This window comes from Mya arenaria, chromosome 6 (genome assembly GCF_026914265.1).
Source record: "Mya arenaria isolate MELC-2E11 chromosome 6, ASM2691426v1".
In the NCBI taxonomy this organism is placed as follows: Eukaryota; Metazoa; Mollusca; class Bivalvia; order Myida; family Myidae; genus Mya; species Mya arenaria.
The window spans coordinates 40,240,788-40,363,444 of record NC_069127.1 but is presented as its reverse complement, the minus strand read 5'-3'; the positions used below and the strand labels follow the sequence as shown (position 1 = coordinate 40,363,444).

General features: G+C 35.5%; 2 protein-coding genes, 1 long non-coding RNA gene and 1 pseudogene across 4 annotated transcripts; 2 read left to right on the top strand and 2 right to left on the bottom strand.

Annotated features, from left to right (window-relative positions):
- The first annotated feature begins 3,772 nt into the window (after positions 1-3,772).
- On the top strand, positions 3,773-34,731 carry LOC128237787 (uncharacterized; annotated as a pseudogene).
- A 2,244-nt stretch (positions 34,732-36,975) lies between these two features.
- On the bottom strand, positions 36,976-97,463 carry LOC128238786 (uncharacterized). Of its 2 annotated transcripts, none has more exons than XM_052955037.1 (7): positions 97,205-97,463; positions 91,886-92,909; positions 82,619-82,682; positions 80,139-80,480; positions 59,263-59,307; positions 58,944-59,063; positions 36,976-42,348 (listed from the first exon to the last, which is right to left on the bottom strand). In XM_052955037.1, the coding sequence occupies exons 2-6, from the start codon at positions 92,879-92,881 to the stop codon at positions 58,957-58,959; spliced, it is 1,554 nt and encodes a 517-aa protein (XP_052810997.1). In that variant the 5' UTR covers positions 92,882-92,909; positions 97,205-97,463; the 3' UTR covers positions 36,976-42,348; positions 58,944-58,956. The 2 variants fall into 2 exon arrangements, with proteins under 2 accessions (XP_052810997.1, XP_052810998.1); XM_052955038.1 differs by having other exon boundaries at positions 80,139-80,477.
- LOC128238788 (uncharacterized) lies at positions 69,527-71,110 on the top strand. The gene is made up of 3 exons (XR_008261772.1): positions 69,527-69,772; positions 70,103-70,143; positions 70,523-71,110. It is a non-coding gene; the product is annotated as an uncharacterized LOC128238788 (long non-coding RNA).
- Positions 97,464-104,020: 6,557 nt separating the features above from the next.
- LOC128238787 (uncharacterized) lies at positions 104,021-108,127 on the bottom strand. The gene is made up of 5 exons (XM_052955039.1): positions 108,032-108,127; positions 106,555-106,625; positions 105,544-105,629; positions 105,046-105,148; positions 104,021-104,338 (listed from the first exon to the last, which is right to left on the bottom strand). Exons 3-5 carry the CDS (start codon positions 105,573-105,575, stop codon positions 104,072-104,074), a joined length of 402 nt encoding a protein of 133 aa, XP_052810999.1. The 5' UTR covers positions 105,576-105,629; positions 106,555-106,625; positions 108,032-108,127; the 3' UTR covers positions 104,021-104,071.
- Between the last annotated feature and the right edge of the window lie 14,530 nt (positions 108,128-122,657).

Sequence of the window (122,657 nt, the reverse complement as noted above, 5' to 3'; positions counted from 1 at the left end):
CTTCGCCCGTGGGCAAGATAATAATTTCTAGCATGGTTAAATTAATGGATCTACTTATCTGAGGTGGGAGAATAAATTCTCTTAGTCTACCAGGATTGTTCTCTGAATAGATTAAAACTGCAATTAAGCTTTGTGATCAATTAAGGAAAGAAAATCTACCCCCAGCCCAACCCGCCCAAAAAAAGAAAAAAAAAGAAACAAAGCAATTAAAACATCCAGGAAATATTCATGGGAGAAAGTAAATTATTTAACAAAATCTCAAAAGCCTCTCGCTTTGCCCACACGAATTCAAATAACTTGCGCCGAAGACACTGCGCACGCTCTTAATTTCCACTTCACTAACATTTCCAATACTGTTGAAAAAATAAATACTGTAACTGTATCACTTTGACGCGAGTAAATTTACCACTCTTAAGTCTGTTCTTGACATTATATTACACGCTGAATATTTTAATATCGACTTTATTTCTACCTTTTAAGTTCGCATTTTTTTTAGCAACTTAGATTTGATTTTAAGGCGCCTGTGCTTGATCTAATAAGACCAAAGATTTTCAAATACTCTGGAGATGATTTAGTTGGATCTATAATTTCTATTATTAAAACAACATTTCGAGTGGAGTTTTTCCATGTCAACTAAAAGATTCGTGTATTATTCCAATATACAAAGGCTCAGACTTAATACTCGTAACAACTATGTACATACCTATCTGAATTATTCCTACAATTTCCAAAGTTTTTGAAAAGCACATTGCAAATCTACTAAAAAGTTTTCTAGACAAGCATAAACCACTTTATAATCATCAATCAAGTTTCAGTATCATTCATGTCAGTCAACTCTAATACGATCAGTTCATTCTTGGTTAAAAAGAACTGACTGTGGTAAAATTGTTGGAACGGTTTTTCTATATCTCCGTAAAGCTTTTGACCTTGTTGATCATGATATTCTTCTAACAAAATTGCGAATGCATCACTTTTCTGATTCAAGCCTTCAGCTCGTGATTTCTTAACTTCATCAGCGACCATGCGTCAAAGTTGATGGTAAGAAATCTACATTTCAAAATGTACTTGATGGCTACCAAAAATTCCAATTGACTGAATCGGTATCCTTTTATTCCGCGTTCTTGTTGTTGAGTTAATAGAGTTTGACCGCACCCTTTAGTGGCTGCATTATGGCTTGACCCCTTCACATCCCCAAATTCGACTTAAAAAAATGTAACAAATGAGGGAATATTACCCCCACCCCAACCCCAGGGTAATGGGTTATTCGCCAAAGGCATAAATTTCTATCCACAATACCGCGAGACATACGATGAATGGCATCTGGAGTAGGATCACAGTTCTTACTATTGGATATGGTTCCATTATATAGAATATATTTTAAAGGATGAGCAAGACTTGCGGCCAATTCATTGCCAAGATAGTGTTGGGAGAACTGGACTTTTCGTTATTTATAGAATGTTTTTACTTGGGATTTATTACCCCCTGTCTTATAGCCATACGTTATTCAGACTACATTTGATAAGACTCGACTTAATAAAGTATACTCAAGAATATTGTTTTCTTTTAAAAGAATGCATACCACCTAATGGCAATGCTTCATTATTAATATTATATACTCCTTATATCAGTGATGAGAGTTTGTCATGTGTGTTATTGTTTGGAAGTAATCTCCAAAAAGGGTATACTTTTTCCAATATCAATCGATAAGTGTCTCATTCATGTTTGGCCGTATATCATGAAGTATGGCATCGAGCGTTTCAATTTTAGTATATATTTTAAAATTTAATTTCAACCCTTTCCAATATATCATTATCTCCAAAACCCCAGATATTCTGCACCATACAGTTAGCTAGGTTTTATTATTTATCAAAACGTTGTATGCGTAGGTCAATTGGTAACGATAGACGACGAGAATTTCGGTTCAGACTATACGGTGCTCGAGTGGCCTTTCAAGCTATATGCTTTTGCAGTCACTCTCGTACACAAGAATGATGATGCTATGCGTACTAGATTTATCATTATCAAATCTCTGATGAATGAGAAAGTTAGCAGCTGGCATATGAACCGATTTTATTAAAATAGTTATAGTTATGCCCAAGATATTTATATTCATTAACTACCTTTAGAGTGTGGTTTTTGAATTATGATTGATATAACTTGATTCGGCCTTTCCAATTTTTATATATATATATTTTATTTTGCCTTTTATATTTGGCTGCCGCCCCAGCTCCCGCGCTTTTGATCGAGGTATGCGGCCTACTGCCTAAAAATGAATTTAGTTTAAATGCAGAGCCACGAGATATTGCTTTGCAATCCATGTTAATGACATTGACTTCCAAGTGTGGAATTAAATGTGTCTTTCTGCGCGCATTGTTCAGGTGCAAAATTTGGAACGGACGCACGCATGGAGACATCCAACAATTAGAACTGGACCAACACTTCTTTCTAAAGAGAGCATACGGCCTCATCGGCAAGCAGAAACTCGCGTGCTTGAGGCTACTCTAGCTGTAGGTACTCAGCACGAAGCATCGTAAGACATTTACTTATATACACATACATTTTCAGTACAAACATTGTGCCATGCATAAAGTAGGCTTTAAACCAGATATAACGCGAAATCCTTACAAATTTGGTGGCGACCATTTTAAAGGAGTTCCATACGGGCATTTTATCTTCGCCCGTGGGCAAGATCATAATTTCTAGCATGGCTAAATTATTAGATCTACTTATCTGAGGTGGGAACCCATGCATGACCATGCATGACCATTATGGATGTACCTTTATACGCGGACGTCCTAATCGACTGTACGTGTTACTTGATACACTGGTTTATATAAAATTAAGACGCCTAAAATTAAACCAATGAAAATGCTATGTGACAAAATGTGCTTATCCTAAAACATTTGTTTCTAATTCGCATTTAAAGTTCTATCGATAAAATCTGGAACCAACATCAAAACCTACCCCCAGTTTGAATTAATATGATACGGCGGATCCTTGGTCTGGTGGTAACACACTTGACTGTCAATCCAAGGGTCGCAGGTTCGATTCCAGACCTCATCCCCAAACAACATTCGGAACTCCTCGGCCATTTTATCGAAAACAACCTCGGATGTATGCAGGGACATCAGTTGAAGTAGTTCGTAAAATTTTGAATTATATCATTAATTAAATGTAGTGTTTTAGGGTTGTATTTATTGATCTAAGTGTAATTTGATTGCCATTAAATTGTATTATTGCAAACATAATTAAGAATCCTAAGAGTAATGTCACAAAGTTTAACTGCTAAATAAAATTACTACGCGATCTACTTGCAGCGGACTTAAACGTACCACTTTTTGAGTATGTTAACCGTCCAACTACATCCGAGGTTGTTTTTGAAAAAAATGGCCGAGGAGTTCCGAGTGCCCCAAACAAATATCGTCTCCGAGAGGGACGTTAAATGGAGGTCTCATATGGCAGTGCTATACACTGGTGCACGTTACAGAAACCGGGTAGCTCGAACCAGAGTTACATTCTGTCTGCGCACTATGCTCCAAAAACCTAATATGACTATCAATCTTATCGAAACACTCGCAGAATGGGCCTTAGTCGAGTTCGAGTATAACAAACCTACAGACTCTTTATTTGAACACATACACCAATGATATTATTTAATTAATGTTCGAGTATCTCGTTAGGGGAGTTCACTGCGCAGGACATTTGCTATAAATTAATATAATAATAGTCATGTTTGACCTAAAAAATAAATTCACTCGTGAAAATCGCATTATTTACCTTGGTTGTGCAATTTGTTTTCAAGAAATGCAAATTCAATCAGTTTATTCTATTATATAGCGGAAAAGCAACCTGTTTTGAAGAATTCAAACACTTTCAAAAAAAAGGTTGGTATGCAAGGAAAAACTGCATTTCGGCTGTCACTGTAATTTTCTCAGCTGACATTGAGCTGTTGAGTTCAATTTCAAAGATCAGACAGTTATTTCATATTTGTCAATTTTGAATTTTTCTACTAAAAAGAAAATAATTTAAAATAAAAAATATTCATTGCTTAGGTATGTGTATATACTTTGTTTATACTATTTTGTTAGTGATTGACAACTTATGGTTATGATTAGTACACAGTATTGATCATGCTCTGGTGGGCATGGCATGCGTACATGCCATATAAAAGGCATATTTCTGAAAGGCTTCCAAGGGGATTTTGGTCTGAATTCCAGGGGATTTTGATATTACACTAGGGGATTTTTATGCAGCAAAATTTAGCGCAATATCTACTAGTGATGTTCCGATATTCGATTATAATCGAAAATCGATTGGTTAGGCCTGAAATCGGCGACAATCGATAGTATTTAGTTATAATCGATTATCGAAAAAAAAAAAAATATTGTGTTCAGATGTTATCTTTAACAATATGGCTGATGAAAGCCACAATGCGCAAGGAAATTAACTTTTTTTTATACAACAACACTTAATAACTTCAATCATAGACATAAGGTATATATGCATATAATGATTAAGAGTTTAATACTGTACCTGAATAAAACTACAACTCAGGTACTATCTAGTATTTTAAAAACCGATTGTACTATCGATAATCGGTTACTTGAGTGGAACCGATCATCGATAGTAAAATTGCAACCGATTCCCAACACTAATATCTACATTGCTGATAGAAGAATAAATACAGAAACACACTATTACAATAATTTTAGACATAGTCATCAGGATCCTTCATGGAATTTCAAACTCATAATATTATAGATGCTTTCCACTGTCAACCTTGAACTAGTTTATAAATTCCAGGGGGTATGGATCCCCCTGCTTGGGACTAGGGGATGGATCGGAATTCCAGGGGATTTTTCCCCCTACTGGGGGATATGGCATGTATTGGCATGTGTTTTTAGTCCTTTAGGGTCTCACAGATTGCAGAATAGCAATTTCTGAAAAGAAAATGATTCTGTGAAAGTATGGCATATCTACTAGACTGGTACAGTAATAGTTGTTCAAATGGAATTCTGCTAATCCCTAAACGTCTACATGTAAATCATCATTGATCAGGATTTGTAAAAAAAAACCAGGGGGAAGGGACAAACTAAGCTTATTTTCCTAGGGTAAGTGCCATTTAACAGCCCCTATTATACATGGTTTAAAAAAACACTGTTGTGTCACCCTGCCTTACTTTACCTACTTCATTTGAGCCAAAGACATGAAATTAGAGAAGATAATGTTAACCAGCATGGGAAGTTTTGCATCTGGGTTTATATATGTGGCTAACATATATACACAAACACATAAGCCCATTGGAGTTTTGGCACTGGACATATTAAGTAAACATATTATGCTTTACAGGTTACAGTTTATCATGATTACAAAGAATGAAGGCATTCAAAATGTTTAAAAATGGTTCTTTCATTAAAGTAATTTCAAAATACCCCATTCTTGACACAAACTTATAAAATACCTTGACATGTCAATGGTTCACTTATGTACATATCAAAAGTTGCAATTGACCCTTGAGAGGTGATAGGTTTCTAGAAATGCCCTATTACTTGAGAAAGTAGTCCCTAATTATCAATCCTATCTTAAGTTTAGCCCTAAAATAAGTTCAGAATAGCCCTAAAATTAGCTCTAATATATTGGCAGAAGCTCCTAGAAAGCCTCTGTGTGTGTGTGATGGGGACAAATGTAGACTTAATTGCTATGCACAATACATTTTCTTACATTATATTTACTCAACATGGTGCTCTTCGGTTAAGAAGAAATGTAAGTTTAATTAAATTCTTTAAAAATAGAACACAAAATAAAAATGTGTGATACAGAGCAATTATTGACAATATATCGAAATCGCACTAGTTGAGAGCAAAATGAGCAAACTCCTTTTGGAAGCCTTCCAAAAAAGGCATCTATGGGATACTGAGGATTTTTTTTAGATTCACCAAAAATCCCCTGTTTTTTATACCCAAAATCCTTTGCGGATGTCTACAGTAATATGGTTCTTATAATATTGTGTTTCGGAGCATTATGCTAATTGTTTGCATTCCCTTGTACCATTTATTAAAATCAAAAAGCTTAAAGCTTTTACAGGTATGAGTGAAGACATAAATTCAGTGGAGTGTAGCCGGGATTTGCGGAAGTTGGTGGAGCAGCGACAACAGCGACCGTCGTTCTCACGCATGATATCGTGGGAGTTGGGACACGCTGCCGATCAACAGCCAGCAAGGCGTACCAAAACCAGGCGAAAACAGGTGTGATTATCAAAACTGTATCACTTAGTTAGTTATCATTAAGAATGTATGTGTTTATTATGTAAATATCAGCACTATATATTGCTTTTCAGACAGTGCTACATTGTAAATTCTTTGTGCAGCTGAAATTCCAAGATCCAAGATAAAATTCATTTACTTTATTTATGTCTAGTGTAGTTTTGGTCATTAATTTTACATATTACCTGGTAATTAGCATGAAATACCCTTTCAAACGAAACCAAAATTGCATGTTCCTCTGGACATTAGAACTGAACTTAACAATTAATATGGCTGTCTTTCTAGTGGTTTAGGGGCCGAACCATTTCCCCATCTTAAAAACTAAATATTTTTCCCCATTTTTTTGTCAAAATAATGTTGCCCTGTTTATGAAAAAAAATGAAACCCAAAATAGCAAAGATACATTTATTTTTTCACCTGCTACATGTAATGTGAATGTTATTGTCTATATGATGCATCATTTCAGTTACAATTAATTTTATTCAAGACCAAAAAAGTATTAGGGCTATTCCATTTAAGCATATAACCTCCGGGGGAAAGGCACTTTTAAATTATGCCACCCCCCTACAGAAGCAAATTTACCCTTGTGGGTTCCAAATGAGCCAAAAAAGACACCCACCTATATACTATTTATTAAGTAATTTCCTCCCCCCTGTGGGTTATTTGTTTTACTGGAATAGCCCTAAGTATTTATGCCAAATTCCGCTTTTCCGGCATAATTTCCCTTTTAAAGGGCCCCAGCCCCATTCCCCTTGACCCGAGGGACAGCCCTGGTTAATTGAACTATTGGGGAGCTTATTAGTGTGTCGAATTCCTTAAACTTTTCCCTTTCTGTATCGAAGAACTGTATTATTTACATACTTTAGTCTATGTTTAAATTTAGAATTCAGGCAATAAAGACCAAACTCCTGATGAGGTAGAAGAGCAAGATGATGATGAAGAATATTCTCTATCAGACAGCAGTGAATATGAAACAGCGCAGGAAGAGGATGATGAAGAAGAGAACATTCTAGAAAAACTTTCAGGGAATTCTGATGGAGTTGATGGCCAAATCAGTGAACAAGGTGATGCAGATACATCATATGATGTTGAAGGGATGCCGTCAGCCTCTGGTGTTCAGTTAAACAATTCTCAAAATGGTCGAAAAAGACGATTATCTAAAAAACAGAAGCGGAAAAGGAAAACTCATTTCAAAACCATGTATTTAGACGAGCTGTATAATCTTGGTAACCTCTGCGATCCCAGCGAAGATATAGAAAATGTGTTTACGAGTTTGCCGGATGAAGGAATCATGGGCTCTGAAATTGAGAGAAATGTTCCATCTTTGGTAGAGCTCTGCCTTGCAGCATCTACCAGAAAGCTTAGGACTAACTCGGAAAAAGGGAAGAGTTCAGTCGTTCAACAGAACCGCGGAGACATTCCGTATTTGATTAAATATCAGCTGTCAAGCTACGGGAAAGGAATGAAAGAACAGCAGAAACTTTTGTCATACATTCTTAATAGAATTATTCCCCTAGGTTTACAACCAAATTGTGAACAAAAGCTCAATAATATGTTTTACTTCGAAGACTCGGAAAAAAATGAATTTTGCATATTGAAAAGGGCTGTGTGGAAAGCGCTTCCTTACCTTTGTAAGGAATGTACTTGTAATTACATCGACAGCCAAATCCCCCAAGAACAGGCTACAGCGTATTTGTATGCACCAGTGCTGTGCAAGGATAAATCATTGTGTTACTGCTCTCGAAGTTACCTACACAACTCACCAGCATTCACTGCAATGCTATCTGGTAAGTGGCTTTTTCATGAAGCAATTAGTGAGAAATTAAAAAAAACCCCATAAGGTATTAATATAGGGTAAACGAAATTGTGAGAAACCCCTGTGATTGTCATAGCCTTGGTGTTGTTGATATCATTGTGCATAACTTTAAAGTGACACTCTTATTCAAAATCAGTACCTACACAAGCAGTATAGCAAACATAAATTTTGACTGATAGACCTCTAACTACTTACTAAATAATGCATTTGTGGAAAATATTAATTACTGATAACTAGATTGCAACCATGTATTTAATAGCTGAAAGCGCCAAAATATTAAATGATTGGTGAATTTACTGTGATTTACTATAGTCTCATATGGTAGAAATACCGTGTTTTATGCACATTTCTTACAAAATAAAATAGGTATCCTTCATTAGAATCCTTTTTTCGACATTATTCATCCTTTTTGGAATATTTAAACAATAGTTTTAGTTGTGGTAAATCTTATGTGGGAGTAAGAGTGCATCTTTACCCTTAGCCATAAATCAAATCCATTCAAGATAAACAAATGAAACTTGGTACATATGACATGTTGGTTAACACAATATACACACTTATAGCAAGGCCAATAACTCGGCCTATAACTCGTGATCTAATAATTGTTTAATTATGCCATTTGTTCGACTGACAACTTTTGTTGCTTTCACTTCAACCAGTCAATTAATTTGTAGTTTTATAGAATGCTCACAAGCATGATAAACTAATTGATTTAAAGAGTTGAAACTGACTGCCAAAAAACTGCCATTGATGCGGTATAAATTGACTCTTCGGTACAAAATCATGCTTTGTTTAACTGATAGATGAGGACATTCTGCTTAGTTAATGTGCAGGCAATAGAACAGTATTTGTCCCATCCTAAATAAGAATATATACAAATATTATAATCCTTATCTTGTCCATGGGCAATGATAAAAAAACTTGAACAAAACAAGTTTTTTCACTCTTCAAAAATAGTTTCAGTGACTAAATACATTTTTTCTATATTTTGTTTAATTGATGTTGGAGAAAAAGCATCCACCATGGTGTAAGATACATGTAGGTTCATCCCAACCCTACTAGCCCAGGGTGTTCTTTGGTAACTTGGTAAACCTTGTTTCTGCAAAAAAAACTTACACAAGGCCAAAAAGATATTGTGTGTTTAGGGTGACTTCTGGTCCAGAAAGGTCACAGGGCATGTAGGATTATTTGCTTGTTAAGCAAACATTTATGACATCATCATAAAAGACATCTTCAGAATAAAGCTTTATAAAAACATTTTTGTGACACATAGACACAATATTTATTTTGTTAACCGTCTGACTATGAAAGGTGGTGCCCAATTTAAAGGTAGTTTCAGGTAACCCTAACCAGAATGATTAATTTTTACATGTTGCCAAAGATAATACACACATGTATAGCAAGGCCCATAAGGCATAACACTGTATGCTTTTGTTTTATTTTCAGCCTTGGCAACTACTATAGACCTAATGCTGCCAACACAGCTTCTCAACCATCCAGAAGCGGAATGGAAAACTGATAGCAGATGGAAATTTGTTGTGGATCGCCTGAAATCAGCCTTACAATTACGGTAATTGTGATAAAGCAGATTACGGTAATTGTGATAAAGCAGATTATGGTAATTGTGATAAAGCAGAATAGAAAAAAAAGTTTTTGGATTCTCATTTTCATGTGTCGGTTTATTTTTTGTTTTTAGCTCGACTATTCAAAGAATAAGGAGAGCTATACTACTCACCCTGGCGTCGGCGTCGGCGTCACACCTTGGTTAAGGTTTTGCATGTAAACACCTTTAAGTCATTATCTCAGTAAATACATCATGTATTGCATTGAAACTTTAGATATGTATTCCCAACTATCTAACCTACTAAATTAATGAAGTTAGATAACACTTTTTTGAATATGATGCAAAAATTTTGGTTAAGATTTTGTATGTAAGCACACATCGGTTAATATCTCGGCAACTACTTGAGGTAATGCATTGAGACTTTATACAGTGGTACTCAACCACCCAACCTTCTCATTTAATCAAGTAATATCCCATAATAACCATAAAGTACACAAGTAAAGAGAAATTTTGTGTCAGTTGCAGTTTATTCAAGAGTTATGGTCCTTTAACCGAATGTTCACTTAATATTATATAGGCATCTATATTAATTTCTACCTAAGAAACATAGTCAAAAGTGAATCTTATCACTCAAATACATTTCTCCTCAATCAAGCATTTTATTTTGTATAAAACTAAACTAGAACTGTTTCTGTTTCAGCTTCAAACGTGCATTAGAGAAGTTGTTTCATCTAGCTCTTCCCTATGCGATGTGGGCTCGAGGCCATGTTACCATAGCAACAGATCTGTTTAAACATCAATTGGACAAAGAAACTGATGGTAAGAGTTTGGTTATTTTAAAGTCAAAGTTATCGTATTTTTCAGTAATATGGATAGTGGAATACAGAAATAAGCATAGTAATAATACTACCGGGGGGATATATTGCTTTCATTTTTTTTGAGATTTTAATTTTGAAAAAAAAATTATGGAAACAAACTAGGAAGAAAAAGGTCAAAATAATAAATGCATATGAATAAATTTGATTGAAATATTGAGGGTATTCAAAATATTTGTTCTATATAAGAAAATATTCACAAAGTTAACCAATTTTGTTAAGAAGCTTTATAAATACTTCCTCTACAATCCAAGGGTCAAGTTTTATGACATGCTGTGTACCAGTATTTGGCATTTTACAGTGTGTCCAAATATTAACTTTAAAGACCTAACAGGGCCTCTTGGTTTTGCTTATAATTGTATTCTTTTGTTTTCTTGACTAGTGATTCAAAAAGCTATGTACCTGAGTGAAATAGCAAGAATGCATGCCCAGTTTGGTGAGTGTAAGACCGCCATTCAGTTCTACCGACTGGCTGGAGAAACTGTTCTCTCTCTTCCAACGGGCAAAAAGGAGAAACTGTCCGTGGAGGTCACAGAACAGACACAGATACTTATTGGAAATGCCTGTGACCGAGGGTAAGCCACAAAACATATTTTGGGGGGTTTCTGTTTGTTTGTTAATTTAGGAGTTTTAGAGAGGACTGGGTGCTGCAGAAAAGGGACAGGGTGCTGAGGGACAAAAATCGAAATTAGGGAAGTCATGGTCAGAATCTTATTGTGTTTTTCATCCTCTACAGGTTGCTACCGGGTATTAACAATCATGACCATTGCAGTTTTAGTGTAACAATCATATTTTTTTATCATATCTAATTGTATATCAATGATTGTTTGCTTAAACAATTAAAATTATTCCTTAAATTTACCTTAATTTGTCTGCAAAATGATAATCTATGGTCCTCATTGTCCAGTTCTAAAATGTGAATAGGGTACGCAATTTATTATGATAGAAGTGTTTGTTTACAGGGTCCTGGACAAGGAGAAGTGTCAACAGTCCAGCAGTTATTGGGGCGGGGCTAGGAATCTTCCAAATCCAGACATGTCCACTGTGCTAGCCAGCATGGATGTCTTCATATCACTGTATGCTGGGCAGTATGAAGGTAAATCATTGCTAGCTATCCATCTAATCAGTGCTCTATGTAACATGTCCGGTATTCTGTTTATTAGCATGACTGAGTCAATTCCAATTTTGCAGCGTTAAACACTCCAAAGGACACCAAATTCATGGAGGGACACAAGAAGTCAGGTCCTCTGTCAGGACACCATAGTTTGTCATATATGGTGTTTATATTTGCAGGTTGCGAGGGCTGGAGGGACGGCATAGAAAAGATGGCAGTTAGCTTCAAATCGTGCCCCTACCTTTACTACTACCAGAGTCTACTGTACCCTTTATATCATGTAAATATTGGCAGGTTGCGAGGGCTGGAGGGACAGCATAGAAAAAACGGCAGCTAGCCTCAAATGGGGCCTTTACTACTACCAGAGTCTGCTGTACCCTTTATATCATGTAAATATTGGCAGGTTGGGAGGGCTGGAGGGATGGCATAGAAAAGATGGCAGCTAGCCACAAATCGTGCCCCTACCTCTACTACTACCAGGGTCGGCTGTACCCTTTATATCATTGTAAATATTGGCAGGTTGCGAGGGCTGGAGGGATGGCATAGAAAAGATGGCGGCTAGCCTCAAATCGTGCCCCTACCTTTACTATTACCAGAGTCTGCTGTATGCCTTGCTTGGAGATGCCGGAAAATCGAGGGAGGCTTATACAATGCTCAAGCACAAGTAAGATTGAAAAGTATTCATTCCAAGCCTTTTACTTGGAAGAGAAACATCAATAATATAAGACAAGATATACTTTCTGTATTTTCTAAATATTTATATATATTGGCATTTGGTAAGATTTTGTCTTTACCTTCTAAGCTCTCTGGAACATGTAGTGCTCAGGGTGAACTTTTCCCCCTGTCCTGCATCTGTCCTTTGTCTGTCCGGCGTCCGGCAACATTTGCATCAAATGACATCTCCTCTTAAACCACCTTGCCAATTTAGCTGAAACTTTGCTGGGATGTGCCTTGGAAGGTTCCTTTTTAAAATTGGTCAAAGAAATGAATTCCATGCAGAAGTTTGGTTGCCATGGCAACAAAAGGGTTATCTTCTTGACAAAAACCATGAGGCCCAGAGCTAAGATATTTGGTGTGTTACTTTGTCTACTTTTCCTCAACCAAATTTGTTCGAATTATGGCCCTATGTTCAAATTTGGCGCCACCCATTTTCTCAAACCACATAGCCTAGACCTATTATATTTGTTATGTTCCATCATATAATGGCCCTCTACCAAGTTTGTTCAAATTATGACCCTGAGAATAAAGCTGGCCAACTTTTGACCTGCTTTCTTATTTTTGAAGCTACAGCAATGGAATTTGGACCCTGTGTACCATTTGTACAGTTTTGATAACAAACATTTATGTTGTCATTGGATGATCTTGACTGTGACCTTTTGAAATACATTCCCTTTATAATATTATATCCACACAATGGTAAACAAAAGATTTCACGTAATGGTAAACAGACTATTTCCACCAAATTGTAAAGCAAATTTTTCTATGCAATGGTGAACAGAATTTCCACACAATGGTTTACAGAATGTTTCCATGCAATTGTTAACAGAATATTTCCATGCAGTAGTGAACAGAATATTTCCATGCAATGGTGAACAGAATATTTCCACACAATGGTTAACACTTAACAGTATATTTCCACGCATGGTAACAGAATATTTCCACACAATGGTAAACCGAATATTTCCATTTTATATATCTAATTTCTCTCATTAATTATGCCGCCCTTCGAAGAAGAGGGGTATATTGCTTTGCACAGGCATGTCGGTATGTCGGTCGGTCGGTTGGTCGGTCGGTCGGTCGGTCGGTCGGTCGGTCCGTCGGTAGACAAAAGCTTGTCCGAGTGATAACTCAACAATTCCTGGACGTATGGTCATCAAACTTGACATGAAGGTTGGGCCTGACCAGTAGATGACCCCTATTGATTTTAGGGCTCATCGGGTCAAAGGTCAAGGTCACAGTGACCTTTAATGGTAAAATGATTCTAAAGCTTGTCCGAGTGATAACTCAACAATGCCTAGACCTATGGTCATCAAACTTGATATGGAAGTTTGGCCTGACCAGTAGATGACCCCTATTGTTTTTGGGGGTCATCAGGCCAAAGGTCAAGGTCACAGTGACCTGGAATGGTAAAAGGATGTCCAAGTGATAACTCGACAATGCCTGCACCCTTGGCCCTCGTTCTTGACTTGGAGGTTGGGCCTGACCAGTAGCTGACCCCTATTGTTTTTGGGGCTCATAGGGTCAAAGATCAAGGTCACAGTGACCTTGAATGGTAAAAGGTTGTCCGAGTGATAACTCAACAATGCCTGCACCCATGGCCCTCATAATTGAGTTGGAGGTTGGGCCTGACCAGTAGATGACCCCTATTGTTTTTGGGGGTCATCGGGCCAAAGGTCAAGGTCACAGTGACCTTGAATGGTAAAAGGTTGTCCATGTGATAACTCAACAATGCCTGCACCCATGGCCCTCAAACTTGACTTTCAGGTTGGGCCTGACCAGTAAATGACCCCTATTGTTTTTGGGGGTCATCGGGCCAAAGGTCAAGGTCACAGTGACCTTGAATGGTAAAAGGTTGTCCGTGTGATTACTTGACAATGCCTGCACCTATGGCCCTCAAACTTGACTTGGAGGTTGGGCCTGACCAGTAGATGGCCCCTATTGATTTTAGGGGTCATTGGGCCAAAGGTCAAGGTAACAGTGACTTTGAACGATAAAAGGTTGCCCGAGTGATAACTCAACAATGCCTGCGCCCATGGCCCTCAAACTTGACTTGGAGGTTGGGCCTGACCAGTAGATGACCCCTATTGATTTAAGGGGTCAAAGGTCAAGGTCACAGTGATCTTGAAAGCAAACTAGACAATTCCTGGACGTATGGTAATCAAACTTGACATGAAGGTTGGGCCTGACCAGTAGATGACCCCTCTTGACTTTGGGGGTCATCAGACCAAGGTCAAGGTCACAGTAACCTTTAACGCAAAAAAAAGTTAACAAATCTTCTCCCAGTGATATCTCAACAATGCCTAAATCTATGATCATTAAACTTGACATGAAAGTTGGGCCTGACCAGGAGATGACCCTTATTGATTTCAGGAGTCATTGGGTCAAAGGTCAGGTTCACAGTGACCTTGAATGCGAAAATGTTTCAAGTGATAATTGGACAATGCCTGCACCCATGGCCCTCAAACTTGACTTGGAGTTGTGTCTGACCTGTAGATGACCCCTTATGATTTAAGGGGTCAAAGGTCAAGGTTACAGTGACCTTGAATGAAAAATGCTTGTCTGTGTGATAACTTGTCAATGCCTGCACCCATGGCCCTCAAACTTAATATTTAGATTTTTGGTGACCAGCTGATGACTACTATGGATTTTGAGGTCATAGAGTCAAAGGTCATGGTCATAACACACTCAATCCTCAAACTTTGAATGGTCATAATCTTAAAACTGCCTCAACGGCATACAATGTCAGCGACAAATCAGCTGTCATTTCGGTCCATGCATATTTCATTCAATTGTCCATATAATCCTGACAACATGGCGCTCAGGGGGGGCATAATGTTTGACAAACATCTCCTGTTACTTCTTGGGTTTCATTTCTTATTTTTATTAACAAGTGCTCAAACTAATTAGTTGCCTATACCTATACCTATGTGTTCCAGCTCAATGATTGTGCCTGGTGCCGGTGTATTGGCCCTGCTTGGCAAAAGGAAGTGGTCTCCATGGCAACCACTATTAGAGATGAAGCAACAGTCTATACCTCCACTCAAGGTCATATGGAGAGTGCAGCTCCAACACTGCAGACTACAAGATGATAGGTATGTATTCATATTAGCGTTACTTACTTTAATGCAATTATATTGGATTTACCGGGTATAAAAGAAACAAGTTCATAATGTTATCATTCGAGCGACATCTCATGATTTTGGGCCTTTGCACATATGTTTGCTTTTGTCATTTCATAGGGTTTTTGAATTAAAAGACATTTCAGGAAGTAATACTGAAAATCTCATGATGATTTTACTAACATTGCGTTAGAAACGTGTTTACAAGGGAGTCCATTTTTTGCACATTTTTTAATATTAAATTTGACGTAACGTCCATGACATCATTATGAAAGTCTAATATTGAATTGATGTGCAGCATAAACAAATCAAAACTACAACTAGCTTATAATTTAAGGTGTTTTCTTGGCTTAATTTTTTATGTAACATAAAAAAAGGAAAACAATTGATGATTCATTGTTATATTTTAATCCATTGGGTCATTTTAAACGCATACTATAAATGCAGTCGAAATGAATTGGGATGATTTCCTTGGTTGCTATGCAAACATGAGTTGACTTATAGACAAAAATTGTTGAAAAATTATGCACCAATGACAGTCCTTTAAAAGATATAATTTCAGAGGAAATTTATATACATTTTCGGATGAAATTTATACATAGAAAAAATAATAAATTTTCCCTTTTTTATGTATGATTGTTTTATTTGTAATAATTATGTCAAAAGGCTCAAAATCGCAAGATGCGGTTCATTTTTCAAGCTTGCTACACATGTTGCAAGAAATGATATGCACAAAAACAGCAAGGCCCAAATCTCTGGCATCAATTATTGAAGATTGAAGAGATATTATAAGAGATTTATATTAAATAAAATAAATTTTGTTTGTGATAATGATAGCACGCTTCTCAGGTATATGTTGTGTAATTGCTTGTCCATCTTAGCATGATTGTAAATTAAATTATACATGACCTTGACTCCAGTCTCAGTCCCCAGGAAGCCCAGCTGTGCAGCAAGGCACTAAACTTGAGGATCAACGAGCGGGGGCTCATATGTGGGGACCTTCAGCAAGCCCTACCCCCAATGAGGGACCTCAACTTTGATCCCTACACTGGGTATGATCTTATGGAAAGATATATACTATATTATGTATTTGCCCTTAAAAATCAACTTATCATATCTCATCGTCGGCAACCACTGTATTTTCTTCCATTATACTTCATTCATACTGTGGGAAAATTAACAGACAAAATCTTGTTTATATGCATATGCATGAGGCAGGGGAGACAACATTTCTTCCAATGAAATCACATGTTACAATTAAATACATGTACTCTTCAATAACCCTGTATGTAAGTTGTCTTTGTAGGTGAGTGGTTTCATTGACTGTTTATAATTTGTAGTGAGCTGGCAAACCGACAGTGATTTTTTTTCTGAAATATATATACCGCCAGTGCCTTGCAAATTGGGAAAAAAAAGTCCAGATTGGGAAAAATACAAAATAAGAACAAAATAGCAAATATAACGGCAAATATACATGTTTTCACCTTCTTATGCATACATTATGCTTTAAAGAGTAAGTGTTGTCAAGATTTTGTTTATTTTTCAAGAAATTCATTGCTTTCTATTCATCAACATATGGTAATCTGCATTTATCAAATTGGGAAAAAATTATAACTTTTTGGGAAAAATGGACATTTTTTCACAAGGGGAAACAGCCTTTAGAAGGCAGTATATTGCACACAAAAAATCACTTACTAAGTTCAAACAGAACTTTTGCTACAATACTTTGTCAATGGGAAAACATTAGAATGAGTGTCTGTGCATATTTCTGCATTGTTTACTTTCTGAATGAATTAAACTGCCTCATTAATTATTCATGATAACAAGGTTTTCATAGTCAAATCACCCATGGCACACAATGAGACATAGGGCAGCTATGATTGAATTTAAAAGATTGATGTTTTAAAGTAGGAAAAAAAAAAAGTCTATAGAATCCCTTAAGTGGCTAAAGCTGAAGTTACTATACTTACTTTTTGGTTATTCATTATGATAAGTATTTTCATGATTGTAATATTTTAGAATTTTGATTAAGATTCTGTTTAAAAGGGAAGTATTTCTACACTTTATTTACCTTCATTTAAAACATGATTTTTTTCTTAATCTCAAGTTTCTCCATATATAACATATAAAATATATTATATACCAATATTATCTTGGATATTTTGAATTTATGTATAATGGAATGCTATTTCAGTGCTCATGTATTGAGCCCTGGTAGTGGACACACAAGTGCCTGGCAGTCTGCATTTCATCATAGCGAGCATGACTCAGGTGAGTTGTTGTACACCAAGTCATTTTTATTGAGTGCATAAGAAGTGTACAGAGGTAATTTCAGAATGAGCAATTTTATAAGCTTGTCCAATTTACAAAGTCTGGGTATCTTCGTAGCCTTGGTCGTGTTGTCATCGGCAATGATGGCGTCAGCAGCTTTGGGCAAATATTTTTCATTTAGTCTTTAACTAGTGAGGCCCTTAACTGACTTAAGAAATAGTGGAGTTATTTCCGTTTCATGGCCCTTAACTGACTTAAGAAATAGTGGAGTTATTTCCGTTTCATGGCCCTTAACTGACTTAAGAAATAGTGGAGTTATTTCCGTTTCATGGCCCTTAACTGACTTAAGAAATAGTGGAGTTATTTCCGTTTCATGGCCCTTAACTGACTTAAGAAATAGTGGAGTTATTTCCGTTTCATGGCCCTTAACTGACTTAAGAAATAGTGGAGTTATTTCCGTTTCATGGCCCTTAACTGACTTAAGAAATAGTGGAGTTATTTCCGTTTCAAGACCCTTAACTGACTTAAGAAATAGTGGAGTTATTTCCGTTTCAAAACCCTTAACTGACTTAAGAAATAGTAGAGTTATTTCCATTTCAATGCCCTTAACTGACTTAAGAAATAGTGGAGTTATTTCAATTTCCAAGACCCTAAATTGACTTAAGAAATAGTGAAGTTATTTCCATTTTCAAGACCCTTAACTGACTTAAGAAATAGTGGAGTTATTCCCATTTTCAAGGCCCTTAACTGACTTAAGAAATAGTGGAGTTATTCCCATTTTCAAGACCCTTAACTGACTTAAGAAATAGTGGAGTTATTCCCATTTTCAAGACCCTTAACTGGCTAAAGAAATAGTGGAGTTATTCCCATTTTCAAGACCCTTAACTGACTTAAGAAATAGTGGAGTTATTCCCATTTTCAAGACCCTTAACTGGCTAAAGAAATAGTGGAGTTATTTCCATTTCAATGCCCTTAACTGGCTAAAGAAATAGTGGAGTTATTCCCATTTTCAAGGCCCTTAACTGACTTAAGAAATAGTAGAGTTATTCCCATTTTCAAGACCCTTAACTGACTTAAGAAATAGTGAAGTTATTCCCATTTTCAAGACCCTTAACTGGCTAAAGAAATAGTGGAGTTATTTCCATTTCAATGCCCTTAACTGGCTAAAGAAATAGTGGTGTTATTCTCCTTTTCAAGGCCCTTAACTGACTTAAGAAATAGTAGAGTTATTCCCATTTTCAAGACCCTTAACTGACTTAAGAAATAGTGGAGTTATTCCCATTTCCAAGGCCCTTATCTAGCTATTAAACGAAATAGTGGATCTATTCCCATTTTCAAGGCCCTTAACTGACATAAGAAATAGTGGAGTTATTCCCATTTTCAAGGCCCTTAACTGGCTAACCAAATAGTGGTGTTATTCCCATTTCCAAGGCCCTTATCTGGCTAAAGAAATTGTGGAGTTATCCCATTTTCAAGGCCCTTAACTGGCTAAAGAAATAGTGGAGTTATTCCCATTTTCAAGGCTCTTAACTGGCTAAAGAAATAGTGGAGTTATTCCCATTTTCAAGACCCTTAACTGGCTAAAGAAATAGTGGAGTTATTCCCATTTTCAAGGCCCTTAACTGGCTAAAGAAATAGTGGAGTTATTCCCATTTTCAAGGCCCTTAACTGGCTTAAGTAATAGTGGAGTCGTTCCCTTTGTATTATACCAGCTTGTAACTGTATGCATGATCAAGCTAAAATGATTAAGTTAAAACTTAACTATTTCAATCAAACAACTTTCTTTAATTTCAAAATATTCTCCATAGGACAAATCATATAAAGGTATTCTGTATATTGATGAAAAACTGTTGAGATTAATATGTTCACGAGGTTCCACATTGTACTGTAACACATTATCTGCATTCTCACAGATGGATGGTTTTGACAACTTTTTATTTGTTGTCTTTGAATGAGCCATTTTTGCGTAAATGTCTGGACACCAGTGATATAAGAAGGCTGACGAAAATCAGATCGCAGGTTTTCATATTTATGATAAATTTTTTTGATGTTTTATGCATTTTTCTTAAAGCGTTAGTAACGCTTTTAGCTATAAAACATTAATTTTCGACATAAATATGAAACACTGCGATCTGCGATTTTTTGCCAGCAGTCTTATATCACTGGTTGTTAGATATCATATTTATGCAAAAATTGGCTCACTCCAAGCCAAAAAATAAAAAGGTTGTCAAAACGGTAAATCTGTGAGAGTGCAGCTTTAATGTTTTTGTTGCCAGAAAACAAAAAAACATTCAGCATAACATTGACCTTGAAATGGATTATCACATGTATTTTTTAGTAGCTCCTGTTAAATGCCCATTTCCTGTGCCGACTCCATGCCAGATCTACATGGGAAAAGATGGTACCACGGTTCACTTGATCAATCCGAAAAAGGATAATGAAATGGAAGAGATGGCTCCAAAGAAGCCGAGCCCATTTCTTCTCCAATGGAGAGACTCCAGTGGAAAATCGGCAAAGTTGAACCTGATGCTTATATTTAAAGACAAATGTAAAGGGGTAAGATATACGAGTATTAGCATTCACAGTTTTTTGTATAGAGATAAATTGACTCCGGTATCTTATGAACTGCAATACAAAATTGTTTATCAGTTTTTTGCTCTGATTGGATAAGTATGATATCATTTAACCAATGATAAACAACGTTACAAATATCAACTATTGTTTTGAATTTGATTACCTTTCTCTAAAGAGAATACTGTAAATTAATCATTTATATTCGTCGACAAAAAGTTTTGTGGTTTTTAGAAAATCGCTACTTTCATGGACATTTAAATTTGTTGATTTTCCATTTTAAATTAAAACAATTTGTAACCACACTTTATATTTGTCGACATAAAGTTCCGTGGTTTTGAGAAAATCACTACCGTAGTTTCATGGACATTAAAATTTGTTGATTTTCCATTTTAAATTAAAACAATGTGTAACTAGCTCACCCCCTTATGTTGCCCTATTGTAACCACACTCGCCCCCTTATGTTGCCCTATTGTAACCACACTCGCCCCCTTATGTTGCCCTATTGTAACCACGCCCATCCCCTTACGTTGCCCTATTGTAACCACACTCGCCCCCTTATGTTGCCCTATTGTAACCACACTCGCCCCCTTATGTTGCCCTATTGTAACCACACTCGCCCCCTTATGTTGCCCTATTGTAACCACACTCGCCCCCTTATGTTGCCCTATTGAAACCACACTCGCCCCCTTATGTTGCCCTATTGTAACCACACTCGCCCCCTTATGTTGCCCTATTGTAACCACACTCGCCCCCTTATGTTGCCCTATTGTAACCACACTCGCCCCCTTATGTTGCCCTATTGTAACCACACCCATCCCCTTACGTTGCCCTATTGTAACCACACTCGCCCCCTTATGTTGCCCTATTGTAACCACACTCACCCCTTATGTTGCCCTATTGTAACCACACTCGCCCCCTTATGTTGCCCTATTGTAACCACACTCACCCCCTTATGTTGCCCTATTGTAACCACACTCGCCCCCTTATGTTGCCCTATTGTAACCACACTCGCCCCCTTATGTTGCCCTATTGTAACCACACTCGCCCCCTTATGTTGCCCTATTGTAACCACACTCGCCCCCTTATGTTGCCCTATTGTAACCACACTCGCCCCCTTATGTTGCCCTATTGAAACCACACTGACCCCCTTATGTTGCCCTATTGAAACCACACTCGCCCCCTTATGTTGCCCTATTGAAACCACACTCACCCCCTTATGTTGCCCTATTGAAACCACACTCACCCCCTTATGTTGCCCTATTGAAACCACACTCACCCCCTTATGTTGCCCTATTGTAACCACACTCGCCCCCTTATGTTGCCCTATTGTAACCACACTCGCCCCCTTATGTTGCCCTATTGTAACCACACTCACCCCCTTATGTTGCCCTATTGTAACCACACTCGCCCCCTTATGTTGCCCTATTGAAACCACACTGACCCCCTTATGTTGCCCTATTAAACCACACTCGCCCCCTTATGTTGCCCTATTGTAACCACACTCGCCCCCTTATGTTGCCCTATTGTAACCACACTCGCCCCCTTATGTTGCCCTATTGTAACCACACTCGCCCCCTTATGTTGCCCTATTGAAACCACACTCGCCCCCTTATGTTGCCCTATTGTAACCACACTCGCCCCCTTATGTTGCCCTATTGTAACCACACTCGCCCCCTTATGTTGTAACCATGCTCTCCCGTTTATGTTGCCTTATTGTAAACATGCTCTCCATTTTATGTTGCCCTATTGTAACCATGCTCTCCATTTTATGTTGCCCTATTGTAACCATGCTCTCCATTTTATGTTGCCCTATTGTAACCATGCTCTCCATTTTATGTTGCCCTATTGTAACCATGCTCTCCATTTTATGTTGCCCTATTGTAACCATGCTCTCCATTTTATGTTGCCCTATTGTAACCATGCTCTCCATTTTATGTTGCCCTATTGTAACCATGCTCTCCATTTTATGTTGCCCTATTGTAACCATGCTCTCCATTTTATGTTGCCCTATTGTAACCATGCTCTCCATTTTATGTTGCCGTACAGTAACTACACTTACTCCCTTATATCTTACATTGTTTAGGACCTCATCAAGCTATTCCAGGGAGCCACATTATCAAAGGAAGACAAACAACTCAAGTTGGACCTTGTTGAACTTGCTTATAAAAAAGACGTTCAACTTTGTTCGATGGTAAGTATCTGTTGGATGTAAATTTGTGTTTATTTTCAGGCCAAAAAGAAAAGTAGTTTAGTTAGGGTTACATCCTTTTCCAAAACAGGTAGGGAAGGGAGGCTTTTTAAAAAAATGAACAAATTATTAGGCTTTACCCAAGAACGTTATTATCACCATTGGAGAATGGTGTCAAAGTAATCTTTTTAAAGGATTATAACAACATACACATTAAAACAAACACTTATTATTTAAAATTATTTTTTACCAACTGACTATAAAAACAGTAGGGTGACAGCTATTTTGTAGGTAGGGTCAGGAATTCTGAACCAAATGTATTTTTTAGACCTTAGTAATGACTGTTTAATGCTTGCATACCAGTTGATGGAACTGTTACAGCCTAGGAGTTGTTAACATCTTCGGCATGCAAAAATCTTTACCATGGCCATGACTCAAATGCCATTTATGAAATGCCAATGAAAATTTGTACAAATGTTACCAGAGACAGTACAAAAAAGAAGGTCAAGCCTATAACTTAGTTAATAACGCTACAAGATATTAACATGGAAAGTGTGTACATATGTGTTATTGTTACCTCAATTGTTGTTATGAACATGTACTTTTTTCCATGAGTACATTAGCGCCGCTGCTCAGACTTCGGAGACATTCTTTGATATAAGTGTTTGATTATATATGGTCAATTATCAGCACAAGACCACTATTAGTTATTTGGTCTGTTACTGACCTACTTTTGAAAAATGGGGTGTCTTTGAAATTTTAATTTTTGCCCCTTTAAATTTCAATGTCCCCCCCATTTTTCTGTAGGAGGTCAGTAACAGACCAAATAATTGATTTATTTCATCGACCACCTCTCATGAGCAAAAATGTTAAAACTATGATATAAGAATGGATGAATGACGGCCATTTTTGTCGACTATTGACTTTACTATCCCACTATAGAAAAATAGTGGGTCACCATGTGACTTCTCTTATCCAATAAAAAGGTCAGTGGGAGGTGAAATAAACTTATTTGTGGGTCGAACTCCTTAAAGTTCTCTTTTTCTAAGTTATGTGTGAAGCAATATTTTTTGCCATTTCAGTTCCTGTATTTGGCTGTTACCTATTTACAGGACTTCTAAAGACTGGCTATTTCTATACCGATTTTGACCATGCCGGACAGATTTCAATAACAGAAAATGGCTTAAATATTTTCTGAAATTTATTTGAAAACATCGGTGTAATTTGTACTTTTTCTGATCTGTGTAAATTGAATTCACTGTTTTTACTCACATGAAAAAGATGTCATATTCGCCATCTTTTCTCTCATGAAACAATGTTCGCACTTTAGCTATGACGAGCAATTATCTTAAAGCATGTCATTGTTAATCTGCGAAAGCCTTGAAATTCTCAATTAATTAACCTAGTCATACCCTAATTCTATAGGATATCAACAGCAATATGCTTGAGTAACTGAAGAGACTGACAGCTGAGTGTGCCGATCACGTCATTTTAAGAAAATATTATGAAAAAATCATTGTCGCCTTTTGTCGCAAATGGTAACTATAGTGATAGCGAGTGGGAACCCTTACTCATGTACAGTACACTCATGGTGTAAAACGCACCCAATTTTTATGAGTTAAACATGATAATGTATAGTCAAGCCTTGTTTGCTTGAACTCTCAGGGACCGGTGAAAATACCTCCAGCCTCAAAAAATTCAAGCCAAGCGGGAATGCTTACCTTAAGTATAAAGAAATTGATCCATTAAATCACATTCGAGAAACGAGTAATTCAAGCAAAGCGCTTTCAAGCCAACGGGGCTTGGCTGTATTGAAATTAATAAAAAAAATGCATCAACCTTTATAATTTTGCCTCTTGAAATTTGACAGGTTACCTAAAAGAAGAAAAATGTTTTATTAATATGAATTATTCAATATATTTAAGGTCATTGATGTTGCTTTTAATAAAGTCACAGAGGCAAGAAAGAAAGTGGCAAAGCAGGAAAAAGTGAAAAAATGGGACAAACAGATGGCAGACTTGTCAGGATTGTGGAAATCAGATTTTATAGACTTTCAAGTGTGGCTGTCACAGGAGCCAGTAATCCTGGATGATGTTATTGTTCTTACAGTCAGCTGCAATGGACAAAATAAACCCCAGCTGGTGGTAGGTTTATTTTGAGCTCTATCGTTTTTTAAAGCTGCACTCTCACAGATTGGACGCTGACAATTTTTTTATTTATTGTCTTGGGATAACCCAATTTATGCGAAAATGCGTGGAGACCAGTCATATAAGACTGCTGACAAAAGATGAGATTGCAGATTTTTATTTTTATGTTAAAAAAATGATGTTTAATGCATTTTTGTTAAATCGTTAGTAAAGCAATAAAATATTAATTTTCGACCTTAAATCTGAAAATCTGCGATCTGATCTTTTGTCAGCAGTCTTTAATCACCGGTTTGCAGAAATTACTGCAAAAGTTACCTCATTCCAAAACAAAAAATAAAAAAGTTGTAAAAACGGTAAATCTGTGAGGGTGCAGCTTAAGGAAGAAAAAATACTGGAATGTTGAGATCCTATTATAGCTGGGTGTGGACCAAGGTAGCCGATTGTCACTTAACTGCGGGTTCCTGCAAAACTGTTTATACATTTCATGCAGTAAGGCTACTCCAGTTTTTCCCACAACTCAAGACCACACTATTGCGCAACATCGTTACATCAACAGTAACTTAGCTGAATTTAATATAATTTGCTTCTCAATTGTTGTAGAATAATTAAGTTCAAACTGAAAGTAAAAGTAAATTGTTGTGAAATTTTAAATTCCTCGGAAAAAAAAATGATGCAAAAATTCTCTCTTTAAAGAGCACTGGACTAGAATTCATAGACCATCTTAAGTCATTTCCTAACTTAAGTCAATTTTCTTTGTTTATCATATCACTGGTCATTTGGCATAATAACTTATTAATATCTGAAATATTTAACTTTCATTGATTTTATTGAACATACAAATGTTAATTTCATAAACACTTAAACTTTTAATTTGACTATGAAGATTTTAAGAAATCGACTTAAGCTTGGATTTAACTTAAGATGTAACATGGCCCAGGCACTTTTAGGGCTCATTTTCATTATGAAACCTAGGAGCAACTTCATTCTAAGATTAGATTTTCAACAGAAATACCGCACTTTCGAAAATCTCCCAAAGGTAAGAACTCATTTCCAAGATTATTGATGAAACAGGGTCCCGTTCCCTAAGAATGGACAAATGCCTTTGCGCCACTTAATGAACCATCCTTCAATGTTAAATCCACCATCAACATCGCAGATGTTATTTGCCAACATGAAAAGCTTTTCAAAATTAAAAAAAATGTTCTTGTCGTATATTTCACCATGTGTTGTAACATGAAATACGGATACTTTTTATTTGCGTCTTTAGAAATTGAGGTTTTAAGTTGTTAGATTTATGAATTGCATGTAATAATAATGCTATATATTTCAGTTTGTGGATACCAAATCCCGTGAAAGGTTTCTGGATGTGAAAACATGCAGGGTCTCACACTCTCCAACATCCAATTTTCGAGTAATATTGCCAAACAGCAGTGATTTTTTTATATACCGCCCCTGGGACACAAGGTAAGTTCATGTTAAGTTACTGTATAATTTTGGATATGAAATGAAAATTGAATGATAGCAGCGAAAGCTTGCATGTAAGCAATTCATACAATTCTCAACCAGTATTTGCCTAGCTACAGTGACTTTTAGCTTTTCTGTTTTAACAAAAAAAAAAAAATCAGTTTTTGTCATACTGTGAAATCATTTATATTCGTTGGCATGAAATTTCATGGTTTTCTGAAAATTTACATTTTCGTGGGTACTTGAATTTGTGGTTTTTCATTTTTGAAAAAAATTCCGAAGCTGCGATCATCCTAAATCGTCTGCAAAATCTCCACGTGATGGGCATGAGATTTCAATCTTCTACGACACACGGTTTATGACACTCGCTTAAGTGGTCCAACATGCCAATTAGAGCATATACCCATCTTAAATATTTCATTTAAGAAAAAAAATGGAGACCGACACTAAACACGCACATCTTGTAAACCTGGAGATGTTCATGGACAGCACACGCTACAGCACGTGTTCATCATTTGCTTAATAAAAAACACAATGAAATGATTTGGTTTATGATTTGTTTAAGGCAGATATAATATATTACCAAAACAATTATAGTCAGATATACAGTGAGTTCGGTATTTACGCTGTATACTGGGACCTCTGTAAAGAATATACTACAGTATGTACATAACAAGGCAATTGAAAAAGTGAATAAAGGTTCTATATTTCGTGGGATCTTGAATTCGTGGATCACCCAACCCACGAAAACCACGAATATTAATGCCCCATGAACATTAATGCCCCACGAACATTAATGCCCCACGAACATTAATGCCCCACGAACATTAATCATTTCACAGTAGTTTTATTTATCAGTAGAGATGTCAGCTTTTTTCATAAAACAGAACTTTAACCTCGGTCATAGTTCTCCAACCCTTTAAGATGTTTAAATGAAACTTGATACCCAACTTGCAAGAGACAATATGTATAATGGTTTGTACAGCAAGGCCCATAACTCTGGCTTAATGGTTGAGTTATGCCCCATTTTCAACTTAAAAAAACAGGCCATGAACACAGCCCTTGGCTAGGACTTGGGGCTTTTTATAAATATAAATCATGGGCACTGTACCTGGTCTTAGAAATACACCTGTACAAATAAGATAATTTTTTATTTCTTATTCTGCACAATCTTTTTCAGTTTCCCTATTGGGTTGGTTAACAAATTTGGCGAGCTTGTGCAAGAAGTCAAATATGACAACAATGGAAGTGACAGGTTCACACCAGTTGTCCTTGGACCTGATTTCTATGTTCAGATTGAAAAAACCAGGTAGGCGATGATTTATATGTTCATGGTTAAACTTGTTATAATAGATTACTTTAACATGACTGAATTTGGTAAAATTTTGAAGGGGTTTGATTTTTTCAATGTTTCATGAATTGATCAGTTCCAGAATTGTATGTAGCTAACTATTCCCTTTCTTTGATTAGATGTATGTCATCTCAAATTGCAATTGTCTGAAAATTAAAAATGTCTGACCTAAAAAAAAAAATGACAGCAAAATTTAAGCAATCTTTTTTTTACCTCACCTAAGCACAAAGTACACAGCGTGAGCTATTTTAAGGTGATCTTCTCTTCAGAAAGTATTGGCCCTATTTCAAAATAATTTCACAGTAGTGTCACTTAGGTGACCCTCTGTCAAATTCCTTCACACCATGTTGATTCATAAAAAACATGATTTCCAGGGGCTGGGCTAGTTACCACTGAAGTCTATTATTGAAAAAACTTTAAAAATCTTCTCTTCAAAAAACGAAATTCAAAATAATTTCACAGACACGTTCCTTAGGCGATCATTAATCAAATAACTTTACCCCAATGTGATTCATAAAAAACATGGCTGCCAAGGGCGGGGCTGGTTTTCACTATATGTCTTTATGGAAATCTTTGATAATCTTTTCTTAAAAAAATATTGGCCTGATTTCACAACATTTTCATATATTTGTTCCTTAATTGACCTGTTTATCATCTTTTTGTTAGTTTTTTTTTCTCATTTTTTATTCCTTTTTATAATTATTTTATTGTTTTACTGTCATTGAAGATTTCGACGTCAAACTTCATGAACTCATTCACAGTAACAATGTGCTCTTTTGTGATAAGTTTTGTGACAAGGTATGCAAATCCAACTTAAATATTGTAAGTTATGGCACTTTGAAACTTTTTTAGTAAATACATACTTTCATGTTTTTATATGAGTGGGCGTCCAGTATGTCTTCCGATTAATCACTTAAGAACCCTTTGTCCAATTAGGTGAACAATATAGGTCCATCTTTGCTCTTTAGTTTATTGGGTAAATCACTGTTCTGATATTTTATTTTTTTAATGTTTCTTGGTTACGGGACTGATAATATCTGGTATGTGTTTCTGATGTGGATTAGAATATGCGACCTTGGGAATCATTATTGTGCTTTATTGAAATGTCATAATTTAGTTTTCATAAACTATGTATGGAAAGGAATAAGAAGTGGCGCATCGCTTCTGGGACCAATAATCATACTCAAGGTTGCTGAGACAAATTAGGGCCGGTGGCCAGACAGGATTTTATAGTACAGCCTTATTCACTTGAAATGTCTATCTTGTGTGCAAGCATGATATTCCCAGTGAATAATGTCATGCTTAAAACTCCACTCTAGCAACCCCATGTTGAATGAATCAAGCCCAACAACATTCTTCACTCTTATTGTTTATTTATAATGTAGCTTTTGTCATTATTCTTTTATTTTGTTTTGTTGATGTTGCCTTATATTGTAATGATCTCAAGTGAGATTTTGAGGATAACAAGGGTTGAACTACACAGCTTTATTTATCCACATACTCTTACAGTCTGCTTAGCATATGATCATTTCATTGTATAAGAAGAAAAGCTGTTACAGTCTGCTTCATAGTAATAGTAGATAAGCTTTAACAGTCTGTTTCAAAGTCTTAGAAGATAAGCTGTTACAGTCTGTTTCAAAGCATTAGAAGAAAGCTGTAACAGTCTGTTTCAAAGTCTTAGAGGATAAGCTGTAACAGTCTGTTTCAAAGTATTAGAAGATAAGCTGTAACAGTCTGTTTCAAAGTCTTAAAAGATAAGCTTTTACAGTCTGTTTCAAAGTATTAGAATATAAGAGAGTATAAGCTGTTTTAGTCTGTTTCAAAGTCTTAGATGTATAACTATTATATTCACATACATAAACATCCATGAAATAAGTATTTATGTTAAGCAGATTCCTGAATCAAAACTAAAGATATTTCTTTCAGTATTGCTCGAATTGCCATTGGTACTGGTGAGCAGAATAGTGAAAATGGTCCTTCAGTATGTAACATATGTGATGAGCATATTGTATGGACACTGGCTCCCTACATCACCGAAATGGTAAAGATAGCTGGAGACCCAACCATTGAAGAACTACGTGTGATCGGGGGGCAGTGCAAAACTGTTGTATGTTGCTGTACACCAGGGTATCGGGCTCTTGGTGACTGAAGTTATGGAATTTGTGGACATTGTGGTGAATGATAAAAGGTACACCTGTCATTTTTACAGCAGTGTGTTTGCGTAACACATGAAATAATGTTGTTTTTTATATCTGCACCAAGGAATGTGAGATAATGCTTTTAAAATAGCCCATAAAAAGATTTGGGGTAAAAATATAGGGTACGTTGGGGAATAAGAAACAACTAATAAAAAAGTTATTCTTTAAAGTCCGAATAAGCCTACTTTAAGATGAAATTTAATAAATTTTGAAGAGAAATTTTTTTTACCCTTGTGTATTGAAATGGGCGTCAAGATCATGATAACCAGTGGCAATAACATCAAAGTACAGCAGATATTTTCAGATTTCAGATTAACTTGTTAACCTTAGATTTCTTGTTTCTGTGAATGAAATTTGCACTTGCCTGAATTGTTAAAAAGAACTTCGTTAAACAGCTCTTATGTTAGTCTTTTAGTAATGCTTTTGAAAATTTGTTTAGACTTGGAAGTTTATGAATTTCTGTTCAAAAAAGTATCTTGTTATTATTGTTTGGTGTTTGAGAATAGTAAACAATCAAAACACTTAATTTGAACACTTGAAAAAATGTTGCTTTCATGAACATTATTTGATATTCCCTTTAAGATACATATACATGAAGGATGTATTATTGTAATGTTTAAATAAATTGAACAGAGTTAATTTATCTGCACTGAATAATTTTCTTCAGAAATCCTTTTTGGCAAATAAAAAAAGTATAACATTGTACGAAATTCATACCTAGATGTGTTGGAGGTAATCCATCCATCATTAGTAAAAAAAATTGCTGGTGTTATTTAAAAAATCCATGTTAAAAAATATAATGGTTAATCAATATTAATTCAATGTAGAAATAATCAAATATTCATGCTGAATATTAATATGTAAAATGCACCAACACATCTTTGCATCCTTATGATGGATGGCTTAGCTTAAATGTAATCATTTTATGCATCAGTTGTTACAACTGCCCCGATAGCTCAGTGAAAGAGTGTTTTCTTCGGGTGCGGATGTACGGGGGTTCAAACCCCAGCCGCGTTAAACTGAAATACTTTTAAATATGGTACCAGTAGCTTCCTTGCATAGCACTTAGCATTAAAAGGGTAGTACTCAGGACTGGTTCAACCGAGGAAAATTGTACTCCATGTTTAAAGAGGTCATTTTCGAAGAGCTAGGGTATCGCACTCGGATCTCTTGTATCTCACTCTGTTTCAACTCTTCTGTTGTCTGTCTAATGAAACTCAAATAATCAAACAAATCACCTGCTACAAAGAGCTTTCGATGTTGTTTGATTTTAACTTGCCGCCTAAAAATAAAAAGTTATCATATCTTTGCTAAGCTGAGCTTATCTTATTTCAGTGGAATGGTTTACTCTCTGAGCGAGGACAAGAAGGTTATTCTCGGGAACTTCGCGAACTCGAAAATTCTATCAGAGAAGTCTATAAGCACTGCCGAAGACAAGAGCATCACACAACTGGTAATCGCTGTAGAAAACAACCTCCTGTTTCTGGAAGTTGTTTCGGAAATGAGACCAGAAAATCTTGCGTTTGGCGCCAGTCCCATCTCGCATGTTGTGAATGTTCAGCTGTGTTTGACACTGCCAGGGTTTGCACAGGAGGTCTGCTTCATCGGAAAATTCTGTAAGTTTTATTTAAGGATTGATTACATTTTTCTTTTGTTTATGCTGTATGAACACAGTAGGGCACCTTGTTAATTTGTTTGCTTACCCTACTGCGTTCATACAGCGTCAACACAAGACGTGTGGCATCATTACTTATATTTCTAAAAAATTATATGTTACAATTAAATATTGGTGCTCCAGTATCTTTTGCAACTGAGTATTTGTTCTTCATGTAACCAATATCATGTTTGGATAAAGGAATAGCTGATTTTTGTAATGTTGTATGTCATTGGTTAAATGATGTGGCCATTATCCAATCAGAGTGCAATATTGAAATAAACAATGATGTCATAATTCCTTGTATGTAATTCAATATGAATGTCAATTTTTATCTATACAAAGGACTATGCAAATGTGAATATGATAAAATTAATGTTATTGATATTACAAGTAATATAACACATTTTTAATTGATGTTTGATATTTTTTTTGGTATTTGGTATTTTGCTATTTTATATAAAGTTTATAGGGTTTTTTCTTCATATTTTTACCATCTGTTGCTTAATTTAAATTAAGAAAAACAATCCCAGTAAAATAATGATAATACATAATTCTGATCACAAAGGTGAATTTATCGTTTATTGTATCATTTTCACTTGTAGATATCCTTGTGTCACTGACCCAGCATGACAAGGCTAGTGAACATTACCGGGAACATCTGTTCTACTACGACCTAGCGGGTAATCTCCATGGCGCCCTACCCTGCCTTGGGCGCGGTCCAAGATCATTTCTGCCCCTGTACCTGTCAGCTGCAGATGGGGGTGGGGAAGAAAGGGAGGCGGGCTGGAGGGTATATATGAGGGACGAAAGAGATGGCATCATTTGTGTGAAGCTTCATAAGCTGTGAATGGCAGAAATTACAGATGTGTAGATGTGTGTGTATATATGTATGTTGTAGGTGTTAGGCTATCATTAAGAAATTGTTAGTTTGAAGTGGCACAGTCTTGATTTTTTTTTACTTTTTTGAAAGGATATTTGGCTGAGTGATGACTTAACACTAAACTAAATAACACCATGCTACCACAAAACTGCTTTTTGCCTACCCCAGCGCCTGAGGCCAGTGAAGGGTAAAATCATTTTGGTGACTGCAAACACATTTTTTTTAAGGATGGCATGAGGAACTTTTGCAAGTTTCTAATCAAAATCTAATAAAAAGCTTGCATGAATTTTTTTTTCCTGATTATGGCGAAAACAATGTAGAAAAAAAGGGTTGTAGAGATTTGTTTCAAGTGTGTGTTTTTCTGAAACTAGGGAATACCAAACCAGTTTTCTTGAGGCTGCAAAAAGTCAGATTTCTTTTGTTTTTTGTTTAGATGAAATTTTAACTTACAGGAACATTATGCAACCATGTAGCTGTTGAATGTTGATGTTCGTTCGATTGTCTGTGTTTTGAAGAGAAAGGTTGATGTATTTTCATAGCCTTGGTGTCTGTGTCCGCTCGCACAAACTTGAACCTTTGTTATTATTAAAGAATTGTTCGAAATATTTAAATGAAATTTGGAAAACATGTTTCTAGAGTCAAAACACACATGGACAATAATGCCCATAACTAAGCTTTAAATAATTGTTGGGTCATGCCCCAATTCGGTCACACTCAACTAATTTCCTTTATATCAATAGGGAAAGCTTAAATGAGTCAAGACCACTGTCATTTCCTTGTCATGAATGAAACTAAAGTTTATAGCATGTTTTTGTATCAGATCATTTACACAACAGTTATTGCCTTGTTATTGATAAAAAACAGCTTAGGGCTGTTTATTCAAAACCATTTCTATGTCACTGATAGATTGAAATTAATGCAACACAAGAGTTGTTGCCCTTCAATTATTGAATCATTACTATGTAACACATTGACAGAAAGTTATGAAACTTATATGAAATGTATATATTAATGGTGTAATTGTTAACACATCAGTTTTGCCTAAATCAGAACAGTACTGCCAGAGTTATTGCCGTTTAATTATTTATAATATTTGTCATTCAGAGCGATAACTACTATCTACATATACTTTTTCCCTGAATATAACTTTGTTAAGCTAAAACTCATCAATAGAAAGCAATTACTTATACTTCACCACTTATCTATTTACAGAATTTCATAGTCATAATTACTTTTTTTGTTTACCGAACAAAGGCAACACAACATTTGCCCGAGGTCATCAGTTATTTCAAAACATAGGAACTGGGAATTTCATGACCGGGTAATTCAGGGAGAGACTGGGAAATAGTTCTGCCCTATGAATTTTCAGCCAGGGATACTATTTCACACATTTTCTCGTGATATATTCTTTTACATACTTATCCAATATATTGTTATATAACATTGTACTCATTTATTTCAAGTACTGTGATAATGCATTGTTTCTACCAGATTTTTATAACAAATATAATAATTCTACATTGTATGTTACAGGAGTGGTAAAGCTCAGGATTAATTTGAAATCAGGATTCTGAGCTTTTAACTTCAGACTGTTGTACAGTTGTCAAGTTTGACAAATGCATTATCCATGTTTTATCTATACAATTAATGGTTTACCTATATTTACCTTGTCTATCCTTATGCACTCTATTGTAATGTTAAGATTATATGTTATGTTGCAATGATAAACACTTATAATATGCTTTCTGGTGGTTTATAGAGATTTTTTTAATGAAATAATATTTATTTTTCACTGTTTCAAACAGTGAAAATATCAATTTGATATTTTTCACTGTTTTGAATTTAAGCCCTTTCTCACATCCAAATCAAACTACAAAGCATTCAGAGCAGGTAAACAATTTCAATGATGTCAGTTCCGAAATGATGTCAAGTTGCATACCATTTGGCGGGCTCTTTTGAAAAGTTGTCATTTAATACCCTTTTAATGCCTATGATAAAAGAAAAATTGTTTATGTCAGATGGCAATATATTTCACCTCATGAACACCATAAGCTAGTATTAAACTCCTTGGTGCGCCAGATATGAAATATTAATTTTGGTGCTCACTCGGTGACGTAAAATAAGATCTAACACTGGCCTAGGATCACTGTGTAGGAGATTGGTTTCATCACTGTCATTCGATTTCATTTCGTATGTGATAACAATTTACATGACACTTTACTTGAATACTCACTGTTCTGAGAAGACATTTTTCTGTGATTATGATAACCATTTAATATTCTTTACAGTATTAAATGTGATCCTTTCTTTACATCAAAACATGCTTCATTTACAATTTGATCCTTCTCTTTTTCGCTGTTATTTAATAACTTATTTATTTCATTACTAATTATTGATTGGCAATTTCATGCTTATTTCAGGCTGTTCAGATTTTTACTGTGATTTCCATTCTGTTTTTTGGAAGGATTTATGTGATTGAATGTTTATTAATATGTAAAACAAAACACTTTGTAAAATTTAGTTTTAATAATATTTTGAAAATATATTTGTTGTTGTTTTTTGTTGTTGAGGATTTATCGAGTTTCACACATGGGTACAGGGGCCTGGAGAGACACAGTATTGCTTACTTACTGCCACATCATTCTGGTTCAGTTATGTCCGGAGTTATGACCCTTACTGAAATAAGAAAAAAATCTCACCATCTTGTCATTAAATATCGTTCAGAATCATTGTTGAAAGTCAGAGCAATTGAACAAAGTTATGTTTGTGGAGTATAAGTGAGGCCATTTGTTAATATTATTTGCCTTGGGCCAGGCTATGTGCTGCATTCTGCATTGTATGTCTAAAGTAAACTGATCAAGTCATTGTGAATTCTAGAGACAAAAATTGTTTTAAATCAAGAGCTTAAATACCCCTGATCCTGCAGCCCCTTGCATTTGACAAGATGATCCCATTGAATTTTGAGGTCAACAGGTCAAGGTCTACATGTATGTCAGAGTGACCTTTAGAAATGAAATGGTTTGATCAATATCTTGAAACCGATGAAGTCCAGGGTCTTCAAATATCACAAGATTTTTCAGTTAATAAACCCTACTGACTTTAAAGTCATATGTTCAAAGATCAAGGGAACAGTGAACCTGAACAATAAAGTGATTTTGATCAAATCTCAAATAATTACGTCCAGTCTGTGTCCTCTTATTCTGAATAAGTTTGGCGTTGACAAGATTTTTAATGTTTTGGTCAAACAGTCAAATGTCAGTGTCACAGTGACATTACATATAAATTGTTTCCACCATTGACTCGAAAACGACTAAGGACATTTGTCATGGAACCCCTGATAGGTGATGAGCCCTACTGACTTTAACGTCAAACGTTAGATGGTCAAGGTCACAGTGACCTTTAGCAATCAAATGATATCCATCATTTCTCAACAATCATCAAGCCCAGGGTCCGCATATTTCAGAGAAGCAATGAGAAACTAGAGATTGTTTTTTTAAATAGCGCTTGTCTCCCCTATTGTGTAGTAGTAGCTGAGAAAAAAATAAATGATGGACATTAAATTTGTAATTTTGGACTGGAGACGAACCAACAGTGAAGTTTGGTTTATTCACCTGTAATAAATAGTGAACATCTACTGCGACCTTGACCTTTGACGTACTGATCTCAAAATCAATAGGGGTCATCTACTAGTCATGACCAACTAGCATACCAAGCATGAAGTTCCGGGGTACAAGCGTTCTTTAGTTATTGAGCAGAAACCACTTTTAAGCTTAAGGTCACTGCCAATATATCGTTTTTTACCTGAAGGTAACCGTGACCTTTGACATGTATCTATATTTTTGTGTATTTCTTATTCACATTTTAAAAAAATTAAGACAGAGGGTCACAATGCATCTTTTTGTGAGATATTGACATTTGACATTCTTTTTTTGTGTGTGAAATATACAAAAAAAATCCTGGAACAACAGTCCACACCAAACTTGGCGATTGGTTGAGGTGATCTTCCTTTAGATCTTAAACCAGTTACACTATAAATATTATTAGGGAGCTTGACACCAGATGGTCCAAAATTGACAATACGTTATTTCCACAAAACAAGCCTAGAATTGTCAATCAGAGCTTCGAGTATGAGGCTGACCAATTTACATGATTTAACAAATATTTTGTTGCCGATCAGCTAAATTTACCCGTTTAAAAATATGGCATAATATTTCCAAGTTTGTAGTGTGTATATTAAGTATGTGAAAGTCATGTGATTACCGAAGTACAGAAACATATACCAACGCTTTTGTTTAAACAAGCATATTCGTTGAATTGATATCCTTCGCCTGCTAAGGCAAAGTTCATGGATTGGAAATGAAAAGTAGTTGGAATATTCCTATATTAAAATGTAATATGGCTGCAGAGAAATGGACCGTTTTGAACTTTGGATATAAGATTGAGTTTGTTCTGAATTATTTGAAATAAAAGTTTTGTACATAGAGTAACATTTGTAATAATTTCTATGAATTTGAATGATTTCAAAGTGAAAGTTCAGATATGTCTGATAATTTCGAATTGGAAAAATATGGTACGCAAAAACTGCGAAAAATACATGTGAATTTATTGTTGTATCAAACCATCAGTAAGTAAGATTCAATGCAACGTTGTACAAAACAGTATCAATTATATGTATTTTTTTTGACAATTTTCTTTTTTTCTTGCAATTGTATCATCTGGTGTCTAGTCCCTTTAAAGCAGCAAGACAAACATGACTGACACTTATAGTTTATTTTTGAGCTGAATTCAAATTGAGCAAGCAATGAGAACTAGCATTCATAATTATATATTACTTATAGACACAAAGTTTAGAGTATATTTATACACAAAGAGAATGATCACACTTATCACGTATACATGTTGCTAACTGTGAAAATCAAGTTCTGAATGAAAGAAAGTAAACATTTAAGCTATCACAATCAATACAGGGGCGTAGCTAGGGCCTAAAAACGTGCAGGCCAGATGATTCTATGTAAGTTTTGGGACTTTTATATGTACATTACACACACTCAATTATACTTGCAATGATTACAATAAAACCAAGTAGTCTACTCTGCATGTGGTTTGAATAAACACATAACTTGCCAGGGTTAAAATTAAACAAAATTATGTTCAAAGTGTTTGGGTAGTTAAATTAGTTTTTATTGCATTTCTTGGTTATTCAGATTTTATCATTTTGAAAAAAAAAGATGTAGATCATATTTAAAAACAATAAATACAAAATGTTTAACAAACATAAACTTTGAGTGCTTAACCCTGAATTACTTAATAAATAATGCATTTATGGAAAATATTAATTACTGATAACAAGATTGTGACCGTGGACTTAAAGTGGTCAACACTCTTATTCAAAATCAATACTAACTAACTGACTGACTGACTGACTGACTGACTGACTGACTGACTGACTGACTGACTGACTGACTGACTGACTGACTGACTGACTGACTGACTGACTGACTGGACTGGACTGGACTGGATTGGACTGGACTGACTGACTGACTGACTGAGACTGACTGACTGACTGACTGACTAACTAACAAAGTAACTAACTGACTGAATGACTGACAAACAAACAAACAATCAAACAAACATACCTACATTTTGATTGATACATCTTAAACTACTGCCTAAATAATGCATTTAAGGGAAACATCATTCACTGATTACAAGATTGTAACAGTGAATTTCATAGCTGAAAACACAAAAATATTAAATGATTGGTGAATGCTAAAAGATTTACTGTGGTCTACTATAGTCTCCTAAGGTAGAAATAACGTGCTTTGTGCTCATTACTTTCAAATTAAACTTAGTATTCTTCATAATAACCATTTTTTTCTGACATTTATTCATCCTTTTTGGATTTTAGAACAAGATTGTTAATTGTGGTAAATCTTATTTGGGAGTATGAGTGCATCTTAAATAGCTGAAAACACAAAATATAAAATGACTGATGCGTCCTAAAAGGTCCCAAGGTAAAAATACTGTGTTTTCTGCACATTTCTTTAAAGTTAAACACGTATTCTTCATAAGAAGCATTGATTTTATGATATGTATTCATCCTTTTCAGTAAATTAAGACAATTGTATTAATTGTGGTACATCTTATTTGGATGTAAGAGTGCATCTTAAATTTTTATTGATGAAAAACTAAAATGCCTATAAACTAGTTCAATGCCCAAAGAACAGAAATAAACAATGAAAATGGGCAAGAAGCAAACATTTGTATCATAATGTCATTTCTTTTGATAATTATGCAGTCTATAATGAAATAAATATAACACAACCAGAATGATTTTTTTTATAAACATATAGATATGTTAAATACCCAAAGGAAATTAACACAATAAACATGAGAAAGATAACGTAACTCATAATGCCAACCTTTTTGATACTAATTTTGTGTGTAAACTTTCATGCAGAATGCCTTTTAAATTAAACAACACCAGTATTCATAAAATATCTTAAGTCTGACTTCTTATCTCAAGACAAATTCCTGTTTTCTATACTCATTTAAAAGAAAAGTACGATGTTTTATTTTACCATAACAATTGTGTATTACATAAAACAAGAGATGTTTGTCAAACATTATGCCCCCACCCTGAGCGCCATGTTGTCAGGATTATATGGACAATTGAATGAAATATGCATGGACCGAAATGACAGCTCAGATTTGTTGCCGTTAAGGCAGTTTTAAAATTATGACCATTAAAGTGTGAGGATAGAGTGTGTTATGACCATGACCTTTGACTCTATGAACTCAAAATCCAAAGTCATCAGCAGGTCACCAGAAACCTAAATGTCAAGTTGGAGGGCCATGGGTGCAGGCATTGTCAAGTTATCACACAGACAAGTTTTTTTCGTTCAAGGTCACTGTGACCTTGACCTTTGACCCAATGACCCCTTAAATCATAAGGGGTCATCTACAAGTCAGATGCAACTCCAAGTCAAGTTTGAAGCCGATGGGTTCTGGCATTGTTGAGTTATCACTCGGACAACCTTTTACCATTCAAGATCAATGTGACCTTGACCTTTGGCTCTATGAATCCTAAAATCAATAACGGTGATCTACTGATCAGGCTTAACATCCATGTCAAGTTTAATAATCATAGGTTCAGGCATTGTTGAGATATCAGTGGGAGAAGATTTGTTAACTTTTTTGCGTTAAAGGTTACTGTGACATTGACCTTGGCCTGATGACCCCCAAAGACGATAGGGGTCATCTACTGGGAAGGCCCAACCTTCATGTCAAGTTTGATGACCATAGGTCCAGGAATTGTCGAGGTCGCTTTCAAGGTCACTGTGACCTTGACCTTTGACCCCTAAAATCAATAGGGGTCATCTACTGGTCAGACCAAACCTCCATGTCAAGTTTGAGGGCCATGGGTGCAGGCATTGTTGAGTTATCACTCGGACAACCTTTTATCATTCAAGGTCACTGTGACCTTGACCTTTGGCCCAATGACCCCTAAAATCAATAGGGACCATCTTCTGGCCAGGCGTTGCCAACCTCCAAGTCAAGTTTGAGGGCCATGGGTGCAGGCATTGTCGAGTTATCACTCGGATAACCTTTTACCATTTCAGGTCACTGTGACCTTGACCTTTAGCCCAATGACCCCTAAAATCAATAGGGACCATCTTCTGGCCAGGCCCAACCTCCAAGTCAAGTTTGAGGGCTATGGGTGCAGGCATTGTCGAGTTATCACTCGGACAACCTTTTACCATTCCAGGTCACTGTGACCTTGACCTTTGGCCAGATGACCCCCAAAAACCATAGGGGTCATCTCCTGGTCAGGCCAATTCTCCAAGTCAAGTTTGAGGGCCATGGGTGCAGGCATTGTTGAGTTATCACTCGGACAACCTTTTACCATTCAAGGTGACTGTGACCTTGACCTTTGGCCAGATGACCCCCAAATACAAAAGGGGTCATGTACTGGTCAGGCCCAATTCCAAGTCAAGTTTGAGGGCCATGGGTGCAGGCATTGTCGAGTTATCACATGGAAAACCTTTAACCATTCAAGGTGACTGTGACCTTGACCTTTGGCACGATGACCCCCAAAAACAATAGGGGTCTTCTACTGGTCTGGCCCAACCTCCAATTAAATTATGAGGGCCATGGGTGCAGGCATTGTCGAATTATCACTCGGACAACCTTTTACCATTCAAGGTGACTGTGACCTTGACCTTTGACCCGATGACCCCCAAAAACAATAGGGGTCATCTACTGGTCAGGCCCAACCTCCAATTCAATTATGAGGGTCATGGGTGCCGGCATTGTTGAGTTATCACCTGGACAACCTTTTACCATTCAAGGTCACTGTGAACTTGACCTTTGACCCGATGAGCCCCAAAAACAATAGGGGTCAGCTACTGGTCAGGCCCAACCTCCAAGTCAAGTTTGAGGGCCATGGGTGCAGGCATTGTCAAGTTATCACTCGGATGACCTTTTACCATTCAAGGTCACTGTGACCTTGACCTTTGGCCTGATGACCCCCCAAAACAATAGGGTCATCTACTGGTCAGGCCCAACCTCCATGTCAAGTTTGAGGGCCATGGGTGCAGGCATTGTTGAGTTATCACTTAGACAAGCTTTAAAATTATTTTACCATTAAAGGTCACTGTGACCTTGACCTTTGACCCGATGACCCCCAAAATCAATAGGGGTCATCTACTGATCAGGCCCAACCTTCATGTGAAGTTTGATGACCATACGTCCAGGAATTGTTGAGTTATCACTCGGACAAGCTTTGGTCTACCGACGGACCTACCGATATAGCAATATATTTCAACCAGTAAGATTAGCACCAAAATATACATTTCGCATATGTCATAGTCATCATAAACATATCATTCTGGATGTTAAAATGAAGTCATGAAACAAAAAAGTGCTTTATTTAAATGACATTCATAATGAAATCAAGTGTCTTTAATTTTACTAGTAATGCATATAATAGAAGGGTTATAAGTACTTTGTTTTCATCCGGATGTCGTATTTGACTCACATGGATTTTTGCAGATTTTGATTTAACTTGGATCAAAAGGCAATACAAATATCCCTATTGTATTAAATTGCAACTCATGTAAGATCCTATTTGATATTAATACAGTTGATATCATACACATTTGATCAAAAACCATTTGAACAAGTTAAGTGGAAGCCCTGTCTATATTTCAAAAAAAGTGATAACAAACTTTTGCTCATGAAAGCCTTTCACACTTAACAAGTTAACAATTAGAAATGTTGCATATACACAGGAAAAGAATGAGAGTGGCACTATATATACATGAACATCCTTTCCGGAATTTGGTTTTTAATGTAAAAATTAAACAGCTAAAAGTAATTGTTCTGTTGTATTATGGAATGTTTTTATCCCAGAGAACAATTGTTAAGAAAACAATAATGATATGTTGACTAAAAATAGAAATTTGATTTACGCATGTTCATTAAATTAGCTACGACTCATTTTTGCCTCCTGCAAGATATATTAAAAACTTTAAGTAAACTTCCAAAATTGTTGCACCAATGAATTCTTAATATTTCCAATTTAAAGGACATTTAAAATATTCAATAATAAAAACTAATAAAACTAATAACAAAAAAAAACAAGGATAAATTTCCCCAAAGCCCCGCCCTAAAATTGTATTTGCAAATTAAAACATGTTTCAATCCACCTTTCATATTGTTTGCTATATTGTTAAATGTTAAGAAAATATACTTGCAGTAAATGGAAACACACCACAATGTATACAAAATAATATACAGCGAATTAGGGCATACTTTATATATACATATTCTATCCTTTCGTCATAATACATAAATTTTTGAACATAAATACAGCAAAATCAGCATTCTTATATCACTAGTTGTCAGACATTTACGCCAAAATTGGATTATTCCAAGACAAGAAAAAAAAAGTTGTCAAAACGGTCAATCTGTAAGAGTGCAGCTTCAAGATTTTTCAATAAATTAGGGGGCCAAAACTGTTCTATTAGTCTAGATGGACGGTTGGAAAAGCTGTGTGGTGGTAAACGCTGAACGTTCGTTCCGGATCTGATTAAGCAGTCATTAGGCCTGGTCAAAAATCTTGAAACTGTTGTTGTCGATTAAACTGAAAGAAAATAATATTCATTCCATTAAACAAGCACATCACATGCACATTCCTACACTAGTCCCTTTGAGTCAGTTTACAAACAGCTATACCACAAGTACCGGTAATAAAGCCTGGGAGTAATTCGCCCCATGCTTATTGCCTTTTGTATTTGTAAACATGACTGTTAATTTAATTGTTTCCATGTAATGGCCAATACTGAAATGTTTAAAGGGACTTGACACCAGATGGTCCCGAAATCGGTAAATACAATATTCACTCAAAGAAGCCTAGAATTATCATTACGAACTAGTAAAAGGCTGATAAAACATTTTACATGATAACAAGAATCTTTTGTTACTGTCTCAGTTGACTTTACCAGATAAAAATAGTGCATAAAGGTTTCCCAGTTTATAGTGTATATATATTATGATATTTAGCATGTGGAAGTCATATGATTAGTACAGATACATACACCGACGCTGATTTTTAAATTCACTGGGATTTACGTGGTAGACAAACCCAGTTAATTTGGAATTGGAAAAATACGCAAAAACTGCGAAAGAAACATGTTTCGTAAGCGATGTGATACATAAGTAAGATTCAATGCCTTGTTCACAAAGATATCAATTTATGTATGTTCTAGACAATTTTTCTTTTTCTTGCAATGGTATCATCTGGTGTCAAGTTGTCCCTTTAAGAACACAGGTTAACAGCAAAACCATTGCTGTTCCAATAAAACACCATGACTTTTTCTCTGAACAAGAGCTGCAAAGTTCTGGTGTTTTTCAGAACACTAAAAGGCATCAGTAAACACTTCAACAAGTAAAATGACTTGCTTTACTTTTGTGCATTTTCTCTGGCAACATGTGTTCGAAGTCTCATTTGAATATCGCCAGTGGTTTTTGAGATATGGCCATGGTTAAAGTTTTTGCAAACAACAACGCCAACCCCAAAGCCTATTATAGAAATGTTTTACCCTCTTATACAGAATCTGACAAATGATTAGGTCAAGTACAACATGGACATTGATGATTCGTCAATGGTTCAAACTTAACAGGCAATTTCTTTTAACTTTTAATTTGTTTGATAGGAACATTTCTCTCTTAAAAGCATATTGCGACAATACGGGCACAAAACAAACCGGAGCAGTTCCTCAGCCAGTATATTATATTGGTTATACAGCTATATTGTTGCAGCTGTAGTATTTTAGCTTAAAGGCCTTAGTTTAAGGAATGTTTGGCATGATAATCCCCTGCTGTGCACTTCCTGCTAATTGCACTGGTGTCACAGTAGGGGCCAATTTCCTGTGTATTTGTTTATTGGCACAGGGCCATTTAGGGTCCATTTATATAATAAAACTTCCAAAACTGCACAACAGGATACTCAGATTGGAGATCTGATAAGAGGGATCAAGACAAGACAAGAGGGCCATGATGGCCCTGTATCGCTCACCTGTAGCTTTGCTAAATAAAGTGAACATTCTGACCTATTAATTGTGACCTCTATTTTGTTCACAAGGTTTTTCTAATAATTGACCTAGTGACCTAGTTATTGACTGCGTATGACCCAATATCGAACTTGACCCAGATTTTATAGAGATGATCATTCTGACCAAGTTGCATTAAGATTAGCCTAAAATTGTGACCTCTATTGTGTTCACAAGGTTTTTGTACTAATTGACCTAGTGACCTAGTTATTGACCGCGGATGACCCAATATCGAACTTGACCTAGATTTTATAGAGATGATCATTCTGACCAAGTTGCATTGAGATTAGGCTAAAATTGTGACCTCTATTGTGTTCACAAGGTTTTTGTACTAATTGACCTAGTGACCTAGTTATTGACCGTGAATGACCCAATATCAAACTTGACCTACATTTTACAGCGATGATCATTCTGACCAATTTGCATTGAGATTAGGCTAAAATTGTGACCTCTATTGTGTTCACAAGGTTTTTCTACTAATTGACCTAGTGACCTAGTTATTGACCGCGGATGACCCAATATCGAACTTGACCTAGATTTTATAGAGATGATCATTCTGACCAAGTTGCATTGAGATTAGGCTAAAATTGTGACCTCTAATGTGTTCACAAGGTATTTCTACTAATTGACCTACTGACCTAGTTTTTGACCCCAGATGACCCAATATCGAACTTGACCTAGATTTCATAGAGATGATCAGTCTGACCAAGTTTCATACAGATTAGGTCAAAATTGTGACCTCTGTTGTGTTCACAAGGTTTTTCTACTAATTGACCTAGTGACCTAGTTATTGACCGCGGATGACCCAATATGGAACTTGACCTAGATTTTATAGAGATGATTATTCTGACCAAGTTGCATTGAGATTAGGCTAAAATTGTGACCTCTATTGTGTTCACAAGGTTTTTGTACTAATTGACCTAGTGACCTAGTTGTTGACCGCGGATGACCCAATATCGAACTTGACCTACATTTTATAGAGATGATCATTCTGACCAAGTTGCATTGAGATTAGGCTAAAATTGTGACCTCTATTGTGTTCACAAGGTTTTTCTACTAATTGACCTAGTGACCTAGTGTTGACCTGGGTTGACCCAATATGGAACTTGACCTAGCTTATGTTAAGATGATCATTCTGACCAAGTTTCATTAAGATAAGGCTAAAATTGTGACCTCTATTTTGTTCACAAGGTTTTTCCAATAATTGACCTAGTGACCTAGTTATTGACTGCGTATGACCCAATATCGAACTTGACCCAGATTTTATAGAGATGATTATTCTGACCAAGTTGCATTAAGATTAGCCTAAAATTGTGACCTCTATTGTGTTCACAAGGTCTTTGTACTAATTGACCTAGTGACCTAGTTATTGACCGCGGATGACCCAATATCGAACTTGACCTAGATTTTATAGAGATGATCATTCTGACCAAGTCGCATTGAGATTAGGCTAAAATTGTGACCTCTATTGTGTTCACAAGGTTTTTGTACTAATTGACCTAGTGACCTAGTTATTGACCGTGAATGACCCAATATCAAACTTGACCTACATTTTACAGCGATGATCATTCTGACCAATTTGCATTGAGATTAGGCTAAAATTGTGACCTCTATTGTGTTCACAAGGTTTTTCTACTAATTGACCTAGTGACCTAGTTATTGACCGCGGATGACCCAATATCGAACTTGACCTAGATTTTATAGAGATGATCATTCTAACCAAGTTGCATTGAGATTAGGCTAAAATTGTGACCTCTAATGTGTTCACAAGGTATTTCTACTAATTGACCTACTGACCTAGTTTTTGACCCCAGATGACCCAATATCGAACTTGACCTAGATTTCATAGAGATGATCAGTCTGACCAAGTTTCATAAAGATTAGGTCAAAATTGTGACCTCTGTTGTGTTCACAAGGGTTTTCTAATAATTGACCTAGTGACCTAGTTATTGACTGCGGATGACCCAATATGGAACTTGACCTAGATTTTATAGAGATGATTATTCTGACCAAGTTGCATTGAGATTAGGCTAAAATTGTGACCTCTATTGTGTTCACAAGGTTTTTCTACTAATTGACCTAGTGACCTAGTTGTTGACCGCGGATGACCCAATATCGAACTTGACCTCAATTTTATAGAGATGATCATTCTGACCAAGTTGCATTGAGATTAGGCTAAAATTGTGACCTCTATTGTGTTCACAAGGTTTTTCTACTAATTGACCTAGTGACCTAATTATTGACCGCGGATGACCCAATATCGAACTTGACCTAGATTTTATAGAGATGACCATTCTGACCAAGTTGCATTGAGATTAGGCTAAAATTGTGACCTCTATTGTGTTCACAAGGTTTTTCTACTAATTGACCTAGTGACCTAGTTTTTGACCCCAGATGACCCAATATCGAACTTGACCTAGATTTTATAGAGATGATCAGTCTGACCAAGTTTCATAAAGATTAGGTCAAAATTGTGACCTCTATTGTGTTCACAAGCAATTGTGAACGGACGGACGGACGGACGGACGGACGACGGACGAAGAGTGATCACAAAAGCTCACCTTGTCACTACGTGACAGGTGAGCTAAAAATTAAGATCAAGGTCCAGTTTGTTTTTTTTTTTTTTTTTTTTTTTTTTTGGGGGGGGGGTCACTTCAAGAAGGCTTAAACTAGGCCTTTAATTATTTAAGGAAGCGTCCAAGTGCCACAGTCTATATTTATGCATAACTTATCTTTTAATTATGAGATAATAAGTTCTAATTAGGAGATAAAGATACCTTATTAGGTGACATTAAGTACTAATTAGAAGATACTAAATCCAAATTATGATATAATCTTGTAATATTCAAATAATGAACCATGAAAAAACATCTCCTTATTAGCACTGAGTATCTCGTAACCTTTCATGCAAAATGGACATGTTTTTTTTAAGTATTTCAATGATGTCTTACAGGTATCATCATAATCAAATGACAACAGACTTTGAGACAAACTATTTTCTAACAGCAACTATATTCATTTCTATGAGAGTCATACATAAACAAGAGATGTTTGTCAAACATTATGCCCCCCCCCCCCCCCCCCCCCTTAGCGCAATGTTGTCAGGATTCTATGGACAATTGAATGAAATATTCATGGACCGAAATGACAGCTGATTTGTCGCTAACGTTGTATGCCGTTGAGGCAGTTTTAAGATTATGACCATTCAAAGTTTGAGGATAGAGTGTGTTATGACCATGACCTTTGACTCTATGACCTCAAAATCCATAGAAGTAGCTGGTCACCAAAAATCTAAATGTTAAGCTTGAGGGCCATGGGTGCAGGCATTGAAAAGTTATCACACAGACAAGCATTTTTCGTTCAAGGCCACTGTAACCTTGACCTTTGATCCAATGACCCCTTAAATCATAAGGGGTCATCTACAGGTCAGACACAACTCCAAGTCAAGTTTGAGGGCCATGGGTGCAGGCATTGTCCAATTATCACTTGAAACATTTTCGCATTCATGGTCACTGTGAACCTGACCTTTGACCCAATGACTCCTAAAATCAATAAGGGTCATCTCCTGGTCAGGCCCAACTTACATGTCAAGTTTGATGATCATAGATTCAGGCATTGTTGAGATATCACTGGGAGAAGATTTGTTAACTTTTTTGCGTTAAAGGTTACTGTGACCTTGACCTTGGCCTGATGACCCCCAAAATCAAGAGGGGTCATCTACTGGTCAGGCCCAACCTTCATGTCAAGTTTGATGACCATAGGTCCAGGAATTGTCGAGTTTGCTTTCAAGGTCACTGTGACCTTGACCTCTGACCCCTTAAATCAATAGGGGTCATCAACTGGTCAGGCCCAACCTCCAAGTCAACTTTGAGGGCCATGGGCGCAGGCATTGTTGAGTTATCACTCGGGCAACCTTTTATCGTTCAATGTCACTGTTACCTTGACCTTTGGCCCAATGACCCCTTAAATCAATATGGGCCATCTACTGGTCAGGCCCAACCTCCAATTCAAGTTTGATGGCCGTGGGTGCAGGCATTGTCGCGTTATCACTCAGACAACCTTTTACCATTCAAGGTCACTGTGACCTTGACCTTTGGCCTGATGACCCCTAAAAACAATAGGGATCATCTACTGGTCAGGCCCAACCTCCAAGTCAAGTTTGAGGGCCATAGGTGCAGGCATTGTCGAGTAATGACACGGACAACCTTTACCATTCAAGGTCACTGTGACCTTGACCTTTGGCCCGATGACCCCCAAAAACAATAGGGGTCATCTACTGGTCAGGCCCAACCTCCAAGTCAAGTTTGAGGGCCATGGTTGTAGGCATTGTCGAGTTATCACATGGACAACCTTTTACCATTCAAGGTCACTGTGACCTTGACCTTTGGCCCAATGACCCCCAAAAACAATAGGGTTCATCTACTGGTCAGGCCCAACCTCCAAGTCAATTATGAGGGCAATGGGTGCAGGCATTGTTGAGTTATCACTCGGACAACCTTTTACCATTCAATGTCACTATGACCTTGATCTTTGACCCGATAAGCCCCAAAAACAATAGGGGTCAGCTACTGGTCAGGCCCAACCTCCAAGTCAAGAATGAGGGCCAAGGGTGCAGGCATTGTCGAGCTATCACTCGGACATTCTTTTACCATTCAAGGTCACTGTGACCTTGACCTTTGGCCCGATGACCCCCAAAAACAATAGGGGTCATCTAATGGTCAGGCCCAACTTCTATATCAAGTTTGATGACCATAGGTCTAGGCATTGTTGAGTTATCACTCGGACAAGCTTTAGAATTATTTTACCATTAAAGGTCACTGTGACCTTGACATTTGACCCGATGAGCCCTAAAATCAATAGGGGTCATCTACTGGTCAGGCCCAACCTTCATGTCAAGTTTGATGACCATACGTCCAGGAATTGTTGAGTTATCACTCGGACAAGCTTTGGTCTACCGACGGACCGACCGACCGACCGACCGACCGACCGACCGACCGACATACTGGCATGCCTGTGCAAAGCAATATACCCCTCTTCTTCGAAGGGGGGCATAATAAGATTCTTCTTAACTTGTCTTTAACAAATAATTATATATGCATATATGCAACATGGGACCGAAGGCACCAGCTTTGACAAAATCATAAATCAATCTTTTCTTGAAAGATTGAGCAAAGATGATTTGACCCACTTATTGTTTACAATTACATACAAGGGTGGACACAGGGTCAGACATATTCCAAAAACGCTGGAAAGATTTTACTGATAAAATGTAAAAACCATACATCATTTCCGAAATTTTGTCAATGAGATTGTGTTCCAGCCCTAGGCACCCTAATGTTTGATTTGTAATTGAGAGCAGGCTAAATTTCAAAACAGTAGTTTTTAACCAGAGCTGATCTATATTCTCACTGGTCTTGAATTTCATGCTGACCAAGTTCCATGAAGATCATATAAATATTGTTGCTGTTACTACACTGAAAGAAAACTTTTACCACAAATTTGTTAATGACACACAAATGCCAAACCACCTGGCTACCTAACTTGTTTTTTGCCAATCTATATCCTTGATATGTTGATGAGAAATCCAGCCAGAGTTACTAAAGCAATGAGCTTGTAAAGATGGGATGGAAATTTTTATGGACTTTGACCATTAACCTACTGATCCAATATGAGTCATCAACTGGTCAAGACCAACATTCAAGTTTAGTTTCATTTAAGGAATGAATTGCGGGATTGATGTCATTATCAAGGTATGAACGCAATTGGGCTGGTCAAAGTGTGTGGAGTCCGGACTCCACGAGTACTTTGACCAGCCAAATTGCATTCATATCCCCGATAATGACATCAAGCCCGCAATTCATTACTTATATTTACACCAATAGTTCATTATTTCATTCATGAATTGTTAAAAAACTTAATTTCATTTAAAAAAATCTTTTCAGTAACCCATTCCTACCCATTCTGTAAATAGAACGACCCGACTCTAACCGGAAGCATTTTTTTCAAATGACGTCACAATATCGCGGGAAAAGATCAACCACTTGAAATCACTTTTAAACGTAAAATTCAAACAGTTATGGCAACTGCACATTTAAAATTTAAAAAACTAACACATTCTAAAATGTTGATTTATATTTTACGGGACCTTCTGACACAATACAAACAATAACAAAATAAATATATTTCATGTATATTGTTATGCAATGAATTGCGATCCGAACATATCCGAAGATGTTGCGTTCATCGATTGATGAACGCAATTGCCGAAATGACGTTCATTTAAGGAATGGAAGTTGAGGTGTAAATATTGTCCTATGTCAAACTGTTCATGAGTTATTGGGCCAGCATTTTTTTATAATGTAGTTTACGGGAGCGCAGACCCTATTTTTTGCCAAAACCAAGTAAAAATAGAAGTTCTATTGTTATCTTTTATTTTTATTCTGGCTGCCGACTGTCATTTTTTCGTATGTTTGAAAAAAGACTGATGACGATTCGGAGACGATTTGTAAAATTTAATACTATTCCTTGTGAATTCTATAACAGCTATTTTAATTAGATGTTCACTGCAGTTGAATATTATGTAAGCTAATCAGAATCATTGTAATTACATTGTTCTAGGCCTTTAAAACAAGATATCGGCATTTGATGTAAACAACAAAACATGTGATATTGAATATCGAAAACACTTCAAAATCATTGATACGCAAAGAAAAACTAACTTTATCAGTTGTTGAAGTTGTGGAAGATATTAATGCTCAGCTACAAAAAGATGTTAAAATAATGAAAGTCCTTGCCGAGAAGCAGACAGGGGTGGATAAGACGAAATTGTTTGGAGTTTTGAAAGAATTTTCTCAACTAAGAGGAACAAAACGTTCGAACACATCATCGTTGCAGGTATACCCTAATTAGCTAAAGCTTGAGGCATAATAATGTTTAAAGTGGTCTTGACATGGTTTTGTGTGCATGTATATTTAAAGAGTTCAACTGAAAAAAAAAACAATAATTGAGCATCAGCATTTTGCAGAAACTTTATTCTTCGTCCTTATAAAACATATATTTAAATTAAGTACTCATTGCCAGAAGTTATACATAACTGAAATGCTTATATAATAGATACAGTATGAGTTTTTCTTCAAAAGTGTCTTTTGAAGAAATAACAAGTAACTGTATTTGACTTGTACGACAATAAGTGTATTGCATATATATTAGTGAGAAAATAAATGCATAAATAAACAAGAGCTGTCACAGTATGTGACGAATGCCCCCGAATGTGACAATGACCTACGAACAAGGTCAGTACATGAAAAGTTGATCTTGCCTTTACGTGTCAAATACATATGGCAAGTTATTTTAAATTGCCTCTGAACATAAAAAAATACCACCCATACTTGACAACCTACACTGTTAAGTCCTTATATTCAGAATTCCCTTGTGAATAAACACTTAGTGTATCTTTCACCTTAGAGGTAGGGACATGGGTCTTGCACACGACACGTCGTCTTCGTATGTGGAACACGTGTAGCAAGTGATTTTAAAATCTGTCCATACAAGGGAAAGTTACAGCCCTGACACGACAACCTAAACTCTATGTCCTTATATGCAGCACTCCATTGTGAATAAACACTAAGTGTGACCTTGACCTTTGAGGTAGGGACACGGGTCTTGCACGGGACACGTCTTCTTGGTATGTGGAACACATGTGGCAAGTTATTTTAAAATCTGTCCATACAAGGGAAAGTTACAGCCCGGACACGACAACCTATACTCTATGTCCTTATATGCAGCACTCCATTGTGAATAAACACTATGTGTGACCTTGACCTTTGAGGCAGGGACACAGGTCTTGCACACGACACGTTGTCTTGGTATGTGGAACACATGTGGCAAGTTATTTTAAAATCTGTCCATACAAGAGAAAGTAACAGCCCGGACACGACAACCTATACTCTATGTCCTTATATGCAGCACTCCGTTGTGAATAAACACTAAGTGTGACCTTGACCTTTGAGGTAGGGACACAGGTCTTGCACGCGACACATCGTCTTGGTATGTGGAACTCATGTGGCAAGTTATTTTAAAATCTGTCCATACAAGAGAAAGTTACAGCCCGGACACGACAACCTATACTCTATGTCCTTATATGCAGCACTCCATTGTGAATAAACACTAAGTGTGACCTTGACCTTTGAGGTAGGGACACGGGTCTTGCACGGGACACGTCTTCTTGGTATGTGGAACACATGTGGCAAGTTATTTTAAAATCTGTCCATACAAGGGAAAGTTACAGCCCGGACACGACAACCTATACTCTATGTCCTTATATGCAGCACTCCATTGTGAATAAACACTATGTGTGACCTTGACCTTTGAGGCAGGGACACAGGTCTTGCACACGACACGTTGTCTTGGTATGTGGAACACATGTGGCAAGTTATTTTAAAATCTGTCCATACAAGAGAAAGTAACAGCCCGGACACGACAACCTATACTCTATGTCCTTATATGCAGCACTCCGTTGTGAATAAACACTAAGTGTGACCTTGACCTTTGAGGTAGGGACACAGGTCTTGCACGCGACACATCGTCTTGGTATGTGGAACTCATGTGGCAAGTTATTTTAAAATCTGTCCATACAAGAGAAAGTTACAGCCCGGACACGACAACCTATACTCTATGTCCTTATATGCAGCACTCCATTGTGAATAAACACTAAGTGTGACCTTAACCTTTGAGGTAGGGACACAGGTCTTGCACGTGACACGTCGTCTTGGTATGTGGAACACATTTGGCAAGTTATTTTAAAATCTGTCCATACAAGGGAAAGTTACAGCCAGGACACGACAACCTATACTCTATGTCCTTATATGCAGCACTCAATTGTGAATAAACACTAAGTGTGACCTTGACCTTTGAAGTAGGGATACGGGTCTTGCAGGCGACACGTCGTCTTGGTATGTGGAACACATGTGGCAAGTTATTTTAAAATCTGTCCATACAAGAGAAAGTTACAGCCCGGACACGACAACCTATACTCTATGTCCTTATATGCAGCACTCCATTGTGAATAAACACTAAGTGTGACCTTGACCTTTGAGGTAGGGACACGGGTCTTGCACGCGACACGTCGTCTTGGTATGTGGAACACATGTGGCAAGTTATTTTAAAATCTGTCCATACAAGGGAAAGTTACAGCCCGGACACGACAACCTATACTCTATGTCCTTATATGCAGCACTCCATTGTAAATAAACACTAAGTGTGACCTTGACCTTTGAGGTAGGGACACGGGTCTTGCACGCGACACGTCGTCTTGGTATGTGGAACACATGTGGCAAGTTATTTTAAAATCTGTCCATACAAGAGAAAGTAACAGCCCGGACACGACAACCTATACTCTATGTCCTTATATGCAGCACTCCATTGTGAATAAACACTAAGTGTGACCTTGACCTTTGAGGTAGGGACACGAGTCTTGCACGCCACACGTCGTCTTGGTATGTGGAACACATGTGGCAAGTTATTTTAAAATCTGTCCATACAAGAGAAAGTTACAGCCCGGACACGACAACCTATACTCTATGTCCTTATATGCAGCACTCCATTGTGAATAAACACTAAGTGTGACCTTGACCTTTGAGGTAGGGACACGGGTCTTGCACGCGACACATCGTCTTGGTATGCAGAACACATGTGGCAAGTTATTTTAAATTCTGTCCATACAAGAGAAAGTTACAGCCCGGACACGACAACCTATACTCTATGTCCTTATATGCAGCACTCCATTGTGAATAAACACTAAGTGTGACCTTGACCTTTGAGGTAGGGACACAGGTCTTGCACATGACAGGTAGTCTTGGTATGTGGAACACATGTGGCAAGTTATTTTAAAATCTGTCCATACAAGGGAAAGTTACAGCCCGGACACGACAACCTATACTCTATGTCCTTATATGCAGCACTCCATTGTGAATAAACACTAAGTGTGACCTTGACCTTTGAAGTAGGGATATGGGTCTTGCAGGCGACACGTCGTCTTGGTATGTGAAACACATGTGGCAAGTTATTTTAAAATCTGTCCATACAAGAGAAAGTTACAGATCGGACACGACAACCTATACTCTATGTTCTTATATGCAGCACTCCATTGTGAATAAACACTAAGTGTGACCTTGACCTTTGAGGTAGGGACAAGGGTCTTGCACGCGACACGTTGTCTTGGTATGTGGAACACATGTGGCAAGTTATTTTAAAATCTGTCCATACAAGGGAAAGTTACAGCCCGGACACAACAACCTATGCTCTATGTCCTTATATGCAGCACTCCATTGTAAATAAACACTAAGTGTGACCTAAACCTTTGAGGTAGGGACACGAGTCTTGCACGCGACACGTCGTCTTGGTATGTGGAACACATGTGGCAAGTTATTTTAAAATCTGTCCATACAAGGGAAAGTTATAGAGCCGGACGGACGGACGGTGGGATTTTAATATTCCCACCTTCGGGGGCATAAAAAATAAATACATATTTATAAATAGATAAATAGAAATATTAGATAAACATTAGATTATGATCATGTTCTTTCTAAATACAATGTGCTAGTGGGAATACTCAAAATTCTTGGCACAGTCCACTTATAACTGTAAAAAGACACTTTTTCAATAGCTCTGTTGGGGGTAGTCATACAGGATTATTGTCCAGCACTTACAGTTAAATTTTTAAACTTGTCCAAATACTGTACTGATAGCTTTGCTAAAACTTTATTTCTGTTTAAGATATTCTACAGAAGTTTCTTGTGCTATAAAAGACAATATAGATTCCAGTTTTATTTTTCATTTATATTTTATGTTCATCTTTAAATGATGTTTCATGATGATGAGAAAGAGCTTACATATGTAGGCATCAGCTCTTCCACGCAAGGACCTACAGGTACCAAATCATTGTCAAGGAAAGCTTGTCATGCAGTACTTTAATAGAGGCATCTTATTATGCAAGTTGGACATTCAACTTTTCTAGCCTAAAAATCATCTACTTGAATACAAGCCTCACTGACAGGAGGTACGGATAATATCCCCCCGGATGATTGCCCTCCCGACATTAGCCTCTTAGGACCATAGCCCTCCCGGAAGATAGCCCCCCCGTCTTAGTGAAAAAACGGACGATATCCCCCCCAATATTAAAATGCATATTATAACCAGTTTATTTAAGCAAATTTGCAAAACAATGATTTTTATTATAAAATGAAACAACCCAAAGGCATAAATCAATGAAAAAAAAAATCATGCAGATGAGACTGAGAAATCTCTACATTGGAGTCTCCACTGGGCAGAAGGCGTTGGAGGAATTCCTGCGTGGTGATGGTAGGGTCGTCCGGTGGAAGTCTCGTGCCTAACATCTTCATCTACATCAGTGGTTTTGAAATGTGCTAAGTGATTGTGCTAAGTGATCATGGACTATATGGGTTATATTTATCACATAAATATAATATGGTTTCCCTACAGGCTGTTGAATGGAAAGGGTTAATGCTTCCAAGCATTGCATTGCGTGATAGATATATATCAGTATTTATATAAAAGTTAATCAACAACTGTTTTATTTGTTATTTCTTAGTTTCCTAAATTTGTATGATATTCTCAAACCTCAATGACTCGAAATTGTGAGGACTATTTTTACAAGTCAAAATCGAACTTGTAACACTAATTCCTACAACATTGGTCACCCTTCATTGTACCCTTCAACCCTACAATTCTGTTTGATGGTAATAGGGACATTTGCAAACAGTGTGGACCCAGATCAGGTGGCTCATACATGATCTGTCTTATCAGGGTATGCACTGTTTGAACTGTAACTATAGGTTTTGTTCGCTGAACACTTGATTCACAAGTCTGTATAGAGAACCAGAAAAGGACCACTAAATGGCATTTTTTTTTTATGTTTTATGAGTTTTATGAATATGCAAATTTAAAAGAGTGTATATATGTAAAGTCATTTATACATATGCAGGGGGACTATTGTCTGGGGGGGCTATTGTCTGGGAGGGCTATCATCCGGGGGGGATATCATCCTACACTCAGACCACTCCTCACTCAGTACCCAGTTTATTCTCATGATTTATAAAAAATAATTGTTGGCAAAGCCATCTTTTAGTGGCAGCCTGGTAATTCAATATGACTGATAACTTAGTTTACTGTAGAAGTGCTAGGTTCGAGATATAACAAACCCAGTTAATGAAGGTTACAAATGAAAATGTTTGCTTTTTCAGGTCAAACAAAGATTTTTGACGATATCTGCTTCTACTGTTCTTGACACTGATTGCGAGATTTAAAGGAATGCTTTGGCATTGTTTGTCTGATATGCGCAACACGCAGGGAAACAAAAGACCAGAGCTGCTAAGAAAACAAGAGTGCAAAAAAATTACAGTTCATATCACCACAAAGAGATGTTTTGAAGTCTTAATAGAGACAATGAAAACTGATGTGTTCATAGGTGTAACAATTAATTTTAGTCATAGCAGTGACATTGTTAAAACTGTTGTATAGAATGTCTTTTTTTTAGTTCTAATAGTGATATTTTGCCATTATGTTTGGAAGCTGTTTTCTAGTTCTTGAAAAGACATTATCTAGTAATGTTTTAAATGCCTTAAGGTGTTCTAGTTTTAATAGAGACACTATCCAGTCATGTTTTAATGCCTAAATGTGTTCTAGAGACATTATCTAGACAAATGCCTTAAAGTGTTCTAGTTTTAATAAAGACATTATCTAGTCATGTTTCAATTGTCTTAATGTGTTCTAGTTTTGATAGAGACACTATTTAGTCATGCATAATTTAAATGCCTTACGTGTTCTAGTTTTAATGCCATGTTTTGAAAGCCGTAATATTTTCTAGTTTTAATAGATACGTTATTTACTTGTGTATGGAAAGTACTATCAAGGTGAAAAAAATACATTATACAACGGTTGTAAAAAAAAAAAGAAAAAAGTTATATCCTTACTTTTTTATTTTTTTGGTCGACTGGGGTGACTTAAATTTTTATTTTTCCTTCCCCCCCCCCCCACGATTTTTAAATTATTTTTTCCCCCTGTAAACCAAATAATAAGAAAATGTTGGCCTTAGGTTGAAACAAGAGCTGTCACAGTATGTGACGAATGCCCCCGAATCTGTCCATACAAGGGAAAGTTACAGCCCGGACACGACAACCTATACTCTATGTCCTTGTATGCAGCACTCCATTGTGAATAAACACTAAGTGTGACCTTGACCTTTGAGGTAGGGACACGGGTCTTGCACGCGACACGTCGTCTTGGTATGTGGAACACATGTGGCAAGTTATTTTAAAATCTGTCCATACAAGAGAAAGTAACAGCCCGGACACGACAACCTATACTCTATCTCCTTATATGCAGCACTCCATTGTGAATAAACACTATGTGTGACCTTGACCTTTGAGGCAGGGACACGGGTCTTGCACGCGACACGTCGTCTTGGTATGTGGAACACATGTGGCAAGTTATTTTAAAATCTGTCCATACAAGGGAAAGTTACAGCCCGGACACGACAACCTATACTCTATGTCCTTATATGCAGCACTCCATTGTGAATAAACACTAAGTGTGACCTTGACCTTTAAGGTAGGGACACGGGTCTTGCACGCGACACGTCGTCTTGGTATGTGGAACACATGTGGCAAGTTATTTTAAAATCTGTCCATACAAGGGAAAGTTACAGCCCGGACACGACAACCTATACTCTATGTCCTTATATGCAGCACTCCATTGTAAATAAACACTAAGTGTGACCTTGACCTTTGAGGTAGGGACACGGGTCTTGCACGCGACACGTCGTCTTGGTATGTGGAACACATGTGGCAAGTTATTTTAAAATCTGTCCATACAAGAGAAAGTTACAGCCCGGACACGACAACCTATACTCTATGTCCTTATATGCAGCACTCCATTGTGAATAAACACTAAGTGTGACCTTGACCTTTGAGGTAGGGACACGAGTCTTGCACGCCACAGGTCGTCTTGGTATATGGAACACATGTGGCAAGTTATTTTAAAATCTGTCCATACAAGGGAAAGTTACAGAGCCGGACGGACGGACGGACAGACGGACGGTGTGATTTTAATATGCCCACCTTCGGGGGCATAAAAAGCATTGGACTACAGACTTACCAATTAAAAGACAGACTGACATATGGCCATTTTGAAAGGAGTCATAAAAATGGTGAAATTGAAAGAGAAAAGCTGGTAATCAAACTCATTTGAGATATTATGCAAATATAAATTTTTATCATGTTTGGTTAAGATTCCAGAACTTATCAAACTAGAGCTATCACTGAAGGTGATTAATACCCCCGAAAACCGCCTCTCCCTGTAATTGGCTGAAATAGAATTGCAGTTTCTGTACACTGCACTTCCTCTCATTATGATCTATCACTGTATAAAGTTTTATTAAATTCCATCCAATAGTTTTCAAGTTATGCTCCGGACAAGAAAAAGTAACAAAGGGTAGTAACTCTGTAATTGGCTGAAAAAGAATTGTGGTTCCTGTACACTGCACTTCCTCTCATTATGATCTATCACTGTATGAAGTTTTATTAAATTCCATCCAATAATTTTCAAGTTATGCTCCGGACAAGAACAAGTAACAAAGGGCAGTTACTCTGTAATGAGCTGAAATAGAATTGCGGTTCCTGTACACTGCACTCCCCTTCATTATGATCTATCAATGTATGAAGTTTTATTAAATTCCATCCAATAGTTTTCAAGTTATGCTTCGGACAAGAAAAAAAGTAACAAAGGGCAGTAACTCTGCAATTAGCTGAAATATAGTTATGGTTCGTGTGCACTGCACTTCCTTTCATTGTGCTTTACCATTGTATTAAGTTTTAATAAATTCCATCTAGTAGTTTGCAAGTAAATGTCTGAAAAAAAAAGACAGCAAAACACCCCAAATAAATGGCAATAACTCAGTTATTAGCTAAGGTAGAGTTATGGTTCTTGAACACTGCACTTCCTCTCATTGTGCTTTACCATTTACTTCGTTTGTCGGGGACATAAGTAGAGATAAGACAATTTCCTATGAAAATTGGAAATAATAAATATTTCTTATATAACAGTTACTTACATATACTTGAATCTCAGCTTCCTATTTTGCAGATCACAACCATAAAAACAATCAGCAGAATTGCCAACAGCATAATCAGCAGCAAAACCAGCCAGTTCTCATTGCTGACATTGTCTACCCCTTAAATAAATAGAGGTCATATACTGGGTATACCTCTTAACTTTATAGAGATGTCAGGTTCTAGAATTTTTTTACCAAAATGGTATGACATATAAGGCAAGGCTCCCATTAATGTCATGTTAATTTACTATAATTTTATGTATATTCCCCGAAACAAATTTTATTAAAGCTACCATACAGATATTAAATAAAGTTTTACCTGTCGCTCCTGTGCTATTCCCATTGGCCTCACCATTCTCCAAACCTTTATATGGAAAATAATTCAATCATTATGGCATTTGATAGGTCTGCAACAATGTGCTAAAACAAAATTATTATAATATTACAATATTTTGCGATATATACTTCAATGTCGACAAATAATTTAAGCCCAGTCATCATAGAATTGACATTTGTAAAACATGACTCATTAACTTAATAAAGAATGAGTCATAAAACATGGACATTGATGATTTATCAATGGTTCAAACAGGCAATTTCTTTTAACTTTTGATTTGTTTTCTTTGTAGTTTTGCACCATACACGGACATTTCTCTTATAAAAGCATATTCCGACATAATCCTAGCAGTTCCTCAGCCAGTATACCAATATATATTGGTTATACAGGTATATTGTTGCAGCTGATGACCCCTTAAATAAAAAGCTGTTTGGGTTAAAAGATACCTGGATGACACTAATAAAAGTCAATGGAAATTATTTTTTTCACAAAAATATGAAAATGAATGGAAATAATCTTATATTTGAAAGTGAAATTGATAAGTGTTTTATTAATAAAGTGTCAGAAAACGGCACATTTTTGAATCCAATCATGGAACAAAAAACAAATATACGACTCTAATAAAATAAAAATTGCCAAAACAGTGATCTGGAATAACAAAAATGTGCGTAATATAGGAAACACTATATTCTATAAAAAATGGTATGAAAAAGGCATAAAGTACTTTGAGCACATTTTTGATTATAGAACGAATACATTTTACAATTTTAATCAAATTGAATATTTATACGGCATACAAAGCTCCGATTTCATAAGATACCAAACCCTCATTAATTAAATCAATCCCGATAGAAACGAGAATACAGCTTACTAAAGATGGAATTAGCCACACTAACAACACATCATTCAAAGAAAAAGTTGTACAATCAAAGCAATCAAACAATTTTCTTTACTTAATATTACTTCAAACAACATTAACACCAACTTCAGAACTAAAATGGACAGAAACCTTAGCAAGCGAAAATGAACATATGGAATGGAAACATATCTATAGTAATATATACAAATCAACAATATAGACACCACCTTAGTAGTTTTTATTACAAGTTCCTTTTGAGAATAAAACCAACAAATACATTACTTTTTAAGTACAAACTTGTCGATTGTACATTATGCTCATTTTGCCATTCAGGTGTCGAATCCATAGAACATCTATATTGGGAGTGCTATGAAACACAACAGTTGTGGAACAAATTAAATAATTTTATTGCCTCAACAACAATTAATATCGTAATCAATAAACGTGAGGCTTTATTGGGAATAGTATGTAAAAACAAATACAGTAATATTTGCAATTGCCTTATTATTTTAATGAAATTTTATATAAACTCAACCAAGTGTAATAATAGACATCTATCCTTTAATGCATATATGATGTATCTTAAATTAAGAATTAAAATAGAAGAGCAAATTGCTTTAAAAAACGATAAATACAAAGCCCACAATAAAAAGTGGGAAATACTGAAACTAACATAATCAGTAAAAGACACAAATAGCCATAACGATTCATTTTCTTTATTTTTTTTTTATTTTTGTAATGTATGGATTTGTTTAATTATTTAACAAATATTAACAAATATTAAATCTCTATTGTAGTTTTTCTTGTATGAATATCTCAGTGTAGGGGACATCACTGTCGTGTGTGTGTGTGCGTGTGTGTATGTGAGAATGCATAGAAGGTTTTATTATATAAAGATGAAGATAATGTGTTATTGCTACTCTATGTGAAAATAAATGAGAAAAATAATATAAAATAAAAAGGGGTCATCTACTGGTCAAGCCCAACCTTCATGTCAAGTATAATGACCATAGGTCCAGGAATTGTCCATTTATGACACGGACTAGATTTAGTCTACCGACAAACGAACGGACAGACCGACTGACATGTGCAAAGCAAAATACCCCCTCTTCTTCAAAGGGGGGGGGGGATAACAAAAAATATTAGCACGTAAATTTCTTAAGAAATGGAACATTAAATAATTCCCAATGACAAAACAACTTTTTTAACACCTGCCTTTAACTAAATGCAATGTAAAAGAATGTCAAAGAATGGCCATTCACTTAAAAATAATCAAATCAAAACTAAGTATGGGCACTGTTTCACATGCACAGTACCAAAAGACTGTCAGACAACAAGACTTGTGTACCATTTAGTAACCCATATGGCCGAAGGTTAAAAAATTGCACACACAGCCGCCAACAGAACAAAGGTCATCACATTACCTCAACTGTGTTTCTTAAGAAATACAGAGGAGCTAAAAACTAAGATTGGGCTTTAGCCTAGGGTTATTGACGGGTGCTGTCCTTTTTGATAGCATCCTTCTGTCTTCATGGAGATCAGCATGTGCACCCTTCTGCCTTCCCTTACACCAGAGGATGATGATATGCATATAACACTCTAGGTCAATTGCCCTGATTCTGAGGGCAAACAGCGAAAATTTCAGCCAATTAAAGATGTTCCACCATTTTCTATTCATAGATTTGCTTGCAGTTGGAAAACAGTGCAGGTTGCCTAAAGCCATTGGAAATAGTGTTTGAAAATTGGACTCCATTTGCTATCGATAATCAAATAAAATCCGACCAAGTATTTCGATTTACTATCGGACAATAATCGAAAGTTCATAATATCAGTAAGGAACACATTCTTCATACATAGTATAATCATGATCTTTTAAATGGTATAACCTGGTATATAATGGTATATAATGGTATATAGTACGTGTGATGCTATAAGCATGCCTTTTGCAACAGTAAGTTAATATCCATAACCTTTTTGTCTTTAATAACTTAACGAAAAAACATAACAAAAAAACACGTACATTATGTACTTACCAATTACAAATGATGCACACCGCATCTGAAGTATTAGTTATCTTAGCATTTAATCCATGCAAAAGCATATTAAATATTTGTTAACCAGCTTAACATTCATTTTATCTCCTGCATAACTCCTCGAGGGGTTCCCACAGAGATGACTTAATTATGTAGAATCAGAACGAGGCTTATCAGTTAATGTAGACAACAGTCGGTAATTTAGAGCATAAATTTTTCTTGTCATTCAGACAATAATTTGTCATGAATTCATGATTTCATGAGGACAGAAATTTTTAAACTTATTGCAAAGTTGTCGATTCGTGACAGTGCATAGTAGATGTTGGTATAGAGAAAATATTATTCACTCATGTAAGAGGAGATATTTAACAGGTTTTTGTGAATTCCTTTGTTGTGGGCAAGACCCATATCGCCTATCCTGGAGGCAAATTCGGTAGTCTGAATGACCTATCCGAAATTATGACAAGAACATACATCTGAAGGACAAAACAACTGTCTGAATGACATGCAATATTTTATCGGCCAAAAATATTGTTTTAAAGCCAGAAAGATTCCGGGCTGAATGTCAAATCCGATCTATTTTAGAAAATGTTATATACAACGCATGAATGCATTTTAAAGTCGTAATTTCTTGCATTTTGGGATTGTAAGCTCATCATTGTCTGAAAAACAATAACGTGATGAATTTCTCTCAGTTCAGCTTGAAGAGCACCGTAATGAATTTTGAGCGTTAATGAAAATATTATATATATATAAATATATTACAGACTTCCTTACAGATAAGGATGGATACGGGGTAACGTGACAAGATTTCCAGTGATGACGTGAACAATCATGTGACCACGCACACTCCTGCACAGAATGATGCGCAAACGTCAACGGGTTTTTCCCAACATGAAGCAAAACAAATCCAGAAATTTAGCAGGTTTTTCCAGAAAAGGGAATATACTCTGGATTCTTTTTCAGCGTCAATAAGGGCGTTTGAGAGTCAGACGCTGCAATTCAAAGAATTAGAATTGCAACAATCGGTTGAAAGTTTAAAACGAAACTCAACGGAAGCCACAAGTTCGCCAGAACCAAAACATCCTCGACAGCAACACATTTTGGACAGTGAAGATGAAGTTGTCGCGTTGTTCTCCCAGTTTCCCCTCCTCAAGCCAAAGCAGACGCCTTATGAGCCTACTGAATCAAGATTGGATTCAACTACCATCCCCACAGAGAATTCTACTGTTTTACACAAACCAGAGATATGCCATCCGTTGAAGCAAATGAGGATGGGAGCTTTTCCTATATTAGGGAAGCATTACGGAAACAAGGATTTTCAAATGATTCAGTAGAAGTCATAATGGCTTCATGGCGTAAATCAAGACAGAAGACATATAGCACATACATTAAATGATGGTTGAAATTTACAAAAGATTCACACATTAAACCTTTTAATCAAACAGAAGCTCAATTTGTATCATTTTTGACAGGACTGTTTAAAGCTAAATTGGGCTATGATTCATTAGGTACAGCACGATCAGCAGTAAACCAATTACTAAGTATTTGAGGAGGAGATTTCAGTAACTCTCTTTTAATTTACAAATTATTGAAAGGCTTTTTTCAATTGAAACCATCTTTTTCCAAATATGTACAGATCTGGGATGTTAAAACAGTGCTCAATTACTTGAGGCAACTACCAGAAAGTCTGACTCTATTAGCTTTGTCATGTAAACTATGTATGCTTTTTCTGTTATTGACATCACAAAGGTGGCAAACACTTCATTTGGTGAATTTACAAGGTATTTATTTTGGAGATGGGAAAATTTATGATCTGCATCAATCAGAAGTTGAAACAAACAAAACTAGGATTTTTTTTAGAACCAATTGAATTAGAACCTTATCCAAAAGATAGCAAACTTTGTACAATAAAAGTGTTTCAAAAGAAATATGAAACTTACTGAAAAACCCTATAGGGCACCCACAAGGGACACAGTGTCTCAATGGATTAAAACAGTGTTAATTAAGGCAAAGGTCGGTGATCAATACAAACCACAGTGTTTGGGTAGCTTCAACAAGCGCAGCTAAATACAAAGGTGTCACTTTAAATACTATTATAAAGACGGCAGGATGGAGTAATGCCACAATTTTTGCCAGATTTTACAATAAACCAATTGGTCAGAAACATATATCAGTACAAAATGCGATACTGGTGTAAAATATTATGATCCTTCTTTTTCATTATTTAATATTACTCATTATTGGTAATCTTATGCAGAAGGATTTATAGCAACTTTGGGGCCCAAAGTTTAGGGACTCCAGGGGAACTATTATGATCCTTCTTTTCCATTATTTAATATTACTCATTATTGGTAATCTTATGTAGAAGGATTTATAGCAACTTTGGGGCCCAAAGTTTAGGGACTCCAGGGGAACTATTATGATCCTTCTTTTCCATTATTTAATATTACTCATTATTTTACCAGTTTGTTGAATAGAAACCAAATAAACAACATTGACATTTCCTAAGTTTTACTTCTGCATAATAAATATTATAAACGTATAACAGCTTAACAAACAAAAATAAAAGGATTGGCAAAATATGGCCGTGAAAATGAACAGACTCCATGATAGGTCATTAGTGACACACACCTGGAAGTCCGAATGGAAAATAACCACGCAAGCCGAGAGAGGCTAGACTGAGCCATTATATTAAATGTATATTCAAAGTGTACTCTATAAATACTATAGTGTCCTATGATATGCCCGTGCTGGAATAGACTGTTTGGCAAAATGTGACAACCCAGCAACTACGGTCTACGTGCAAATGCTCCTTACCAAAAGCAACTGCAAAACCCGCAATATACCCGTAATCTCCTAGCAATGCAACGCAACGCAACCCACAATTGCCAACCGCCAATGCAACATCCGCAATATATCTCCGCAATATCATGGCAACGCATCGCAATGCAACGCAACAACGCAACCACCGGGACGCCAAGTACTAGGACGTTCCCGGCCTTGAGCAACAGACATGCAACAGACTCTTTAAGAACTTGTTATTCCAGCAAAGGGATAATAAACATTAGTTATATCTATATTCATCCTAATTAATTGATTTTAGTTTATAATTCCCAATTTCACATGTATTATCCCTCTTGTTGATTCCCATACCCAGTGATAACTAGCACCCAGGTGCTCGACCAGGGTAAAAGGTCTGAACAAGCCCAAATACATCTATATCATAAATTATATATGTATGCATTTTTAAATTGAAATGGATGACAGCCTAGCCAGCTCTCGGCTTGCGATTTTTTTTTCCCCGCCACAGAATTGTTAAGCAATTTCCCCCCCAAAAATATGTTTATGAAATTATACGTAATGCATTATCGAATCCCTTAAAGCGTCAATAAAAAATTCCAATCCATCAGGCAGCCGAGATGTACTCTATCCGGGCGGAAAAACCCGATCCTCGTGTGAAATATTTACGTTGAGTAACCCATAGGCCCCCGTGCGGCCTGATTATTTCGAGAAAAAATTGCAGGGGTTACATTTGCATTCGGGTTTGGCGGGGAATGACTGCAATTAATCTCAACATGCCTTGCACCACACCGTGAACAAACATGGTTAAATTTACACATGGCCCATGAGCAATTCCCTTTATTAAAATCAATGCACGCAAAACTTGTAGACGATCGTGTTTGGCTATGGTTTACCGGGACCGTTCGAGTTCCCTGGGGCGTGTCACGAACAATCATACAACGCCACCACAGATCATTATTAATTTTGGACCATGGTGACGGAGTTATGGCCTGGCGTAGCCTGAACTGCTCATCATAATATTATTATGAGCACCATGGAAAGCCACCTTGGCGTGAAGCACCCTCTCTAACATTGTACATATATTGTAACATTTCGTTTGTTTTATGGGGTTGCAATGCCAGATAGATGGACATGTAAATCAAAAATGCATCAGTCCACTTTTCGACGGATTGTACCTTTTCCTTGCACTGTTTTGGTTTGGCTTCAAGGGAGCCATCTAGTGATATTGACAGTGTGGAACTGTTACACATATCGTTCAATTCAATCGCCGCTTTTAACAAGATAGCCAAATTTATGTATTCTCCCCTCATTATTTGTTGCTTCAATTGCGTGGTACATGTGATGAAAGATCATCGTTCGCTAACCTATACATGTCCATGCTTCCATCAAAATTTGCACCCATTTGGAACTCTCCACCTTGGCCAGACCCCGCCAAGCCACACCCAGTATCTGAAGGACTTTGCCTATTACCCGTAGGAACCACAGTTTCTGTGGTTAAAGGGGGCAAAATATGACCTAGTAATGATATCATGGAAGTCAATTACATTACGCTCATTGTTGTTTCCCAGCTCCGCGTCTGGCAAGGGTATCTGTGGCGCCTGTGGGAGTTGTGCTTCCAAATTGACACGAGGCGGTTGCCTTAGCCGCCGTGCAAGTGGCTGTTCCTCTTCCCTTACTTCTGCTGCTTCCGCCACCTTCCTTTTCCTCCCTTTAGGGTGTCCTCTACCCGGCATTGTTGTAACAGGCGTATTAAGCCGCGAGTGTCAGATATTAAAGTACTAAACTTCTTTATTTTCCTATTTATTCAAGAGCTTTTTAATTTCTGTCCTCTCCGCACGAGAATTCGCTAGCAAAGAAAGATTCCCTGTTAATAGACCGGTTTAATTTAATTCAAAAGTGCACTTTAAACTAGTGTCAAATATCGAAAACCAGTCTGCATTGACTTGACCGATAGAGGCCGATAGTGTTCCGATTGCTTAGCAATGGAACAACAGACCTTAAATTCAATCTCGCGAAAATAATAAAATTTATTTTTAAGCAAAATAAATTAACTTATTGGGTAATCTTGCATAAGGATCATAATTTCATTATCATCAAAGTCTATTTTTGCTAAATGTTTATGCAATATTGTCATATTTATTATCAAATTACTTGTCTTGAAATGTAGAGTCCAAATATAGCAATTTTATTTGAGTGACTATTAATTAATTTCAATACTCACTTATTTTTAGTACCTTTTTATATTTTTGAAAATGGTACAAATTCCACATCTTGTGTCTAATTCTTAATTGAAACACAAAAGCCTTTCTAATCAGATTCTTAAGAAACATAAGCTTAGTAAGTGTCAGTCTTACAGAGGGGTGTGGGGGTTGTTGTGGGGGTGGGGGGGGGGGGGCTTATTTACCCTCGCCATCGGGTTATACCCATTCGGCGAGCACGCTACGTTTTACAATAATTCTACAGATTTTAAAACATTTTTATGCTTCGTTGATCGTAGCGTGGGTGCTATGGACTATATATACATGTTAAATCCTACACAATAAGTAACAAGACCTGTCGTAAGACAGCTCGACTACGCCGCTTTGACTTAGAATACAATAACAATGTAATAATACCAAGTCTTTATGTCAAACCTAACTAAAATTATTTGATACATAAGGTGACTTTGATGCTGCCCTCCCACCAGCCCACCCAAACAATGACGCAAGCCATTCAAATAACTTGATTTCCCATTATGAAAATGTGGTTAAGAATATACAAATATGCCTTTCAAAGGAAATTTAAAAAAAAAAAAAAAAAAAAAATTCAAATAACTCGATTTCCCATTATGAAAATGTGGTTAAGAATATACAAATATGCCTTTCAAAGGAAATAAAAAAAATAAAAAAATAAAAACAAGAGGGCCAAATGGCCCTGAATCGCTCACCTGTCATATATTGCACATTGGTTTGATAAGAAATCTGGATGGTTCAAAGTAGTTAAGGTTTTTGTGGCCAATTTTGACCCCAGGGCCATAATTTGAACAAACTTTGTAGAGGTCCACTAGACGATGAATCATGCCAAATATCTAAGCTAGCAATCACAACGTGACGTCGTATTTTACACTTCCCTATTCTGCACAAAGCTAATACCACTCGATCCTCACTCCAATGGATATTACTCCTGCAAACATTTATACTTACTGCCGAAAATGGTACCAAAATAATCATGAATAAATTATCTATCAACTGTAGTACGGGTTTTATCTAATTATGTGAAACAAAATAAAACGAGCAAAAAGTTTCACAAGCATTTTTTGTAATATGTCGTTTTTCTGCCGGGATTGGGACGTTTTGCCCGGATGTTTGAAGATTTGTTTTGATTGTCAATGACTTTACAAGGATACATTGACGTCTCATGCATCGGTGAGTATAACTTTTATGAATTATTATGTAGTGTTTCTGCTTTTATTTTGACAAAAAAACAAGGGATAAAACATGCTGAATTACAGGTCCAAATCGAAAGAGAACAATAATGCATCATCGATTTTCTGAAAATTCATTCATTTAACGACACAGTGATACTATCCATTTCATTCAGTAATCTGTCGCATTTTTCCGCAAGGGCTATTTATAAACACATCGTTTCTGAGAGTGGCCAAAAAAGGAACAATTTGATGACTCATAAGGCATGCAACCTTAAAAGCTGAGAGTATCCGAATTAATCAGGAAGTAATTTTTGTTTACTTTAAATGCCCACCTCTGAAAATAGTAATTTATTTTGAGTAAACATTGAGGTAGGTTGTGCATATCATTGTTTTTGTTTATATTTAGAATGCTATTTATTAGGGGTTGCCAATTCTTTTGCAAGACAATTGGTCAAATGTTTTATAATTTAAATAAATAAGACTTTTGCAATTGTTTTTATTTTGGATAGTGTGATTGGTTTTAATGAAATCAACAGACCGGGTTCTTAAGGGATCTGATCACGTTCGGTTTTAAAACAAGAAAATAAACTAATGGAAAATTGGCGGTTATTTTTTATTAAAGCCATTCTAAATTATTAATTAAAAATATGTCAAGCTAAAATTTGTTATTGTTAATGCGCATGTTTCTGCCAATGACATTGCCCGTCAAATTCATATTTAATAAGCTCGACAACCAAAAATCAATTTATCAAATTACAACGCCAAGTTTCCATTTAGTGTTTTATTGGTTAATAAGAAAAATGCAGGCTGGCTTATATACAGTATAGGCATTTCACAATTGAAACTAAGAAAGTAAGCATTTTTTAAAATTCTAAACAGTGAATTGGATGCCTACCAATTTTAATTGTTTATAGATCATACATACTCACTAAGTAACTTATACTTAAATAATGATGGGAAAGTTTCAAATTTCAACATATCAATGTTTTAAGGTGAAAATTTCAGGATTTTTTTATGTTCTGTATAGTCACTTGGATTATAAAATCACTCTCTGTAAAAAATATTCAACTTTTTAAACATTATTAGTCTTCAAATTTATTGGAATACCTGTTATGATAGGATTTCAATTGCTGTCAATAATTTTCAACTCAATGTTGTGATTATTCATTTAAAATGATTTTAAACTTCACTTTCCATAAATGGCTGTTCTTACTTTTTGACTAAATATTATGAGTATTTTTACACATTAGTAAGTCTGCCAACTCCTGGATGGTCAGTTTTGTCATTTATTGGTCTTTTTTCCCTTTCAGTGAGATTTAAAGCCATAGAATACATTCATGCCACTCAAATTCACCCACTCAGAATGATGGAAAGGATTGCAGAACTGAGGTAACTTAGAACTATGATGCATATTTACCAGAGAATATCTCATGAACATGCCATTTGCTTAATTTTCTTTGGAATTATACCTTTTTGTAAGTTATTGAGAACTCTTTATAAACTGTGACATTTTGTATGATGGCACATTTTATTATTTGTAAAATAAATGCTTTTGACATTTTTCTAAGCTGTTAAGTTGAATTGATTCTTAAATTGATTCTGATAAATACCAAACTGTGTATAGACATCAAACCTCATTACATATAATTTTTTATATACATAGTTGTCCCTCTCTGAATAATACATAATTATCTTCAATATGTTTCTTTTTACTTTCAGTTTCACTCTCACCTGACTGATGCAGATTAAGTAACCTAATTGTATGTACTTTTTTGTCAAATTGTATTTTTTTGCTCTATTAAATATATAATGTAGACCTTTTTGAGGAATAATTTGGAAAGGAAAAATAAATTATTATAAAGAAAAAGTAATTTGCTATGTACAAAAAATGAACAAAAAAGGTTGAATAGTATTAAGTTTTAAATAAGAAATTCCTTACTTCTCTCTGTATTTATGTCAACTTTATAAAGATAATATCTGGTAATTAATGTAATGTATTCCCTTAATGAATTGTGATAAAACCTTTTTAAACTGTATGTATACATCTGTATATGTATGTTGCCATATAAACTGAATGCATGTAGTTTATTTTGTGTACATGTGTATTGAAATCAACACATTCCTTTGTTTTATTTTCAGGCTCATGATGGTTTCTGAGAAAAAATCAGCTTGGTGTAATTTGACAGTATTTGACTTTGGTTCTATCATGCAACAGTCATACCATGAAGTGTCTCACAGATTCTCTCTCAATTCCTGCAATATCCAAGATTACAGTGTAGCGCCAAGAGGATTAATTTTCTTGCAATAAGAAGTGTCTGCACTTCCAAATACCCCAGTACAGCATGAACAGTTCCTTCATTTTTTGAGTGATTATAGAGTGAAAATGTTTCCGTATAAAATGTTGTCTTTTTATGTGTAAAACTTCACATGTAATGACTGGTTACAAATACATGCATGGACATTTTGATTCCAAATCTATGCACATTTTGAATCCAATAATTAACCAGAAAGAATTTTAAATTTGGTTTGAAAAAGAAATATTTTCATTTTGTTAGTTTCTAAACAGTTAGTGGTATTATTCCTGTTTATAGTTTCCATGTCAATTTAAAAAAGTCAGTTCTTTTAAAGATGCACTCTTACTCCCACATTAGATTTACCACAATTAATACTGTTGTTTTATTATTCCAAAAAAGATGAATAAATGTCGAAAACAATGGTTCTAATGAAGGATACCTTATAATTTTAACTTGAAGGAAATGCGCATAAAACACAGAATTTCTACCATTTAAGATCATAGTAGATCACAGTAAATATTTAAGCATTCACCAATCATTTAATATTTTTGCGTTTTCAGCTATTAAATACACGGTTACTATCTTGTTATTAGTACTAAATATTTTCCATAAGTGAATTATTAAGTAAGTAGTTAAAGTGTTAACAGTCAAAGTATAGGTTTGTTATACATGTGTATGCATTGATATTGAATAAGTGTGTCAATTTAAACAGTTGCCATGGTAACAAGAGTCTAGTTTTCTTAGGAAATTGTAATTGTTGTCTAAAAACCTAACATGTCCGCTTCAGTCAGTGAAATATTTCTGTTATTTTTTATTCATTTGGTCATACTTTGTATACAATTACAATTATAATTTAACCTTAAATAATTGCTGACAATCTCATACTTATATTAAAATATTTAGAATTGCTAGATGGGTTAAAGTTCACCTTTTTTACAATTGTCAGGCAAATCAATGCAAGATATACATAATTCTCCTTTTAAACAAAAAGCAGTTTCTTAGCATTTTTTTGTATTTTTTTGAATGGTTACCATGGCAACTAATTTTTTGTTTGCCTTTCAACTTCATATTTATTATACTATTAATTGTAAAATGCAACAGTCAAGCAGTGAATGGAAGAATGTAAATGTTCCTTGACTTTTACCTTATTGCTAGCTGATTCTTCAAAATATATGGCATTTTTTAAAATTTCTTAAAACTAGACATTTTTTCATCATTCTTTTAACGTGAAATAAATTGCTTAAAACATTGTGTAAGCTCTGATATTTAGGAATGTGTATTAAATTGATAGAAAATAAACAAAATGTGTTGTTTTACATTATTTATTCCATTTAAATTCCGAAGTTTTGAATTTGACCTATTTTGGCAGAAAAATTGATAAAAATGTAAAATTAAAATGGCCATAATTCTGTCAAAAATTGATGGATTTAAAAAAAATGTGCATATTTGAGTTTGTAATGATGTAACCTTTAAAATAATATATCACTTTACTATATTATATGAAATTAATTTTTTAGGTTGTTATTGCTATCTAAGCTCTAAGCCACGTAAGTTCAGAGGAGATGATTTTTGAAGTTTTCAATATAAACATATAGAGAAAACCCATGACCCCCCAAGGGGGCGGGGCCAATTTTGACCCAAAGGCCATAATTTGAACAATCTTTGTAGAGGTCCACTAGACGATGAATCATGCCAAATATCTAAGCTCTAGTCCAAGTAAGTTCAGAGGAGAAGATTTTTGAAGTTTTAACTATAAACATAAAGAGAATACCCTAACCCCCCGGGCGGGGCCAATTTTGACCCCAAGGCCATAATTTGAACAATCTTGGTAGAGGTCCACTAGACGATGAATCATGTCAAATATCTAAGCTCTAAGCAACGTAAGTTCAGAGGAGATTTTTGATTTTTTTTACTATAAACATATAGAGAAAACCCATGACCCCCCAGGGAAGGGCCAATTTTGACCCCAGGGCCATAATTTGAACATTCTTTGTAGAGGTCCACTAGATGATGAATCATGCCAAATATCTAAGCTCTAGTCCAAGTAAGTTAAGAGGAGATGATTTTTGAAGTTTTAACTATAAACATATCAAGTATACCCATGACCCCCCGGGCCGGGGCCAATTTTGACCCAAGGGCCATAATTTGAACAATCTTTGTAGAGGTCCACTAGACGATGAATCATGCCAAATATCTAAGCTCTTGTCCAAGTAAGTTCAAAGGAGAAGATTTTTGAAGTTTTAACTATAAACATATGGAGAATACCCATGACCCCCCGGGGCGGGGCCAATTTTGACCCCAGGGCCATAATTTGAACAAACTTTGTAGAGGTCCACTAGACGATGAATCATGCCAAATATCTAAGCTCTAGGCCAAGTAAGTTCAGAGAAGAAGAATTTTTAAGTTTTCACTATAAACATATAGAGAAAACCCATGACCCCCCGGGGCGGGGCCAATTTTGACCCAAGGGCCATAATTTGAACAATCTTGGTAAAGGACCATTTGGTGATCCTACCTACCATATATCAACGACCTAAGCCTTGTGGTTTGGGAGAAGAAGATTTTTAAAGTTTTTCTTTTTGGTTGCCATGGCAACCAGAGTTCTGCATGGAATTGAATTCTTTGAACAACGTTGATAGAAGACCACCCAAGGAACATCCCTATGAAGTTTTATTAATATTGGCCCAGTGGTTAAGGAGGAGATGTCTTTTAAGTAAATTGTTGACGGACGACGCACGCCGGACGCCGGACAAAAGGCGATCACAAAAGCTCACCTTGTCACAAAGTGACAGGTGAGCTAAAAATAAAAATTCAAGGGCCATAACTTGTATTTAAGATTAAAACGGAGTTATGTTTCTTGTTGTAAGATGGTCGTAAATAATTTTGAATTTTTTTAAGTGCATTTAATGAATGGTATAGAAGTTTTTTTTATTAAAATCCCAACTTGCCCTTAACTTTTACTTGCCTAAAACTTTAACCTAAGTCAATCAGGGGCCATAACTTGTATTAAGGATATGGAGTTATGTAACCTCATTGGGTGATGGTCCTGAACAATTGTGTGAAGTATGAAGTCAATTGAATGAAGGGTATAGAAGTTATTAAACAATATCCCAACCTGCCCTAAAAATTTAACCTAAGTTCCATACTCAATCAGGGGCCATAATTTGTATAAAAGATAATATGGAGTTATCTAGCCTCATTATGTGATGGCTCTGAACATCTGTGTGAAGTATTAAGTCAATTGAATGAATGCTATTGGAGTTTTAAGTGAAAATCCCAACTTGCCCTAAAACTTTAACCTGCCCTAAAACTTTAACCTAAGTCAATCAGGGGCCATAACTTGTATTTAGGATAATATGGAGTTATGTAACATCATTGTGGGATGGTCCTGAACAACTGTGTGAAGTATTAAGTCAATTGAACAAAGGATATAGAAGTTATTAATAAATATTCCAACTTGCCCTAAAACTTTAACCCAAGTTCCATAGTCAATCAGGGGCCATAATCTGTGTAAAGAATAATATGGAGTTATCTAACCTCATCATGCGATGGCCCTGAACAACTGTGTGGTCAATTGAATGTAGGGTATTGGACTTATAAGTGAAAATCCCAACTTGCCCTAAAACTTTAACCGGACGCCAACTCCGACGCCGACGCTGGGGCGAGTAGTATAGCCCACCTATTCTTTGAATAGTCGAGCTAAAAATCTACGGTTAAAATTCAATATTAAAATAATGTCTTAAGATTCTATCAATCACATATATATTAAAATCTAACACTTCAAATACATAAATAGAAATTTGACTAGAAAATTATAGTCTACAATATAAAAAAATTACAAACATCTTAGGCTCAGCCTACATTTATATAAAGAAAAGGTCTAAATAATAAAATAATCTATGAGAATAAATGTTTCATATATAGTTTTAGATACAAAGTATCCATGGCATAATATTAACTAGCTAGTTTGAAATTTTTAAAATTACGGATTTCTTACCAGCTAGTTTCATAAACCTCCCCTATCAATGAAAGATGTGTGCTGGTTTACCTCAGTATGTTTGCCTGGATTTTATTATAATATTTTTTTAATTGATGATTTTGTTTTTGGTTATTTTGTTATACAACAGCGACATTAAAAAAATAATTAGAAGTATTGTTATGAAAGTATATAATAGTGTCTAAATCTAATTTAAAATCTAAACCAGAAATCCTTAGGGCCGCCCTAAGTTCTGCCCTCTGGCCCCTGTAAGTGTCACAGTGTAACAGAATGTGGCAGGTCTCACAGGTCACTCCACACCGAGCACAGCTGGGATCTCTTTTGAGTATGTATTTCCCAGCACTTCCCGGGAGAAGTGATGTGCCCAGTTTCAGCCTTGTTATGCATTTGTCAATTGTAAAAGAATCAGAATATTTATTTGGAGGGTGGAGACTCACAGAGGCCCTATCAAATGTATTTACATATGTTTTAGGTGTCCTCGCTGACCGCCATTCATTTATGATGTGCCGGCGGGCTAATAAATAGACCTCTGTGGGTGCAAGAAGGACCGGATCATTTTCTTCTACACGCCTGAGACCATCCTTGGCCAGCCAATCAACCACTTCGTTCCCCTTCAAGCCGACATGGGCTTGGACCCATACCATGGTAACCTTTAAGTTGTTATCCAGACACTTATTATTCTGTTCCAAAATGTATTTTATCAAATCAGGTCTGGAGCTGCTATCTCTATTTTGTATAGACTTCAATGATGATAGCAAGTCTGAGAGGATAGCAGTATGTATGGGCTTGTTACTGATAACCCAGTCCAGTGCATCTTTAATAGCCAAAAGTTCAGCCGAAAATATAGAGAGATGTTTGCTGAGTCTTTTAATATTTTTGATATTTTTGGATGGAATATAAAAGGCACCTGCAACTATGCCAGATTCTGGGTTTTAAGATGCTCAGCATAATTTTGGTCCATATGAGAGAGAGTTTCAGCTTTGACGAGTCTGATATCATTCGGTTTTTAGAAATAGAAATGTCAACTGAAGGGTCCTGAAGGGTCCATGGAGGAACCTTCGACAGCCTCAGGTCTGCTACACTTACATCTTTGAGCCTGGCCTCCTCAACAATGCTTTGGGTGTAAGCCCCAAAGGGCATCACTCTATAGTTACCCTGGTCATATTTCGCCTTGATGAAGAAGCCGGTCCCAAAGAGGTCACACTTACAGGGTTACCTATTTTCCAGGACTGTACCCTAGCCCATAAGTTAATGATTAGTTGTCTCCTCCGCAGGGCCAAGGGAAGTATACCCGCCTCTTCCTCGACCATGCATGCAGGGGTACAGGGAAGGGCTCTCAGAGCTATTCGAAGGGCTTTATTCTGTATGTTTTTTCAAGATCTTAAGACTGTTGGGCGAGGCATTTGCATGGACTTGAGTGCCATAGTCTATTTTTGAACATATTAAGGACTTATAGATGACCAGTAGACTGTGTTTGTCTGACCCAAAATCTGTTCCACATAACATTCTCATTAGATTTAAGTCCTTTTCGCATCTTTCTTTTATGATCTTAAAATGTTGTACAAACGAGAGACGTGGGTCAAGATAAAGGCCTAAAAACTATACAACTTTTTCAAAAATGATCTTTTGACCTCCTAAAAATATGTCCACAGTTTGCCAAGGTTGTTGCCAAACGCTGCATACCTACAGTTTTTGTTTTTGAAATTTTGAAGCCCCAATCTATGGACCAATTCCATATGGAGTCCAGACCTTTTTGTGCTCTTACTTTCAGGTCTTTCAAATTGGACCCCATTCGCCATGTGCCTGAGTCATCGGCAAACTGGCTAAAAACCATACCTGAATTTTTTATTATTTCAGGGAATTCATTGATAATAATTGAGAAAAGGGGTGATCAAAAACCCCTGGGGTGTTCCTCATGATAGTTCTGCGGGATCTGATATCTCTCCCCCAACTCTGACCATAATCTTCCTGATTAAGCTAGTGAAAACAGTTACCAGTAATGCCATATTTCCGCAGCTTTTGGAGCACTCCAAAAAGCCATGTTAAATCAAACGCAGCCTGAACATAAAAATAAATAGCTTGGACATAGTGACTTTTATTTTTGACATATGTTTCATCATGTTGTAGACGACCAAGCTGATCCAATGTGCTCTGTCCTTTCCGAAACCCGGATTGAAAGCGGTTGAGAATTTTATTTGTTTCAAGCACGTGCTCAAGTCTGTTTTTTACCATGATTTCAAGAAGTTTGCCCGCATGTGAGGTTAGACTTATGGGCCTATATGACTTAGGGTGACTTTTGTCTTTTTCAGGCTTTGGAAGAGGCACAACATGGGCTGTTTTCCACTCGGATGGAACCACCCCACCCCGCCAGACCATGTTATACAGATGCAACCAGATCTGAAGGGTTGCGTCCAGCATGTGCCCAAACATAAGATAGGATATTCTTTCAGCTCCGGTGGCGAACTTCCTCCTGCTACCAATGGCTGATCTTAGCTCACTAAGTGAGAAAGGTAAATTTAGAGGTGTTGAGTTGTCCCTGGCTCGTTTAAAATATCTTTTTCATTCTCGAACCATTTTTGGAAGGCCAAAGTTTCAGGTGGAAGATTACTATCACTGGATATTGATTTGTAATGTGTTATTAAAAATTGAGCTTTTTCAAGGGGATTTTTTGCAATTTTATCTCTATATTTAAGAAGTGGTACAGGGCAGGTAGAATGACCTTTAATTCTGTGAACCTTGTTCCAAAAATCCCTACTATTTGACTTATTTAATCTAGCTGGTTCACAGAAATCTTTCCAGTTTTGAGTACTGAGCCTTACAATCACCCTCTTAACTTCTGATTCCAAAGACCTATATAAAATTAAATTGTCACGTGAGGGGTTTCTTTTTAAGTTATTTAATGCCTTTTTTCTACCCTGTACAGAGTTGGATCATGGTCCGTCCACCATGGGACCGTTTGACGTTTGGGCTGCTTACCGGAAGAGGAGGGAATACAACTCTCAGATATGGATAGGATTTTATCATTCAACTGGCGATTAAAATGTTCCAGCTTCCAGATCAAAGTCAGAGAGAGAAAGTCCCAGACACAATCTTTGAAATTCACCCCAGATATTCAATGTTGTATGAATGTTCAATATTAATATGAATATAGAAACATAAATTTCATGGTATTATGTTTTATATTATTTTACAATTACTAAATTATGGAATAAGCAGCTCTAAAATCTCTGTGGGAACCCCTCAAGGAGTTATGCAGGAGATAAAATTGATAGATTAAACGAAACTTACCAAGATGAAGTATAATCTTGATTTTATCGACTGCAAACTCCTCGAGGGTTCACACACCCACCCTCCCATATCCCAGTGTAAACACTTTTTCAATAATTTCACAACATCATGGGCCCCATGATAGTTTGGAGTAAGCTCTGAAGACTGATTCTACATAATTAATGAGCTACGTCATCCCTGTGTGAACCCTCGAGGAGTTTGCAGTTGATAAAATTCAGATTAAACTTCACCTTGGTAAGTTTCGTTTAATCTATCAAATAACCTGTAATATTGAAGATTTCATTAAAATATCTTAATTTCATAAAACTTTCACAAAAAAGTAAATTTGTTACATGTAATAACAAACGATTCCAAAAAAAGTTTCAAAAACATTATGCATCAAGTCCGGATCTCCAGTATTTGCAGGTAGGACCGGACCCAATACACCATAGAGACAGATTATTGAGGTTTTATGACTTATATAAACAATTAAAAACAATTTGTAATTTTGGGAGAGTTTGCAAGTTTTTATGCAAAATTGTTTACATTCACTGCATTTATGTAAGAGTGACCGCCTTTGTTAAAATGAACTCAACGAAAATTTACCAGAAAGAAAAATTGACATTTACTCTACTTTTACCACGTAACAAAAAATACGCAGTTACCAGAAGTAACTTTAGCAACATCAATTTTGAACAACCACTATCGATTGTCATCGACATAGCATTGTCAGTGACGATTGTACTTAATAATCGTTTCATCACTACTGGGTCATAATATCACAAAACTACTGTAGTCAAATCTCCATCTCAGTCTCAACTCATTTTTGTGATATTGGGACCTGGCCAAATTTCTTTTAAAAGGATGTTTGATGCCCAGAATACCTCTGACCCCAGGGATTTTGACAAATTTACCTGTTCCAGGAAATTCAATGTGATTTAACCCTTTAGCAGATAGACAAGTGGCCAGATTACACCTCCCAGTCAATAGCCATCTTACTGATAAGCAGTCCTTATCTGCATAGGTACTTTTCTGGATATTTGAAAATGAGAAAATGAATACAGCAGTATGACCTTAAAATCAATGTTACTCCAAATAATTTTGTCCAAATCTTTTTTATGTGAATTCATTTTTTATAGATAATTAAATTATCTAATAAATGGTGTCAATGATGAAATATTAAATTATTTTATTTCATCTGTGAATGTATTTTCAAGATGGATTTGTAACATTTCTTTGAAATGTCATAATTGCATTAAATCAAAGGGTAATAAAATGCTGGGATCGATCTAAAATGCTGGGATCGATCTAATTTTTATTACCCCTATCATAAAAAAGACCCATCTGGATTAAAAAGCCGACAATTTATGTTCTTGTGTATTAATACACAGAAATATGTCAGGAATATCCGGTGTCATCCAGCTGAGAGATCCAGTCCAAGGTGTCTGTTTAACTTTATTACCCCCTCATAAAATTGTTTACAAAAAAAGAAAGCCGATAAATGATTTTCCGGTATGAATAAAAAGATCTAGATCAAACAAAACGCTTGCACATGACCTATTTTACAGCCAAAACTATGATGGACATTATATAAGCTTCACAGAAAATTCTTCTTTATTTAATGTCACTTAGAACCTTTTCGCATTCACCCCTCGAATTGTTTCTTTTGTTTGTAAACAAAATATTACCTTTAAGTAAATATAATCTCAATTGATTTTAATGGTAAACTGAACTGACGTAATATATTTAATGATTTACGCATCAATGAATTTGGGGGAAATTCCATACAGTACTTAGCTTGTGGTCTTATTACGTCACAATGGGATATCACACCTGCGATTGGGAGTATAAACACCTTCTCAATTTAGCAGACGATATTTTCAAGGGAAAATCAATACACAAAAGGTTAAACTTTAATTTTATAAACATCCGGGATATTGTTTACAAAAAGAAAGATGAAAAATTGAAATATTGAAATGACCCTATTGAAATATGCGGGCCATGCGTTTACATCCAGTAATGGATACGGTTGGCCAAATGCGTATACATCTGGTAATGAGCTATGTCGGCCTATCTCGTATACATGCGCTAAAGGGTTAAACAAAAAAATTGCAGTTGGGCAAAATTGTAAAATCTAGCTGCAACCATCAGCTTTATTTTGAAGATACAAGAACAAAGAACACAGATTGTAACAAACCTCTCAGGGAAAACTCCAGGTTTTTAGGGCCCATGCATTCTGGTTTGGATTTACCTTCAATGAAGGCTTCTGTCAATCCCGAAGTAGAGGAGATAGTCACATCAAGTATGGTGCCAGTGAAGTTATAGATAGTGAATACACACCATCCACTTGGCGTGATGTATATATCATACAGTTCTTTGTTTTTTTCCCCACTTATTTCTGGTGTTTTATGCAGAAGACTGCAGCTGGCTACATTTTCGCTGTTAACTTCAACATTAATGATGTCATTTTTGTCCTTTCGTAGCACTTTGGCCACCATACTGCAACCATTGCACACACTGACAAGGCATAGGTTTTCTGCTGAAGAAAAATAAACAGATCTGTAGATACAATGTACTCTAGTTTCATTTTGCAAGGTCATTCATAGTGTATGTGAAAACCTTCAAGCGCACTGGAAATTTTAAATGCATATAAAGGTACATTTTAACATAACAAGAGCTGTCACAGAGACAGCCCGCTCGACTATTCCGCTGCTTTTCAATGTAAGGATTGAAAAGTTTTGGCGAAACATGCGTGGATCGCTGTTAGATTAGATTTCAATGCAATACATGGTGTGCTGAGATATAAACATAAATGTGGTTCCATGCAAAATATTAACGAGAATTTCTAAGTCTAATAATAAAGGGCCATTATTTGCAAAATATAGTTATCTAACTTGGTTATTTAATTAAGTTGAGTGGTTGAATACCATTGTATAAAGTCTCAATGCAATACATCAAATAGTTGCTGAGATATTATCCAATGTGTGCTAACATGCAAGACCTTAACCAGAATTTCTAAGTCGCATAATAAAGGGGCAAAAAATTATATATTATAAAAGATAGAGTTATCTTCCTTGATTAAATAAGAAGGTTAAATAGATGGGAGCCTGTGTGTAAATTTTCAATGCAATACATGACACTGAGGTATTGACTTAAAAGTGGTTACATGCAAAACCTTAACCAGAATTTCTATGTCGAATAAAAAAGGGGCCATTATTTTAATTTATTGCAAACTGGAGTTATCTTACTTGGTTATTTAAGTAGATGGTTGAGTACCATTGTATAAAGTATCAATGAAATCCATGAAGTAATTGCTGAGATATTAAACTATGTGTGCATACATGCAAAACCTTAACCAGAATTTCTAAGTCAAATAATAAAGGCCCATAATTTGCATTATATTCAAAAAAGTGTTATCTGGGAATACATATCTAATGTTTCAATGCAATACATGATATATTTGCTGAGATATTGACTTAAATGTGGTAACATGCAAAACCTTAACCAGAATTTCTAAGTCGAATAATAAAGGGCAATTATTTTGCATTAAATGCAAACTAGAGTTATCTTACTTGGTTAATTAAGTAGGTTGGATGGTTGACTACCATTGTATCAAGTATCAATGCAATACCTCAAGTAGTTGCTGAGATATTAACCTATGTGTGCTAACACGCAAAACCTTAACCAGAATTTCTAAGTCGAATAATAAAGGGCAATTATTTGCATTAAATGCAAACTAGAGTTATCTAACTTGTTTATTTAGTAGGTTGGATGGTTGAGTACCATTGTATCAAGTATCAATGCAATACCTCAAGTAGTTGCTGAGATATTAAACTATGTGTGCTTACACGCAAAACTTTAACCAGAATTTCTAAGTCAAATAATAAAGGCCTATTATTTGCATTATATTCAAATAATTGTTATCTAACTTCATTAATGTAGTATGTTAGATAGTTGGGAATACATATCCAAAGTTTCAATGCAATAACTGATGTATTTACTGAGATAATGACTTAAAGGTGCTTACATGCAAAACCTTAATCAAGATGCGACGCCAACGCCGACGCCAACACCACCGCGACGCCGACGCCAGGGTGAGTAGTATAGCTCTCCTTATTCTTCGAATAGTCGAGCTAAAAATGAAACGCTAATGACAATAATATATTTAACAAATCAGGAATTAACTCTTTTCAACATGTTGATTAAAGTTTTTTTTGCCTGCTGACACAATACTGACACAACACAAACACTTACAAAATAAACAATTTTCATTTTCTATTAATATGCAACAATTTAAAATTCTGAACAAATCCGAAATGTTGTGTTCATCAGAAAAGAATCACAATTACTGAAAGGCTGTTCATTTAAGAAATAGAAGTTGAGGTGTTATTTGGAATTGCTAACATGTGAACTTAGTTGAACTACATATTTTTATTACTATTTAAATCGTGGTCACATGTTTTAGTTCTTAAATCAATCTTATGTTGCTGCTTTCACACCAATAGGCTTTTTCATCAACAGCCAAACAGCTGAATTTGTATACATGTCTGATATGTTTTCAACAGTAGCACTGCACCAATGAAATTCATTTCTTGGTATGAAACCACTCCAAGGACTCTTGATAAAACAATACCTCAGCTGTTTATTTCTTTTAGCAATTTAAAAGTCATTCCTTACCATTAAGGAACTCTTTTACACCAGCAGCCTGACCAGACACAACCAGAAACATAACCCCAAACACCTGGAAATAAAGAAAATTTAACTTTGGACTTCAGTTGATTCAGAGAACAGCTAAATAATGTTACATGAGTGGTTAATTCAAACAAAATTTACAAAAACGTTTTTCTATTAGTGTTTGAAACCATCACTCAATAATTCCAAATAAATAAAAACAGGATAATTGCTAAGCCTTAATGTTTCAGCGTTAAGATCGATATGATATATATATCACAGAGTGAGCACTGATTGTAAAGATTCTATGTGTATGCAGTATTCATATGTGTCATGCCCGTTACACATCCCTTTTTATTTATCAAACATGCATACTATGCAGCATTCCATAATAATAGACCTAGGCTCATGCATTTGACACCTCGTCTTTTGTACCAAACACATGTGCTAAGTAATTGCAAAATCCCGAATTAATACGAAATAAGTTATATTCAAGTTATATAAGTTATATTACTTTATTTTTTGTCTTGGAAAGAGCAAATTTTTGCGTTTAAATCTGCAAACCATGATGTAATGACAATGACATAAGATTGCTGACAAAAAATCAGATCGTAGATTTTCATATTTTCACTGAAACTGAATATATTATGCCCTAAACCGTTACTAGCGGATTAAGAAAAATGCATAAAAAATCAATTTTTGAACTTAGATATATAAAAATCTGCGTTCTAATTTTTTGTCAGGGGTCTTACTTAACTGGTTTCCATGGATTTTCGCAAAAATTGGCTAGTTCCAAGACAAAAAATAAAAAAGGTGTCAAAACGTGCAATCTGTGAGAGAGCAGCTTTTATGGTTTACTACTTTTTTTTTAAAGATTAAAGCTGCACTCTCACAGATATACCGATTTTACAACTTTTTGTTATTTTTTGTCTTGGAAAGAGCAAATGTTTGCGTAAATATCTGCAAACCAATGATAATACGGATTGCGAACAAAAGATCAGATCGCAGATTTTCATATTTCTGTTTGAAAATTAATGTTTCATGACTTAAACGGTTATAAAGGTTTTAAAAGGTTTTGGCGAAACATGCATGGGATCACTGCAAAATAAGATTTTGATGCAATACATTATGTATTTGAGATATTTACAGAATTGTGGTTACACGCAAAATTTTAACCAGAAGTCCAATAATAAAGGGCATTTATTTGCAAAATACAGTTACCTAACTTGGTTAACCCTTTAGCACATAGGCAAGTGGTCAGATTACACCTCCCAGTCAATAGCCAACTTACTGATAAGAGTCCTTAACTGTATAGGCATTTTAGGGGTGTGGAGTATTGGAATGGGTGGCACTTGGTGTAAAACAAAGAAAATTAGAAAAAATGGAACTTTGATCTAATTTTTCATCATTTTCCACCAAATGCCACCCATATGTGGCAGTTGGTGGATTATTGAAATGTTTTCCACCAAATGCCATTTTTTTCCACCAAATGCCACCCAAACGTGGCAGTTGGTGGAGTATTGGAACATTTTCCACCAAATGCCACATGGCAGTTGGTGGCAAATTTTTCACCAAATGCCACCCCAAACATGGCAGTTGGTGGAGTATTGCAACGTTTTCCACCAATTTTTCATCAAATGCCACATTCAGTTTCTTTGATCTTTTTTCACCAAATGCCACGTCAAAAGCTTTGTATATGTATAATATAGCTTGATATTTGTTCTCAAAGCTGTACATATGATCCAAATTTCAAAAAATTAGCTTAAACAAGAGGACCCTGAAGGCCCTGTATCGCCCACCTGATCCAATTCAAGTGTGAAATAAGTGTGTTCAGGGCGAGGGCAATTGTGACAGGGGGTTAGATCCTTCCTAGTGACCAAGTTTTTTTTTTTTATATCACGGATGATTTTTTTAATTTCACAGATGACCCAGTTGCAAACCTTACCTTGCTGTAATAAGTACATTCTGACCAGGTTTCATATAAATAAAGTAGAAAATATGGCTTCAACAGTGTTTTAACAATGTTTTCTATGATTTGACTTCGTGACCTAGTTTTTGAACTCAAGTTACCCAGTTTCAATCTTGACATAGACTTCATAAACACAAACATTCTGACATAGTTTCATGGTGATCAAAGAGAGAATGTAACATTTACAGTATTTACAAAGTTTTTCTATGATTTGACCTAGTGGCCTGGTTTTTGACCTCTGATTTCACAGTTTCAAACTCTACCTAAAGATCATCAAGAATAACATTCTGATCAAATTCCATGAACATATGTCATAAATGTGGCCTCTAGAGTGTTAACATGCTTTTCCTATTATTTGACCTAGTGACCTTGTTTTTGACCACACATGACCCTGATTTGAACTTGACCTAGAGCTTATCAATATAAACATTCTGACTATGTTTCATGAACATACAATCATAAATGTGATCTCTAGAGTGCTTACAAGCTTTTCCTATGATTTGACCTAATGACCTAGTTTTTGACCACACATGACCCGGATTCAACATTGACTTAGAGATTATGAATATAAACGTTCTAACCCACTTCCATTAAGATAGAGTTATAAATGTGACCTCTAGAGTGTTAACAAGCTTTTCCTTCAATTTGACATGGTGACCTAGTTTTGACCGCACATGACCCAGATTCAAACTTGGCCTAGAGCTAATCAATATATACATGATTAGGTTTCATGAACATACAGTCATTAATGTGACCTTTAGAGTGCTAACAAGCTTTTCCTATGATTTGACCTGGTGACCTAGTTTTTGACCGCACATGACCCAGATTTAAACTTGACTTAAGTTTCATGAACATACAGTGATCAATGTGACCTCTAGAGTGCTTACAAGCTATTCCTATGATTTGACCTAATGACCTAGTTTTTGACCGCACATGACCCAGATTTAAACTTGACAGAGATTATTAATATAAACATTCTGACCAACTTTCATGCACATACAGTCATAAATGTGACTTCTAGAGTGTTAACAAGTTTTTCCTTCAATTTGACCTGGTGACCTAGTTTTTGTCATCACATGATCCAGATTCGAACTTGACCTAGAGATTAATAATATCAACATTCTGACCAAGTTTCCTGAAGATACAATCATAAATGTGACCTCTATAGTGTTAACAAGCTTTCCCTTTAATTTGACCTGGTGACCTAGTTTTTAACCCCAGATGACCCAATATCGAAGGAGTCCAAGATTTTATTGAGGGTAACATTCTGACCAAGTTTCATTAAGATTGTGCCCAAATTGTGACCTCTAGAGTGTTAACAGTCAAATTGTTGACAACCGACGACGGACACAGGGCGATCACAATAGCTCACCTTGAGCACTTCGTGCTCTGGTGAGCTAAAAATAAGAAAGTAGGTCAAAAGGTCACCTAGCAATGTCAATATCGATATATGTTTTCAAGCTGTACACATGCTCGAAATTTCATAACAGAGACTTCATTAATAAAAAAAGCTCAAAAATGTACAATAAAGGTAATCCACGCACAGCATTGATATTTGTTTTCAAAACTTTATACATGGTCAAAATGTTATTGCTGCACCGTAAAAAAAAAGAGTAGGTAAAAAAGTCACAGTCAAGGTCATTCGAGGACAATATTATATTAATATTTGTTTTCAAAACTCGTTACATGGTCCAAAGTTCATTACTGTAGCTTCAAAAATAACAAGCAAATTCGTTGAATTGATATCCCCCGCCTGATTGGGCTTAGGCAAGGAATGGAAATCAATTGTTGATGAAATATATATATATATGAGTTTGAGTTTGATTGCAACTGTTCGAAATAAAAAAAAATATTGTATATAATGTAACATTTAGAATTGACTAAGAAACCTAGTTTATGACTCCATGTTACCCAGTCCCAAACTAATCTAAGATTTCATCAAGGCAAACATTCTGATCAAGTTTCATGAAGATTGGTCCAGATATATGCAAAAAAAAAGCCTCTAGAGTGTCCACAAGGTTTTTTTAAGATTTCACTCAGTGACCTCATTTTTGACCCCACATGACCTACTAGTTTCAAACTATTCCAAGATTTCATCAAGGCATTCTGATTAAATTTCATGGAAATTAGAGCAGGGGTATTGCCTATAGAGTGTTCCCAAGATTTCAGTAAGATATGAGCTAGTGACCTAGTTTTTAACCCATATGACCCAATTTTAAAACGCAGTCAAAATTTAACCTAAGAGAACATTCTGGCCATTTTTTAACTTAATCAGACCAAACACCACCATAAAATAGCTTTCGGACAAGATTTTTGAAAGATATGAACTAATGACCTAATTTCTTATCACATGTGACCCAGTTTAAAACACCTCCAAGAGTTCATCAAGGAAAACATTCAGATCAAGTTTCATGAATGTAAGACCATACATATTGCATCTAATGTGTTTCAAAGATTTTTCTAAAATTTGACCTAGTGACCTAATTTTTGACCGCATATGCCCCAATTTTACAAGCGGTCCATATTTCATCAAGGGGTACATCATGACCAAGTTTGAACATAATCCGACCAATCATTTCCATTCCGGACCAAACATTTCTAAGATTTTACCTTGTGACCTCATTTTCGATCATATGTGACCCAGTTTAAAATAAGTCCAAGATTTCATCAAGGAAAACATTCTAATTAAGTTTTATGACTATTTGACCATGTGTAATGCCTTTAGTATGTTCCAAAGATTTTTCTAAGAATTGACCTACTGGCCTAGTTTTTGAACCCATGTGACCCACTTTTTTAAGTGGTCCATATTACATCAAGGTTAACATCATGACCAATTTTGAACATAACTTGACCAATCATTACCATGATATGATTCCGGACAAGATTTTTCTAAGATTTGACCTAGTGACCTTATTTTTGACCATATGTGACCCAGTTTTATTTCCGACCAAAAGTTCATCCAGGAAAACATTCTGATTAAGTTTCATGAATATTTGACCTTGTATAATGCCTCTAGTATGTTCCAAAGATTTTGCTAAGATTTGACCTACTGATCTAGTTTTTGATCCCATGTGACCCACTTTTAAAAGTGGTCGAGATATGATCAAGGGGAACATTCTGACAAAGTCTGATCATTTTCTGATCAATGCCTACCAAGATATGGTACCTGACGGACGGACGGAAGGACGGAAGGACTGAATGACGGACGGACAACGCCAAAACAATATCCCCCTCCCGAAATCTTCGATTCGGCGGGGGATAAAGAGTAGGCTAACAGGTCAAAGTCAAGGTCATCCAACCACAACACTGTTATTTGTTTACAGAATCATGAACATGTTTAAAATTTCTTCGCTGTAGTTTCAAAAACCTTTGAATATTAGAATTCGAGCCAGAAATCAATGAAACAACCTTTCTAAATATTTCCAGGATATTTGGGCTAAAAATTAGTGTTGTGCCAATGATCGATTATAATCGATTATAATCGACAATTGATCGGAAAGGCTTACATTGGCAACAATTGATGGTAAAATGTGAACAACTGATTATTGAAACAAGGGATGTAACCGCTACCGACTAATTTTCTTTTTCTTGTTTAATGTTGAAATGTTAGATGTTACTATGTTAAGTTATCTAGTCATATTCTTATCAAGTCCGTAAGTCACTACAGTACCTTATTACAAATTTTCTTTATAATTTAACTGCTAAAGGATTGGTTGTAATTTCTCATGTTTATGGTTTTAAAGTGATTCTTAAAACATGTTACCGTTTACTTCTTACCATTTAAGAATTAAGTTTTCTCAGTTTTCTGAAAGAAGGTGTTCAGACTTGTAAAATGTAAAAAAATATTTAACTGCTTGTTGTACTTGTTACTGACTGACTATTAAAAAGAAATTGATATCTTTCTTTGTGTTTAAATTACACATGTATACAATACTAAATGTAAAACAAAATTAAAGCCTGTTACAGGTCTCATGTTCTGTAATAGTAGCTTGTAAACACTAAAAGATAGTCGCACTCTGAATAAATAATGTAATTTATACAAAGAAATGTACAAACAATATTGTATGGGAACATTGAGGCTTTAAACTGGTGCAAGTACTGTATCTGTATGCCTTAAATATGATGACCAAAGATAATCAAATAATAATTAAATCTATTAATAATCGATCATTGATCGGTTTCATAAACCGATTATCGATAGTAATTTTTTTGTCCGATTCCCAACACTACTGAAAATGTAACCTCAAGAGTGTTAACAAGGTTTTTCCATATTTGGGCTCTGTGATCAAGTTTTTGACCCCAGATGACTGATATTCGAACTTGAGCTAGAAATCATCGAAACAACCTATCTTTTAAATTTCCAGGATATTTGGTCTGAAAATCTTACCTCTAGAGTGTTAACAAGTTTTTTTCACATTTGGGTTCTGTGATCAAGTTTTTGACCCCAGATGACTGTTATTTGAACTTGAGCTAGAAATCATCAAAACAACCTTTCTGACAAATTTCCAGGATATTTGGGCTGAAAATGTTACCTCTAGAGTGTAAACAATGTTTTTCCATCTTTTGGGGTCTGTGACCTAGTTTTTGACCCCAGATGACCCATATTCGAACTTGAGCTAGAGATCATCGAAACAACCTTTCTGACAAATTTCCAGGATATGTGGGCTGAAAATCTTACCTCTAGAGTGTTAACAAGTTTTTTCACATTTGGGTTTTTGACCCCAGATGACTGATATTTGAATTTGCGCTAGAAAACATCGAAACAACCTTTCTGACAAATTTCCAGGATATTTGGACGGTAAATTTTACCTCTAGAGTGTTAACAAGGGTTTTCCATATTTGGGCTCTGTGACCTAGTTTTTTACCCCAGATGACCGATATTCAAACTTGAGCTAGAATTTTTTCAACGAACCAACCTTTTTGACAAATTTCCAGGATATTTGGGCTGAAAATGTTACCTCTAGAGTGTCAACAAGGTTTTTCTAAATTTTTTGGCTCTGTGACCTAGTTTGTGACCCCAGATGACCCACATTCAAACTTTAGGTAGAAATCAACAAAATAACCTTTCTGACAAATTTCCAGGATATTTGGAATGAAAAAGTAGCCTTTACATGCAGTGTTAACAAGATTTTTCTATTTTTGGGTCGTGTGACCTAGTTTTTCATTCAAGATGAGCCATATTCAAACTCATTCGAGTAATTACTGGGACAAACATCCTGACCAAGTTTCCTGACAATTGTCAACAACAGAGTGTTAACAAACTGAGTGTGGACGGACGACAGACGACCGAGGATGGAAATTCATCGATCCTAATTACTCACCCTCAGCCTATGGCTAAGGAAAATAAGAAGTAATGAAGACTTAATCTTTATCAACCATCAAACACCGATAGTATTCGGTAGTGTAGATGTCAGAATTCGTACAACAACATGCAGCAATTTAAATTTTGTCTCCCTTTACAATACATTTCCAAATTAGAGATGTTTGTCAAACATAATGCCCCTCCAGAGCGCCATGTTGTCAGGATTATCTGGACAATTGAATGAATATGCATGGACTGAGATGACAGCTGATTTGTCATTGACATTGGATGCCTTTGAGACAATTTTAAGATTATGGCCATTCAAAGTGTACAGTTTTTAATCATGTTCAGATGATGACTGTTATTTGCAGATAAAAATGTATTCTCTTAGCAGCATCAACTATTAGTCATCAACTATTCACCCAAAACCTAAATGTCAAGTTTGAGGGCCATGGATGCAGGCATTGTCAAGTTATCACAGAGACAAGATTTTTGAATTCAAGGTTACTGTGACATTGACCTTTGACTCGGTGACCCCTTAAATCAAAAGGGGTCATCTTCAGGTAAGGCCAATCCCCCAAGTCAAGTATGAGAGCCATGGATGCAGGCATTGTGAAGTTATCATTTGAACATAATTTTCTCATTCAAGGTCACCGTTACCTTGTCCTTTGACTTGATGACTCCTAAAATGAATAGGGGTAATTATTGTTCACACCAAGCCTCCATGTCAACTTTGATGGAAATATCACTGAGACAAGCTTTGTCAACTTTTTCGCGTTAAAGGTCACTGTAACCTTGACCTTTGACCCAACAACCCCTAAAATCAATATTGATCATCTACTGGTCAGGCCCAACCTCCAAGTCAAGTTTGAAGACCATGGGTGCCGGCATTGTCGTTTCATCACTCGGACAACCTTTTATCATCAAGGTCACTGTAACCTTGACCATTGGCCCGATGACCCCCAAAATCAATAGAGGTCATCTACTCGTCAGGCCCAACCTCCTAGTCAAGTTTGAGGGCCATGGGTGCAGGCATTTCCGACTTATCACTAGGACAACCTTTAATCATTCAAGGTCACTGACCTTGACCTTATACCCAATGACCCCTGAAATCAATAAGGGTCATCTACTGGTCAGGTCCAGCATCCATGTCAAGTTTGATGACCATAGGTCGAGAAATTGTTGTGTTAGCACACAGACAAGCTTTAAAATCCTATTACCATTAAAGGTCACTGTGACCTTGACCTTTGACCCGATGACCCCTATAACCAGAAGGGTCATCTATTGGTCAGGCCCAACTTCATGTTCAGTTTTCACTCAGACAAGCTTTGGTCTACCGACGGACCGTCCAACATGTGCAAAGCAATATAACCCTCTTCTTTAAAAGGGGGCATAATAATGTATATTACTGTGTATATATCACCCTAAGTTTTGAAGTGCTAAAATAGACTTTAATCATGAACATTGGAATATTTTAAAGAACAGTTCCAAACAAAACTCAAAATTTTATTACGATTAAGTGCCAGTGTCAAAAAATGGCGTTGTTAAAATCTAACTGGTTGATATCCTTATACCTTAATATTCATTATCGATGTAAAATTAAATTAGCAACAAAGGCTTTGAAAAATTAAGTTTTTAAACAGAAATTGTCAGACGGCATATTTTCTTTTGGACCGACAAAATATTGGAAACAGTCTAAATGACCAACTCTTTTTATAATTTTTAAGATTACTTGGTGAAAAAATTTAAAACATTTGGCACTGTAAAGTACATACATGTATGAAAAGTTTTAGACATGTATTGCGTACACTGAATTATATATGTTATGTACTTAGTTCTATGTGTGTATATGAGAACTTCAAGGTTAAATACGGTTAACCGGACCACAAGACATGCAAACAAAATATGCAATTATACAAGCATATAAGACATTAATTATACTTGCGACACAATGCCAAGTCATTAAAATATAAATTTCTCAAAGGTTTTGAAAACTACTCACCATGCACTTAAAAAGTGAATCAGATATTACACGGATGGCAGACATCCAGTATTTGCATAGTTTTATCATATTTTCTTTGAAATTTGTTGTTCGCTTTTCAATATTTCCTTCATTGTCTGTGGTTAACTCTCCATTATTTCCTTCCATTAACTCTCCATTATTGACTTCCATGTCTGTGGTTAACTCTCCATTATTTCCTTCCATGTCTGTGGTTAACTCTCCATTGTTTCCTTCCATGTCTGTGGTTAACTCTCCATTATTGACTTCCATGCCTGTGGTTAACTCTCCATTATTGACTTCCATGTCTGTGGTTAACTCTCCATTGTTTCCTTCCATGTCTGTGGTTAACTCTCCATTATTTCCTTCCATGTCTGTGGTTAACTCTCCATTGTTTCCTTCCATGTCTGTGGTTAACTCTCCATTATTTCCTTCCATGTCTGTGGTTAACTCTCCATTATTTCCTTCCATGTCTGTGGTTAACTCTCCATTATTGACTTCCATGCCTGTGGTTAACTCTCCATTGTTTCCTTCCATGTCTGTGGTTAACTCTCCATTATTTCCTTCCATGCCTGTGGTTAACTCTCCATTGTTTCCTTCCATGTCTGTGGTTAACTCTCCATTATTGACTTCCATGTCTGTGGTTAACTCTCCATTATTGACTTCCATGTCTGTGGTTAACTCTCCATTATTGACTTCCATGCCTGTGGTTAACTCTCCATTATTGACTTCCATGTCTGTGGTTAACTCTCCATTGTTTCCTTCCATGTCTGTGGTTAACTCTCCATTATTGACTTCCATGCCTGTGGTTAACTCTCCATTGTTTCCTTCCATGTCTGTGGTTAACTCTCCATTATTGACTTCCATGTCTGTGGTTAACTCTCCATTATTGACTTCCATGCCTGTGGTTAACTCTCCATTGTTTCCTTCCATGTCTGTGGCTAACTCTCCATTATTTCCTTCCATGTCTGTGGTTAACTCTCCATTATATCCCTCCATGTCTGTGGTTAACTCTTTGACAACCAAGCTGTCCTGGTATATAAAATGAATAACAAGGCCCCATCATATTTGGCAGATATTGTAACACTATCTGACAATAAAACATACCAGTTCATATCAGTATCAAACAAGGTATCTTGTCTTACAGATAACACCTCATACTTGAAAACCCTAAAAACCATCAAAGGAAATTATAAGCTTCATTTATTGTGTGAATGATAAGTTATTTTACATGTTCTTTTACATATATGTATATCTTATTGGATATTATACTAAGCCATGTCTGACTGTCTGTCAGTGAATGTTTAAGTTTGAATGCATTTATTAACAGAATGTTTAATAATTTTATGTGTAAATGTATCTTTCTAGTTTTAACATTGACAGGTGACCTATGTTCAAGAATAATGCTTTTTCTTTTGTTTCTTTACTTTGAAGGCCATACTGAAAATTAGAAAACATGTTCTCATATGTCTAAATGTGTAAACTTCGGTAAATAAAGCTTTTATTATTATTATTATTATTATTATTATTATTATTATTAAGAAAAATCTGGACACTTTGTGACATGTCTGAAGCGTACAAAATTTCACCCAACGTACATGTATAATTCATCAAAATTATGATTGTTTTTAGCAGTGACATCATACCGAGCTTGTTCAATTTGTGTACATCCGGGTTAATACGTAAGTATACAAAAAGACAGAACTGTTACAGTAATACGCAAGTATACAAAAAGACAGGACTGTTACAGTAGTGTAAATAGTAATAAGACTAACAGAAGGCCAGACACGCCCATGTTGCATTCTTACTACACTTTTTCTAGTGGCTGGAAAAAGATCTATCAAGTTTTTTCTGTTTCTTTTTTTTTTACCCTCCATTGCTACGCTAATCATGAACTTCAAAACATCCCAGGGGGATGCGACTATCGAGCTTATGTCATATTGTTTTCGGAACACTGGGAAACGAAAACCTAGTACTTCAAAAGATCCCAGAGGGAGATGCGACTTATAATGATGTCAAGTATCGAGCTAATGCTGTATTGTTTTCAAAACGCGGGAAAACCAAAATCGGTGTGTGTTTACCACTTGATAAATTGCGTCATAAATACTACATAAGAAGGCATCATTTTGCTTCGAATGAAGTTTTTAAACAAAGATAACTTCACTATTTCTTACCATTTTGAATATAACATAGCATAGTCTACGCTGCTTACAGAGCCCCAAGTTTGGTCTTTTTAACAGGTTTTGATTGAGAGTTGAGTTTCTGAAAACACTTTGACAAACCTTTTCACAAAACGGCCGTCTGACGGAGCACTGTTAAAACATTTTTTTGGAAACAAGTTTGTCAAAGTGTTTGATGAAACTAATAACTTATCAAACTCTGGTAAAAAAAAAAGGTGGGGCTATTAAAGTGGCAAAGACAGTAACATGCCCTTTGTTTCAATTAAAATTGTATTGTAAAAGAAAAGTTATCTTTGTTTTAAGTTTTCATTTTAAGCATCAATGGTGCCTTCCGACATAGCATATATGACGTAATTTTTCACGTGATATATACACACCAAAAATCGGGGTTTTAAACGAATGTAAACATAACAAGAGCTGTCACACTGTGACAGAGACAGCACACTTGACTATTCTGCCACTTTTCAGTGTAAGGATTGAAAAGTTTTGGCGAAACATGGATCACTGTAAAATTAGATTAGATTTCAATGCAATACATGAATTTACCGAGATATTAACATAAATGTTGTTACATGCAAAATTTGGTTATTCAAGTAGGTTGGGTGGTTGAGTACCATTGTATAAAGTCTCAATGCAATACATGAAGTAGTTGCTGATATATTAACCTATGTGTGCATACATGCAAAAGATTAACCAGAATTTCTAAGTAGCATAATAAAGAGGCAAAAATTATATAATATGCAAGATTATAAGTATCTTCCATGGCCAAAGTGTAAGACCCGAGCGTAGTTTGTTTTGCGGAAACAAAGTTTACTGAGTTTCCGCAAAACACCCTGCGCGAGGGTCGGGATGAACCTATCTTACACGAGCGGCTATGGCAGATGCTTTTTCTTCCACATCAGTAAAACAAAGTAAAGTAAAAATATGTATATTTGCTGAAACTCTTTTGTGCTGAGTGAAAATAAATGTGTATGAATGTGATTATTTGTGGTTGTCATGGATATGCGCACAGTGATTCAGATTACGTTTTAAATATTGCCACAAGACAAGGTTTCCATGATGCTACAGAGGACAGTTATTACAATGTGGTGACCATTAAAAAGGAGTTCCATAAGGGCAAGATTAGAATTTCTAGCATGGTTAAATTATTGGATCTACTTATCTGAGGTGGGAGAAAGAGTTATCTTTCCTGATTTATTAAGAATAATGTTAGAAGTGTTAATGTCTTTTTTAGGCACATCCCATAAAAATGATAAAGCAGTACATATTTTTTCCAACTGCCCTTAAACATGCTTATATTAATAGCATATAAATTATTTCGATGCATACATTATGATGCGCTTTGTATTTTTTGGATGTGCATATAACTAATTGTATGTTTGATTTTATGTTCATGCATTTCCTGTTTTCAAATTCTTAATAAATCAGTAAGAAATAAATAAATATTAAGGTTAATATTAACATCAATGACAACAATCCAGGACATCTGTGAATAAGTTGGGACTGATAACTTATATCGCTAATTGGATATAGCTGGGACCATTGAGGTTGGGACCTTATAGCTAGCTTGTCACTGCCGGGATCGATTGCTAAGAAAAGCCGGGAATTCTGAGGTCAGGACTCTATCGCTCGTTACTGCCGGGACTGCTGATTGAGAAAAGCCGGACCGCTAAGGCCAGGACCTTAGCTGATAACTGCTGGGATCGTTTATTGACTTCATCGTAGAGATTGAGACAAGACACAACTAGCGTATACAGTTTCTTAATTGTATTTGCATAGTATAATATCAACAATGTTTCAAATAACCAGGAACAATTACATCTGAAGGATAAGAAAAACACACAATTAACATTTGTTTCAAATAATGAAAATAGCATATGAAACAAATCATTTTGATTATATTTAAACATGTGAGCGCATATCATAAGTATGCAGAACTCTAAACACCTAACATATATTGAAAATACAATAAATGACAAATAACTTAAACAATGTAAGCATCGGCAGTGTCCGAAATTGGCACATATGTAATAATGTAGGTGATTTTTCACATTCTATCTTCATTTTCTTATTGTTTGGCGATGATGTTGGCGAATTAGAGATAATTCTTTTGTTAATGTCCGAAATATAATCATCATAGCAACTTCCATTAATATTTGTATTATTTTCTGAAATTTCTTTGACACATTTTTCTCCCAACTATTGCTGTTTTTTAATCAGGTTTAGGCCGTGAGTACATTTTCCAAGTTGGTAGGTTTCTGTTTCTTTATGCCAAATGTCTTTTGATTTTTTGATTTTTTTTATATCTCATAAGGCCTGAAAGTAATTGGTCCCAGATAAGGTTGATTAATTTCTGTTCATTTTGTTGTCAGATTGACAACAGATTTTATGCGGCTATGTTAAAAAAGTTACATAAAAAAATCTTTGAGGAATTATATATCACATAGACAAAAGTAAAGGCAATACATGTTATAACATTCAAAACCAAAATGCAAAACATAATTTATGAAACAAATCAACAATAAAAAATAAACTTTCCCGCTTTATATTGCATATTGCATTTTACTCAGCTACATGTATTAATTTTTAATGTATTAATGAAATCTTTTTTCTTTCAGCCCAGTTCAGATGGTGAGTGAGACCTTAATGTGACCAGTGAGACATACAACATGTAAGTAACACATTCATGCCACATTTTTAATTTCAAACTATGTATGTAATGTCTATTCATATAATGAAGTTGTCAAGCTTCTGTTTATACTTTTAATTAAAACTAACTTATTGTTTGCAGCAGTGACTCAGTGATTTGCACCTGTTCCTGCCATTCCGTGATGCAAGCTTTGCGGGAAGAGAAGCTACGGCTCCAGATCAGGGTGCTCAATAAACAGCTTGGTGAAGAATGATTATAGCCTAGGATACATTTATACTTTTTTTGTTCAGCTATAAAATCATAATATATTTCACGGAGTGAACACCAAAATCTATATTTCACAAGTGGCTCCGAAGGTGGGCATATTAAAATCACACCATCCGTCCGTCCATCCGTCCGTCCGTGTGTCTGGCTCAATAACTCATGTCCAGGCTGTAACTTTCTCTTGTATGGACAGATTTTAAAATAACCTACCACATGTGTTAGACATACCAAGACGTAGTGTCCCGTGCAAGATCCGTGTCCCCGCCATATCAAAGCAAATGCACCGTGAGAGCACGTACGCACCAGTGTATTCAAAGTAGTTCAGAAAGAAGATAATAAAGAGGTCATTGTTGGTTTTCTTTACATTGATGAAGAAATAGGAGGTTTAATTATGTCTCGTGAAAGCTTCAAATTTTACAATTTTCTTTTAATGTTGACAAATGTTTTAATAATTGTACACTTTGTACACAATGTCATGCAGAATATTTACATTTACCTGTTGTATGCTGTTTGGCTTCCAGGCTGGGGATTAAGGTATCGGGTAAGTAGCCACCTTCGCCCCGCAAATCCGCTGTCCCCAAGAAGATGATTTTGGCCATAAGGGACATGATCATCATCAAATAAGTTCCTGAGGCCACTCTGCTGAAGTATTCTGCTGTCATGTGCAGACCCTGGCCATTGGGAAACCACATTTGTTATTCTGTCAAAACCATCGAACACAACTTGTACGTTAATGGAATGGAAACCCTTCGTTTTGACAAAAGACGGCTCATCCTCCTAAGGGGTCTGAATACGTATGTGGGTACCATCTATGACACCCACCACCTTTGGAAATTTAGCCAGTCCATGAAACTGTTGAACCTATGCATCAAGCTCACTCACTGTAAGTGGGAAATGCACAAACCTTCCCAAAACATCAGCAGATGACAGATGATTTGTCACTTCGGTCATTACTGCTGGCTGTGAGACATTGTGCATGTCAGCATCGTTTAGCTATATTCCCCCTGTTGCTACCTTAGAGTAATAAGGAGTTTGTCCATAGCTGACAAACTCTTATGCCTCATTGTAGCTGGCTCCAGTGCTTGTCCAAACACAGTTTCAGGTAATTGAGGCCTGCCCTGTTGAAACAATACCAATCTGCTGGTAAGTTCATCTAGGATATTGCACCTATCCGCCATACTGGAAGAATGAAACCAGCCACTGAAAGTGTCTCGCTGCACAAGCTGCTAGACTTGTCAGCCAAAACCAGTCGCTGAAAGTGTCCCGCAGGCTAGTACCAGCCGCTAGACTTAAATGTAAGCCCCTACCAGTTGCTGAAATGTCTAGCCGCACTAGCCACTCGACTTGTCAGCCCACATCAGTCGCTGAAAGTGTCCAACCACAACTACTGCAAGTCTTGTCAGCCCCACCAATCACTGAAATAGTCTTGCAGGCTAGAACTAGCCGCTAGACTTGTCAGCCCCCACCTGTCACTGAAAGTGTCTTGCAGAAAGAGATGCTGGACTTGTCAGCCCTTCAAGCCTGTGAAAAAGCAGAAACATAATAAAAAATAATACAATCCATCATTTGCGATGTTTAATGCCAATACTAAACACCTTTATCAAAGCTGCCTATTTACAATCACAAGGCAGACAATACATAAAGATGCAAACATGTGGCTTACAATCATATCACTCATTGTAACATAAACAAATAAATCCGAAACCGAGCCTCATCCGAATATGTATTTATTCGACTATAAAATATTTCGCATTGAACGGTATTGACCCGGATCAGATGCAGGCGTTTAGATGATCAAGACTAGTCACAGAGCACAATCAGGGAAAGTATAAAATCCGACGTTATAATGCCTCTACAAATATAATGCCTCTACAGAGGCATCGGTAGGAAAACAAGAGCTGTCACAGAGACAGCGTGCTCGACTATTCCGCTGCTTTTCAATGTAAGGATTAAAAAGTTTTGACGAAACATGCATGGATCACTGTTAGATTAGATTTCAATGCAATACATGGTGTGCTGAGATATGAACATAAATGTGGTTCCATGCAAAATTCTAACGAGAATTTCTAAGTCTAATAATAATGGGCCATTATTTGCAAAATACAGTTATCGAACTTGGTTATTCAATTAAGTTGGGTGGTTGAATACCATTGTATAAAGTCTCAATGCAATACATCAAATAGTTGCTGAGATATTATCCTATGCGTGCTAACATGCAAGACCTTAACCAGAATTTCTAAGTCGCATAATAAAGGGGCAAAAATTATATAAAAAACAAGAGTGACACTCACAAAATACGCCCATCAATAACATCCTTAATCGTACCCAAGAGACAATCAGTGTGTACTTGGCAAAGCATTTATACCAGCAAACATTCTTGGTAAAGATTTTATAGTTACAAACATTTTCAGCAAGTTTGGTGAAGGTCAGATGAGAATTGTTCAAGTTAGAGAGTAGACAAAGCTTAAATGGCAAGGGCAGTAATCCTGAAGTGCTTCGGGGCATTTGGCTGATTATCATACTTGACCGATTTATTTTACCAACAAATATTTTCAGCAAGTTTGGTGAAGATCAGATGATAACTGTTCAAATTAGACAGTGGACAAAGAAAAAATGGCAAATTTTGACCAATTCAAGGGCCATAATCCTGAAGAGCCTGGCTGGTTATAGAACTTTGCCAAGAATATATACCAACAAACATTTATAGTAGCAAGTTTGGTGAAATTCGGATAAAAACTGTTCAAGTTTGAGAGTAGACAAAGCTAAAATGGCCAATTTTGATAAATTCAGGGGGCCATAACTCTGGAGTGCCTAAAGCGATTAGGCTGGTTATCAAACTTGACCTAGATATTTCACAAACAAACACTTTCATGAAGTTTGGTGGAAATTGGATGAGAAATGTTTAAGTTAAAGAGCGGACAAAGCTAAAATGGACAATTTTGACAAATTCAGGGGGCCATAACTCTGGAGTGCCTAAAGCGATTTGGCTGGTTATTGAACTTGACCGAGATATTTCACCAACAAACACTTTCATGACGTTTGGTGGAAATTGGATGAGAAATGATCAAGTTAGAGAGCGGACAAAGCTAAAATGGCCAATTTTGACAAATTCAGGGGGCCATAACTCTGGAGTGCCTAAAGCGATTTGGCTGGTTATCGAACTTGACCTAGATATTTCACCAACAAACACTTTCATGAAGTTTGGTGGAAATTGGATGAGAAATGTTCAAGTTAGAGAGCGGACAACATTGTGGAGCCGCCCGCCCGCCGCCCGCCCAATTTTGACAAATTCAGGGGGCCATAACTCTGGAGTGCCTATAGCGATTTGGCTGGTTATTGAACTTGACCTAGATATTTCACCAACAAACACTTTCATGAAGTTTGGTGGAAATTGGATGAGAAATGTTCAAGTTAGAGAGCGGACAACATTGTGGAGCCGCCCGCCCGCCCGCCGCCCGCCCGCCATGGGTGTTCCCATAATACGGCCATCGTAAGATGGGCGTATAATTATTATAAAAGATAGAGTTATCTTACTTGATTAAATAAGAAGGTTAAATAGATGGGAGCCTGTGTGTAAAGTTTCAATGCAATACATGGTGTATTCCCTGAGGTATTGACTTAAAAGTGGTTACATGCAAAACCGTATCCAGAATTTCTATGTCGAACTAGAACTCCGCGAGTCGGATGTGTCACCTGACGAATTATTTACTGTCTACATTATAGCTGTTAGATTGGCATTTCATTCATTTATAGACAATGATGTTGCCATTTAACTTTCAAGTGTAGGTGGCATTTGATAGTTTACGAGATATGCCACGGACAAAACCTAAGCAAGAAAATTAACAAAGGGCATTAACTCTAAAAATATGGCAGCAAGAGTAACGGTTCTTGTGCACTGCACTTGCCCTCAATGAGATCTATCTAGCTATGAAGTTTCAAGTGGATACCTCTTATATTCTTCAAGATATGCCCTGGACAAAACTAACAAAGGGCAATAACTCTAAAAATATGGCAGCAATAGTTACGGTTCTTGTGCACTGCACTTGCCCTCAATGAGATCTATCTAGCTATGAAGTTTGAAGTTGATACCTCTTATATTCTTCAAGATATGCCCCGGACAAAACTTTAAGCATGAAAATTAACAAAGGGCAATAACTCTAAACATATAGATGCAAGAGTTACGGTTTTTGTGCACTGCACTTTCCCTCAATCAGATATACCTACGGAATCAGTTTCAGGTTGATACCTACTATAGTTTAAAAGATATGCCATGGACAAAACCTAAGCAAGAAAATTAACAAAGGGCAATAACTCTAAAAATATGGCAGCAAGAGTAACGGTTCTTGTGCACTGAACTTGCCCTCAATGAGATATGCGGCGGACAAAACTTTAAGCATGAAAATTAACAAAGGGCAATAACTTTAAAACTAAGAAAGCAAGAGTTACTGTTATTGTGCACTGCACTTGCCCTCCATGAGATCTATCTACATATGAAGTTTCAAGTTGATAACTCTTATATTCTACAAGATATGCCCCGGACAAAACTTTAAATATGAACAATAACAAAGGGCAATAACTCTAAAAATATGGACGCCGACGCCAGGGTGAGTAGTATAGCTCTCCTTATTCTTCGAATAGTCGAGCTAAAAACAGCCCTAGGGTTGAACTTTTTTAATTCTTTACAAATTTAATAAATTTTGGTATCGTTGTAAAGAAGAAATAACAAGCCTATAGAAAATGTTTTTGGTTTTTAATTTCTAGTTTAAAAAATATGCCAATATTATCGTGTCTTTTTGCACAGTGAAACAGGTATGAGAAACATGGCCCTAGAGACAAACTGTTTTAATTCTTGATACTTTTTTTAAGTTTTGGAATTATTGTAAAGAAGGAACAACCAGCTTTCAGAAATTGTTTTTTTGGTTTTAAAATCCTCCCTTTATATGCAAATAAAGTCATCGTTGAAATTAGTGTAATATCACATAGAAGCTCAAGTAGGATAAAACCTGTCAATTTACATATTTTCAATAATTGCTAGAGCAAAAGATATGTGTTTTGTTTTGTACAACAAAAGCTACAATACTATTGAACAGTTCAACTTGATCAAGAAATTTAAGTGTCATGTTCTGTTCTTAGGTTACACGAACAGTAATTGCTGTACAGGTTCTATTCTACTAGTCATAGCAGGCTCAAATAGTAATAACGTACTAAAACTAAATGTTATGGAATCAAAATCTATAAAATCCAAATGTGATTTTGTGCATTTTAGTTGGGTTTTGCAGTTGTTGTTTTTTGTTGTTTTTTTAATTTCAATCCATCAAATTGTAGCCAAGGCAACGATTTCTATGAAATTTACATGTGGTGTTATATTTTCCCAAATTGATGTTATGATAATGTTGCAGTCAAGATAGTTGTATTTACTTCAGTTTCCCTTTCAGTTTCATTTATATTTGCGTTCTCACAATTGGAGTTCATTAATGGGACAAGAACCACTAACAGCTATTGGATTGAAAAGGGCTGGTACATTTACACCAGCCAATATTTATTGTATGATTAAGAATATGAGTGAAATAATAAGTACTATCACTTCTTCTTGATTTGTTGCAAGTATTTTCATTTTCGTCTTTCTGGTAAACGTTCGTGTTTCAAGAAAACCGTGAATAATGATAGTCAAATATTTTGACAATTGTATGTATCCCTGTCCTGAGTCTGCCATACTGATTGAGAAACAGTTTCGGACAGTGATAACAGGTTTTTATTGAATTATTCAGTCATGTTTAAATCCCTCCTCAAAATGTTCACATTTGGGATAACTGCTTTATCACATGTGTGACGTCACACATAGGGCCAAAAAAAATAATTTGTTTGTTTAAGGTAACCTTCCCAAAATTTCTAGGTAGGGTAGGTAGGTATTTTTTTTTTTATTTTTTTTTTTTCAAAATCTGTCGTAAGTTCAGAGTGCTTTCTTGCACATGGCAGTCTCTCCTACATTACTGTCATTGCCTGACTTTGTTTTATCATATAAACAATAATTTTGATTAAAATCTGCATTTATCCGCCCTTCGTAACTCTCTATTCGCTAACAAATATTTTTTTGGCTCAGAAACGGAAAAAAAATAGTTAGGGTCGGCGCATTTTTATAGGTAGGGTCGGGTTACCCGAAACAGACATTTTTTTTTTAGGTCTAGTGTATCTAATAGGGGCGCAAAGAGGGTACTAAACACTATTCTGATTTGCTTGTGATGAGAAACCATTTCTGAAAAATTAATTTTGCTGCAGGTTTCATGTGCTTAATCAGTGCCATTTTCTATTTGTTTACTAATAAACTAAATACATGTATAGTATTGTTTTTTATCTATATTTTAAGCATTGACCAAAAAATAAACCCTATAATTAAGAATCAATAATTCTTTAAAGTCAAATTATTTTTCATGATATTTTAATTCATTTCTGATAAAACATGTGCTTGTTAACATTTTAGTGAATGTGGACATGAAACCAGCATTGCAATACTTTCCGGCTTTAAATCATTAGTGGCTGTACCACTCGTGAAAATATTGCTGTTGGTGTTCACTTGATTAATTAAAATTGATATGTCAGTGAACAAATCCTCTTGCAGTAAACAAACTTACATTATCTGTATCATGAATTATATCTTGCAGCGTCAGTCTTGGTTTCGACAGTTTAAGAGTTTTCATTTCATTTTCCAACTCTGCAATCTGCTCCTCCAGCTGTGGAAGTGAAACATTTTGTATGACAAAAGTAACTAAAAAAAGTACAAGACTGCCTATGGTACCTGGGAGTAAAATATTTTGGTCAAGATGCCCCTAGAATGGCAAAAAAATAAGAAAAAATGAAGATTAATTACAAATTGGAACTTTCTGTATGACAAGAAAATGTATTAAAATATACTTGTAAATGGAGGACAAAGTAAAGGGCAACATAAAAGTAAAATGATGCAGGGATTGATCTTAAAATTGTGAAAACAATATATTCAGCCTAAATACATTTGAAAAGGTTTTTAAGTATGTCTACATGTATATTCAAATTGTTCAGGACATAGTGCTGGTCAAAGAGTATGAAACTTTTTGAGGTCGGTTAGCTCATTACGTAAGAGCATCTGTATTGCAACTCACTGGGGGTATTGAGTTTGATTCCTTGATTAAGCGCATTCTTTTTTGAGTCTGTAATATTCATATGAATACTAAAAAACATTCCAGATTTTGAACACGCTGTAGAGCTTTCCATATTATCCATTTCTGACAATCGCTGTTGTACATAGCTATTGTCATGGTTGCTGCCAGAGGCTATATCAGGCACATCAATCTCTGGTTCCAGAGCCTCTTCCTCCTTAGGTTTTAATATCTGGAAAAAAAAATACATAAATAAAGAAAACATATTAATATCATTTATTAAATAACAATTAAAGAACTTGTTGCAATTAAGTAACCTTAGTCTTATTAATGTAACAGACTGCACAAATTGCTATGTGCACCTGTCGGGGTTCAAACCCACCGCAGCCTCTCGCTCTGGAGGCGGACACTCTACCGCGTCCCTTTAAAAGATAGCTCTATAGCGAGTCAGTATAAGTGGCGCTATAAACACATTGTATACCCGGTAACACATTCCCCCTCCATTTTGAAATTCGTCCTCGAATTTCGGAGACAAAGGTCAATTTGCAATGACCTCGAGGCTAATCATGCAACATGGGTCCCTCGTTGGGCACCAAATGCAACAGACTGCACAGATTGCTATGCACACCGGTTGGGGTTCAAACCTACGAACTCTCGCTCTACAGGTGCACACTCTACCCTGTTGCTATAAAAGCTAGCTCCATAGCGAGACAGTACAAGTGCCACTATAAACACATTGTACACATCGGTTATTTTAATCAATACTGAATCCAAGAGCACATCATGATATTGATATACCTGGCACTATGATTTTATAAGAATACAGCTATAGGACACCAAATAGTGTTATTATCATAGGAGAAAGTTCTGTCTGGCAAAAGCTGTGAAAAGTTTTAAAACAATAACACTACACGACACCTACATCTTCATTTAATTTACCTTCTTTACTGAAGCTGAAGATGGCCGGACCATTTTCCTTCTTCCCATCAACAAAATGACAGCTACATATCCGGTCATTGCTGTTATATGGCCGTCTGCCCATCTGAAATGTTGCCATACTATTGAAAAAACCGGGACAATCCCAGCAGTTGAACATTTAAACAGCGATAAGGCGCACTTGTAATAACAATTATTTAAAAAAAATAATTTATGTTGATCTATATAGTAAGACATAAACTGCTCGGGTTATACAACTCAACCAGTACTGTCACTACATCATTACACTTCGTGTGGATTTTACATACACATTTATGTAGAATTGAGTATCTCATTTCTGCCAGTAACTTTTTAATGTTTGTTAATACAATTAAGTGAAGTAACTCAATCAAGTAACTTAATGCAGATCAATAAAATGTTATAAAATCTTGCCACCATACTGTACAGTACATGTATGTTTTAACATATTGACCTTAGTTTTTCAAAAAAAATATTACTTACCTGAAAATAATCGTATTAATGCCAAACCACATCAGTGTCAAACACTACGTGAAGCATTCAGGTTCGGAAAAACATCTTTATTTTGTCTGAAAAAACAACAACAATTGGTACAAAACTGCACAGTAAATTACAATTGACTGGTGCATTATAGTACCCAACAATATGCGGCGTCAATTAGCCTGTTGGCATTTGGCCGTGCTTTTTCAAAGATCAAATTAATGTTGTTGATTTTTTAAAAATCCCTCCATTTCTACTTTGGACTGGAAAGTGAGGCTTTCTTTCATTAGTTACAAGCCTTTGGAACTATTTTCAAACATTAATTTGAAAGTATTTTTAATGTCAAAAAATATATAAGAACATCCAGATATTGGTCAACAGGGGCAGATAACTGTGGTCATGAGCGACATACTAGGCAGCTGTGCTCCTGGCTTATTTCCAACTAAGAGTTATATTGGTACAAAAGGAAGATTATTTTTACAACTGTTTTTGTCTGGGAGAGAGCAAATTTTTGCATAAATATCTGCAAACCAATTAAATAAGATTGCTGCGAAAGATCAGATCGCATATTTTCAAATATCCGCTTGAAGAGTTATATAAGACTGCTGACAAAAAAATAGATCGCAGATTTTTATATTTCCGTTCCAAAATAAATGTTTAATGGCTCAAACCGTTACTAACGGTTTAAGAAAAATACATAAAACATACATTTTTGAACTTAAATATCAAAATCTGCAATCTATTTTTTGTCAGCAGTCTTATATAACTTGTACAACATTTCCATGGATTTTCACAAAAACTGACTCGTTCCAAGACAATAAAATAAACAGTTGTCAAAACGTTCAATCTGTGAGAGTGCAGCTTTAAAACCCAATCTTAAAACACTACTTGCATAAATTTCTTGTAGGGATTTAATAATGAAGCAAAAAAACAACAACATCCATTCATAAGTGTTTTCCGTGAACATATGGTAATGTAAAACATTCAAACAAAATAGAAACAGGTATGAAGTACCTTATCTGCAATCATCAAGTCCATTTCATCTTGGACTGAACCACGTTCTCACAGAAATGGCTCCACGGTCACTAGAAATTAGAAGCAAATGCAACATTTATATGTCAGAACTTTGAACTATAAAAACATTTTTTTTGTGCCACTTTAGTGGGTCTGTTGATAGAACAATTGTTTCTGTCAGTTTTTGGTCTTAAACAGGCTTAAATTTATATCATACTAGGCCACAGTCTCAGCTAAATTCCTGTGACCTTAACCTGCACTACATATAAACGCTCACGCCAGTAAACAGTGGCTTCCTGGATCCAATTTGCTTCAGTGCACCCAACTGTAAATGGGTACCGGCCAAATGATTGGGGTAAAAATAACTTAGGTTACGCAGATAGGTATCGTGGCACGAAAGCTTTAACTAGCTGATTTTTGTTTGTTGATGATATGCGACGTTAAATAAAATTTACCTTTTTTTTAATAATTGTTACCATCACCAGAAAGATTCATATCTTAATTCTTCTCAATGTAACTGTTAACCGGTGTATACGGATCTTTAACCTGTGACCTCAACAGCACCTGGTGAATGTGCCAGTGTCTTATCCACTAGACTACCCAGAATGGCCCAATCATTTCCACAAAAGTAATATTAAGATTCATGAATTCCAGTTTACAAGGAATAGTATAGGGCATATTTTGGCTAAACCAACAAAAATTGTTATGGGCAGACAGTGTATGCTGGTATGCAGATGGAAAATGGTGAATTGCAAATCAAACATGATCCTTTTCATTGATGTAGATGTAGGTAAGGTTTCAGGATGTTAATCTATGCTAACTCTGGGAATAAAAATCTATGAATACATTATTTGGACTTGACTCCATGAATACTATACCATACATGCCATATCCCCCGGCGGGGGAAATTTTTTCCCCCGGAATTTCGACCCATCCCATGGTCCCCTGGAATTTAAAAAAAAAATTTTTTTTTTTTTCATAACTTGTTTTAGGTTGACAGTGGAAAGCATCAATAATATTATGAGTGTGAAATTCCATGAAGGACCATCATGACTAAGTCCAAAAATTATTGTAATTTGAGTGTATTTCTGTATTTATTCTTATATTTTAAATGCAGCTATTGCGCAAATTTTCGTCGTGAAAATCCCCTGGTATAATATCAAAATCCCCTGGAATTCAGACCAAAATCCCCTGGGAAGCCTCTCAGAAATATGGCATGTATGCTATACACATAAAGAATGCATCATTTTAAAGATAAAAATACTAAAAAACGATCACATACTAGACAGTTTTGATGAATGTATAAACTGCACTCTTTACAGCATACACAAATATTTTTCTATGGAAATTGATCGTTTATCCGAACTATTTTTCCATCCGAATACTGTGTAAATTGAATGCAAATGTTGAGACGTTTTATTTATAGAATGTCAAGTTAATTTTGTTGTTAATTTAATAACTTGTAAATACGACATACCCGAGTTTTACATTCGACAGTGTCTATTCAAAGAGAAAAATGGTAAATTGTGGAGGGCTTTTCCTGAATTTCTGTACTGTAAACAAGGTGAACAAGTGATTTCTAATGTGGGAATGCGGGCCAAATTAAACGTCGGTCCTAGTACCCTTCGGCCCCAAACAGCGGTCCATTTTATTATTAGAAATACAATTACCAGGCCAATTCATCTGTGTTTATGTGTGTACTTTAAGGAAAAAAATCACTACATACGTTGTAATCTGAAGTATCTCGTGCGGACGGTGACTTACTTGTAGTTTGTCGCGCGCACATACAGATAGCAGCTCTGTGCCACAATATCGGAGAACCAATTGACAACACACATAATGTTTTTCCAAAGGTTGCTTTGGCAGGTCTTTTTTGTATTGCTTGGCCAGTTTGATTGATTATACGACTAAACCCCCAGCAGAGCTATTGAAAAAGTGTCTTCTTACGATTGTAAGCGGACCGTACTCGAGAATTTCGAGTACTCCCACGTGCCGATGCATTGCATTTAGAAAAGCACTGATAATAATCTAATTTCTATTTATCTTTTTATAAATCTGTATTTATTTATTTATTAATGCATTTATTTGCTCTCTTATATATCTGGGAGTAAGATTATTATTGGTCCCAGAATATATACTATTGTCGTCGTTTAAGTCAGATACAGTTACTCGTTTGTTCTTCAAAGGTGTCCTCTTACAGATGTAAGAAACCGTTCGCTAGGACGAACACCAATATTATATTTTGTATCTGTTACATAACTGATACTAACACTGTACACATTTAGATGAATATATATAATGAGTTCACTACTATATCCAAAGAAGTAAACCAAATGACCGGCTCCACACTGATTATACAATGCTCTATAAGGTCGTTCGGCTGATTGCATATATCAGGGATATTTGGAAGACTTCAAGTAGATTCGCTAAAATCATATCAATAACTTATAATTTCAAGAATGGCGTAGTAAGAATTCTTTAAATAATGTTGTCTGCGTCATATGATTATTTTTCCACCTGTCAGGATTCATGCGCTGTCTTAAGTCCCCCATATGTCCAAGCATCTCGCATTGGGTTGAACGTTGATAAGTGTAATATCTTTTGTTTTTTTCATGCTGACACAATTACTTTAAAGATTAACACTTACTCCCAAATAAGATTTACCACAATTAATAGAATTGTTTTATATACCAAAAACGATGAATAAATGTCGAAAAGAATGGTTCTTATGATGGATACCGAGTTTAATTGGAAAGAAAGGTGCAGAAAACACGTTCTTTCTACCTTATGAGACCACAGTAGATCACAGTAAATCTTGTAGCACTCACCAATCTTTTGGGGGCGTTTTCGCCTATTAAATGCACGGTTTCAATCTTGTTATCAGTTATTAATAGATTCAAAAATGCATTATTTAGTAAATAGTTAAAGGTTTATCAGTCAAAATTTATGATGGTTATACATGTGTATTTTGCCACAACAAGGTCCATGTCGGCTTTCTTAAAATAAGGTAACTTTCTATGCTATATAGTGGTTGCACGCAAATACCTCTCCTCTAGGGGAACCAATTCACGTTTGGACCTTACTCAATACGTTTACTGAGTATTCCCAAAAACTGAATTATGAGTTCATCAAATAATTCATAACGAAAAAATATTTTTTAATATTTATTAAGTTCAAACAAAATCAATATAGTTTGATACAATACTGTAAAAGATGTTTACATGGGGCAAGACTTCGATATTTATTTTGGAACATGTTGCAGCAGTGTGGCACACACAAACGCATACAAACAATTTTCTTTTAAAGCAAATTCTCTACATAAATACTTTAACAACACTGAAAAGCTGGAACAGTATTTTTGTCCAAATGTTGCCGGCCCCTCCGGCACTTGCCCTGATCAAACCTGTATACTACCAGTCGTCAACAATAAATAATTACAAAGTTTCAAAAAGTCTTAATTGCGCCTCTTAATTCTTACTAACGGTGATACAGATTTGATCATATATCCTTCATGGGAATGACAGCCGCCCACGAAAAACACCCGGGTGGGTGAAACGTGTTTACCGTAGCGATGCACGCAGGGCTTAAAGGGACTGTACACCAGATTGGCACCAACGTGTTTTTTTTCTGTAATGAATCTCAGGACAATTATTTAATAGAATGAGTTACGCTCTAATATCATAATTGTAAAAAATGTACCAAAATGGAAAAAAAATGGAAAAATACGAAACAATTGCTAAACTTAAATAAATTGTAAACTATCTGGTACTTCAGTTATTAAGTTTTAATGCATTGTATACATTAATACCAGGTTTAAAGCAGTTTTCGACAATTATCTTCTCTTTTTTTCGCAATTTTATCATACGGAGTACAGCCCCTTTAATTTAAACAGAATACCCCTAATTCATTCCTCGGAATATAGGAACTACGGAATCCATCCGGACATGCATGCGTGTATAAACATATATCAACATGTATACAAACATAATATAAACACTGTACAATATAAAAAATAAGGCTTTTTACAGCATGAAGTTGAATGACAACAAAAACAATTTACATCAATATCTGAAAGAACTCGCGCAAAAACTTACTGTTAAACTGACAATGGAAGAATGTCACATCGCAATAAGAAACTTACATTAATGTATAGTTGAACCATCAACAAAACAACGTCACGTCGATATAAGAAAGTCACATATAGGTCATATATGCGGATGAAATGTACTTAAGATGTTGGCCTCCTTCCTTCCCCATAGCCAAACCCTTACCTCCTTGTACTATTTTAGTAAATTTTATGTTTCTCCCTCTTCATCCTAAGTATTATCTAATCAAATTATCACATAGATTCAATTAGCATTGTAAAAATAATCCAGCCAATGAAATGTTTGTATCTACTGGTAGTATAATACAAAACAAACAATCAAATTAAGAAAACAAATCCCCTGCCCTTAATTGTGTCTTTTTCTCTATGTTTCTTTAGATGGATTCAACACCAAACTTGTACAAATAATAATCATAGAAATTCTCCTTAAAGGTCATTTCAGTAAAAGCTATTAAATACTGATACTAATACTTAGGAATGAATTAAGAGAAACATAAACATACAAATCAAGCTCATACGTGACATTACAATGCTCTAATATTAGCAGTTCACAAATTTAAAAACACCCTGTTATATAAAAATAAAATGCATTAGCTTATACCACAAGTACTTTTACACAAGCATATAAAGTAATATAAAGCTATTGGGTTAGTAAGGTACAAAATGTGTGTATAAATTAATAATGACAACAATAAAACAAAATAGAAGAAACTGCCTTAGCCTTAAAACAAAACTTAACAATGCCACATCATTATAAGAATGTCACTTCGATATAAGAATGAGAGATCAATATGAGAACCTCACATCGATATAAAATGCCACATAAACATTGAAATGTCACATCAATATAAGAATAAGAATGTCAAATCAAAATAAGAATGTCAAATCAACATATGAAAATCACTTCAGTATAAGAATGTAACATAGCCATTATAATGTCACATCAATATAAGATTGTCACATAAATGTTAAAGTCTTAATGATCAACACAAAGCCCAAAAATAGAGCGTCAATGTATTGAATGTTTCATTTTCCATTGTGTTTCCCGTGGAAAGGCCGGATCCAGTTTAGCAATCAAGCCATTGTGTCATCAGCGAGGTGTTACCCATTGTGTCATCACTAAGTTGTCACACAGTGCCAAAAGTGCTTAATGGAAGACAGGTATGTGCGGCCTTCGGGCTGAAATTGTATTAAACAACAAATTTTAAATCATGTTTAAGTATCTTTATGATATAATTATTATCCTTTAACATAAAAAGATCAGCAGCATCACCAAGAGCACCACAATCACTGTTTTAACCAACTTCCTTATAGTTTTAATCATTAACTTTGATATCAATAAAAGGTTATATCTTTGTTGTACAATCTGGCAATGTTTTGATCATTTCGTACCATTGCAAATGCCACTTATGGAGCATCGTTCAGGCTGCAAGAGGTATCACTTCGAGTTGCAAGGTGTGACACTTCCGATTCACTGGACACTGAAATATTGAACCACATACGTGTCAAATGAGACTAAAGTTAAATATCATCATCATGATTAAAATAAAGTCGATCAAGAGTAATAAATGGTATTAGATAATATGGAATTATGTAATCTTATTGTTAGATGGCCGTGTACAACTTTGAACAATGAAATCCATTTAATGAACGTCATTTTATATCTTAGTAAAAACCCAAAAGTTCTAATAACATGGAGGGATGTTATGTTATTGTTTGATGGCCGTAAACAGTTGTATCAAGTCAACTGAATTAAGAGTATAAAAGTTATTTATAATCTAATAGTGTGATGGTTCTGAACAAAGCTGTAAAGTATGAACACTGGCAACAATGCATAAACGATAAGTATAGCCCTCCTTGTTCTTCGAAAGGTCAAGCTAGGAATAATACGACCATTTTGCAAGACCAAATTTACAATAACACTAGTATCCCCTGTACAATGACTGCAAGCCTTTTTCATCAATATTACAATTGACCATGTATAACCGAATCATTGTTATACACAATGCTCACCTGCTCCGGTCCAAGTACCATACGTGATATGTCATCCAAAGCTAAATGGATGGAGTATCGATTCCAAACCCTGAAACATTGAACGAACGCAGTCACTTATATTAAACAAAACACAACGTTAAATATATAATTAAATCAAGTTTCATCATAAAAAACAAACAAATGTTAACCATAAGAATTAAAGAGCTAATAAACAATTATCAAACTAAGCCCCTCCAATGTGCTATATAAAATTGATATATATATATATATATATATATATATATATATATATATATATATATATATATATATATATATATATATATATATATATATACACGAGATGATGAAATAGGGATTTTCTGCTACTCGAGTTAAGTTAAAAAAATCTTGGGAAAGGATGCTGGCACCTTTTAGCATTTTCACTGTAAGATTTCTAAAACCAACAGAAAATGCCTTTTCAATTTTCGTGTTTTTGGAATGAAAAGATTAATTTATTCGACAATTCATTGAAATGCTTAATAAAATAATTGATTAAATAAGTGAGACATGTTTTCAAGACGAATTCTCCAAAAACAAAATACAATGCTAAGCCAAATAGTGCAAACAAAAACGTATACAAAAAAGTGAGCAAAATAAGCAAAATAATACATATCTTTATTGATGAAGTCGTCCACTTAACCTAACCCAAACCTGACTGCAACTGTAGCCGCATTACGCCTCTTCGCCAACTCCACTGCAAAGGGCATCTCTCCCGGTTGGATGGTTGGCAACTTCAGGAACCCTGGACGCTGTAACATTGATATTTATACAAAAAAGCGATGCAATAGATTATTTCAGTAAGTAGTTTATATATCAAGTAAGCAAGTGTCATAATTAAATAAAACAATGTTAAACATGTGAGTTGAAGTAGCTATAAACATATATCATTCGAATTCAATCAAATAAGGTTCATTAAACAAATATTTTCATATGAGTTAAATCAGTTTTATATTGTTTTGCACTCTCATTTCATGAACCTTCTCTACCAGTTTAATTATAAACCACGTTAAGTCTTATACAAATGAAGCCCCCCCCCCCCCGCCCCAATGTGAATCATTTTATTTGAAGATGTTATATTTTGACATACACGAAAATGAAATAAACATGTTCTGCTACCTGGGTTCGGTTAAAGAAATCTTGGGAAAGGATGCTGGCACCTTTTAGCATTTTCACTGTAAGATTTCTAAAACCAACAGAAAATGCCTTTTCAATTTTCGTGTATTTGGAATTTTTTTTCATCAATTCGAAGAATCAATGATATTTTTAATAAAATAATTGATTAAATAAGAATCTTTAAAAACGTTGTCCATATATTTTAGTTAATTCATCATAAGGCTATGAAATATAAAGTGGCCTACTTAGTGAAAACATTCTTTCAAGACGAATTGTTTAAAAACAAAATACGATGCTGAGCCAAATAGTGCAAACAAAAACGTATGCAAAAATGTGAGCAAAATAATACATATCTTTGTTGATGAAGTCGTCCACTTAACCTAACGCAAACCTGACTGCAACTGTAGCCGCATTACGCCTCTTCGCCAACTCCACTGCAAAGGGCATCTCTCCCGGTTGGATGGTTGGCAACTTCAGGAACCCTGGACGCTGTAACATTGATATTTATACAAAAAAGCGATGCAATAGATTATTTCAGTAATTAGTTTATATATCAAGTAAGCAAGTGTCATAATTAAATAAAACAATGTTAAACATGTGAGTTGAAGTAGCTATAAACATATATCATTCGAATTCAATCAATTTAGGTTCATTAAACAAATATTTTCATATGAGTTAAATCAGTTCTATATTGTTTTGCACTCTCATTTCATGAACCTTCCCTACCAGTTTAATTATAAACCACGTTAAGTCTTATACAAATGAAGCCCCTCCAATGTGAATCATTTTATTTGAAGATGTTATATTTTGACATACACGAAAATGAAATAAACATGTTCTGCTACCTGGGTTCGGTTAAAGAAATCTTGGGAAAGGATGCTGGCACCTTTTAGCATTTTCACTGTAAGATTTCTAAAACCAACAGAAAATGCCTTTTCAATTTTCGTGTATTTGGAAAAAAAATCATTAATTCGAAGAATCAATGATATTTTTAATAAAATAATTGATTAAATAAGAATCTTTAAAAACGTTGTCCATATATTTTAGTTAATTCATCATAAGGCTATGAAATATAAAGTGGCCTACTTAGTGAAAACATTCTTTCAAGACGAATTGTTTAAAAACCAAATACGATGCTGAGCCAAATAGTGCAAACAAAAACGTATGCAAAAATGTGAGCAAAATAATACATATCTTTGTTGATGAAGTCGTCCACTTAACCTAACGCAAACCTGACTGCAACTGTAGCCGCATTACGCCTCTTCGCCAACTCCACTGCAAAGGGCATCTCTCCCGGTTGGATGGTTGGCAACTTCAGGAACCCTGGACGCTGTAACATTGATATCTATACAAAAAAGCGATGCAATAGATTATTTCAGTAATTAGTTTATATATCAAATAAGCAAGTGTCATAATTAAATAAAACAATGTTAAACATGTGAGTTGAAGTAGCTATAAACATATATCATTCTAATTCAATTAAATTAGGTTCATTAAACAAATATTTTCATATGAATTAAATCAGTTTTATATTGTTTTGTATTCTCATTTCATGAACCTTCCCTACCAGTTTAATTATAAACCACGTTTAGACTTAAACAAATGAAGCCCCTCCAATGTGAAACATTTTATTTGAAGATGTTATATTTTGACATACACGAAAATGAAATAAACATGTTCTGCTACCTGGGTTCGGTTAAAGAAATCTTGGGAAAGGATGCTGGCACCTTTTAGCATTTTCACTGTAAGATTTCTAAAACCAACAGAAAATGCCTTTTCAATTTTCGTGTATTTGGAAAAAAATATTAATTCGAAGAATCAATGATATTTTTAATAAAATAATTGATTAAATAAGAATCTTTAAAAACGTTGTCCATATATTTTAGTTAATTCATCATAAGGCTATGAAATATAAAGTGGCCTACTTAGTGAAAACATTCCTTCAAGACGAATTGTTTAAAAAAGAAATACGATGCTGAGCCAAATAGTGCAAACATAAACGTATGCAAAAATGTGAGCAAAATAATACATATCTTTGTTGATGAAGTCGTCCACTTAACCTAACCCAAACCTGACTCCAACTGTAGCCGCATTACGCTTCTTCGCCAACTCCACTGCAAAAGGCATCTCTCCCGGTTGGATGGTTGGCAACTTCAGGAACCCTGGACGCTGTAACATTGATATTTATACGTAAGTAGTTTATATATCAAATAAGCAAGTGTCATAATTAAATAAAACAATGTTAAACATGTATGTTGAAGTAGCTATAAACATATATCATTCGAATTCAATTAAATTAGGTTCATTAAACAAATATTTTCATATGAATTAAATCAGTTTTTTATTGTTTTACACTCATTTCATGAGCCTTCCCTTCCAGTTTAATTATAAACAACGTTTAGACTTATACAAATAAAGCCCCTCCAATGTGAAAGATTTTATTTTAAGATCTTATATTTTGACATACACGAAAATGAAATAAACATGTTCTGCTACCTGGGTTCGGTTAAAGAAATCTTGGGAAAGGATGCTGGCACCTTTTAGCATTTTCACTGTAAGATTTCTAAAACCAACAGAAAATGCCTTTCCAAATTTCGTGTATTTGGGAAAAAAAGAATCATTAATTTGAAGAATCATTGAGATGTTTAATAAAATAATTGATTAAATAAGAATCTTTATAAACGTTGTCCATATATTTTAATTAATTCATCATAAGGCTATGAAGTATAAAGTGGCCTACTTAGTGAAAACATTCTTTGAAGATGAATTGTATAAAAACAAAATACGATGCTTAGCCAAATAGTGCAAATAAAAACTTATACATAAAAGTGAGCAAAATAATACATATCTTTGTTGATGAAGTCGTCCACTTAACCTAACCCAAACCTGACTGCAACTGTAAAGCCGCATTACGCCTCTTCGCCAACTCCACTGCAAAGGGCATCTCTTCCGGTTGGATGGTTGGCCGCTTCAGGAAACGTGGACGCTGTAACATTGATATTTATATGAATAAATGATGCAATAACTTATTTCAGTATTTTATGTATCAAATAAGCAAGTGTCATAAATAAATAAAAAAAATATTAAACATGTGAACTGAAGTAGCTATAAACATATATTATTCGAATTCAATCAAATTAGGTTCATTAAACAAATATTTTCATATGAATTAAATCAGTTTCATATTGTTTTGCACTCTCATTTCATGAGCCTTCCCTACCAGTTTAATAATAAACCACGTTAAGTCTTATACAAATGAAGCCCCTCCAATTTGAAACATATTATTTGAAGATGTTATATTTTGACATACACGAAAATGAAATAAGCATGTCCTGCTACATGGGTTCGGTTAAAGAAACCTTGGGAAAGGATGCTGGCACCTTTTAGCATTTTCACTGTAAGATTTCTAAAACCAACTGAAAATGCCTTTCCAAATTTCGTGTATTTTGGAAAAAAAGAATCATTAATTTGAAGAATCATTGAGATGTTTAATAAAATAATTGATTAAATAAGAATCTTTATAAACGTTGTCCATATATTTTAATTAATTCATCATAAGGCTATGAAGTATAAAGTGGCCTACTTAGTGAAAACATTTTTGAAGATGAATTGTATAAAAACAAAATACGATGCATAGCCAAATAGTGCAAACAAAAACTTATACATAAAAGTGAGCAAAATAATACATATCTTTGTTGATGAAGTCGTCCACTTAACCTAACCCAAACCTGACTGCAACTGTAAAGCCGTATTTCCGCCTGTTCGCCAACTCCACTGCAAAGGGCATCTCTTCCGGTTGGATGGTTGGCCGCTTCAGGAAACGTGGACGCTGTAACATTGATATTTATATGAATAAATGATGCAATAACTTATTTCAGTATTTTATGTATCAAATAAGCAAGTGTCATAAATAAATAAAAAAAATATTAAACATGTGAACTGAAGTAGCTATAAACATATATTATTCGAATTCAATCAAATTAGGTTCATTAAACAAATATTTTCATATGAATTAAATCAGTTTCATATTGTTTTGCACTCTCATTTCATGAGCCTTCCCTACCAGTTTAATAATAAACCACGTTAAGTCTTATACAAATGAAGCCCCTCCAATTTGAAACATATTATTTGAAGATGTTATATTTTGACATACACGAAAATGAAATAAGCATGTCCTGCTACATGGGTTCGGTTAAAGAAACCTTGGGAAAGGATGCTGGCACCTTTTAGCATTTTCACTGTAAGATTTCTAAAACCAACTGAAAATGCCTTTCCAAATTTCGTGTATTTTGGAAAAACAGAATCATTAATTTGAAGAATCATTGAGATGTTTAATAAAATAATTGATTAAATAAGAATCTTTATAAACGTTGTCCATATATTTTAATTAATTCATCATAAGGCTATGAAGTATAAAGTGGCCTACTTAGAGAAAACATTTTTGAAGATGAATTGTATAAAAACAAAATACGATGCTTAGCCAAATAGTGCAAACAAAAACTTATACATAAAAGTGAGCAAAATAATACATATCTTTGTTGATGAAGTCGTCCACTTAACCTAACCCAAACCTGACTGCAACTGTAAAGCCGTATTTTCGCCTGTTCGCCAACTCCACTGCAAAGGGCATCTCTTCCGGTTGGATGGTTGGCCGCTTCAGGAAACGTGGACGCTGTAACATTGATATTTATATGAATAAATGATGCAATAACTTATTTCAGTATTTTATGTATCAAATAAGCAAGTGTCATAAATAAATAAAAAAAAAATTAAACATGTGAACTGAAGTAGCTATAAACATATATTATTCGAATTCAATCAAATTAGGTTCATTAAACAAATATTTTCATATGAATTAAATCAGTTTCATATTGTTTTGCACTCTCATTTCATGAGCCTTCCCTACCAGTTTAATAATAAACCACGTTAAGTCTTATACAAATGAAGCCCCTCCAATTTGAAACATATTATTTGAAGATGTTATATTTTGACATACACGAAAATGAAATAAGCATGTCCTGCTACATGGGTTCGGTTAAAGAAACCTTGGGAAAGGATGCTGGCACCTTTTAGCATTTTCACTGTAAGATTTCTAAAACCAACTGAAAATGCCTTTCCAAATTTCGTGTATTTTGGAAAAAAAGAATCATTAATTTGAAGAATCATTGAGATGTTTAATAAAATAATTGATTAAATAAGAATCTTTATAAACGTTGTCCATATATTTTAATTAATTCATCATAAGGCTATGAAGTATAAAGTGGCCTACTTAGAGAAAACATTTTTGAAGATGAATTGTATAAAAACAAAATACGATGCTTAGCCAAATAGTGCAAACAAAAACTTATACATAAAAGTGAGCAAAATAATACATATCTTTGTTGATGAAGTCGTCCACTTAACCTAACCCAAACCTGACTGCAACTGTAAAGCCGCATTACGCCTCTTCGCCAACTCCACTGCAAAGGGCATCTCTTCCGGTTGGATGGTTGGCCGCTTCAGGAAACGTGGACGCTGTAACATTGATATTTATATGAATAAATGATGCAATAACTTATTTCAGTATTTTATGTATCAAATAAGCAAGTGTCATAAATAAATAAAAAAAAATAAACATGTGAACTGAAGTAGCTATAAATATATATTATTCGAATTCAATCAAATTAGGTTCATTAAACAAATATTTTCATATGAATTAAATCAGTTTCATATTGTTTTGCACTCTCATTTCATGAGCCTTCCCTACCAGTTTATTAATAAACCACGTTAAGTCTTATACAAATGAAGCCCCTCCAATTTGAAACATATTATTTGAAGATGTTATATTTTGACATACACGAAAATGAAATAAGCATGTCCTGCTACATGGGTTCGGTTAAAGAAACCTTGGGAAAGGATGCTGGCACCTTTTAGCATTTTCACTGTAAGATTTCTAAAACCAACTAAAAATGCCTTTCCAAATTTCGTGTATTTTGGAAAAAAAGAATCATTAATTTGAAGAATCATTGAGATGTTTAATAAAATAATTGATTAAATAAGAATCTTTATAAACGTTGTCCATATATTTTAATTAATTCATCATAAGGCTATGAAGTATAAAGTGGCCTACTTAGTGAAAACATTTTTGAAGATGAATTGTATAAAAACAAAATACGATGCTGAGCCAAATAGTGCAAACAAAAACTTATACATAAAAGTGAGCAAAATAATACATATCTTTGTTGATGAAGTCGTCCACTTAACCTAACCCAAACCTGACTGCAACTGTAGCCGCATTACGCTTCTTCGCCAACTCCACTGCAAAGGGCATCTCTTCCGGTTGGATGGTTGGCCGCTTCAGGAAACGTGGACGCTGTAACATTGATATTTATATGAATAAATGATGCAATAACTTATTTCAGTAAGTATTTTATGTATCAAATGAGCAAGTGTCATAAATAAATAAAAAAATATTAAACATGTGAACTGAAGTAGCTATAAACATATATTATTCGAATTCAATCAAATTAGGTTCATTAAACAAATATTTTCATATGAATTAAATCAGTTTTATATTGTTTTGCACTCTCATTTCATGAGCTTTCCCTACCAGTTTAATTATAAACCACGTTAAGGCTAATACAAATGAAGCCCCTCCAATTTGTAACATTTTATTTGAGGATGTTATATTTTGACATACACGAAAATGAAATAAACATGTTCTGCTACTTGGGTTCGGTTAAAGAAATCTTGGGAAAGGATGCTGGCACCTTTTAGCATTTTCACTATAAGATTTCTAAAACCAACAGAAAATGCCTTTTCAATTTTCGTGTATTTTGAAAAAAGAATCATCGATTCGAAGAATCATTAATATTTTTAATAAAATAATTAATAAAAACCTTTAAAAACGTTGTCCGTACAATTTAATTAATTAATCATAAGGCTATGCAATATTAAGTGACCTACTTAGTGAAAACATTCCTTGAAGATTAATTGTTTTAAAAACAAACAATGCTGAGCCATATTGTGCAGACAAAAATATACAAAAAGTGAGCAAAATAATACATATCTTTGTTGATGAAGTCGTCCACATAACCTTACGCAAACCTGACTGCAACTGTAGCCGCATAACGCCTCTTCGCCAACTCCACTGAAAGGGCATCTCTTCCGGTTGGATGGTTGGCCGCTTCAGGTACCGTGGACGCTGAAACCATATTTTGATATAAAAAACCAATGCAGAAAATTATTTCAATAAATTGTTTATAAATAAAAATAACAAGGTTCATATGCCCCTCCAATGTGAAATATTTTATTTAAAAATATAACGATTTGACATAAACAAATAATGAAATAATTATTTTCTGATACTTGTTTTCCGTTAAGGAAGTCTTCGGAAAGGATGCTAGCACCATTTACCATTTTTCACTGAAAGATTTCTTAAACCAACAGAAAATGCCTTTTTTGAATTTCCGTGTACTTAGAAAAAAAGAATAATTAATTCAAAGAATCATTGATATGTTTAATAAAAAAGATTAAATAAGAATCTTTAAAAACGTTGGTCCAAAATATATTTTAATTAATTCATCATAAGGCTATGAAATATAAAGTGACCTACTTAATGCATTTCTTAAAATAACATTGCAAATGTACAAACCGTAATGAATGGTCAAGATACAACATAGTATAAAACAATATGCAAATTCTATGTGAATATTTTAAACGATTGTTAAACGTCATCGATGATACACTGCTCACCTGGTACAGCCCAGTCGTCATCAGTGAGTTGTCGCCCATAGCCATCTCCACTGCAAGGGGCATCACTTCCGGTTGGATGATGGGACAATTCCGGTACCGTAGACGCTGAAAGTGGTGATCCATTGAACTGATGCAGTTACTTATTCAAAAAAAGTAAACTAAAACAAATGGTATAATGAAAAATATCTTGATGCATTTCTTAAACCAAGAGAAAAAGCCTGTTTGCAATTCTTGTAATTCTAGAATTCTATATTTTTATTAATTATTTATACGAAGACTATTTTTTTTCTCTCAAACAATTATTGATTTCATTATGAATATAAGGGCGCTCATATATAAAATTGTTCGACAGAACAATGTAGATAAAGCTGTCATTCTTGTAAATATTTCGCAATTTAACTGTTTAGCTGGTAACTTTTGAATGATATAATGTCCTGAACGTTTTGTTTTACAACCAGCAATTATAATAGCAAGTGAAAGAAAAGCGAAAACTCAATGGAAACAGTTCCGCATAGTCCAACACAATATTAAATCAAAGCACAACCCAAAAGATATACCTGGAAACAAACAAGTTTATCCTCATTGCAGCCACTATAAGAATTTCCTCTTTGTTTGATTTCCCGCTTCAACTGACCAAAGTATAGCTAACACAGGTATTAATATACAAGATTTGACTAAATATGACTCCGTTCACTCAAACCTAATTGTACACATGTCCAGGGGCTAGAATACATTGTTTGAATACAATATAATCATTCGACCGTCTATTTTCTTTGGATATTTAAAAAATAAGAGTGGTTGCTGTTCTGACACTGATTAGATGAATTATGTTTATATACCGTTTACTGTCCTGGTGGGGCGAAGTATGCATTTATTTTGTTTAAAACAGGTCACAAGTTTTTATTGGCCAATCAGTATTTTGCCTTTGGCCAATTAGACGAAATAAATATTGATATGACCAAAAACAAAGTTTCATGAGCAAAAACCTTCATAGCGTCTGATATAAATTATTAAATTTAACTAAATTATAAGCTTGGCGAGTTTGATTAAATTCCATGTTTTCTTCGTATATCACTCTACGTAGAACAACATAGTAGAAACTTAAATACTGACT

What these genes read in the sequence shown, in the direction of transcription:
- LOC128238786 (XM_052955037.1), bottom strand. Translation starts at nt 92,881, where the DNA reads ATGGAGGGATATAATGGAGAGTTAACCACAGACATGGAAGGAAATAAT. An exon ending in TGTAAAAGAGTTCCTTAATG is followed by an intron (nt 80,481 to 82,618) that starts GTAAGGAATGAC and finishes ATTTTTCTTCAG; the next exon opens with CAGAAAACCTATGCCTTGTC. An exon ending in GAATAGCACAGGAGCGACAG is followed by an intron (nt 59,064 to 59,262) that starts GTAAAACTTTAT and finishes TATTTATTTAAG; the next exon opens with GGGTAGACAATGTCAGCAAT.
- LOC128238787 (XM_052955039.1), bottom strand. Translation starts at nt 105,575, where the DNA reads ATGTGGTTTGGCATTAATACGATTATTTTCAG. An exon ending in ATTAATACGATTATTTTCAG is followed by an intron (nt 105,149 to 105,543) that starts GTAAGTAATATT and finishes GCAACATTTCAG; the next exon opens with ATGGGCAGACGGCCATATAA. An exon ending in CTTCAGCTTCAGTAAAGAAG is followed by an intron (nt 104,339 to 105,045) that starts GTAAATTAAATG and finishes TTTTTTTTCCAG; the next exon opens with ATATTAAAACCTAAGGAGGA.